This window comes from Salvelinus namaycush, chromosome 4, assembly GCF_016432855.1.
Source record: "Salvelinus namaycush isolate Seneca chromosome 4, SaNama_1.0, whole genome shotgun sequence".
In the NCBI taxonomy this organism is placed as follows: Eukaryota; Metazoa; Chordata; class Actinopteri; order Salmoniformes; family Salmonidae; genus Salvelinus; species Salvelinus namaycush.
In genome coordinates, this window is record NC_052310.1 from 45,838,277 (window position 1) to 45,982,455 (window position 144,179).

The 144,179-nt window shown below is 42.5% G+C and overlaps 1 protein-coding gene across 6 annotated transcripts; it reads left to right on the forward strand.

The window, feature by feature from the left end:
* Nucleotides 1-29,199: 29,199 nt before the first annotated feature.
* LOC120045636 (transcription factor COE3) lies at nucleotides 29,200-100,820 on the forward strand. 6 transcript variants are annotated; one of them, XM_038990546.1, is made up of 16 exons: nucleotides 29,200-29,330; nucleotides 29,595-29,751; nucleotides 30,138-30,201; nucleotides 30,622-30,677; nucleotides 32,460-32,533; nucleotides 34,285-34,353; nucleotides 69,375-69,456; nucleotides 72,948-73,089; nucleotides 77,478-77,611; nucleotides 77,840-77,966; nucleotides 93,763-93,851; nucleotides 98,489-98,554; nucleotides 98,677-98,848; nucleotides 98,959-99,148; nucleotides 99,325-99,470; nucleotides 100,789-100,820. In XM_038990546.1, exons 1-16 carry the CDS (start codon nucleotides 29,200-29,202, stop codon nucleotides 100,818-100,820), a joined length of 1,731 nt encoding a protein of 576 aa, XP_038846474.1. The 6 variants fall into 6 exon arrangements, with proteins under 6 accessions (XP_038846474.1, XP_038846475.1, XP_038846477.1 ...); XM_038990547.1 differs by having other exon boundaries at nucleotides 77,481-77,611; XM_038990549.1 differs by having other exon boundaries at nucleotides 77,481-77,611; nucleotides 98,959-99,144; nucleotides 99,381-99,470.
* The last annotated feature ends 43,359 nt before the right edge of the window (nucleotides 100,821-144,179 follow it).

Genomic DNA, 144,179 nt, shown 5'->3' on the forward strand with positions numbered 1-144,179 from the left:
ATCTACCATTCCAGTGTTTTAATTGCTATATTGTATTTACTTCGCCACATGGTCTATTTATTGCCTTTACCTCCCTTATCTCACCTCATTTGCTCACATTGTATAGACTTATTTTTGTACTGTATTATTGACTGTATGTTTGTTTTCTCCATGTGTAACTCTGTGTTGTTATATGTGTCGAACTGCTTTGCTTTATCTTGGCCAGGTCGCAGTCGTAAATGAGAACTTGTTCTCAACTTGCCTACCTGGTAAAATAAAGGTAAAATAAAAAAAATAAGTCTTCTTATGATAATACTGCACTTCTCTTGATATACATCTCGTTCTTGCCATCTCAAGGGACTCCATTTCCCACTCGCTCAGTTCCATCCTCCTATCCATCCATCCCTAACTGTAGACAGTTTTGTCTATGTTTGAGTCATTTAGGCTCGGCCCTACTCCTTGCAACTTCATTGAGACAACAGAAAAACTGGATTGATCCTCACACTTAATGTTGATGACTGAATTGAAGTGCAATGTAAGGTTGTACATTGAAATGTAACCTAGGCCTACCTTTAAAAGTGTTTGTAATGCAATTCAAGTAAAAAAGTGTCTGTAAAGGACATCACTGACAACCTGAAACGGTCCATCCGCACAGACAGTATGAAGAAGGCGCCCAGTACACTGCCCTGAACTTTCGTGTCACTGTTACTAGCCGGCTACCACCCTGTACTTAACCCTGCTTCTTAGAGAAAGCTGCCCTACAGTATGTACATAGTCATTGAACATAAGTCGGAAGTTTACATACACTTAGGTTGGAGTCATTAAAACTAGTTTTTCAACCACTCCAAAAAATGCTTGGAGTGGTTGATATAGTTATATATATAGGTTTGGCAAGTTGGTTAGGACATCTATTTTGTGCACGGCACAAGTAATTTTTCCAACAATTGTTTACAGACAGATTATTTCACAATTCCAGTGGGTCAGAAGTTTGCATACACTAAGTTGACTGTGCCTTTAAACAACTTGGAAAATTCCAGAAAATGATGTCATGGCTTTAGAATCTTCTGATAGGCTAAATGACATAATTTGAGTCAATTGGAGGTGTACCTGTGGATGTATTTCAAGGCCTACCTTCAAACTGAGCGCCTCTTTGCTTGACATCATGGGAAAATCAAAAGATCAAAAGAAATTGTAGACCTCCGCAAGTCTGGTTCATCCTTGGGAGCAATTTCCAAACACCTGAAGGTACCATGTTCATCTCTACAAACAAAAGTACGGAAGTATAAACACCATGGGACCATGCAGCGATCATACCGCTCAGGAAGGAGAAGCGTTCTGTCTCCTAGAGATGAACGTACTTTGGTGCGAAAAGTGCAAATCAATCCCAGAACAACAGCAAAGGACCATGTGAAGATGCTGGAGGAAACAGATGCAAAAGTATCTATAGCCACAGTAAAACAAGTCCTATATAGACATAACCTGAAAGGCCGCTCAGCAAGGATGAAACCACTGCTCCAAAACCGCCATAAAAAAAGCCAGACTATGGTTTGCAACTGCACATGGGGACAAAGATCGCACTTTTTGGAGAAATGTCCTCTGGTCTGAAGAAACAAAAATAGAACTGTTTGTCCATAATGACCATCGCTATGTTTGGAGGAAAAAGGGGGAGGCTTGCAAGCCGAAGAACACCATCCCAACCATGAAGCACGGGGGAGGCAGCATGATGTTGTGGGGGTGCTTTGCTGCAGGAGGGACTGGTGCACTTTACAAAATATATGGCATCATGAGGAGGTAAATTATGTGGATATATTGAAGCAACATCTCAAGACATCAGTCAGGAAGTTAAAGCTTGGTCGCAAATAGGTCTTCCAAATGGACAATGACCCCAAGCATACTTCCAAAGTTGTGGCAAAATGGCTTATGGACAACAAAGTCAAGGTATTGGAGTGGCCATCACAACGCCCTGACCTCAATCCTAGAGAAAATTTGTCGGCAGAACTGAAAATGCGTGTGCGAGCAAGGAGGCCTACAAACCTGACTCAGTTACACCAGCTCTGTCAGGAGGAATGGGCCAAAATTCACCCAACTCATTGTGGGAAGCTTGTGGAAGGCTACTCGAAACGTTTGACCCAAGTTAAACCTTATTTACCTTATTTGGCTAAGGTGTATGTAAACTTCCGACTTCAACTGTATGCTGAGCACTTGTTGGCTGCTTATCCTTCACTCTACGGTCCAACTCATCCCAAACCATCTCAATTAGGATGAGGTCGGGTGATTGTGGAGGACAGGTCATCTGATGCAGCACTCCATCACTCTCCTTCTTGGTCAATTAGTCCTTACACTGGCTGGAGGTGTGTTGGGTTATTGTCCTGTTGAAAAACGAATGATAGTCCCAGTAAGCACAGACCAGATGGGATAGTGTATCGCTGCAGAATGCTGTGGTAGCCATGCTGGTTAAATGTGCCTTGAATTCTAAATAAATCACTGACAGTGTCACCAGCAAAGCACCCGCACACCATTACACCTCCTCCTCCATGCTTCACGGTGGGAATCACATATGCGGAGATTATAAAAATGCACAAATAAAATGGTAAAATGTCTTTGTAAAGACACCAGTGATACCAGTATACCAGTGACTGAGCCTATGATTGACTGGAGAAGGCCAGCCAACCCTGGTGTCACGTTCCTGACCTGTTTTCTGTTGTTTTGTATGTGTTTAGTTGGTCAGGACGTGAGCTGGGTGGGAATTCTATGTTGTGTGTCTAGTTTGTCTGTTTCTATGTCCAGCCTAATATGGTTCTCAATCAGAGGCAGATGGTAATTGTTGTCCCTGATTGAGAATCATATATAGGAGGCTTGTTTTGTGTTGGGATTTTGTGGGTGTTTGTTTCCTGTCTCTGTGATTGTCAGCACCAGATAGGTCTGTGTCGGTTTTTGCACATTTGTTATTTTGTATTGTTGTTTGTAGTGTTTCACTTGTTCTTGATTAAACATGTTTAACACTAGCCGCGCTGCACTTTGGTCCTCTCCTTCACCCCTGGAAGAAAACCGTTACAGAAACACCCACCAAACCCGGACCAAGCAGCGTGGCAACGGGCAGCAGCAACAGCAGCAGCGGTACAAGGAGGAATGGACATGGGAGGAGATTCTGGACGGAGAAGGACCCTGGGCAGAGCCAGAGGAGTGTCGCCGTCCCAAAGCGGAGCTGGAGGCATCAAAAGCGGAGAGGCGGCATTATGAGGCGCTTGCAAGGCAGAGTGGCTGGAAACCCGAGAGGCTCACCCAAAAATTTCTTGGGGGGGGGGGGGGGGGGCTAAAGGGGAGTGTGGCGAAGCCGGGTTGGATACCTGAGCCAACTCCCCGGGCTTACCGTGGAGTGAGAGGGCGTCGTACTGGTCAGACACCGTGTTATGCGGTAAAGCGCACGGTGTCCCCAGTACGCGTGCTTAGCCCAGTGCGGGCTATTCCACCTTGCCGCACTGGGAGGGCTAGGTTGGGCATCGAGCCGGATGTCATGAAGCCGGCCCAACGTATCTGGCCTCCAGTACGTCTCCTCGGGCCGGCGTACATGGCACCAGCCTTACAGGTGGTGTCCCCGGTTCGCCTGCATAGCCCAGTGCAGGTTATTCCACCTCGCCGCACTGGCAGGGCTACGGGGACCATTCAACCTGGTAAGGTTGGAGAGGCTCGGTGCTCAAGAGCGCGTGTCCTCCTTCACGGTCCGGTATATCCGGCGCCACCTTCCCGCCCCAGACCAGTACCACCAGTGCCTACACCACGCACCAGGCTTCCAGTGCATCTCCAGAGCCCTGTTCCTCCTCCCCGCACTCGCCCTGAGGTGCGTGCCCTCAGCCCGGTACCTCCAGTTCCGGCACCACGCATCAGGCCTATTGTGCGTCTCAGCCGGCCAGAGTCATCCGTCTGCCCAGCGCCGTCTGAGCCATCCGTCTGCCCAGCGCCATCTGAGCCATCCGTCTGCCCAGCGCCGTCTGAGCCATCTGTCTGCCTAGCGCCATCTGAGCCATCTGTCTGCCCAGCGCCATCTGAGTCATCCGTCTGCCACGAGCCATTAGAGCCGCCCGTCTGTCCCGAGCCATTAGAGCCGTCCGTCAGTCAGGAGCCGCTAGAGCCGTCCGTCAGTCAGGAGCTGCCAGAGACGCCAGCCAGTCAGGAGCTGCCAGAGACGCCAGCCAGTCAGGAGCTGCCAGAGACGCCAGCCAGTCAGGAGCTGCCAGAGACGCCAGCCAGTCAGGAGCTGCCAGAGACGCCAGCCAGTCAGGAGCTGCCAGAGCTGCCCTACAGTCATGAGCTGCCCTACAGTCATGAGCTGCCCTACAGTCATGAGCTGCCCTACAGTCATGAGCTGCCCTCCAGTCATGAGCTGCCCTACAGTCATGAGCTGCCCTACAGTCATGAGCTGCCCTACAGTCCGGAGCTGCCATTCAGTCCGGAGCTGCCATTCAGTCCGGAGCTGCCACTCAGTCCGGAGCTGCCACTCAGTCCGGAGCTGCCACTCAGTCCGGAGCTGCCACTCAGTCCGGAGCTGCCATTAGTCCGGAGTTGCCCCTCTGTCCTGAGCTACCTCTCTGTCCTGAGCTACCTCTCTGTCCTGAGCTACCTCTCTGTCCTGAGCTACCTCTCTGTCCTGAGCTACCTCCTAAATCATGTGGGGGCCTTGGGGAGGATTCTTAGGCCAAGGTCGTGGGCGAGGGTCGCCACTCAAAGGACGCTAAGGAGGGGGACAAAGACAGTGGTGGAGTGGTGTCCTCGTCCTGCGCCGGAGCCGCCACCGCGGACAGATGCCCACCCAGACCCTCCCCTTGAGTTTTAGGGGTGCGCCCGGAGTTCGCACCTTGAGGGGGGGGTTCTGTCACGTTCCTGACCTGTTTTCTGTTGTTTTGTATGTGTTTAGTTGGTCAGGACGTGAGCTGGGTGGGAATTCTATGTTGTGTGTCTAGTTTGTCTGTTTCTATGTCCAGCCTAATATGGTTCTCAATCAGAGGCAGATGGTAATCGTTGTCCCTGATTGAGAATCATATATAGGAGGCTTGTTTTGTGTTGGGATTTTGTGGGTGTTTGTTTCCTGTCTCTGTGATTGTCAGCACCAGATAGGTCTGTGGCGGTTTTTGCACATTTGTTATTTTGTATTGTTGTTTGTAGTGTTTCACTTGTTCTTGATTAAACATGTTTAACACTAGCCGCGCTGCACTTTGGTCCTCTCCTTCACCCCTGGAAGAAAACCGTTACACCTGGTATATAAAGTGCAGTGGTTCATAAGGCTTTTGTAGTTTAAAATGAATCTCAATGCTCCATGGTAAACGGTGTCAATTGATCTCAAATGCTGAGCGGAAGCATTCATATATAAAATACCCCATAGTCTAGTATAGGCATAAATGTAGCTGATACTAGCCTCCTTCTGGCTTCAAAAGAAAAATAGGCCTTATTTCTAAAGTAAAATCCCAACTTCAGCTTAAATTTTTTGGTAAGTGTCACTCCTGCTCCCGCTCTCCCTCCCTGGCGCTGGAGGGTGCCAGGCTACCCGTCATCATACGCACCTGTTACCATCATTACGCTCAGCTGCGCTCATTGGACTCACCTGGACTCCCTCACTTTGTTGATTGCCCCTGCATATATGTCTGCTCCTCTGTGTTGTTCTCTGTAGTAGTATTGTTTGTCGTGTCGTGTTTATGTCCATACGCTGTCCCTGTTCCGTTGCATGTCCATCTGTATTAAATGGTTCACTCCCTGTACCTGCTTCTCATCTGCTGCGTTGGGCCTTACAGAAAGCTACTACCATTACAAGAAACATCAGGAAGTTTTTTAGGGTTTTGTTTTGTTGATGGTGACGTCAGACTTGGGGGCCGCCACCGATGGAACCAGGGGTGCCTAAGCTGGCTCGTCGGGCTGTCATGCCCTAGCTGGCTCGAGAGGTTTCCCTGCCCCGATTGGCTCGGCAAGTTCCCATCCCACGTCATGCTTCAGCCGGCTCGTCGGGCTCTTATGCCTCAGCCGGTCCATTTGTTTTGTTGGTGACATCATACCCGTGGCCCGCCATTGATGGAACCAGGGGTGCCTATGCTGGCTCGTCGGGCTGTCATGCCCTAGCTGGCTCGAGAGGTTTCCTTGTCCCGGTTGGCTCGGCAGGTTCCCATCCCACGTCATGTTTCACCCGGCCCATGGGACTTCTACTCTGCAGCGGGATTGTCAGGCTGTCACGCCTCAGCCGGCCAGTCCAGCTCGCCCAGGTGGGAAGCCGGGTGGCGCCCTTTATTTCAACTGTATATAAATAGTGAATAAAAGGGGACCAAGTACAGAGCCCTAGGGCACACCATTACAGACAATTTAACAGACTTGAGGCCAAATTGAGTGCACTATCATGCAAATAGTTAGCAAACCATGCAACTGCATGCTCTGAAAGAGCTACGCTCGACAATCTCTGACTCAGTATAGCATGATCATCTGTATCTAAAGCCTTAGAGATCAATAAAAAGTTGTTTGTTTTTTGTTAAGGGCTTAATTGATATCATGTAAAACCTTCATGGCTGTGGTAATTGAGATATGCTTCTTCCTGAAGCCTGATTGGTACATTGATAAAATAGAGTTAGTATATAAAAACTATTTTAGCTGTTCATTAACAAGGGTTTCAAGTATTTTTGCCAGGGTTGACAGCTTTGAGATCGGCCTATACTTATTTAAAATAGTTGGATCTCCCCCTTTTAAAAGCGGTATGACAAATGCTGATTTCCAGATCTTTGGAATTTCACTACATTCCAGGGTTAGATTGAACAGATATGTAAGTGGTTCAGCTATGAAATCAGCTGCCAGATTTAAAAAGCAGGGATCAAGAAGATCAGGACCTGCAGGCTTACTTTGATCTAAGGATTTCAAGGCTTTATGTACCTCCTGCACTGAGAATGGCAAAAAGCTAAAAGTTTGACCAGCTCTTGCTGGTTCATCCACACAGGGTTGTACAGAGACAGAGGACACTGAATCAAACAGCCTACAAGGTGATACAAAGTGCTCATTGAAACAATTCAGCATTTCAGTTTTGTCATATACAGCAACAAAGTCCTTCAATACACATGACGGTAATTCATAACATTACTGTTTCCAGACATAGACTTAATAGCCTTCCAAATCTTTAGGGTAATTCAGGTTATTAACAGACACAAAATATTCAGACTTGGCCTTCCTGAGAAGAAAATAACACTCGTTTCGTAATTTCCTAAAAAGAAGCCAATCAGCATCAGAACATGATTTCCTTGCTTTAGCCCAGGCTAGATTACCTTCGTGAATAATACAAGACAGCTCATAAGAAAACCATGGATTATCCCGCCCTTTGACCCTGAACCTGCGGAATGGGGCATGTTTGTTTACTATTTGGAAAAAAACATAATGAAAGAAATTCCAGGCAGTTTTCACATCAGGGATAAGCTCAATCTTGCTCCAGTCAAAACAAAACAAATCATGAAAGAAAGCCTGCTCATCAAAACTCTTATAATTTCTCTTACAAATAAAGTGTGGGTTTGTCTTAGGAACCTTAGTATTTCTAACAGCAGCAACAGCACAATGGTCACTTAAATCATTACAAAAAACACCAACCGCAGAATATTTATGTGGAACATTTGTCAATATCAAATCAATCAGGGTAGATTTCTCTGGACATTTGAGATTTGGGTGAGTTAATCAACTGGGTAAGATTCATAGAATTACAATACATTTTTAAATCATCAGACACCAGCTTTAACCAACACCAGTTGAGACCACCAATCAAGATCATTTCACTGTAAAGTTTAGTCATAAGTTGCATCAGAGAAGACAAATAGTTTCAGACTTTGCCACACGTACAAGAGATTTAGTCTTTACATATATAGCCACCCCCCCACCTTAACTCGATCAATGCGGAACACATTGTAACCATTTATTCAAATATCCTTATCAAGAACAGGCTTGCTGAGCCAGGTTTCAGAAAACACAATTACATCAGTATCAGTTGATTTAGCCCAAATCCTAACCCCATCAATTTTGGACAACAGGCTGCGTATATTTAAATGAGAAATACCAACACCAGAGCAAGATTTAAATTCAGAGTCGGTTTGGAGACATTGCATATCAGGGCCAGGGTTAGGTTGCACGTTACCTGATATCAACAACAGAAAAATAACTAGGCACCTCGGTTTAATAACCTTGCACGGCTTCTCTTTTTTAAGAGACCTACTGCAAGCAAATTCTACAAGTGAGTTTCCAGACAATACAAAACAGTCATTTAAAACCATTAGACTTTGGTAGTGACACAGGTTCGTACTGTTCACATCATGCCGCAACTGAGGACAGACGATTTTTGCACTCTACGCGCTTCAGCACTTGACGGTCCCATTCTGTAAGCTTGTGTGGCCTACCACTTCGTGGCTGAGCCGTTGTTGCTCCTAGACGTTTCCACTGCACAATAACAGTTGATCGTGGCAGCTCTAGCAGGGCAGAAATTTGATGAATTGATTTGTTGCAAAGGTGGCATCCTATGACCAACACAACTCAGGATAAGACCCAGATGCAGAGACAGGAGGCAGACAGTTCGATTCTCAGTTGTTTAGTTCGATTCTCAGTTGTTTATTACAAAACAGGAGGCAGGCAAATGGCGGGTCCAGGGCAGGCAGGGGTCGGTAATCCAAGACAGCGTCAATATGGGACAGTACGGCAGGCAGGCAGGCTCAGGGCAGGTAGAATGGTCAGAATCGGGAGGACTAGAAAACAGAACCTAGATATACTGGAAAACACGCTGGTAAGACTTGACAAGACAAACTGGGCACAGATCAACAGAAAACGCAGGTATAAGTACACAGGGGGAATGGGAGACACCTGGTGGGGGGTGGAGACAAGCACAAGACAGGTGAAACAGATCAGGATGTGACATGACCGTGCCATGTTGAAAGTCACTGAGGTCTTCAATAAGGCCATTCTACTGCCAATGTTTGTCTATGGAGATTGCATGGCTGTTTGCTCGATTTTATACACCTGTCAGCAACGGGTGTGGCTGAAATAGCCAAATCTACTAATTTGAAGGTGTGTCCACATACTTTTGTATGTATAGTATATACTTTTGTATATACTAAACACCATACTAGTGTATTCTACAGGAACCAATATCACTCCCTAAAACAACCCTATGGAACAATCCTTGGAAAACTAAAGGCATGGAAATCGTAAATGACTTAGTAACAGGAAATACTTTTATTTCCATGACAGAATTAGTAAGCAATTTTGGACTGACCAATGTAGATATTTTCAAATACATGCAACTTAAAAGTTAAATATCATAACATTTCAATATGAAATCTTATGGACATCAGAGCAAACTTTAGGGAATCTTATTTGAGCCACAGAAGGATGTTCATATAATAGGTAAGATATACAAATGCTTGCAGTGATCATATCCAACAATCTGTTAGAATATAAACTATTGGAACCAAGTCTTAAAAATAACTAATGTTGGTACAAGATGGAGGAAATGTTGGAGCTTAACTAACGAAAGTACAGTTAACGAAAATGTACGCTAAATCCAGTGTAAACTAATGTACAAAATGTATTACAGAAGACACAAAATTCACAAATTCTACAGCACAATGGCAGAGTAATGTTTTAAGTGTAAACTAACAATGACTCAATAATGTCCAATAGTTATGGGTGGAGCTAGAAAGTTGGCTGCCAGAAGTATTACAATGCAAACTTTTAATCTGTATGTCTGCATATTTCAAGACATGGCATATGGGGATGTAGTGAGATAAAAGTTAATTTGTAGAATGTATTTCCTTCTTATTAAGTTTGAGCCAATCAGTTGTGTTGTGACAAGGTAGGGTTGGTATACAGAAGATAGCCCTATTTGGTAAAAGACCAAGTCCATATTATGGCAAGAACAGCTCAAATAAGCAAAGAGAAATGACAGTCCATCATGACTTTAAGAAATGAAGGTCAGACAATGCGAAAAATTTCAAGAACTTTGAAAGTTTCTTCAAGTGCAGTCGCAAAAACCATCAAGCGCTATGATGAAACTGGTTCTCATGAGGAGCGCCACAGGAAATGAAGACCCAGAGTTACCGTTGCTGCAGAGGATAAGTTCATTAGCGTTAACTGCTCCTCAGATTACAGCGCAAATAAATGCTTCACAGAGTTCAAGTAACAGACACATCTCAAAATCAACTGTTCAGAGGAGACTGCGTAAATCAGGCCTCCATTGTCGAATTTCTGCAAAGAAACCACTACTAAAGGACACCAATAATAAGAAGAGACTTGCTTGGGCCAAGAAACACAAGCAATGGACATTAGACTGGTGGAAACCTGTCCTTTGGTCTGATGAGTCCATATTTGAGATTTTTGGTTCCAACCGCCGTGTCTTTGTGAGATGCAGAGTAGGTGAACAGATGCTCTCCGCATGTGTGGTTCCCACCGTGAAGCATGGAGGAGGAGGTGTGATTTTGTCGGGGTGGTTTGCTGGTGACACTGTTGGGGATATATTTAGAATTCAAGGCACACTTAACCAGCATGGCTACCACAGCATTCTGCAGCGATACGACATCCCATCTGGTTTGCGCTTAGTAGGACTATCATTTCGTTTCCAACAGGACAATGACCCAAAACACCTCCAGGCTGTGTAAGAGCTATTTTACCAAGAAGGAGAGCCATGGAGTGCTGCATCAGATGACCTGGCCTCCACAATCACCCCACCTCAACCCAATTGAGATGGTTTGGGATGAGTCAGACCGAGGGGGGAAGGATAAGCAGCCACGTGCACAGCATATGTGGGAACTCCTTCAAAACTGTTGGAAAAACATTCCTCATGAAGCTGGTTGAGAGAATGCCAAGATTGTGTATAGCTTATATCAAGGCAAAGGGTGGCTACTTTGAAGAATCTAAAATCTGAAATATATTTTGAATTGTTTAACACCTTTTTGATTACTACATGATTCCATATGTGTTATTTCATAGTTTTGATGTCTTCACTATTATTCTACAATGTAGAAAATAGTAAAAATAAAGAAAAATTGTTATTATATGGAAAATGTTATTTAAATACCAGATTTCCTATAATATCCTCCAATATTCTATATGTGCAAGTTGATATGGTATTTGGGTTGCTATAACATTTGCTTTGAAGTAACTTTGAAGATTTGCGCATGCATTTTGAAGCCTCTTGACATAGGCCCTACCACTCCCATTGTTTCACTAGCAGCAACGCTAATGTTGGTTTTAGGGTAACTAAATAAAGAAAACAAATCCATATTTTTGGTAATTCTCTTTCAGGATGAATGTCAATAAAATTAAGTATATTTCAAACTTTAGTGTACCGCCCCTTTAAATGACAGTGTTTGTACCACATAAATAAGGTAAAATTAATATTTACTTAAACATTCTAAAAACGAAATGATACTACAATCAAATGATGGTACATTTCACTGCATCTATCTGGTGTATGTGACAATAAAAATAAAACAATAATAATAATTTCCGCTCTTTAGTACTAGCGTGGATCCTTTTGGAAAAAAGCTACACATTATTTAAGGAAAACGTTTCTATTTTAATTTGACAGAATATGCAAGTTGACTGTATATTTGCTAAAACAACACTGTTTTTGTTATTTTTTTGATAACATTATTTACATGTCAAATGACGTTTTGAGAAGAATTAAGTTTAGATTTGTCTATAATTGTTGGTTTTCCCATAGTTTTTTCTTGGGGTCAAAATGACCCTAGTTGATAATATAAAATAAATTAGTAGAATGAGGGTTGACAGATTATGAGCTTTTAAACAAAATATTTTAACTGAACAGTTACTTTAAGCCTATCAAAACAAAACATTTTATTAATTTGAGTCCCACTTTGGAGAGATATAGCCCACTGTGTTACATGGTGCACAAGGGACATCTAGTGGACATTTGGATACATTATTCTAAGTCATTTTAATTGATTTCTTCACTCAAAAATCCCCACTCATTTGATGGGTCATAAATTAAAAACACCAATTTCACATCTTCATACAAGGCAGCAATAATGTTTTCTATAATAGTCCAGGATTTCATTTTTCCAAAGCCTATGTGTCCGTGTGTGTGCATGTGTGTGTGTGTGTGTGCATATGTGTGCGTGCATATGGGGTTCCTTCACCTCTGTAAGGTATAACGAGAGGTATTGACTTTTTTCCACGCCTCCATTAACTCTTTGATAGTTGACTTCGATAGTTCCCCATGCCTTTGGGAATTGATTATAGGAAAGCTGGAGGCTGCTTGAGGATGGTTACTCTGCTGTCTGTGTGTTAACTTGTTACTATGATGCAAGGCAAACATGTGGTGTCGTGGCATTCTCTGGCTGTGGGCAACCTAGAGAGATTGATTGGTGCGCCTTCTGTTTTATCAAGGATCAGGGCCACATTCAGTAGACATGGCGCCTCAGGAGAAGTTGCCATTTTCCCCAGAACAATATGCCTCATTACTGGCACACTCACAATAAAGGTAAGTGTACATTGTTTTTCTCTTAGAACACAGCTTACTGTGTGTTACTTAGGCCCCTCAGCAACAACCTTGTCTCACTCCATAGCCGTCAGTGGGTATCTTTTCATACTACATGACTGCATACACATACGATTCCCTTAGGTAGGTGTTTCTATTATCTATCAATGCAACCATGCCTCATACCATACTTTCCTTTTTTGACTAAACCATACAGTTGTGCAATTAGAAAAAAGCATGTGATCAGTATCAAGACAATTTTAACCATCATGTTAAACCACCTTGGTATGCTATTCTCATGAGCCATTAAAATCTCAAGCTAGATGTGTATGAATGTTTGTCGAGAGAGACGAACGGTATACTCGTGGAGGCTAATGTATACAATATTCAGTGTTTTGTGCCCCAGTGAAGAAGCCTCTGGTCACTTGAGCAGCTAAATGAAAACACACAATATAGTATCACAGTGATAAATTAAACCTTCTGGATTCACTGTTGCCCCAGTCCTCCATTCCACCAACCCCTCCCCCTTGCTCCTGGTCAGTCTCAGACGCAATCGACTGGACCTGTCTGGTCAGCTCATGGGCATGAGCTCTGTCCAACCCTCGGTCTTCACATACAACAGCAAAGACAAACACAATCTATTATTCAGTACTGACTCTTGTTTGGCTTCTGTGCTTTTCATATTATTTCTCTTTGTTGTTTTTTTTCTACTCTCCTCTTGCAAGCAGAGAGGAGAAACTGAGAGATATATGAGGCCTGAGGATTTGATATTGGCCTAGCTTGTTAAATTGGCCTTGACAGCAGAGTAAATATATGCATTGCCTTCATAACTGTCCTCACTGCAGACCTACTAAAGAGCCCTATGGGTTGCTATAACAACTTGTAAGATAATATTCTGTTTGTTTGTTTCTTTATTTCTTTTAATCAGTGGTCTTCTGTAGCTCAGTTGGTAGAGAATGGCACTTGCTACGTCAGGATCGTGTGTTCAATTCCCATGGACCACCCATACTTAAAATGTACACTACAATTAAAAAGTTTGGGGTCACTTAAAAATGTCCATGTTTTTGAAAGAAAAGCAATTTTTTTGTCCATTAAATAACATCAAATTGATCAGAAATACAGTGTAGACATTGTTAATGTTGTCAATGACTATTGCAGCTGGAAACGGTCGATTTTTAATGGAATATCTACATAGGTGTACAGAGGTCCATTATCAGCAACCATCGCTCCTGTGTTCCAATGGCACGTTGTGTTAGCTAATCCAAGTGTATTATTTTAAAAGGCTAATTGATCATTTCAAAACACTTTTGCAGTTATGTTAGCACAGCTGAAAACTGGTGTTCTGATTAAAGAAGCAATAAAACTTTAGACTAGTTGAGTATCTGGAGCATCAGTATTTGTGGGTTCGATTACAGGCTCAAAATGGATAGAAACAAAGACCTTTCTTCTGAAACTCGTCAGTCTATTGTTCTGAGAAATTAAGGCTATTCCATGCGAGAAATTGGCAAGAAGCTGAAGATCTCGTACAACGCTGTCTACTCCTCCCTTCACAGAACAGCGCAAACTGGCTATAACCAGACTAGGAAGAGGAATGGGAGGCCCTGGTGCACAACTGAGCAAGAGGACAAGTACATTAGAGTGTCTAGTTTGAGAAACAGATGCCTCACAAGTCCTCAACTGGCTGCTTCATTAAATAGTGTCCGCGAAACACCAGTCTCAATGTCAACAGTGAAGAGGTGACTCCGGGATGCTGGCCTACGAGGCAGAGTTTCTCTGTCCAGTGTCTGTGTTCTTTTGCTTAACTTAATCTTTTATTTTTATTGGCCAGTCTGAGATATGGCTTTTGCTTTGCAACTCTGCCTAGAAGGACAGCATCCCGGAGTTGCCTCTTCACTGTTGACGTTGAGACTGGTGTTTTTTATTCTTTTTTTGTTTTTATTATTATTATTTATATATATATATTTTACCCCTTTTATCCCCAATTTTGTGGTATCCAATTGGTAGTTACAGTCTTGTCTCATCGCTGCAGCTCCCGTACGGACTCAGAAGAGGCGAAGGTCGTGAGCCGTGCGTCCTCCAAAACACAACCCAACCAAGCCGCAATGCTTCTTGACACAATGCCCACTTAACCTGAAAGCTAGTCACACTAATGTGTCGGAGGAAACACCGTACATCTGGCGACCGTGTCAGCGTGCACTGCGCCCGGCCCACCAAAGGAGTCGCTAGTGCGCAATGGGACAAGGACATCCCTGCCGGCCAAACCCTCCCCTAACCCAGACGACGCTGGGCCAATTGCACGCCGCCCCATGGGTCTCCCAGTCGCGGCCGGCTGCAACAGAGCTTGGACTCTGAATCTCTAGTTGCACAGCTAGCACTGCGATGCAGTGCCTCAGACCACTGCGCCACTCGGGAGGCCCGAGACTGGTGTTTCGCGGGTCCTATTTAATGAAGCTGCCAGTTGAGGACTTGTGAGGCATCTGTTTCTCAAACTAGACACTCTAATGTACTTGTCCTCTTACTCAGTTGTGCACCGGGGCCTCCCACTCCTATTTCTTTTCTGGTTATAGCCAGTTTGCTTTGTTCTGTGAAGGGAGTAGTACACAGTGTTGTATGAGATCTTCAGTTTCTTGACAATTTCTCGCATGGAATAGCCTTCATTTCTCAGAACAAGAATAGACTGATGAGTTTCAGAAGAAAGGTCTTTGTTTCTGGCCATTTTGAGCCTGTAATCGAACCCACAAATGTTGATGCTCCAGATACTGAACTGGTCTAAAGAAGGACAGTTTTATTGCTTCTTTAATCAGGACAAGAGTTTTCAGCTGTGCTAACATAATTGCAAAAGTGTTTTCTAATGATCAATTAGCCTTTTAACATGATAAACTAGCTAACACAACGTGCCATTGGAACACAGGAGTGATGGTTGCTGATAATGGGTCTCTGTATGCCTATGTAGATACTCCATTAAAAATCTGCCGTTTCCAGCTATAATAGTCATTGACAACATTAACAATGTCATCACTGTATTTCTGATCAATTTGATGTTATTTTAATGGACAAAAATGAGCTTTTCTTTCAAAAACATGGACATTTCTAAGTAACCCCAAACTTTTGAATGGGAGTGTATGTACACATGACTTCACTTTGAATAAAAGCGTCTGCTAAATGGCATATATTAGAATTGTTGGAAAAGGACTCGTAAGTAAGCATTTCGCTGTTAGTCCATACCTGTTGCATGTGACAAATAACATTTGATTTCATATTACCTAACAAGATCAGTTGGTCACACAAGATGCGCAAGTACTACATAGACTATGTGTAGGGTATATAATTACCTGCACTTGTAGCTGCTGTATGTACTCTTCTTCTGCTTTATTAAATCACACACAAGACGTTGTGAAACTTGTAAAGCTCCATAATGGTACTGTATGTTCATGCGCTACTGTAGTTTCAACAAGATAGAAGAGACTAATTTCCTTTAGCATATTGTATTCCACTAGATGGCGTTATGTCACTGACTATTCACAGTCCTTACAGCCATAGCCCTCTTATAGCATACAGGCCATTTGAAATAACAGTCTAAAACAATGTCAACAACTTACTGCCTTACATTCATATGGGTCAGTATGTATGGTAAGAATCAACTGCTAGTGTACTTGACTCATTGAGAAACTTTGCAGAAACAGGGAGGAACAATCAAGACACTCTTTAAATAGCATTATGTATATGACATGTTCAGATGAACATATTCCACCCATGCAATTGAGCAACCAATACATTTGGTTTCATCTCACCTACTTTTAAGACAATTTCTTACAAGGAACATTTTAAGTTGTTTCTAGTGCTAACAATTAATCAATAGGACTGTGACCTCTTTTTTTTGTTTGACAATCAACATAAATGGTCATTATATCACGTGAAGATAAAGCAAATACTGAAGACCTCAAAATATCTTTATTTGAATTTTGAATTAACGGCACCCGTAAAAGGTCAATCCATCCCCTGGCCTATTGGAATCCTTCTGTTATAACAACAGATAAGAAAAAAGAGGGGTTAAATTGCACTTGGATCTTCTCTTCTTCCCGACCGCCATGACCTCACTCTGGGGAAATGGTGGAGATTGTGTGTACCCTGACTCTCAATAATGCTAGACAATGAAGTATTGGCTCGTAACATGCCACAATATAGGACAAGCATAAAGGGCTTAGTAGTTAATAAAGTAGCAAGTCTTTAAATCCATGTCAAAAGATCAGGGGGCCACAGGGACCTTTCATAACACTTGTATGTGCAGGTTCAATCGCAGTGAAAAGGTTACACTTCCACATTGAACTGGTCCACCCTGACGAGTTCATGTACACCACAGACTTCAAGACCACATTTCTGACAGGATTTCAGGGAACAAGCACTCATTTTGAATGGTTCTTTATTGAAGAAATGGAGCTTGATAAACCTGTGGCTTATCAGATGGTGTTTGTACTTAGTGTTGTACTCTGTCATTACTGGAATGTGTATGGCAGCATACTGTAGCTACATGCTTTTCTGATGCTAATATATTTAAAAATGTTGTATAAAGTACAATAAGTTGCACTGTTATTTTGTCACCAATTTACTTGAATAAATCATTTAAATAACACCAGTGTAAATGATGTCACAAATGTTATACAATGTTAATAATGTTGCTAATTGAGTTAAGTAGCTTAAGGAGCACAAACACAGTCTGTCTCGGTAATTAAGTACAGTTTCTCCATCTGCGTTTCACAAACGAAGTCTCTCTTTCTCTCTGGTGAACGTATCCTTTACTCGAACACAGACACTCCTCCAGCATTTCCACCCACTTTGTGAGTCTTTGATCCACATTATTCCAGTTGAAGTTCCACCCATGTGCTGCAAGTTGAAACTTTCATCATTGTTGCTCAGGGAAACCTTATACCCGTGGCGCCTTCTTGCTTTTGTCCTTCCCTTTAGTGACAGAACTCTCTTATGGTGCGGGACAAAAGACTACTCACGACACCATTTTATGATCTCTGTGATGAAACCGTTTCTTTCTTCTTTCATGTTACCTAAATATGTCCCTTTAATCCAAGATGTAATGTCACAGCAACAGCAACAGCATTCTTTGTATTGTGACATGAATTTTGAAAGCAGCATATGTTGAGCTGAAACAACTACAACTAACAGCCAGAGAAGTGCTTCATACAGTATGAATGTTATGATAGAAAAAGTCATCCAAGACAACCTGTCGGTATGTGTGTATGTGCGTGCGTGCGTGTGTACGCACGTGTGTACGTGGTTTGCGAAAGACAGACGCACAGATGATTATTATTATTTTTTTTTTACAAAGTTCACTGTTAATTAGTTTATTGGATTTTATGGGTCTATTGTGTCCTTGTGTAGCCTTGTACAGGCATTAATGCAGTCTCTGCACCTTCTTGTTAATCAATGTGGACTGTTGACAAAGCTTAACAGCACAAAGATTATCTCATGTCAAACTGTCTGACTCAAACCCCTCATTAGACACTTTGAATGTTTGCATCCAAAGTATCCGAAAACTATAGTTTAGTAAACATTCAACGTGTCTAATGAGTGGTTTAATGGACTCACGTAATTCACTGTTTCCCTCAATGTGGCAGTTCCACTGTAAAGTTAGCTTGGTATGTTTACACAGGATTTCTGCATCTGTCTTTCATAGCCCCGTGGGCCAACTAAAATCGAGGGGAACTAAGATTATCATCCCGTTTCTCAAAGGAGCTTTTCCTTATGCACACCCTCACAGATGTCAACATTTGGTTAGACAGTGTACTGGGGGACACAGATTAACAGAGTTTGGGCAAGTCTGTTTGTGAATTACAAGGATGGTTACTTTAGTGCAAATAGACCATAGAACGTGTAAGCCTATTTCTGTATTCTGTATCCCAGATTTTTTGCACTTTTTCAGAATTGACCGGCATGAACAAGATGCTTAAGATTGATCTCTATTATCAAATTGAAAGGACACTCTTAGTCAGATTGATAGGCTTTCATATGGAAGAACAGATGGTGAGAATATGTCATAATACTATAAAATCCAACAGGAATGAATCAATCCCACTGTTGGAGTTAGCTTGTTTTAGAATTGACATAATCTTTATGCAAATTCAAAGAAACAAACAAATAAGCTAGTGAGTACAGTATGTATCTGGGGCAAACATTGACCACCTATATATTTTGTTGATGTACACCACATTCAAATCAAATCAAAGTTTATTGATCACGTACACAGATTTGCAGGTGTCATAGCAGGTGCAGTGAAATGCTTATGTTACTAGCTCCAACAGTGCAATAGAATGTCTCCAAATACAATACAAATACACAAACAATCCAAAATCTAAACAAGAAATCAAGAAATGGCAGAATGAGTCCAATTAGCAATCCAGACTAGATAAATTAGTTAGCATCCAGAAATACAGTGGATATATATATATGTACAGTACGAGTCAAATGTTTCGACACACTTACTCATTCAAGGGTTTTTATTTATTTTTTATATTTTCTACATTGTCGAATAATAGTGAAGACATCAAAACTACGAAATAACACATATGGAATCATGTAGTAACCAAAAAAGTGTTAAACAAATAAAAATGTATTTCATATTTGAGATTCTTCAAAGTAGCCACTCTTTGCCTTGATGACAGCTTTGCATAATCTTGGCATTCTCTCAACCAGCTTCATGAGGTAGTCACCTGGAATGCATTTCAATTAACAGGTAATCTCCACCCGGCACAGCCAGGAGAGGACTGGCCACCCCTCAGAGCCTGGTTCCTCTCTAGGTTTCTTCCTAGGTTTGTGCCTTTCTAGGGAGTTTTTCCTAGCCACCGTGCTTCTACATCTGCATTACATGCTGTTTGGGGTTTTAGGCTGGGTTTCTGTATAGTGCTTTGTGACATTGGCTGATGTAAAAAGGGCTTGATAAATACATTTCATTGATTGATTGTTAAAAGTTAATTTGTGGAATTTCTTTCCTTCTTATTGCGTTTGAGACAATCAGTTGTGTTGTGACATGGTAGGGGTGGTATACAGAAGATAGCCCTATTTGGTAAAAGACCAAGTCCATATTATGGCAAGAACAGCTCAAATAAGCAAAGAGAAATGACAGTCCATCATGACTTTAAGACATGAAGGTCAGTCAATATGGAAGATTTCAAGAACTTTGAAAGTTTCTACAAGTGCAGTTGCAAAAACCATCAATCGCTATGATGAAACTGGTTCTCATGAGGACCGCCACAGGATAGGAAGACCCAGAGATACCTCTGCTGCAGAGGATAAATTCATTAGAGTTACCAGCCTCAGAAATTTCAGCCCAAATAAATGCTTCACAGAGTTCAAGTAACAGACACATCTCAACATTAACTGTTCAGAGGAGACTGCGTGAATCAGGCCTTCGTGGTCGAATTGCCGTAAAGAAACCACCACTAAAGAACACCAATAATAAGACGAGACTTGCTTGGGCCAAGAAACACGAGCAATAGACATTAGACTGGTGGAAATCTGTCCTTTGGTCTGATAAGTCCAAATTTGAGATTTTTGGTTCTAACTGCTGTGTCTTTGTGAGACGCAGAGTAGGTGAATGGATGATCTCCGCATGTATGGCTCCCAACGTGAAGCTTGGAGGAGGAGGTGTGATGGTGTTGGGGTGCTTTGCTAGTGACACTGTCTATGATTTATTTAGAATTCAAGGCACACTTAACCAGCATGGCTACCACAGCATTTTGCAGTAATAAGACATCCAATCTGGTTTGCGCTTCGTGGGACTATCATTAATTTTTCAACAGGACAATGACACAACACACCTCCAGGCTGTGTAAGGACTCCTGAATGGCGCAGCAGTCTAAGGCACTGCATCTCAGTGCAAAAGGCGTCACTACAGTCCCCTGTTCGAATACAGGCTCTATCACATCCAGACGTGATTGGGAGTCCCATAGGGCGGCGCACAATTGGTCCAGGGTAGGCCATCAGTGTAAATACGTTTTTTTCTTAACTGACTTGCCTAGTTAAATAACGGTTAAATAAAATAAAAAATACAAATTTAAAAAGGGCTTCTTGACCAAGAAGTAGAGTGATGGAATGCTGCATCATATGACCTCGACAATCACCCGACCTATTCCAAATTGTGATGGTTTGGGATGAGTTGTACCGCAGAGTGAAGGAAAAGCAACCAACAAGTTCTCAGCATGTATGGGAAATCCTTCAAGACTGTTTGAAAAGCATTCCAGGTGTAGCAGGTTGAGAGAATACCAAGAGTGTGCAGAGCTGTCATCAAGGCAAAGGGTGGCAACTTTGAATAATTATTTCATAGTTTTGATGTCTTCACTATTATTCTACAATATAGAAAATAGTAAAAAATAAATTAAAACCCTTGAATGAGTAGGTGTGTCCAAACTTTTGACTGGTGCTGTATATGTGATGTGTATAGACAGTATATACAGTGCCTTCAGAAAGTATTCACACCCCTAGACTTTTGTTGCATTACAGCCTGATATAAAAATGGATTACATTTAGATATTTTTGGGGTCACTGGCCTACACACAATACCTCATAATGTCAAATTGGAATGATGTTTTCACATTTTTTACAAATTAATAAAAAATGAAAAGCTGAAATGTCTTGTGTCAATAAGTATTCAACCCCTTTGTTATGGCAAGCCTAAATAAGGTAATAAGTAAAAATGTGCTTTACAAGTCACATAACTGTCACGTCCTGACCATAGAGAGCCTTTTATTCTCTATGTTGGTTGGGTCGGGGTGTGACTAGGGTGGGTCATCTAGGTGTTTGTGTGTCTATGTTGGCCTGTTATGGTTCCCAATCAGAGGCAGCTGTTTATCGTTGGCTCTGATTGGGGATCATATTTAGGCAGCCATTTCCCCTTTGTGCTTTGTGGGATCTTGTCTATGGATAGTTGCATGTCAGCACTATTATTAGCTTCACGTTTCGTTTGGTAGTTTGTTGTTTTTGTTCGGTGTTCATTTATTATAGGAAAATGTATGCCTACCACACTGCACCTTGGTCCATTCCTTATGACGAACGTAACAATAACAAGTTGCATGGACTGACTCTCTGTGCAATAATAGTGCTTAACATGATTTTGAATGACTACCTCATCTCTACACCACACATAAAAAATTATCTGTAAGATTCAACCACAAAGACCAGGTAGGTGTTCCAATTCCTCGCAAAGAAGGGCACCTATTGGTAGATACAAATAAAAAAAAGCTGCCATTGAATATCCCTTTGAGCATGGTGAAGTTAATAATTTCAGTTTGGATGGTGTATTTATACACTCATTACTACAAAGATACAGGCATCCTTCCTAACCCAGTTGCCAGAGAGGAAGTGAAACACTCAGGGATTTCACCATCAGGCCAATGGTGACTATAAAACAGTTACAAAGTTTAATGTCTGTGATAGGAGAAAACTGAGTATGGATCAATAACATTGTAGTTACTTCACAATACTAACCTAAATGACAGAGTGAAAATAAGGAAGCTTGTACAGAATAAAAATATTCCAAACATGCATTTTGTTTGCAACAAGGCACTAAAGTAATTCTTCAAAAAATGTGGCAAAGCAATAACTTTTTGTCCTGAATACAAAGTGTTTTTTGGGGGGCAAATACAATACAACACATTACTGAGTATCACTCTCAATATTTTCAAACATAGTGTTAGCTGCATCATGTTATGAGTATGCTTATAATTGTTAAGGGCTGGGAAGCTTTTCAGGATAAAAAAAGAAACGGAATGGAGCTAAGCACAGAAAAATCCTAGAGGAAAACCTGGTTCAGTCTGCTTTTCACCAGACACAGTGAGATGAATTCACGTTTTAGCAGGACAATAACTTAAAACACAAGGCCAAATCTACACTGGAGTTGCTTACCAAGAAGCCAGTGGTGTTCATGAGTGGCCGAGTTACATTTTTTACTTAAATCTACTTGAAAATATATGGCAAGACCTGAAAATGGATGTCTAGCCATGATGAACAACCAATTTGACAGCGCTTAAAGCATTTTGAAAACAATAATGGGGAAATGTTGCACAATCCAGGTGTTGAAAGCTCTTAGAGCAGTGGTTCTCAATCCTGGTCCTGGGGACCCAAGTGGTGCACATTTTTGTTTTTGCCCTAGCACTACACACCTGATTCAAATCATCAAAGCCTTTTGATGAGTTGATCATTTGAATCAGCTGTGTAGTGCTGGGTCAAAAACAAAAATGTGCACCACTTGTGTCCCCAGGACCAGGATTGAGAACCAGTATCTTAGAGATTTACACAGAAAGACTCTGCAAAGTATTGACTCATGGGTGTGAATGCTTATGTAAATGATATATCTCTGTATTTCATTTTCAATACATTTGCAACAATTTCTAAAAACATGTTTTCACTATGTCATTATGGGGTATTGTGTGTGATTTAAAAAAATGTAATCCATTTTTAATCCAGTCTGTAACACAACAAGATGGGGAATAAGTCGAGGGGTATGCATACTTTCTGAAGGTAATGTAATTTGGAGAAAAAAATTGTATGGACAGTAGTTGGCAAATTAGGATGAGCTATGTTGAGAATACAGTATATGCATACACAGTGAGTAAACAATAGTATATAAACAGAATGTGAGGTGGCCAGTGTTCAATGACTATATACATGGGGTATGAAGTATTCTTCCCAGAGAGCTCCTGAATGCTTTTCCTTCTCTTCCCACGTCCCTCTGCTGCTGCTGCTACTGCTGCTGCATGCCGTGGAAAGTAGGCCAAGTGAGCACCAGGGCGTTGCTTTTTTAAGATGATCAGTTTGTCAGTGTGTGTTTGTGTGTGTGCTCAGGACGGCTATTCATGTGGCTTGACTCTGTAGAACAAAGAGCAGCATTATACAATTTGCACCACATCCAATAGCAAGGGGAAAGGATAGTTTGGAAAATAGGGACTGAGCTCTTAAACATAGATTGAAAAACTGGCTTGTGTTGTAATTTCATTTACCTCCAACGTTTCACCCCTTTGTTGCAGCAAAAAGGTTCCTAGCCAGTAACACTCATCTGCACTCTGCAGGAGAATACTGAAGGTGGGATTATTTTTTACTTTTGCTGTGCTGCTTTCTCCTTGACCCCGTCTCTGTCTTCTGACATTATCATTATCATTCCTGGTCATAAAAACACTTCTATTTCAGCTTTCATTTCAGCTTTCTTGCACTGCAGGTGTTTATCATTTGAGCTGTTTTGAATTGTATTATGGCTCTGATAAGGGTGAGATCTTTCCATTGTGTGTCTTTGTGTTTTTCCTCGTAAAGCTTTGTCGAATTAAAGTTAATCTCACCATTTAACACAAAGGTACACTCACAGAATTGAGTATCATGTGCGAAACAAAGAGCTATCGATTAAATGGTGCAACCATGGTTGAGTATGAAAGACAACATGAATGCACCATTTGACAGAAGCTTCAATGTAGATTTAAGAAAATATCTAGGATTAATGGTTGAAGTTCTCATACGATTTTATTATTTCCCCAGATTGAATTAACCTAACAAGATGCCCATGACTATAAACTAACTGAAGAGCAACCTGTGGATATCAGCTGAAGAACATTTGACTTCTAGCGAGCCATACTGTCACATCCTCTGCACACCCAGTACATTTCAAGTATGGTTACTTCTTCCAAATTGAAATGACTGTAAATGTTGTTCGGTCTGTGTATATCTGTGGTGATAAGTGGTCTGGTGATACAGAGTACCCGAATAGCCTCCTATTATGAGCGTTCATAGAGTGCCTTGTGAATCTTCTCTGAAAACTGAACTCTAAATTCCTTCCTAAAATCTTTGAGAATTTTGCAGACTCCTGTAGGTGGGGCAATATCACCATAGAACAGCTTGTCAATCAAGTGGCTCAATGAGCAAAACAAGGATCTCTAGATTCTAAGAGGGAACCCTACCCAATACATAGCAGCATCTCTTTGGCAAAAGGACTGTAAATGCTTTGTTGGCATGTACTGTATGTCTAAGTTCTCGATTGGAAATGGAAGTTATTATTTGAGTATGAGTTTTTCATTGTTTATTGCAGATGAGTAAAAACAGGTTTGAAGTTGCCTAGAACCGATACCATCTACACTATTGTTCATAAAGAAATCGAACTGAAAGGACAACTTTGTTGTGTGACAATTTCAGATGTAGGGCCTACGCCTAATTCTATTGATGGGAATTTTTCAAAATGGGATTTTAGAGCGGTGTAAATAGGGAATGGTCATGATGTTTTTTGGGGCTCAATTTCCATGGGATATTTTAGATGTTAATAGCCCTGAAGTGGTCTCGGTTTCTTATTTAATTTCTCTCGCCTTTTTAAAATGTGAATCGCCCGCAGACTGCGCCGCGAGGCTCTAAACCGCACAGAAACTCTCTCATCATTTCCAGCAGAATGGAAATGCAAATTGTGCACGCGGCGAATGACAGAACTCACCATTGCACATAATTAACCAGACCACTCTCAACTAAAGTTGGTGAGGAAAATGTGACCTTGCTGTGTCAATGTAAAATGCTACATATAATAATAATAATAATAATAATAACAATAACAATCATAATACATTTTACACTCAAATAGTCTCAATACATTTCTCAGATTTGAGATTCAATCGAACTGGCAGTGCACATTTAACGAAGTTTTATAAAGCCCATATTTTCGCGTGACGAAATACAATTGTCATATGTTTTTGGGTGTTGTGTTGAAATAGACTCCTCTTATAGATGCCTCCATTTTCTGTACTAAACAGGTGTGTACGAACAATAATCTGTAGGCCTATTCAAGGAAAGACAAACTATTACAATGAATTTAATCGAATCCATTCTCCTTTGCATAAAATTGTCCGGGACGATTCAAACTCTGCTCATTCTGTTGGCGTGAAAAATGAATATTCGATTAATTGCATCACTGAGGAGAACAGCTGCCCCCAATCGACACATGATCTCCACTGTAACCAACGAGGGGCGCTGTCTATTAACTCTGTCCTATTTTGCATCTCCCAGTCTTCCGATATCTTCATCTAATTTCTCTCTAAAATGCTGAACATTTTGTTAGGTTAAACTAATAGAAAAATTTGGGGAACGAGCTCAGAATTTGGTTTCCAGATGTCTGAAATGTGGGCCCAAATGGAGGCCATATGCGTTTTCGTTATGCCCTTCAATGCATATTTTCTTATGAATTATTATTTAATTGTCTTTCATAATATAGTACTTATGCCCAATGTTTTTATTAGGTTATCTGCATATGTTAGGCCTACTCCTTTATGTCATATCATATTGACTTTTAAACAGATGGTCTTCATGAAGTCTACAATGTAAGGCAAATAATTATGCTACAAGTGACATGTCTATAAAGATTTCGTTTTTATATGTATTTAACCAATAAAGCAATGAAGGACAGGCCGATGTAAATGTGAACTCTTTGCCATTTTGAAACGAATTTTCTATTTCAACTTTATAAACATAAAATTATTCAGTAAAATAAATGAGCATATTATGCATAGATTTTATCGGTTAGTCTATATTTATATTTCTAAACTAATTCATAGGTGGGATGTTTATTGGGCCTATATTTGACACTTTAGGCTGTTTTATCACAAACTAATGCATGGATTTTGTAAATGTGTATTACACGCATTTGTTATAATAAAAATGCTGAAAGTTCACAAAGGTGGCTTATCCTTTAATCAATCAAGTTAAAACATGATGGCTAATCAATGCATGTGATTATAATAGTTGTCCTAAAGTCCATGCCGTTCAGGACAGCTGGGCAGTGGCCGTCTGACTTTGTCTTGACATCTGGGAAGCCCGCTGGCCTGTGGCACGTGCATCGGCTGATGTCGCCATTTACATGTAAATTTACTGAGATCATGAGGGCCTCGCCCCGTAAATTCGTACCAAAAAAGAAGACGTCACCCTTGACACGGTCTTGGAAGTCAATGGAACAAAAGAGCCACGCGCCAATGATCTGAAGAAATTCAGCTTCATCACCATGTTAGCTTTTGGGGATTCATATCTTGGTCATCACATTTTTATAATGTGATAATTTCAATATGATCAATAAAATAGGCCATATTCTCAATAATGTATGATGAAGATTTTTTGAGGAATCTTGTCTTCAAGAATCTTGTCTTCACTTACCTTCAATGTGGTAGGCCTATATGCCACAATAAATGTTGTTCGAATATGCAGGAAATGGTTGTAGACTATGTGACAAGTTGATTAAGACAAATTGATTGATAGAAATAATAGAGAAATAATAAATAACAGATTCTTCATCCATAAACTCTACACATTGTTATAAAATAGGAGATCAACAAAGAACATTATTTTATTTGGAACGTGTGATTGTAATATTTTCCTACTGATGGCGAGCGCATTTTTCACGAGTTAAGCCCACAGTGCAGATGATCCCGGAGAATGAGTCGAGACGGATTTAGGCTCCTCGCATGTGTGTGGAGCAGCTGACTGCCCCTCGCCACGTCCAGATGGCTTTTGAACACAGATTTGCATTCATTTTCCTTTAATGTCTTCTGAAATAGCGGGGCAGCTGCATTTGTTGTCAAATACGGTTTAAAGCCCCCTTTCAGGACATCATCGTTACCTACGTGACGGGTGTGGAGATCCATTTTCCCTCTCCAGTCAACAATATCAGATCTAAGAGGATTTGTCTCAAAGTCTCCTAATTTGATAATCTGATTTAAATCGCATTGGTGCGTGTAATTAGGGGTTAAGTTCTAATAAACGACTTGAAGCCATGTTAAAAAACACACAGTATGGCTAGGCCAAAGTTCTGCAAAGAAAGATAGGTTGACAATCTCAAATGAACAGACAAATTTGTCCCGTTCCGCTCCTCAGCCTGTTTTATATTTGTGTTGGAAGTGCCAAGAATTACAGCAAAAAAACGTGTTAATGGGGCATTTACCTTCATGCCTTCAAAAAATATGTGTTGTTCTGACGCACATATAAGGATATATCTTATTATACCGAGTGGCAATAAGGCAATAGATCTTGAAAAGAGGTGAAAGCAACAGATTATTATTCATTTATCTTTGGCAGCAGCTATTAACCCTCAGCACCAGATGGATAGATTGCTGAGGATATAGGCTACACCTCTTCCTCTCTCCTCCCCCCATTCCCCCCTTCACCTATTTGCCCTCAATAATGTGAAGGGTTTTCTGAATCCAAGGCTCGGACATTGTCTCTCCCCCAATCAATCAAGCCATTACACTACATATGACTTATACGTCATGAGATGAAAATAAAGATACCTTATGGTCCGAGTATGTTTTATACAAGGCAATCCGCATCTTCGTCACATTAGAGGTCAGGGAATATAAATTGAATGAAATTACACTCATTATACTTTCTTTACTAATATTTTTTGGAATACACGTAAATGACTGGTGGTCAATTTCCCCAAAAATCTAAAAACTTTTTCTCTGCATGGGAGTGAATGACATCCCGAGGCTTTGTTAATATTTTAATATCTGCATAGCAGTGAAGCACACTCAGTTTACGGACTAGACCTTATTCCTATCGAGATTCTTTGTTGGTTTCTCCTTTGATTAAACAATATAGGCTAAATGTGAGATTAAACAAAGATAAGACAATCATTTCAACATATTAATTTCTAAAACATGATTTATATAGGCATAACATATTCCTATTAAATGTTTTTGTTAGCATAGCCCACATTAGTGAATTCACTGCCGGCCATATCAATCTTATGTGTCATAATACTCCCAATTAAATAACCTAATAAAAATATGAAAATGTCTAATTACAAATCTTCTAAAAAATATAGTGTAGGCCTATCATAAGCACGCGTTCACAATAGACAAATGACCATAACAGGAATAGGTTTTTAATATAGTGAATGAATGTTGTGTGATGGTCACACCTCGTTGAATTCATATCATTGAAGAAAAAAAATCAACTCACCACATTGCAAGAGAAAAGTAGAGCGAGTGTTCTCAGGTTGCTTCTATAGGCTAATACTCGAACAGTCGAGCGCCACTGCTTGACAGGAATCGTCAGAGCTCCATATATGGTAAAAGCTACGCCCCATGAGCGTCATTTTCTGACTGAGCCTCTCCCGTGGGTTTAGAGTTTTGGCTCCCGGGAAAGATTTCAGTCCTCGGGGAAAGAGGGCTTAGTTTTGCATGTTCCCTTCCATCCTGCAACGACGCGAAAGGCCCCTTATCCACCTCTCCTGTGTACCGGGAACACCTCCACGGTGATCAGCTTCTGCGTGTGCTTGTCTTTTGGAGAAGCAGCACCTTTCAATTTCAGGAGTGGTTTATTCAAGTGTCCTGAAGGTTTTGGATGTGGTGCTTCAGGGATGTCGCAACTTTGAGAGCATCATCCATACACAAACAACAGCTATCGAATTTTTCTGTGAATAAGCACAACAAAAAGAAGGAACAATAGCCACAAAAAAAGCCTAGTCTGTTGAACAAGTCACTTTTCCAGTCTGTGGATTCCACACCGACTAAGTAGAGTACTTTGAGAATTGTTCACATCGCTGCAACCCAGGACGGATTGAAAAGGGAGGCGAGACCTGTGGACCTGGTTTTCCCCTTGCAAGGCTCAGACGGCATTTACGACTTATCCCGTAAACCCTCAAGGATAACACGTTTGGACGTTTATTTACCGAATTTCACAGGAGGCTCTTTGCACGTATATTGTTCTAAATGTTTGGGATTCAGGAAACTATATCGCGGGGTGGGACAACGATGAAGGAGGAACCGCTGGGTGGGCTGAATTCTGTCCGCTCATGGATGCACACAGCTGGGGTGGTGGATGCGAACACAGCCGCCCAAAGGTACGCATGCCAAATCATCTGATTTTCTCACGCATTTCTCATATCGACCCTCAATCCCCTCAATACTCTGTATCAATTACGGTCTCCCAATGTCCCCCTTCGGCTCTCCCCTCTTTCATTACATCAGATTACCCTTATTGTGACAAATCAAGAAATCTCTCGTACTCAAACGTGCTTCCACATCTCCACTGTTTTCATTAGCTCCATCATTTGTCTCCCGTGTCTGATACTTAACCGAGATGGTCTCTTGTTTTCTCCCTGCAGTGGTGTTGGCTTGGCACGGGCACATTATGAAAAGCAGCCACCTTCCAACCTCAGAAAATCCAATTTTTTCCATTTCGTCCTGGCACTGTATGACAGACAGGGTCAACCCGTGGAGATCGAAAGGACAGCTTATGTGGACTTTGTGGAGAAAGATAAAGTAAGCGCTTCATGAGAATATCGTTTATTGAATTTCATAATCTTTACTTTGAAATGAACTTGACGTACTTAGAGATGGCTGTGGGTCAATAAAGCAGGTCACGTGCAATATCGATTTTTAACCCCATTCGTCGATGACAGGAGCGTAAGTCTTATTTTTGACAAATTATAAATTTAAAATGATGAAATATCAGCTAGATAGATAGATAGATTGATAGATAGATAGATATAGATAGATAGATAGATAGATAGATAGATAGATAGATAGATAGATAGATAGATAGATAGATAGATAGATAGATAGATAGATAGATAGATAGATAGATAGATAGATAGATAGATGCTTTATTTTCAGCTGACCATCATCTCAATGTTGATTATTTTCAGGAACCAAACAGTGAAAAAACTAACAATGGGATACACTACAAACTACAATTGTTGTACAGCAATGGTGAGTGAAACAATTATTTAGAAAAATGCAATATTACCCAAAAGATAAAGCCTATAAATAATAGTAATAATAATAATAATGATGATGATGGTGATGATTATGATGATGATTATTATTATTGTCATCATCATCACCATCATCGTTATCATCATTATTATCATTTACAATTCATTTATTTTCTAAATCATTGTTTAAATGTCCAGGTAAAATTATTTATGATGCAGATTATAGATGTATAAATGTTCTGAGTAAAAAAAAAAAACCCATCTATATATATATATATATATATATATATATATATATATATATATATATATATATATACTTTATATTAATGATTTTTTTATTTTATCATCAGCATTCATGTACATCTCACACAGCCCTACATCTTTTCCTAAGCTTGTCATATTTCTTCCCCAGGCGTCAGAACAGAACAGGATCTTTTCATACGGTTAATCGATTCCATGACGAAGCAGGTAAACTACCTTTACTCTTATATTCATACAGCTTGCTTACACTAGAGACATTGCTTCTATACATCACCTGCATGGTGCAAATCTCCACAACCTGTGCAATTCATCACACATGCATAATATAACTTATGAGATGGGTTTTCTTTATGCAATCATGCATTGACTGAATTGGCTTTATATATAGATTGCGTGTTGGCCTATATCCTGTTTTTGCGCGACTCATAAGTAAAATTAATCCACCACCAAGTTACCATTAATTTAGCTTACAATTGTGTACCTATACAATATAAATTATGATTGTTGGTTTGTAATGTCGTTACTTTCTGCCGATAATGATATAATGCATTTTTTTGCCTATTTATTTTTACATATAAGATATGATAGGCTATTGTAAAATAAAGTGGGCCTGGGCTATTTTATTGATATGGAGTTACAAGTAGTCGTGTTGTCTTGTTGAGTCCCTTATTCTAATCTGTCATTTTTAGGCATGTTGCTAAACTTGACCCATGGCCCATATTAAACATATCTAATGTTTGGGAAGAGTTTTTGAAAAAGCTCACGTAGCTGAAACACTTTCACTCGTAGAACAATTCACGAAATTAAACCCAAAATCTCATCATATGATGTTAACTAGGGAAAAAATAAAAAGTTATTATTTTAGACTTTTCCACCATGGTGGTTGTTATTACTACTAATTTACCGAGGGTTACAGCAGATCCATTTAAATAGAGCCGTTAAAGCTTCCACCACTCCGAGGGAAAATTCCTCTGCGAATGATCCGAGTCAATGACGCAGAACAAGCAGTTTATGGATTTCTCTGTTTCTGCAGCTGCAAATATCGACATAAATCAAACCAGTATATATAATCGCCCGGTGCTCATCAAACAAAAACAAAGCCGTCAAAAAGTCAAGTGGCGTTCCATCCCAGAAAGAATAGGACGTCAACATTTCGGAGTGTAATTGTGTATTTTTTTACTCCTTATCATAGGCCACACATTCAAACTGTCTTCAATTGAATATAGAAGTGCTATAGGCCTACTGAAAACAAGGCAAGTTACAGTGCCGTATAACATGCGTCTTTGCGCTAGGTAGGCTAGTTCAATAAAGGGAAGCAAAGCGACTCGTCAGAATAGAGGGAGGGAGGAACCGAGGGAGGGAGAGCGGCACAACTGATAGCTGCACACCATCTGTTTCAGCCAATGCTCAAAAATTACTCAACCGCACCGCCAGACACCGCTTTTTATCCACAGAAAGATCATTGTTAGCAGCTCAAAAATAAACAACAGATTGCCCATTAACACTTTCCCCCAAATATCTGCAGATTATAACCATATTGATGACACGTCATTGGATCGTCCCTTATGAAAAACTCCCTCTAAAAAGTATTCTTAATATAATGTTATAACAAAAAAATATATACGTGGTTATATTATACATATTATACTTATACTTATTATTATTACCATCATCATCATTATCACCATCATCATCATCTGTTATTATCATTGGACCAACATTGTTACATGTTATTAATTTCGTAGGTTTAGGCCTACATCATGACACTTATTGAAAATGTATCACAGTGTTAGTTTTGCAGCAGTGACGACAATATTGATTTTTCACCAATAACAACAGTAGTTTCGCTGTTTTTTGGAGGCACTTGTTTTGGACTATTCGGTTTTAAATGCCGTTTATATTTAGGCTACTGTAAAGATGATTATATACAGTTGCTCATTATATGTATTTAATGTAGCCTACATATTTGTGTCTTTATTTTTTCCAAAGGCGATTATATATGAGGGTCAAGACAAAAACCCTGAAATGTGCAGAGTTCTTCTTACGCACGAAATTATGTGCAGGTAAGTTTATTTTCTCTCCACAAACTCATCGTTGTTAAAGAAGTATACAGTACATTTCTATATTTTCTCCCCACACTTGTTTATCATATTGGCATACACGGAGAAGGCCTACAAGTAGTGGAATACAAACAGACTGGTACCCATGATAGTTGTAGCCTACAGGGTCTCTTGTTGAATATATTAATATTAGTCTGATGCCAGTGAGTCTGCGCCTCAAAACATGGAGTCAGGCCTTGGTTGATCCCACCTGTCATTGGTGATCAGCGAACTTTTTTGCGTCATTTAACGAGGTAAATCTCAAGCTCTCATGTTTTGCTGCTATTCAGTGGTGTCGTTGATACTAAAAGGAACAACGTTTTATGTTGTTTATTGTTGCGCTCATTGTGAGAATTGAATTCGGATACTGTCGGTTAACCTTTCTTTTGTTGTACTGTCGCATTGTTCAAGTTGTTTGAGAGCAAGTGCATTAACCTAGAACTGAGCATGATTTGCCTTTTTAATAAGTCTACATAAACTCATAACTCATACAAAATTGTTTACATGCATCCATCACTTATTTGTGACACAGGGTTTGTCCATATATCATTAAATCGAATATGGTGATATTTGACATTGATTATATATCATGAAGAGAATGATGTGCAAGACTAGCATATACTCTATTTGAGTATAAACTGTGCAGTTTTATTAGTTAGGCTGTATCAATATGTTGAAAATTAAGTGTAAATGAATAAACAAAGCCTTATTTTTTGCCATACTAAGATTATTTATTGACATATCATAAATAAGCACCAAAATTGCACAGTCTTGAACGATCTAGTCATTAAAGGCACAACATGTAGAAGAGGTCTCCCTAAATATTGTCCAAATCTAACATGGAATATGGTGCTTTCTAGAGGTCATTTTTACTGTCAATGTCAAAGAGAAATTGCATTCTGTAGAGGCATAAGAAGACTAACCTACTCACTGAGTGAAAGCTATAATCATTCAAGAAGGCATGAGGTAATGAGTATCCTAAGCCTACTCCATGAGAGTATTCTTCTGTCCTCTTTTGCTCTGGTAAAGCATTAAGTATATTTTTGCACTTTTACGCAGTATTATTGTAAAATCCACTCAAACTATCTCTTGTCTGCATGTTGTGAAAAATGCTTTGTCTTTCTTTCCTTGCCATATGGCATCAAATATCATTTAGACCTGCAGCCATTATACAAATATACATTTTAATTTCAAATGGGAAGCAGCAGTATAGTTGTGTTTAATTTCAGTTTGAATTAAAGCTCCAATCAAAGAACTGGAGGTTTAGTGTAGGTTTAGAGAAAAGATGGTGGAAACGTGATGAAGGATAGATTAGTGCTTTTGAGGCCGTAATTGATAAATGCCCCGCAGAAATATTGGTTTGAGGGTGGCCTCTTGCATCTCCCCCAGAAATAGCAGCCTGGCAATTAGAGGTAAACAAAAGCTGAAGCTGTGAAAAGTGACTCCCCTGCCTCCTGGCCCAATCCCCCCTCCCCTCCCTTCTACTTCCCTCCTCTCAAGCACTAAGGCAAACACTTCACCACAACATGTTGTTATTCTATCAGCATCCATGAAAGGATAGATTTAGTGTATGTTATTTCTCTATTCATTTTTGTTTCCAAATTGAACACAATGACGTTTTGCCTTAGAAAGCAATATGCATTTTTAAGGGTCTAATGATCACTCTAACCAGTAACAGCCACTGTTGTGATCTCAAACGCTCTTTCTTCCCCTAGCCGGTGTTGTGACAAGAAGAGCTGCGGCAACAGGAACGAGACTCCGTCAGACCCTGTGATCATCGACAGGTAGGCTCTGCTCCATGTCTCCTCCATGCTGCTGTGATTGTGACCTGTGTTAGATTCAGCCTTATGCTCTGTTGGGAAGTGAGTGAGAACTCCGCAGTGTTGGGGTGCCCAGGTGGGTTGACTCCAACCTTCTGGTCCACTCTGTGGGAACTGTGGCTGATTGTCCTGTAAGCAGGTGAGGGGGGGGGGGGGGGTCTTTCCCAGGTACCTGTGCTCAGAGGGGCAGTCACCACCTGGAGAGGGGTGTTCAATCACAGGTGCATTGGGTGGGGTATTCATCTAATTATCTAAGGGGTTTATCATGATATTTGTCTCTCATTTTCTCTTTGTCTATCGAAGTGGTCGTTATCTAGTTTTTACTATTCTCTAAGGTTTGGCAATGCTAAGCTTGTGTGTAAAGGTGGTTAGGGCTCTGTTGTGATAAGAGTTTGTGCCAGGGATTTTGCTTTGAACCTTTAGGTTACGGTATGTCACATAGATTACAGGATTTGGATATTCAGAGAACATTAACTGCATATTGGCTATTACATTCCTTCCACACAGTATAACTGTTATTCAGACTCCTCTATCTCACGGCTGAAAAATGAATGTGGGTGCGTTTGTGCGTGCCCACGAGTGTGTAGGAGGGAATATCTTCACCATAGAGCCTAACTAACTCTCACAATGGCGTGGGGAGAGACAGCAATGCTAATGTTTGACTAGCCAGAATCACTGTTTACTTAGTGGAGAATGCCTGGTATCTGACAGAGGGGACAACTCTCTTATTAGTAATCAAATAGGGCTGAACAGTTGTTGCCGCCACTCCAGCAGCTTCTCATGCATCAGGAAGTAGGGGCTGCCATGGATGCCTGCCTGGCTGGATTACCACAGCTACTGCTTCTCTAGATGCCTCTCTCTCTCTCTCTGGTGAGCTGGTGTTCCTCTATTATGTAGGACTGGATGTAACATTATGTTATGGGTATTATGTATGTGATTTAAATTGAGCAGCCCAAGGAAACACTTTATAATTCAAATGTATATATAAAGGGCTCTCATTATGCCTTTCATGAAGTTGATTATCTCATTTATTAGACTAGTGTAGTTTTTGGATACAGTGTTCACACAGAAACAAAGTATGAGAGATAAACATCTCACTGATTTCTGCTGGTTAAGTTTGATTTGTATTGCCTCACCGCCTTCATTGAGTTAAGTTTCACACTCTATTGTTCCTCAATCTGTGGGACAAAACTGGGAACATAAGTACAATAGCCAAAATGAATGCAAGCAGAAAAAAAGAGAAGCGGATGGATATTGTAAGCTCAACCAGCTCTGAAAAAAGGCTCAGATTTTTATTGTGACGGGAGTGAATGGGAGTAGAGTATCGTTTTCCTCGCACAATGAGCAGGTCTGTTGAATCACAAAAGCATATGTTCCTCATTAGGCCCTCCCATTGTCTCCATGTCGTAACTATGAGCAGATCAGTTCACCCTCACAGTCCCACACTACTTCCCATTGACTTCCCACTGACTAGAGGGGGTTGCAGCAAGGCTAGTTGTGGAGTTTCGGGGTTAACACAAAATCACTGACGTTTACTGTACTGCATACACATGTCACCTAGTTTACCATCCTGATACAGTAATTTTCAGTGAACATATGGGTGAGATTTTGTGAAGCCTCAATATGTTACATACTCTTTTGTTACTTCTCTCTGTTTCTCATGCAAATTGTGAGTGGCACCTGTGCTGCAGTTGCTTCTGGCTAAAAGTGATTATTTTAAATTGAAGAGAGCTGAGAGTTGACTGTGTGAAAAAAAGACTGATTGTTGAATCAGTCATGTCTTAGATAGCTGCCTACATTACAGTATAAAACATCTTCAGCTCTGCCACATTTCCTAGAGAAAGAGTAGCATAGCCCAACCTTTAAGAAACAGATTTGGAGTGAATCATTGATGGCATTTCCTCGCTGTAACATTTTCCCAGATGGTACAAGAGGAAAGCATACACAGCTAGCTGGCATCTATCAAGACATTAACTGGCGTTCCCATGGATCTGGCATATCCGACTGAGTTTGGGAAACCTATCATTCCAAATGTGTCCAATTTTCCTGTAGTCAAGCCAGACATCTGTTTACCCTACTTTCTCTCTGAGTTTGATGCAGATTTTCAGGAATTTTTTGAAGGGAAAGAATTCTTTAAAAAAAAGTTTGTTAGATACAGTATAAGCCTAACAGCTGTCACAGAGTTTCAGGGCTGGAGGAGCTTTAAATATTTCACAAGTGACTTTTGATGTCATTACATTATTCATATTGTTTTCTGGTGATAGAAAGGGACTATTTTATGTGTGTTTGTGTGTGTTTGTGTGTGTCTGTCTGTCTGTGTGTGTGTGTGTGTGTGTGTGTGTGTGTGTGTGTGTGTGTGTGTGTGTGTGTGTGTGTGTGTGTGTGTGTGTGTGTGTGTGTGTGTGTGTGTGTGTGTGTGTGTGTGTGTGTGTGTGTCTGCATGTGTGTGAGCTTGTGTGTGTGAAGGGACATTCTGTACTGCTGGGGAAAGGCTGACCCTATCTTCTGTGGTGATTGTAAAATTAAAGTCTATTACAGATGTAGGATATTCATTTGAGAAAGTTTGCTACAGCAGGAAAATATTCATGCAGCAACAGGAAATTTGAATTATTATGTGGATTATAATTAATTTACATTTTTGTATAGATTGTCACATTTTTCCTAAGGGAAATCAAGTCTGAAACATCAGAAGCCTTTTTAAACCTAAAATACACTAAACCTTTTACATTTCCTGCATTGCAGGAAAGTTCTCCTGCATCAGGGTGATCAAGTTAAGATCCTACATCTGTATGTTCTGTCAGTCTTTGCATACATACACACATAACAATGAGGGTTCCTCAAGGATTTTTTGGGGAAGGTGAGGGTTCAACCATACCGACCCAAAGAACCCATTGAGCCCTTCAATTGTTCTTTGCCGTTCAAACAATTGTTATTTCTTCTTAAATGGTTCTTTCCTCTTGATAATTAAAATGTAGGGTTGGTGGCTCATTCAAATATTTTGGGGTGTGGTTTGTGCACAACTCTTTTTGTGTTGACTAAGTGGTTGACTAAGTCAGTAGTTCTCAGTTCTCACCCCCAGCCATTCCAGAGCTAGCACACCTGATTCAACTTGTTGAATGAACCAGAATAAAAAAACCTGTATGGATCTACAAAGAACCTTTGAGAAAGGTTCTTTATAGAACATATAAAGCTTCTTTATAGAACCATCCATAATGGTTCTATAAAGAATCATAAAAATAGATCTGTATAGATCCCAAAAGGGTTGCAACAATAACCAGGAAAGTTTTGTTAATGGTTCTTTATAGAACCTTAGGAAAAGGTTCCATATGGCACCAAAAAGGGTTCTGCTTTGGTTATAAGCCAAATAACCCTTATTTGGCACTATATAGATCTATTTGTTTTTAGTGTGTATTTTTTGCTCTTCTAATCAGGAATGTTGGAAACTATGTTGGCTCTTGCAGAAACAAAAAGACTGATTGAATTTGGTCGGTAATTGTATCACTATTGCTATGACTACAGTACTTCACAGTTGGTTTTAATCATATCTTCCCATTATGAAGTCATTGTTGAAAGGGATGTCACATCTGTAAGCTAGTGGTGCCTTAAAGTTAGTGGGGGCCTGGGTATATACAGGCAGTAATTTGAGTCTCTAGAGTTATAGTGATGAGGTGCCCAATATCTGATTAGGTGGTTTCCCCATTTACAGTATGTGTAGGGCAGTGTACGCCAAACATAATTCAATTTGTGATGACTCTTCCGCCCTGGTATCTATCTTCACTCTCCTGAATATTGATTTTTGTCTTCTCCTGTGTGAAAGATTAGATACATGGTCCAGGCTTACACATTCATTTTGTAATACAAAATAAGAACATCCTGTTGGAAAAAAAGAAAGAAAGCGACTCATTCTGGCTGCCAAAGTAAAAAGGTTGCTTGTATCACAGAGGAGATGCAGCAGATTAGGTGAGGATAGCACAGGAGGGAATGTGTTTTCAGAGCTCACGCTGCCCATACATGCATTTTGAATCTAATGTATGTTCACATGGCTTAACATCCATGTCAATGTACCCTCCCATTCAGAAAGGAGGACCGTGGACCAGACCAAAAGATGTCAGCTCCGCTTATTCCAGCTTTAACCGCGTTCCCTTTCACTTCCTGTCACAAAGGTCAAAGAGCTTTGACCTCTGGAGGCCGCCCAGCTACTGAATAATTCATAACATTGACTTGTTTTTTCCTTTAGATTTTTTTTTCAGTCATCAGCACACATGGCTGTGCTGTGGGAGGGTTTTTATTAATTTAGCTCATTTATAAAGGCCTCTCCGCACCTGTTCATGTGTTAATGCAATTCAGTTTTTGGCCTAATGCAAATTTTGCTTAGCTTTTCGTTATGTTGCTCATTAGTGTGCCGTATTTTCTAAATGACTGTGCGTTATCGTTCATTTGCGGAACATCTACTAGGTCATATCCCAGAGTGCACTGGCTTGTTGTCTGAGATGTTTGTCAGCAACAAAATAACTTTGCGTTGGACCACATATGGTTTCTCTTCCCTCTACGCAACAAATACATTGGTGTGGTGGTGTGTTCCCATCTGGTTTTTGAAAAAGTGTGATTAACTCCCAAGCTGAACAAATGCCAGTATTTATAAGGTCAGCTTTTTTGCGTTGGAAATGCTATGTAAATGAGAATCAGCGAAAAGGGGACATTAAGCAACATTTAATTAATTGTCTCCTTTAATGTCATTTAAAGCCCTGGATTGTCAAAAAGGATTTCAGAGACCATTTTAATTACACACAGAAAAAATAAGTGTGTTTTCATAGGCAGTGTTTTGATAACCTGTGAAGAGAGTTCTGGTTTATTAACTACCTACTGTAAATTACATGTTTTCACAAAGGTAATAAAATGGCACTGTATATGTCGTGTAATTCACCATCCACCCACACGTGAGAATGAAGCGATGCAGAGGTCAGAGCACTGCACAGGTTGTGCTGTTTGTATTTTTATTTGAACCTTTATTTAACTAGGCAAATCAGTTAAGAACAAATTCTTATTTACAATGACGGCCTACCCGGCAAAACCCGGTCGACGCTTGGACAATTGTGCCCTATGAGACTCCCAATCACGGCCGGATGTGATACAGCCTCGATTCAAACCAGGGACTGTAGTGCCGCCTCTGGCACTAAGATGCAATGCCTTAGACCACCGCACCACTCGGGAGCTCTAATCCTGGAGGTGTAGCTCATGGATTCTTGCATCATACAGTACAGAAATTGTATTTGGCTCATGGATGGTGAGCATACAGTTTTGAAGTACTATAGTGCAGTCGATTAAAGTTGCTGCCTTTAGGGAAAAACATGCACGCACACGCACACACACACACACACGCACGCAAGCACAAACGCACACATGCATGAACGCATGCAACCACCCATACATATACGCATGTACACACACATCCACATCCACAAACACTTTAACTTTTCATGTTCATGCCTCAATAATATTATTTCCTTCTTCGCGTTTTATTTACGGCTCTTTTCAATGTAATTCATATGACAGATGTGAGTTTTTGACACCCTGTGAGAAAGGAGAGAAGAAACTGGCCACCCCTGACTGGACTAGAGTGATGTTTGAGTGAAACCTGTCTCCTTTTGAGCCAGAGTAGGAAGAGCAGGAAGTGTTGAGAGCGAAAGCTGTACTTGGCAGCTCTCTGTTGGCTTGCACTTGGTGAAAAATGAAACCCAGACCCTCTCTGCAGCCTTGGAGCCAGAAACTCCTTCCCACTGTGGATTGGGTAATACTGTTCACTAAGCAAAACATTACCTCAAATTATTCTGCTCTGTTTCTTATTCCCTCCTCCCTCATGTTGGTTTTATCGCAGTTTGTAAATGTCAAGACACTTACAAAGACGCACAGTATAAATTATATTTTCCAAATTATGCTCTCATGTTTGGGTTCACATGAGTGGCGTCTGAAGGTAACGTGGTGCCTGGTGTTCCCGCGGGAGACCCACCTCACTGGGATAGGATTCCCCAGGGGCATCAGCTAATGGCAAGACTTGACAACAGCACAGAAGACGGGGGTGTTGTGTTTTACTAGTGCTGAGCAGGGGTGATGACTTTAACATGTGTGCAGAGAGAGAAGGAGGTGTGTATGTGTGTGTGTGTTAGAGAGAGAGAGAGCGAGAGAGAGAGAGAGAGAGAGAGAGAGAGAGAGAGGTGTGCTGTACAAGAAACTAGTCTGGACCAACAGAGCGACGGATTCGGCTCCAGCTTGACGGCAGTGAAAGACGAAACATGGTTCCACATGTGTTGAGAAAGAGCAGTCCATCTGTCCGCAGAGACAACCTCTCCCCCCTTTCCACCCCTACGTCTCTCTCCCTCTCCTCTCCCTTTCTCTTCCCTCATTCTACTCCCCTGGTTCGCTGTGCTGACAGAAACAAGGCCAGAGCTGGTGTGATGGAATGAAGGCTGGACAAAGCGCAACACTGGCCCTCATACACACACACACGCACGCACGCACACACACACACTCACACACACACACACATGCGCGCGCACACACACGCGCGCGCGCACACACTCACACACACATTTTAGTTGTAAAATTAGTGATCTTTTTATATAACAATTTTGATTGTTTGTGTTTCTCTGCTTCGATTAAGTTCCATTGTCTCCTATTACACCCAATAACTCTGTGGAATATCATGGTAATGCTCTACATTAAGCTGCCCTAAAATACCATTACAATCAAACATAATACCTGAAAAGTAATTATAGCGATGAATTCATTTGAAATGAATTTCCATGAAGCACAAGTGTAACACAGTACACAATGAAAATAGTACATTATTGAAAACTAAATCTAACCTAAATAAAACATGTCGCTCTATCTCAAATATTTAACAGCTCTCCTTCATAATTAAACTCTGTAGCTGTTTAGAAGTCTTTGTTTGGTTTCTTAAAGATTTAATGGTGAAAAAGTTTTTTCAAACATCCTCGCATCCTATGAATCGCATTTAGATCGGCCAGCACACTGTTTTTACGTGCTTTTCTTCCTTTTGAAAAAGGGTCTCCTTTCTTTCTTTCTTTCTTTCTTTCTTTCTTTCTTTCTTTCTTTCTTTCTTTCTTTCTTTCTTTCTTTCTTTCTTTCTTTCTTTCTTTCTTTCTTTCTTTCTTTCTTTCTTTCTTTTGGCATGTTCTCACTCCCATTCAATCCTTATTGGGTTCCCCCTAATTGTCAAACAAACTGTTGGGTCAACCTCAGTCGTATCTGGCCCTAAAACAGCACATTAGGCCCTGGTGAGGGATATACTTTATGTGGTATTTCATCGGAGACGGAGTAATGCTGGGGTTTTATGGTTAAGTACCAGTTCACGCCCATGCCATTTGTTCCGCATTAGGCTGGAGGTTTTGTAAATCCGATCAATATGTTCACCGTGATGTGATTCCTTGCCAGGATCTCCCGAGTCGTTCTTTCCTCCAGTACTTTTGTTATGGGATCGGTTGTCGATGCACACTCACGCCACTACCCCCCTCCCTTTCCTCCATCCATCCCTCCCTCCCTCCATCTCCACCTCAATCTATTTCCATTTTCTGAATGTAGCAATTTGTAGTGTGACATGGCTGAGATTAAGATGGGAAGCAGTCGGAGGAGGATTGCATCGGACATGGTCCTGCTCCCATGGCGTGGGGTCACAGGACAAAGATGGGGAATTGTGGGATGGGGTCATCAGTTACTTCAAGGAAACGAGCAGGTCTTCTGGCCGCTCCGATGGCCCCAAGGGTTGCCTGGGATGGATCTGAGGGAAAAGCCCCAGAGAAAGAGTCCTGAACCAGTGTCATTTATTAAAAGTGACAAGTTATTTCTAAGTATAGCTCCGTTTTTTGTTTCTTTAAGATGCTGTCATTTGGAACAGTGCCCCGCTGTCCACGAATCACATAGATATGATACATGTAGGGATGACCCCCTCTTTTTACATATCTTCGATTCAGTCTGGGAACATTTGTATTCTGTTTTATGGAGCTATTTTTTATTGTTTGAAATAAAACAATACAGGAATTATTTGACCATAACTATGAAAATATTTCAATATGCGTTCAACAGTTTGCTACAAAATATTTATATTTTAAAATGAAAACCACCTTATTGTATGTATCTGATGTTGTTCTCATCATATAATCGCTCCCAGAAGTCTTAGCAAACAGAACCATGTTGCATTTAAAACAAACGCCTCAACATCTATTTTGGTGGCATAGTCAGATTCTCATTATTTTAATATTTATGTAAACCGTAACATTAGATTGTTCTAACCAATACTATTGTATTCTAATATGAGCCCCCTTTCCATTGTGGATTGGTGGGGTCTTCTTGACCCCTCCGCCTTTATAACCTGCCCCAACTGTGTTAATGATATATGACAGAAATGTCCTTGTGCTGATTCAGTGGCAAGAAAGGTCCTGGCTAGTCTATATCAATTCATCTGACTTATGTTCCTATGTCTTAAATTACCACTTTATGGAAACCTGTTGCTCGCTCCTCTTGCCAAATGAAATCAGATCTCCTCTACGGCCCGGTGTGATATTGATCCATATTCAACACCCAGGCTGCCGATTGATCGCTATTGATTTACAATAAAAACACTCCTCTGCTTGTTCAGCACCACGTTCAATACGGTTGAAGAAAAAACAGATTTTGTCTTTACCATGCAGGGACCAGAGCCATATAAACATGTGAGGAGCTTTTTCGTTCCAAGAAAGGAAAAATTGTTCTTGGTCTGAAACCACGACAAAATGGTTAGTGTACACCATTGTGCTGCAATAGATTAATGATCTACTCAAGTCATGTGAAACAAACTAATAGAAATGGTTAAATGGGATGCCACTTCTATTAGGAGTCATTTATTGAGGAATGCCTGCCCTGTTTCTGAATTTCTACATTGCAGTGGGGAGGTATACCTGCCATGTACAGCTTGATTTCTGCACGTTAACACAATAAGACTTCCTGTGGCTTGATATGAATAGGCCTCTCTCTCGTTATCCCACCCTCACACACAGACATGCTCTCTCCCTCCCACACCCTCACTATTAGAGCCCAGAGTATAGAGCAGCCCTAGCAGCGCCAGATCCTGGTATTACCGCGTCATGTCTTAGTCCTAATCTTTCTGACTTCCTCTCCCCCAGACCCTCTGTAAAATAACTGTTCCCACCCAGCTATTTCGAGTCCTGTTGCCGGCCTACGGACATCTGAAAGAAATGATCCCCAATCTCGGACATCCAGGAGTTTACAGTTATATAATGATAGTGAAAACCACATGAGGGAGCGCACATTTTTGGGATGCCTCCCCATCTGTTCGGAGCTATACTGAGGCCAGACCAACAAGACAGCACGGCACCTTTTACCAGCCCTGGTCCAGCCAGTCTGGAACTCATTACATTGTGTTATAAAGCAAATCCAATAGAGCTCCGTCCTCAGTGATTGTGGCACCATCTCTACCCTGGTTGTCCCTGTGTAAGTGCTGGTTGTTTGTTTGTCCTGGAGAGGCTGACGTAGGGCTATGCAGGGACCGGGCCAGCCAGGTCGGAGGCGACGCTAAACCTGAGCTGCCTGGCATTGCTCTGCTCCTTCACCGCTGGCCTTGTTTGGACTGCAGCTCCAGTTTGCTTTCTTAGAGGGAAGCTGAGCCCTCATAATAACGGGCCCTTCCCTCGGGTGGGAAGCTTTGCATAGACAAGGGAGTGATGACATAGCCCGAGAGGCCTTGCCAGTACACCCTTGTGCTCTTAGCATATTTATTTTCTCTGCTCATTGTATGGTTTAAATCACATCGTATTATGTTCGGCCCCTATGCACCATCACGCTGATGTGCTGAGGTTTATGCTATAGACCTGTGGGCTTTGTTTTCACAAATTATTCTGGGGATTACTGACTGGCTGACCCGATTGTAATCTTTATTAGTCTGTTAACCGTATCCTCTGCTTTTGGGGCCTTCATAACTGACCTGATAAACCTTGACCATTTTCAGAGGATCCTTGCAAGATCTAAACCTATTCAATATAAGAACAAGTGTTAATTTGTATACATTCAGTGCTTCTCAAATCACTCCCACTCTCAAGAAAATATTTGGACAGTTTGAGAACTCCCTATTGTTTTCCCTATGGTTTCAGACTAACGAGAATGTTTTATTCAATGCCACTGTTGTGTTTTGTTATTGAAATGGCTTGTCGATTCGAATAGAGTCAACCTGGTCTGACAATACAATCTCATTGTATCCAGTGGAGAGTGAAAGCCATCTCAGCAGCGTAGCTTCACCAGAACACAGTGAGATTGGAGTAGGGGGGCAGAGTGAGTGGCTCCTCCAGATGGAGATCCAGGATAACAGAGAATGTCCGGGCCCTTTTCCAGAGATTCCATAATAGGAATCTACCATGGCTCATCTATTAAGTTGTGCACACCACGAGGAATGAGGAGAGAGAGAGAGATGGGGAAGAGGAGATTGTTTAGACTGAGATGGACAACACACATGGCTTCACCTTTCTTGTGCAACTGTCAAATCGAGACTATCCAGAAGTCTCAGGTTATGTGGTCTACGACAGTCAAAGAACTGCCTCGCTAGTGGGGAACTTTTATTCAGTCACAGAGGCGCATGACAAGATTTGTTTTTGTTTTCTGTTGGGAATGGGAAAGTACGACATGCAGGTCAGGAAGGTCAGCGTTGGGGTTAAGAGGTCGCAACCTTTTTGGTACCTGAGCAACCTCAAATGGCTAAGCCATTTCTCAGACTCCTCAAAAACGGGGTTGAAAGCAGTGTGTGTGTGTGTGTGTGTGTGTGTGTGTGTGTGTGTGTGTGTGTGTGTGTGTGTGTGTGTGTGTGTGTGTGTGTGTGTGTGTGTGTGTGTGTGTGTGTGTGTGTGTGTGTGTGTGTGTTTGAGGAGATTGAAGGGTAGGTTCTCCAGTGATCTATCAGCAACAGAAGCACATAGGATGGAAGCTACTGCAACTTAACAGCGTAAGACAGATTGGCAGGACTTTCTCAGTTAAGACACATAACGCTGGAGAAGGAGTCAGAAAGACTGAGTACAGTGGATGTTGAACTTTGACCTCTCATTCAAATTAAGAGTATGTAGAACAACTGTATACTCTACCAATTGAAATGATTTTTTATAACCAAAGTGTTCCTTCTTCTCATACTTAAAAATTGCCAATCATTTTCTACGGTGTCAGTTCTAACCGAGCACCACGTAGTCCCCTAATATCTCTGAAGCTGCGTTTTTCTCGAAGATAGTCTATTTGTGTACAGATTGGCCTGTCACTTTGTAAAATAACATTCATGATTTTTTATTGTTGCTCTGCCATCACCCTTTCCTCCTCTCTACAAAGTGGCTTTTGTCGTTTGAGGGAAGTAAACTTCATCAGGTCGACACCGAGGTGTGCTTCACATGTCACTCAGTGGAGCTCTCCCCTAATGAAATGCTGCATACAGATTTTTGCCTGCGGGCTCAAGGGGATAAGACTGTGGAAACAGAATGAAAAGAGCTCCTTTCTGCACACACATGCGCGCACGCACACACACACACTTGCTCGAGTGCATCCATGTGAAGAGATCCAAATCTGCAATTTATTCAAATATTGATATTTCTACTTGTCAGGAGAAAGGTGCCTTGAAATTTCCTCTGAGTACTCCTGTCAGAAAAATAGCGAGAAATATGTCAGATCATTCATAAATAGAGTTCAGCCCTGTGAAGTCAGTAGGGAACAGCAAAAATATATATGATTGTCAATGAAGAATAGAAGCAATATTACAGAGACTAGCGCTTAGTCTTCCATCATGTCAAGCAAGCAGCCCTTGCTGGCCCGTAGTGTAAACTTGTATATCAGTGTGTGTTTGTGTGTGTATGTGTATAATGTCTTTGTATGTGTACATGTGTATGTATATTTATCGAAATGTGAATGAGTGTGTGCAGGCCATGTTGTGACTCCTGCTTCTATCGGTTTGTTGACTTTTTCCACCGAGACGCACCATTTCCCATCCTACAGCAGCCAATGAGAGCGTGGCCCTTCTGGAGAGGTCCGTAACCGGACACTGCCCTCCATGTGGTTTGAATTAGGGCCCCTGAAGCTGTGAAGGACACCTCAAATGATGTGAGGCACTCACACACAAATTCCAATCTGCTGAACGGTGGAAGAAAAGTGCTCTCCGGGAATCCTCCGAGATATTTTGGCTCAGGCCGGAGCGATTAAAACAGGGCGGAAACCAATAACTCAAGGAATCATGACTAAATATCCCATGAAATCTGCCTCGCTCAGTCACACCCACATGCACGTCCAAATCAGCCCTCTCAGAATAGAGCTTTTCAAACTAAACCAGAGAAAAGTCTTGTTCTGTACTACCTTGGCTGAATGGAACTCTCAACACTTGGAGTAGATTAAACAGTCTTGTCTTTCGGCTAGCTACCTCAGACTTGACAGGCATAGGATTAAGATGATGCATAGGGCAGCGAGGCTCTATTGTGCCAAGGCGATACAGAAAAGGACCCAGTATCTCCGGTAGTCATGTGACGCTATAGTTCATAGCAGTTGACGAGGAGCGGTTTGGCACAGCTTGGGACCCATCTTGGTGGTGCAGATACCCATACTGAGGAGCCTATTTACAACTAGGCATCTGTGTGGCTGAAGAGCTATTTACCATATGCTGCTATATGGAACAATATGCTTCAACATTGCCAGCCATAGACTAGTGCTCATTTCCTAAAGCTCCATGCAGCATCAGATAGATGCAGTACAATCCAAAGTTTATAATAATGTTGGCATTTCTGTTGCTTAAGTAGAAAACACATCTTACTTTGTAATGACTCCACATAATGGCTGATGTTAAGGCTAGGACCATGGCAGCCAGTTGAGACATTGCCTGTCCATCTACCTGCATACCACATTTCATACAGTGTGTCCATAGTGGGGGCATGCTCAGACGTTTGGGCTGCAACACAGAACAGTGCTCTGCTGACAGGGTGAGGGTTAATGTTGTCACGGCCGTCAAAAGAAGTGGACCAAAGTGCAGCGTGGTGAGCGTACATTTTCCTTTTTATTTGAATAATTGTCACCAACAAAACAACAAACGAAAAAACAACCGTGAAGCTCACAGGGCTATAGTGCCACAAACAAAGTTAACTACCCACACTGAAAGGAGGGAAAAAGGGCTACCTAAGTATGATTCCCAATCAGAGACAACGATAGATAGCTGTCCCTGATTGAGAACCATACCCGGCCAAAACATAGAAATAAAGAAACATAGAAAACAAAACATAGAATGCCCACCCCAAATCACACCCTAACCAAACCAACTAGAGACATAAAAAGGCTCTCTAAGGTCAGGGCATGACAGTACCCCCCCCCCCCAAAGGTGCGGACTCCGGCCGCAAAACCTGAACCTATAGGGGAGGGTCTGGGTGGGCATCTATCCGCGGTGGCGGCTCAGGTGCGGGACGCAGAACCTCTGGCTCACCCCACTTTGGTGGCACCTCTGGTGCGGGGACCCTCGTCGCCGACCCCGGACTGGGCATCCTCGCTGCGGTCCTCGGACTGGGCACCCTCGTTGCGGGCCCCGGACTGGGCACCCTCGCTGCGGGCCCCAGACTGGGCACCCTCGTTGCGGGCCCCGGACTGGGCACCCTCGCTGCGGGCCCCGGACTGGGCACCCTCGTTGCGGGCTTCATGCCATGACTCCTCACTGGAGGCTTCGTGCCATGGATCATCACTGGAGGCTTCGTGCCATGGATCATCACTGGAGGCTTCTTGCCATGGATCATCACTGGAGGCTTTGTGCCATGGATCATCACTGGAGGCTTCGTGCCATGGATCATCACTGGAGGCTTCGTGCCATGGATCATCACTGGAGGCTTCGTGCCATGGATCATCACTGGAGGCTTCTTGCCATGGATCATCACTGGAGGCTTCGTGCCATGGATCATCACTGGAGGCTTCTTGCCATGGATCTTCACTGGAGTGAGGAGATGTATGGGCAGTCTGGTACGTGGCGCTGCCACAGGGCTCACCAGGCTGGGGAGACATACAGGAGGCCTGGTTCTGGCAGCAGGTACAGGACTTACCAGGCTGGGGAGACATACTGGAGGCTTGGTTCTTGGCGGAGGCACCGGATACACTGGGTCGTCGAGGCGCACTGGAGGTCTCGAGCGTAGAGCCTGCACAACCCGTCCTGGCTGGATGACAAGCAGAACTTGTGACTTCACTCTCCAGACCGGACACTGGGGCTGTCCATATGTGTATACAGTACAGGACATTTGTGTGTTTCATAAGATTAAACTCCTCTTCCCACTATCAAACAGCGACATTTCCCTCAAACTATTTAAATGACGATATACAAAACTGGTGGTAACAACACTGTCTGATAACAACCTTATATACCCTTTTGGCTTCCATATATCTTTCTCTTTCTTTCCTCTCTCCGCAAGGCTGTCACATATTCACCCCCCACATAGCGCTCTTCCGCCGAGATCAGGAGTTCTTTCCCTATCCGTTGCGCTTTGCACGTAGCAGAGTAGCGTTGAGCTCACCCAGAGCTGTTGAACAAACACGAGACCAGCCTGTCAATAGCACCTCCGCAAAATAATTGCCTGTCAAATGACCCATCCCCAAAGCTGCCCACGTATGCTTTGACTCAAAGTGCACCTTATTAGAAGGCAAGAGATACGAGTGGCACTCTTCTGTTTGACACCTTGTTTTTATTATTACAATTGTTGTAGCCGTGCAAAGTGCAGTGACCGTGAGATTGCTTTTTAGTCATTCATAAAGGAAATTAAGTGTACAATTAGGTTGGTGTAATTTTACTACACGGAGCAAAGGTTACGGTATGTACCAATTTATTTTAGTTTTTACACTCATTACATGGTCATAGACAGCACACTTTGCACCAACTGCTATTGTTGTGTTTTTTTCTGTAGTCAGTAGACTGTAGTAGTGTAGTAGCCCATTGGCTTGTCTGTTAGCCTGTAGTAACAGTACAGTGAGATTGACACAGCTGGGGAGAGCAGCTTGAGGCTGCACGCTCAGGAATACACAGGGGGTGTTCAAAGCCCCTCTCTGAATCCTGATCAGAGAGCTGCCCCGGCCAACTGATGGCCTATTAAATATACATGGGCAGGGGTCAGATCTGGAGGTCCCCGCTTCCTCCCAGCCATGTGCACTTAAGCGGAAAGGCTGGGCAACAATAAAAACCTCCTCTCGCTCCAGTGAGCTCTCCCCTGACACCTTCACCTCCAGTGTGTACGTCAAGTACAGCGCTCACCTAGCGCTACATTACAACCCTGCCTTTGTGAAAAGGACAAATTATGAATTTTTTACACTGGTAATTATATATTTATATTAAATAACACCCAAGACCTCACTGTCTCTCCTTCCTCTAGACGTGGACAGATAGCCTTAGTTGATACAAAGAGAAAGAGTTTTAACTGTAGTTTTACTGTGGTGTGATGGTTCGACATGTGATTAAGTAGGCTAGGAAGCAGAGACAGAGAGGAATGCTGCAGTGGTCCTTCATGCCCAGGCGTGATTAACATATTCAGAGTGACAGTCACTCTGTGTTTTTCTTTAAGCCTGCTCTGTCGGCCTAATGAAGTCGAACAGCAGTTGATCAATTAACCCAGTGGTGAGCCACTTGTCTCAGGGATAACCCATTTACCAGGTGTCACAGTAATCATGTCGGTGCCCTTTCACCTCTAGCGAGTGTCCAACGAGACAGCGACTGTGACAACGACAGCGGGACACACAAGCTTTCATTGGGCGATCCACTAAACAGGATTGGTGTGTGTTGTTGTAATCCAATGAAAAGGCAGATAGATAGAAGAGAAAGGACGTTGACTAACTTGGAAAGAGGATCATGAAAAGGGTATGGACAAACTGGCTATGTGGTTGTTCAACATCTATAGAGCCAGCACAGTACAGTGTACATCATAACATACAACTTAGTGGCGTCTCCATCAACAATTCCCCCCTGCAACTACGTCCTGTCCTCCCCCACTTCTTCCGTCCTCCATCCCACATTGCTTGCGTTCATTTAGACTGCGGTGACCTGGCTTACACACACATCAGCCCTTTCTCTCATGAGTAACTGCGATGGTCTCCTGGAGGATAATGTGGTTTAAACTCCACATTGCCTGTCTATTAGGAGAGACATGATGGCAACCACAAATAATAAAATACATGTATTCCTCTATATGTGACGCTAACTAGGCAACATATCAAGCGTGTGCTGCTGCTGCTGCTAATGGTCTCTCTGTGTCTGATATGGTACCCTCTATTCCATTCCCCAAGGGCCTCGCCTCCACATATCTTCTGCTTCATTTTCCATGGGAGCCCAGTCAGAAATGCACACACACCTCATATATATTTGATAGTTAATATTTATCCTCGCCAGGGAAGTGCACTTTACATGTGGTAACATACGATTACCTGCGATTCGTATGGCAAAGAAACAAAATCGATATGGATATATAATTCATGACAGAGGGGCTATCAGTTTTTATGGCTCTCTATCCAGGCTCATTAAAGTTTTATCGTAATTGACTGGAAGTAGGAGTTTTTTAAAGCATGTTTCGTTCCCTCACTTTCTACCTTTAATAATTAAGCCAAGTTTAATTGGCTGTATTTCGAAGCACCTAGATGATAGGACTCCTCAAATTCTGAACCATGAATTATAGACGACGATATGCTATGCATTAGTGTGTCAATTTATTTAGTCAGTAAGGCAGAGAAGGTATGCCATTGCCCATAAATCATAAGCCAAAAATCTATTCTCACCCCCTTAATACCCCTTTTGGCTGTTTTATGTTATGATATGGCACAGTCACTCAAAACTCCCTCACCAACCATGAACCCTGAATCCACTCCACTGATTGGTGGTCAAGTTGCTCTCTTGACGGCTGATTGACAGAAGGAAAATTGCTCTTTCAAATTTCACCCTTCATTCGCTGCAGTTGTTCTTCCACACATCAACCCTCACCTCCGTGTCTGAGACAGACAGAGGCTTTATCCATTAGGCGGTAGCAGCGCGGACGACTGGACAGATTGAGGCGGGATGGAGGAGGCAGGGCTGGAAGACAATCCTACATTTGAAAATCAATCATGTCATCATAAGTGAGAAGTATGGATGAATTTCATCAGCTGGCTCCTGTCCTGTTCATGCCACTGGCTCCCTGACTGGTCTGTCCTGCTGATTGGCTGCCTCAGTGAACCCTGGATTTGAGAAGGGGAGGATTCTGAGATCTGTTGTAATAAGAGAGATGGGTCGGTAGTCTCAGTGCAGTTCTCTAGTGTGCTCAGTGAAGTACAGCTGGAAAACTCTGGTGGTTTTCCCTGACAACGTGATAATGGCTTAACCATCAGATTTGGAAAAAAACTAAAATTGAATGATTTTGTAAGAGGATGTTTCGCAACAATCTCCAGATATGATGAGGTGTTTTAAAGGGCACCAGGACTTTGTCTCTTGACATCTTTACCCCATAATTTCACATATGAGCATTAAAAGCACTGTGAGTATAGGGTGTGGAACAATCAAACATTTATGAAAGTGATGACATGGAAAGCAGCGAGGAGAAATCGACAGCTAGTTTACAGCCTTGTTGTTGAATCGAGCGACAGAGAAAGAGAGTGAGAGAGAGAGAAAGCGAGAGAGAGAGAGAGAGAGAGAGAGAGAAGGAGAGAGAGGGAGAGAGAGTCAGAGAAATTGAGCGAGCGTGAGAGAAGGGGTGGGTTAGAGTGGTGATAAATTTAATGGAAAAATCAAATACAAAACAAATTCATTCCTCTCCACTTGATGCTTGAGTCGTTCCTTTCTTGGCCTGTGCTAAGCCTTTAAAATAAACTGTCACTCCTCATCGATTGCATCTGAATTGTTACCGAGATTTCTGAAAAGTAGTCTTGACACACACCATGCAAATGGTAATCTTGGGAGATGAGAACATGCAGACTGAACAGCAAACACTTCAGACTTCAAATAAAATGGCTTTTCTTCTCACCTTTCAAATATAACTTAATGCACTTTGTAGGATTGCACATTTCATTGATCAATGTGTTGTACATTGGTGTATATCAACGCCATCGCTAATAAGGTGTCAAGTTTAACCATTGCTTGCTGTTAGACGGAAGGAAGCCATGCTCTCTGTCATTGGAATTTGTACTCAACAAAAACCATTTAAAAAAGGATGTGCCGTAGTTTGTTTACCATTTGTGCCATATTTGTGATGGAGATGCCATGATGAAATTTAACTAATATGTTGTTTTAAGTGACTAGTTAAATGGACACTGTAAGTGACATATAGTGAAATCACTATGTCTTGGTATGGTTCATTATGTGTACAGTATGGTGTATAAATGATATATAGAGAGCTCTATATTCAGCCGTGTAGCTGTGTGTCAGTGGGAGCTGGGAGAGAGAGAGAGCTCTGGTTGTTCCCAAGCTGACAGACTTGCAGCAGGAGAAAAGGATTTCTCCGGATTGAGTGCCATTTTCTCTTCTTTAACAAGGAACTTAGTGTGTAAAGGAGATCTATCAGGATAAAGTGCAGCTTGACTGATGCCACCCTCCCTCTCTGTCTCTCTGGCACCCCTCCTCCACTCTCTCACTCACTCTCTCCTCCCACACCTCTCTCTCTCTCTCTCTCTCTCTCTCTCTCTCTCTCTCTCTCTCTCTCTCTCTCTCTCTCTCTCTCTCTCTCTCTCTCTCTCTCTCTCTCTCTCTCTCTCTCTCTCTCTCTCTCTCTCTCTCTCTCTCTCTCTCTCTCTCTCTCTCTCTCTCTCTCTCTCTCTCTCTCTCTCTCTCTCTCTCTCTCTCTCTCTCTCTCTCTCTCTCTCTCTCAACTCAATGGCTCTCTCAGGGGATCTTCCTTGAGCATTAGCAGAACACATCCAATGTCCCAGCTACCTGATTTCTTGATATGATTTGTACCGGGGATTTACAATAATCCCCAAATAAAGTTGAAAGTGAATGACTCTCAGTAAGACACACAGACAAGCAAAACCAAACGTTTTCTTTATCTTCAAGAGCATGGAAAATGAACTGGCTTTGCGTTAGATCACAGCATTTTAGCAACAGATCGGGCATGTTGTTTTGTGTTTTATTCTCATAATTAATTCCTACACAGGAACCTCACTGATATACATAATGCATCACACGCTCATTTAAATGTTCAGTACCTCTGTTTTTGTAGTAGCTTCTCATTACTCTTTACCTCTGTGTGTTTGGTAGAGTCTGAAACTCACTTGTAGTCAAAGATATCTGCTGGAGTTGCAGGATGTTATAAAATGACAATGCAATTATAGTTACTTCGCACCCCCCTCTCCACTTTCACCCTCCTTATGTTAATCCTTTACGCTCAGCATTAGAGAGAGCTTACTTTTTACCTCAAGTGGACAGGGATGAGATTCATCCGCATGTTTTAATCAGTCTGCCAACTTCAGAGGTATGGGATAAAGAAGAAAAACAAATCCCAGGCTAATTTGAAATGTACTCTGCATCCGTGATTGAAAACAGCCTCACAGGTAAGGAAGAGAGAGACATTTTGTGAATTTCCACCAGAGAATGAGCTGTATACTAAAAATCACTTGACACTATTTCACCATCTGGCCCCTAGTGTGCAGGGAGCACCAGCTGAGGTCCCGTTTCAGCCGTCAATCACCGCTATCTCACTGTGGGGTATGTATCCCAGTGAAAGGGTCTAGTGCCAGTCATTAGCCAGCCCTGCCAAACTGTACTGAGAACTGCCCTGCGCCGCTCTCACGGCAGTTTAAATATCCCCAGCACTGTGACAGGATCAGTTTAGCGATCTGTTGGATTGATCTCCTCTTTAAAGTTTGGCCTGAGGCGACTCTAATTGGGAACGAGGCTGACTCCCACTTCCCTCTCTCCCTCAACTGTCAGTCAGTGCTTTGTTTACTGAGGACATGCCCAAACCTATTTACTGAATAATGAGGAGACTTGGTGGGGATGCTGCTGATCATCCCATGGCCCACAGCAGGATCTCACCACTTTTTCAGCTACTGATAGTTAGCAGCTACAATAATCATTACACAGAGGAGTAGTTTGTATTTTTCTCCTCTCTTTATCCTGTGCACCCTTCATGGCATGGAGGGCAAACAAGGTGCTTGTATACTTCAGGGGAATTATTCTGACGCCTTCCAACAGTTTGCAACATATGAGAGGATGTTTTTAAGGCAACCTAGAGGAGAAAATGTGTCACTTCCACCATCTTACACACGCTGCTTGTGGAAAATGAAAAACCCATTTGACAATCCTCCTGAGATAACTGGAGATTTCATGATACACAGCAGATTATTGTATTTGTTCAGCTTGCTGTAGTCCAGAAACCCTGAAATATTTAAGACCCTAAAACCTTATAACCAAACCAAGTGCAGGTGTCTTGCTTAATGCCCTCCAGTGGACCATTCTGGAGGAGAGTGCTTTCGCCTGATAGCCCACTTCCTAGTCTCTTTGAATGAATGCTTCCTCAGATTAATATTCTCATTTACGAGGTTTTCAGTGGCGGTGAATGACAGAGCCTTTGGTTGGTCTGGAGAGGCAGGTCCATTGATGCCCATAGGGATTTATGAATGATGAAGTGCAGGGCCAGCCACTATCAGAGGTACACAACACTGCTCTTAATAGAAAAGCCTTTAACAGGGAGAGGGGAGGGGGGCCTGTGGGGGGCTTTCTGACACTCTACTGATAAGAGGCAGCTCTTCAGAGGTGATGGCGGTTACAATGAAAGACGCTGATGGGGATACAATGACACACATGTTGCGTCTGACAGCCGGTGATTTAGACGTGGGGGAATAGCTGGACCGGGAAAACAGTTTCTGTGTGAGCCACCATTTAGTTCAATAGCATAGCATAGCCATAGTATCACCTAAGCTATATGTAGATCCTACAGATATATTTGGGGGTATTATTAAACTCCGGGCACAAACCAAAATGTGTGTTGTACCTACTGTACATTGTAGCTTAAGCAAGCTGAGGAGGAGAAGAAGAGGGATAGAGAAGAGTGAGAGCAGAGATAGAGAAAAATAGATTTGTCAGTTTAAGGAATGAGCAGGATAAGAGGAAGGGAGCTACTTGGCAGATGGGCAGAAGAAACCATGAGCGTACTTCTTAATTAAACATGTGAACAGCGAATGCAGGCAGAGACAGAGACGAGGACAGTTAAATACACATTACACCACACTGAAATTACGGTACACTCTGAAAATGCCACAATTTTAGACTATATCTCCTCTCTCTATGCCTTCAAGATGAAGCCATTGGACTTGACCCGATGGCTTGTTTAGTTAACCCTGCCTTAGTTCCCCATCCTTATTTAGAAAGGTAATGAAACAGATTAGAAAGGTAATGAATCAGGGCAGAAATAACAGTCTCCTACTGTAACAGACTTCTCCCGATGAAAAACTTCAAATCATGAATGAGAATCTCTGTTGACGTTCTAACATCTTTGTTGTTGTTGTTGTTGTTAGGTCTCTGAAACATTATTGATTCATTATGGACTCTCTTTCTATGGCAGTTTTAATGCACCCAGAGTTGGAGCTCACCAGGTGATTTGAGATGTATTTGTAGGAGAGGGACATTTCATGAACATTCTGTCTGACTGTCCTTTTTTTTTTCTTTCTTTCTTTCTTTCTTTCTTTCTTTCTTTCTTTCTTTCTTTCTTTCTTTCTTTCTTTCTTTCTTTCTTTCTTTCTTTCTTTCTTTCTTTCTTTCTTTCTTTCTTTCTTTCTTTCTTTCTTTCTTTCTTTCTTTCTTTCTTTCTTTCTTTCTTATCTCTCTCTCTACGTTGAGTGCATTTGTGGTAAAATGAGGGCGAATATCCCCACTTTGACATTCAGCACAGATGCTATCGCATAGCCTTAGTATTTAGGAACACAGAGAAGACAGACATCTGTCAGTTGTTGTGTTTGAAGTGAATGTGAGTAGGCAGCTGAAAAACACACTGGACACCAGCCCATTCAGACCACAACGAAAAACACACTGGACACCAGCCCATTCAGACCACAACGTCTCAGGTGTTTACAAATGGAAGAGGGAGTGACAGCAGAAACCAGAGATGAATGGATGACTGGTGTTGATATCCGTCCTCATCCTGTGTGTTAAGTTATTCCTTAGCTGCTCCCCCAGCGGGGTGCAGGGGAACAGGAAGTTCTATCCAGGCAGCAGACAGGCAGGCACAGCCCCTGAAGGACTCCAAATGAACACTACAGTATGCATGGGAAATTTGGGCTTGTCACCCCCTATACATAACTTATGCCTCTCAATAGCAATATGAAGTAATAGGAAGTAAATGGGTGGCAATAATAACAGTAATTGCTAGTAATTGTTTTGCTAGTAATTGTTTTGTAGTATAGTAATGGTAGTAGGAGTGACACAGTAGCTATAAAGTAATGGTGGTTATATAACAGTGTATTTTGATATCATTGTTATAGGAGTGGCCATAGTCATTTATCTTCTGTCAGCTCTCCTCAGACCTGTATCTATTTCAGGTGTCGTGTCAAGTGAGAGCAGCTATATCTGTCTGGCAATTAAACTGGCTCTGCCTCCCCTTGATGCTTGATTAGACCGATTGATGGAGGAGGCCATATGTGGCAGTTTCAAAACTTGGCAGCCATGCTCCATCCTCTCAAATGAGATACTGGCTATAAAGAGGCAGGCTGCCCAGGGATGCTGCACATATGTGGGCCGCGATGTGGACCTCCTCTCTGGGGACTTTCTCTGGGAGTCTAATGGCCCCTGGACTCTCCGGCCAAGTTCCAATAGGGGCGAGAGGTGGCCACTGGCTGGGGGTGTCACTGTATGTCGCCTCTGGGTTGCGAGCTGAAGGCTAGAGGGGGGTAGCGGGTTTGGCGGTGGGTGTGTCGGTGGGTGTGTGGAGAGGCGGAGAAAGCCGAAAGCCATGGCCTCCTTCCCAGTCTTGCTCGGAGACAACAAAAAGGGAATGGTTGAGAAGGGGGAATCAGCGGGAGAAGAGCACAAAGACAAAGGCGCGGGCAAGGTCAGCCCAGCTAATGGGCCGGAGCTGTAGGCTGCCTGGGGCTAGGCACACTTCTGTTCTCTCTCCCACACCACATCAGGCCTTCAAACACCCCCAAGTCTACTCCTCTCCTCCTCTCCTTTCCTATCTCTCCACATCTTCAGGTGATGCAGTCCAGAGATCCCATGTTGGTTTCTGTTTCCAAAGACACACAAACATCTAAATGCTATTGCTACAAAGATGTGTGGGGGTGTTGACGATCACTACTCCCCTCTCCACAATCCCCAACCCATAGCATATCCTAGTCTCTTCCTTTTCCACCCTTATCATTCTGTCAATCACCAAGGAGCTGAACTCTTCAGCTTTGTCTGCTATCCCCTATAGGGCCTATACTCTCAGTGAGTGCAGGCAGGCAGAGAGGCAGGCAGCCTGGCAGTGGGTGGAGTTGTTCAAGGAGGCACAGTGTTTTCAGGTTGGCTGCTGTTGCTTGGCTCCACTCACAGGCTGCTTTAATGTGCAGCGGAGTAGAATAAGTGAGTGGTTGTGGGCACCAGCTGAGCTCAGCCTCGTCTCTGCCTGGTCGCAGTGGGGCGAGCTGCTGCCACCTGACACTGGGCACCCCGCTCAGGGCTCCTCTTGGCAACGTGGCACAGCACACATGTCCCCTCATTTGGATGGAGATTCAGACGCACAGCACACAAAAGCTTTGCTCCATCCTCCCCTTGCCCCCTCTACCCCTCACTCCCTTTCTCTCCGTTTTTTTCCCTTCTTTTGGCTTTGACGGCATCATAATAATCTGGGTATCTTCTTGATCTTGCCCCGTATTTTTTTTCTTCTTTTAACCCTCATCTTCTCGGAGACGAGTTTGAAATTGCCAGCGTCAGGACTTTGCTAATTAAAGTCATACTTTCAAAAATACCATAATAACTGTTAATTAGCTTGATGCTATTTTCAGCATAATTTGCTAATTAGCGGAAAACCTGTACAGCGTTTCTCTCTAATTACAGTATGGCTCCGCACGGCGCATCTGTGCCTTGACTCCAAATGATACCATTACAAAGTCCCATATTACGCAGTCTCTCAAAACAGATAATTGCCTCCACAGATATTGAGATACTTCAGTCAGCTGATTTGATGGTAATAAATGGACAGGCACAGACACAAGCCTCCCCTAGTTCATGTTTACTCAATAGGGAAAGGAAAACATCTTCTGGAAGAGGTGAGTTGGGAGTAGAATGTATGGAACTGGTAGAGTGATTTGGATTGGGTTGCTACAGCACATTTTACAGGAAACTACCAAAAGCAGGTAATAGTTTCAACATTAATACAATAGTGAAACATATTGCCTACCCGTAAACCATCGGCCTCGCGAAGGAGGTTCGCGAAGTGTGGGGAAGAGCATGATTGGCATGACCTGTGACCCCTCTTAGCTGTGCCCATCCTCCTCCATGCTCTGTGCCTGACAGCCACCAGCTACCTGACAGGGTAGCATCGGCGTTAGCTAATTAATGCACCACTTCAGAGCCCCTTTCATATATGGCTTCTGAAAGGCATTATTAAATTAATTAAAGCACCAAGAGTTAGTCATTATGAAATCAGGAGGTTTACATGGATGACAGCGTTTATGAATTAAACATCCCAAAGTTCCTCACAGGAGATACCCGGGGATAAGAGTGGGTACCTAACGCGACAGATGTTTGCCCCCCCCGTCCCTCCCTCGAGCTAACCTGTATCGCAGGCAATTTAGGACTCATTTGGGGGTTTCAAAACTGAGAAGGGGAGAGAGGAAGGTTCAGGGTAGCTAATGAGCAGAGAAAGAGAGGGGGAAATGAGGTCACAAGCTCGGTTCATCTGTAGATAGTACTTATGGTACTTTTTCATACAATGCAACAGAACCTCTCATACTATGCAACAATGATACACATTACTTTGTTGATCATGAAATAAATATATGTTCAACACTGACACAAACAACAGTTGTTTCAGCTAGATCCTTATTAGATCATTATGGTCATGTGAGCTTTGAGAAATGAGGTCCTTAAACTCTGGCTTAGCTGAAGTGCACAGAGCAGAGTTGAGTGTCTCATTCAAGAGCTTGGACGATACACTCCTTTTCATCTGTCGACTGGTATTCATAGAGAATCTCAAGGGTCTCTCTCTCTCTCTCTCTCTCTCTCTCTCTCTCTCTCTCTCTCTCTCTCTCTCTCTCTCTCTCTCTCTCTCTCTCTCTCTCTCTCTCCCCTCTATTCAGGAAGTTTGCCAGCAAGTGTCTTTGTTTACAGTGCCAAGGGAAAATGTCAGAGACGTTGAAAAAATATTCTTACAATCTTTTCTTTTTTCCTTTTTCATCTTTCTAATCTAACAGTTTACTGAACTTGATAAGTGTCCTATCAACATGCTAATCAAATGACTTCGGAACCAAAATTGACAGTTTTCATTAATTATACAAGATTATTCTAATTGCAATTCAAATTTATTCATTCTGAACAGAAGGTATCCAGTAATATTTTAGAAAATTTGCATATTAAATGGAGGGAGTAGTGCATTATGCATGGTAATGTATGCACAGTTTCTTATTTTTAACTTCACGGCCATATGTGGTGTCGTTGTAGAAGCAGGTGAAAAGTGTAAGTGTGTTTAATTTGCTTGACAAACATTGGGCTGGAGCTTGTCAAGGGGAGTATTGTGAATGCCAGTCTTTACTCCCCCTTTATTGATTACCCCAAACTCTAAACATCTGGATGTAAATGTCACTGAGAGAGATGAAGTGAATCTTGGGATTAGTCCCTTCATCGGCTCAATCACTATCAATTAATCTAATAGCATAATTCAAGTGTGCTGTATAAATAAATGCACCTGGTTTCCTCTGGGGTTATTGGCACATTTAAAATGGTTTGTAGAATTAAAGCAATATTTATTATAAGTAATGTAACATACCATGTAACCTTGATTTAATTAATATACTACTATCTCAAAGAAAATGTTTCCCTAATTTTTACATTATTAACAGCATTAGTTAAAATCCTCAAAGGGGGAGAAACATTATGTAAGAAAATAATAATGGGTTCCTTGTCAAAAACAGCCATATTTACTTGGGACGCAAAACCTCCCAATTTGCTCCTTGTTATTGTTTCCTAGAGCAGACACTAAACTGCAAACAGCTTACTGAGATGGCAATTTACTATATGAGGAGGGAGGTGTATATGTTAGCTCCACAGGCAGAGGCTTGTTCAGTAATGTAAGCGTAATAATTATCAAACAGCATTGGGGGCCATGGGTTTAACACTGGGAAAGCAAGTTTGATGTGTAGAGGCAGCCTATAGTGCATCCATACAGGGTGACTAAATCTCACGGTTCAGGGAGCACATTAGTATGGCACTACATCCACCCGCGTTCTAAAGGTGATTTCCATTTAGACACACATTTCCTCATGAAGATAAATATGACTTGAATCGTAATTTCCCTGAAGTAAATATAATACAAATACAACATAATACAGTGTCAGACCAAGCATCCTAATAGATTACTGTCATGTTTTCCATTTGTATGGTAAGTGGTGAACCTTGCGGTGGTCTAGCAAGTAACAAATTGAATGTTTAATCCATCTCAGGGCAGATTGAGAATATCAACAGACTGGTAGGTAGCTGGTGTGTGTTCTCCTGTGACTGCTGGTACATTTCAGGTCTTTAGGCGCTTCTGGAATGTATTGGTATAGCTAGAAGTGCAACGTGGCAGATAAGTGTCATTTTTGATATTTTCTAAAGGCGCCTGTTACTTCTCAAATCGGCATTTTGATTTGACGTAGTTTCTAGTCACGCATGATTCGCTGTCTAAATGTTACTTAACAGCTGTTGGATACATGTTTGGTTGTTTAGTAAACCTTTGCCTTGGCACTCAGTGTGACAAGATTAACTCCAACGCTCTCCACATCTCTAATAAAGTGTGACACATTTATATTTTTATATGGCTTAATCTGTTTACAATGATCTTTATATCACCAATTATTACAAACTAATGAAACGAATCACTCCGATGTAATTAGTCAGATAGGTTTCAGGAAGCTCATTAGTAGTAATTTGTGTGAAGAATAAGGCCTGTAGTGGTGCTTCTAGACGGAAGCACCAGATCTGTGTTTGAGTTCCACATCAACCCTCATTGTTTGTTGTCTAAGGATGTCTGAAGTGGCCTGAGATGTTTTTAGTCATTGCCCCTAGAAGCAGCAGGGTGTCTGTCAACAGATTCCTCCCCTCAAGCAAGTCAACCTGTATGTGCAAGCAGAATAGCAGACACATGCTCATGTGTACACAAGCCAGGAGAAGCGAGAGGCAAAACACTGTCTATTTATCTGTCAGTATTCCTGACAAAGAACTGAGCTGACAAGTCAGGGTTTCCCTCTTTGGAGTAGGTGGGAGGGGGGCTTCTGCACACTTACATGCCCACTCTATGCCCAGTTTCTTGTTATTTGCAAATCACACTCTTTGAAACTCACACAAACGGGTTAGACGTGGCACTCTAGGAGTTTGTCAGCTGCCTTCACAACAGCTAGCGATCAGTGACAGTGTGCGGTTCAGTAGGAGGCAGCTTTCTCTTAGCATTTGCTTCGCTGTCACTTTTTCAACACATACGATGTGTGTTTTCATGCTGGGCTCAGCTAGCCTCCTGCTCTGGAAGGTATTCTTCTTCCCTCAGAGACTTCTCATCCCCCCTTTGGACTGAAGGAATCAGCATCTTACAATGACATAAACTCCCCTAAGAAATCATACTCCAAATGAGAGCTAAATTAATAATGAAGAAACATTCATGAAGGGAATCCACATTTTATGATTAACCCTCTCACCATGCACTGAGGACAAATGGATGTAAAAAAGAAAATAACTGAATAAATGTCTGTTTATGCTCTATACCATTTTCCCACCATGGACAAAATCCTCTCCTAAACATCCTGACAGAGAAGCACTTGTGTGGCGCTGATGTCACAGAGCTAGCTGGCCTCTTTCTCACAAAGGCTAAGGTATCATTAGCTTGCGCCATACAATGGCCATTCAAGCAGCTCACTGCACTCCTCAGGACCCCTGAACAATGTTATTATTTGTCTCAGAATTATAAAGACAGAGTTTTGCAGGAAACCCGACAGGCAAACCCTTTAGAGGTAAATGCTTTTGGCGGCTTTTGGGGTTTAATCTTGTTCCATTAGCATTTAGCTTCTTTCTCTTGGACACAAAGACCACAATACAGATTTTGGGTCTCAGGAGCCAATGACTATGTGTATCAGTATAGTCACAAATTATTTTATTTATTATTCAAGAGTCAATATTGCCCATAGTTGACTCCTCAATATCATATTTTATTATCTGACATGTACACTAGGAGATGTGAAAGGAGGACTATAGAAAATGCCTACACTACTTTAATGTTGTACTAGGGAAGCTTATATTGTACCGAATGGTAAAAAACTAACATATTTCAAGCATGACCTGAACCACCCATAGCCAAAGAATATTATAAATCACACATGTAAGCAGGAGCAAACATTTCCCCTTTATTATTTTCTGGGTTTATACTCATATTGTCAACAGTATAACAGCTGTGTGAAGGGTTCTTATGTACTACCTTTGTGTGTGTGTGTGTGTGTGTGTGTGTGTGTGTGTGTGTGTGTGTGTGTGTGTGTGTGTGTGTGTGTGTGTGTGTGTGTGTGTGTGTGTGTGTGTGTGTGTGTGTGTGTGTGTGTGTGTGTGTGTGTGTCTGTGTGTGATTCATTCCAAGGCAGTTTTAGTCCTTATAAAATATTCATTTTGGTTGTGCAGGGCCCTGTAATTGCCATCTCTCACCCTGAATTATTTATACCTCGCACAGACTGACAAAGCTTTGCCATACGGCCCCAGATGAATCAGAAAGCAGCCATCTCTGCTGCCAACAGCACTGGGCTTTCACACAAATATGGCAGCCACGTCTCTCAGACTGGCCCCTGTTAATTTGACATTTTCTTTCCCCCCTGCCTTTGTCCTAGGAGCACATAAAGGTTACCTGTTAGCTTTAAGCACACCAACCTGCTCCTTCTCTCCCTCTCTTCCTCCATCTCTCTCTCTCTCTCTCTCTCTCTCTCTCTCTCTGTGCCTTGCCTAAATGACAGCCCACTGTGGCTGTGTTTTGAGACAGACTTAATGTGGCAGCAGTAGTAGAGTGGCTGCCTTTTGCTTTATGATGACTGACCAGTCCTGGCAGCCACTTTAGATACATGTATTATACATTAGTAATAAGAACATGTAGAAGTTTACACGCACGCACGCACGCACGCACGCACGCACGCACGCACGCACGCACGCACGCACACACACACACACACACACACACACACACACACACACACACACACACACACACACACACACACACACACACACACACACACACACACACACACACAACCCCCAACAACGACCACCACCACTAGCCTCCTGGAAGCGATGCAGCTCTGCTGTCAGTGAACGGTCAAAACCCCTACGCTGGGCGCACTGTACAGCTGCTGGGTTCAACTGCGTCTGTCTGCAGCCTGATCACTCCAAGGTGCCTGTGGAGGAGAGGGCATGGGGAGCCGGCTGTACATGGGTCTCATCGTAGGCCAGTTCTGGGGCCTTCCAGGCACCCTTACAGTACGTCCAACAACTTAAAGACTGCTATTCACTCCAGAATCTTCCATCTCACTAGTGCAGGGAGGTGCTGACTGATATTTCTTCAGGCCGCAAACACTGAATGCTAACCAGTAGTGCACCATATTCCCCCTTGCAGAAAGAACCTAGAAATACCCTTTTTCACGCTGCTAGACCAGCTGGCTAGCCGTTTACACTGAAATATGAACTGTACTGATGATGGATTGTTGTGCGGGATTATTTTAGAATGTCAGCACCATCATCACCTGTATTGTTGAGAAGGTGTGTAACAATAATGTATTCATAATATTTAAAGATTAGATCAATCAAACTGGAATATATCAACATTTCAGGAAGAGTAGAAATAGTATTGGTTATTTCACTAAAACTAGCTGTAGATTCATTTTCACGGTAAGGCCACACTAGACAAAAAGCAGCAGAATAATTTATGTTTTGTGCCTTATTTTCTTCAAAGCCATGGTACAGAGAACCCAGATTCACTGTAAAACAAAGAGCAGCAGGCCCACTATACAGCTTCAGTAGCTTGTAGTGTGGTAACGGTAGAGAGCTTGGGGCTAAACATGTAGTTTGTGCTGGGTTAGACCTCAAGCACAGCCCTAGTCCACTGTTGCCCAGTGATGGATAGTTAGCAGGGCCACTGAATCTATATCTAGCCTGCTACAGACCTGGACTGGAGACTAAAGTGAATCAGTTGAAGATGGGTAGGAGTGTGTTTGACGTGGGAGAGCGAGAGAGAGAGAGAGAATTCTCTGCTGTAATGAGTCCTGCAGCCATGAACTAAATTAAGAGGGATCCTCAAGTGAAATGTTGTCAATGCCACTCTGGCCATTAGAGAACAGTGGGATGGATGGTGGAGGAAAGGGTATAGACTATAGAGGGCTGAATGGGGAGGTTTTTATTGTTTGTATGTCTCAACAGCCCACCTCCCAAGTTACGGGGAATACTAGATGTTGAACACAAAAACAACGATAGTGAAATGTTTTAGCAATAGCATTCTCAGAGGAGGTCAACGGCCCTTAGAGTGGAAATGGTTCATTTCCCCCAACCCAATAACATTGGATAGTAAGGCACTTGTTCCCTGATAAAGAAGTGATAGGATCTGCGGGGCTGGTCCCTGGGCGCTTGTACAGGGCTAGAGCAAATATTGTTAATGCGCTGTGGTTACTACGAGGAAGGGGAAGAAAAACAGCTGTAGTTGATGAGAGAAGACAGCAAGCAACCAGAGTATGACAGCAATGACCCCCTTGCTAAAAATCCCTCGGGAACTTTAGAGGTTAATTTCTTTAATCAGCGGGTAAATGAAGATGTGTTAGTACAGAACAACCTACATAGACCAAAAAGCTTGCTCCTTGTTTATAATGGGATGTTAGAAGAACAAACCAGTGTAATGGAGCCTGGCCTGTCAGAACAGGGACCTGAGTGATGTACAGTAGATGAAGTACAGTAGAGTACCTTACGTACTGGAGCTGGTGGGGATGCAGAAGGTTTGACATTAAGACCCTGGCATTTTGGAAATCCATATGTTATTGACCTGTGTACTACTATCTCAGTGAGGAGATCTGCTGTCAGCAGATCGTAGTGGTGTGTTATGAGACGCTGGTTCCAGGTCTCCTCCAGCCTCACTGAGGCCCATGGTGAGGCCCATACTGGGGTCTGATGGGCTATGGCTGGGTGGTGGTCGATACTCACCGCCCTGCAATGATGACCTAGCCGCCGGCTATGGACTCTTCATGGCAGTCATTATTGCTTGGGCACCAATCAGGAGCTAAGGACTGTCAATACCTGACACTCATGGATGTTTCAGTCATGAACTTCTGAAATGGGTGGTGTACAAAACACAGTGAAATAAATGCAGTATGATACCCTGTTAGTATTGGTAGTACAGTAATAATACAATGGAGTCATTACTTCCCATTTTTCCCTGAATCAAAGGCAGAGATGTCAAGGAGTGGATGGCATCTCCCCCTCCCAATTAGCTTAGCTCCTAAAATCAGGAAGCGTCTCCTCGCTTCGTCTGTTTGTTTTCTCCGTTTCTCTTCTATTTGATGATGGGAGAGGGGCGAGCTAGAATTAGGCTGACGGGTCTCCCTTTGAGTGTCAGCCTAAAATGATCAGAGTAGAGATAAGAGGGTCTAGCAGCCCTCAAATCAGTCAAAGTGCCAAACGTCTGCCTTTTTCTCCTCAATTACCAGGCGTGTGAAGCACACGGAGTGGAAACCGCCGAGCCCGCAGCATTACTAAAGAGAGAATCTATTTCCCCTTTGACCAGAGGGAGAGAAATCATTATCGCATGATTAGTAGCTAGCCTCAGCAGTGTGGCGAGCATGGAGGTACAGGCTACAGGAGAATCCTATTAATTGCCCTAGTCTCCGTTAGAAAGGGATTGTTTTAGCGTTGATTTGTGGGCCTGTAACTCGGGCTGTTGGAAGATAAAAGCTGATGTCAGGTCGTAGTTATACTGGCAGACTTCAGACAGGTAGAGGGTTGTGTCAAAAGGAGCATAGCTCTCCAGTACTGTAAGTCTATCTCTTTAGGCTTTCGCCTGTCTCCCTCTCTCTCTTTAGGCTTTTGCCTGTCTCCCTCTCTTTTGTCTTTCTTCACACTCCATAGTTTCATCCTCCCCTCCCTCTCTCTCTTCTACTCTCACCCTTCTCTCTCTGCTACTCTCTCTCTACCACCCCCACTCTCTCTCCCTCTCTCTGGTGAATTGCAGCCCTGCTCCAACTGATAGCTGTCTGGGCCGATTATTTCCTCCACGGCGGTCCGCTGAGAGCCTCGCTCGTCTACTGGCTTTGGAGGAGTTGCATTAATTAGCTATGTTAATATCCCCTTCATTGGCCTTAATATCTCTCTACACCTTCCTCCATCTCCACGGCCACGAGGGTCCTCCTGTCCTGTCACTAGCGCTGATTATTGAGAAGGATAGCTTTAATCAAACCTAATTGCAGTTCATTCTTTCTCTCGATCCCCCCTTTGCCCTCCGTTGCCAACATCTAATGGCGTCGTCGCCTAGATATCCCATTAAAAAACTATCAAACAATCTCGTTTTTGTCTCTAAGCAAAACACCAGCACAAAGTTCTGTAGATATTTAAGAAGTAAAAGAGAGAGGCTGGTCTTAATTGCTTGCCTTTTCACCAAGGACCAATTTACAGTACGCTCATGTAGAATGTTAACCAACTCTAATGTAATGATGCTTTACTGTTGCCACTAACATGGACTAGTGTTGAAATGAAGCTTATCTGTTAGCTGGAAATGTGGTTAATCGTCTTCATAACAGTAAACATAAATGAGTTCACAATAGAATGGCTGCTTTCTATTCCCAAGTTGTCCTTTTCTGTTTATTGCTCACTTTTTGTTCTACTGCAGTTTTACACGTTGTAATCGTATTACAGCACAACAGAAAAAGGAACAGAAAAGCTCCATGTTAAAAACAACATGTCGCTTCAATAACATTTACGTTTCGGCAACAAAATGATTTTTTTTCTTTTTTCTTTTGCATATATTTATTTTGTTGCGCAGGGTGAAAACATACAGAGCACATCAATCTTGGACACACACACAGGCTCTTACCCACACACACACTAGTCTAATCCAATCTGTATGAGAGGCGACAGACAAATAAAAGTCGTATTTCAGGTCTGCTTTCCGCAGATGTCTACTGCTCTGCCTTACGACTCTTTGGGGAAATAAAAACAGGGTCAGGGAATTAGAGTACATAATGGACATTCTGATGATCGGCCAACAGCTGCAACCAAAAACACACTGAACACAATCAGGCGAAATGCACTAATGACAAGTCAGGTTTTTTATGGCCTTGCCGTACACCAACAGGCAATCAGCATTTTGGCGTGGCTTAAAACTTTTTATTGATTGCAGAGCCAAAGCCCCATGGATGAGGAGTGAAAATATTTTCTCACCTCTCATCCTCCTTTGGTCTGGCAATGGTGCTAACGGTATTGGAGTCTTATTGGAGAACACTTCTAAATGACCACTGCATGTGTTAATGTGGCCAGGATACGAGCGGTCATTTCAAGGCACAGATGTATTGCATTGGCCCAGATGTGGAGTAAGAAGTAGGAGGCTAGGTGTTGAGAAAGGGCCTTCTTAGGCAACAAGCTCTATGTTGAGCAAAGCAACATAAATTCAATCCATGGTAATGCAATAAGTTGTAACAGTGCCAATTTAGCTTTTCAATGGAAACCATGAAATTGTGCATTAAACCATTAAATTATGGTGAGTGTTTACATCAAACTTGAAGGGAACCAAAAAACATGAGTCCTAATGAGTCTGTAGCATGTTTTTACTGTAAATGACAAGAAAGTCAATTAAAGTGTGTTGCAGTATGTTCTGCTGATATAATCATTGATCCCACTGTCAGGTTTAGGACATATTGTTGTCATCACTTGTAGTGCTAATAGGGAAGACATTTGTGGTGGGAGACAGCAAGCCAAGACAGGGACAGTTAAGTCTCCTCCACCTGTCTCCTTTGTAATGTTATCTACTGGATCACGGAAAGGTTATATTTAAAAGGAGAGCTCACGATAGAAGGCATTTTCAATAAAATCACAGTGATCTGACGTTCATTTGACGCTCACAGGCAAACACTTGTCAGCTGAAGCGAAGTGCAGCAAGAGGGAGAGAGAGAGAGAGACAGAGCGAGAGAGAAGCTCACAGACTAACCAACCACAGATCTGTCTCTCACATGACATTTGTTTAGAGACGATTAGCCAGGTTGTAATTTGTGGCATAATTGCCTCACCCATCCACCAGTGTGTGTGTGCGTGCGTTTGTGCGTGTGTGTGTGGCGTGAAGCGAAGGTCCCAGGAGTGGCCGCCTAATTGTCTGACAGGACTATACGTTTTGTGGCGTGCTCTCACCTTGTTAGGTCCTTTATCCCTGATGCTCTTCAAACAAGACCTGGTCACAGGTGGGCCTCATTTGCCTTCCTATTGAACAGCACAACTTTAATTGCACAGGGGGTGTTCTGGGATTAAATAGATGGGTGGAATATCAAGTGACTTCCTGCATGCTAGTAGCAGATGGGTCTGGGAACAGGCTGTGAACTCAGGTGAGAGGATGATATGACAAAGGGTTGCTGCTAAGGGGTATTATAAAGCAACAGTAGATATCTGCATTATTTTAAACAGTTGAGTAGCATCTATCCTTTTGATGTTGGTGAAATAGATTTGTTGTTGACATGTTGAGTGGCATGGACCTGTTTTGATTTTATGGAATTCCATTCCATATGAATTCTTGAATGGCTCTATGCTTCAACTGGTGTTTTGTGCTCTCTTTCAGATTCTTCCTGAAGTTCTTCCTGAAGTGCAATCAGAACTGTCTGAAGAATGCAGGGAATCCCAGAGACATGCGCAGGTTCCAGGTAACTGAAAGTTACACAAAACCACACACACACACTGGTTTAAACTCACTCAGGTACACACACACACACACACACACACACACACACACACACACACACACACACACACACACACACACACACACACACACACACACACACACACACACACACACACACACACACACACACACACACATAGGGTGTCGGTGTGCTGCTGAACACATGTAGGAATATTTATTGGAGAACACCATCTTACACAAATAAGGATATGGGATTTAAGAGGTGATATCAATTGTGGTCCTGACAGCTTTCTGAACCACAGCACAGAAGGGAGGATGATCCCACCACATGTGTTAACTCAGGGTTTCCCGGTAGGACACACACACACACACACACACACACACACACACACACACACACACACACACACACACACACACACACACACACACACACACACACACACACACACACACACACACACACACACACACACACACACACACACACACACACACACACACACACACACTTCTTCACTGTGCAGCCATCTGAGAGGTGTTTTCCATAACACTGTAGCAATGACATTATAGTATTACCAAAGAGACATCTATCTGGAGGTCCGGAATTCTCCCATGTCTAAGAGGCTGCAGAAGCTAAAATACATGATCTATTAAATATGGAGGGGTGCCATTGATGTTAGTGATCTCCTTATCTGCCTACCCCAGACCCATATACCCCAAGTAGGAGGTCAGGCCTGAATAGAGTGGTGGTATCCTATCTGCTTTGCCACAAACTACGGGGGCCATCATTCACTGCCAGTCATGGGCTACGACAAACACACCAACCTAGCCTCACCCAGCAAACCCTCAGACATGAAACAGACAGACTCTTTCTGATGTCACCACTAGACCTGCCTCGTCTCCTTTTCCCTGAGGGGGTAACTGGACTTAACAGAGTCAATCCCTTCACAGACAGCTCAGGTGTTCACTCTACCATCACATTACTTCTACAGTAGATTCACAAGAGACTGGAACATACTGCCCCAGCCATGACAGCTACTGAGTTATTTAAAAACAAATATCTCCCTCAGGCATATGTAACAGGAGGTGTATGAGTTAGTGTTGCATAAAACTTCTACCCCATTTGTATCTGTTTATCTTTAATAAAATATAGATTTACCATATTTATAGGGAATCAACTGGCAGGACTTATATTCCATGAATATGATTTGACATTTTTGTTGGAGTATTTGAGGGTGGGAGGTATTGTACGCCAAGGCTTACAATATTGTTGGCTATCTTCTCCGGTCTCCATTCCAATGGCCAGAATTCCATTTTTCCCAGATAGTTTTACCAGATGCTTCACTGTAGGTGTTACTCCGGCCAATGTTGTATATTCTGCATGCCTTCCACTCCGCTTATTACCCCCCCAAACCAGCTGGAGGCCAGAGAGGACCACATCCATCATCCCCAGCTTGGCCCAGCTCTGAACCTGCAGGCAAGAATGGAGCTCTTTCACCTCCCCACTCAGCCCCCCTACCTCCATCCCAACCCCACACCCCCAACTAACCAAAAAAGCACCCCCCAAATTCCACGGCTACACCGAGGTCACTCACCGGCAAACAGAACCTGAGAGGGGCTCTCTCTTTCCGGCTCGGAAACACTTTCTCCATTCTTGGCCTAGTCCACTGTTTGGAGATGTGGTTGAGAGAAAAAACAACAATAAAAAGAAGCACTATGATATATTGAGGCCTGGATTCATTCCGATCGCGGGTTAAAGGCACTGCGGCTTTTAAAGGCAATTTTCGATTGAGACGACATACAGTATGTAGCATTTACCGTGAATGGGATCTCCACGAACATGGGAACATTGCCTGTAAGAGCTGCTTTGCCTATAAACTGCAATCAGATTGAATCTCAGCCTGAGTGTGACTTGGAATTTGATCCAGGTGAAATGTTTGTTGAACCAAGAAGAGGGTTGTTTTAGTTGTTGATGAGTTTATCCAGTTTGTCCACTGTACGGAACTACAGTGGCCTCAGAAAGTATTTACACCCCTTGACTTTTTTCACATTATGTTGTGTTACAGCCGGCGTTTGTGTCACTGGCCTACACACAATACCCCACAATGTCAAAGTGGAATGATGTTTTAAGAAATGTTTACAAATTAATTGAGCCAATAAGTATTCAACCCCTTTCTTATGGCAAGCCTAAATAAATTCAGGAGTAAGAATGTGCATAACAAGACACATAATAATGGACTCACGTGTGCAATAATAGTGTTTTTACATGATTTTTTAATGACTACCTCATCTTTGTACCCCACACATGCAATTAGCTGTAAGGTCCCTCGGTCGAGCGGTGAATTTCAAACACAGATTCAACCACAAAGACCAGGGAGGTTTTCCAATGCTTAGCAAAGAAGGGTAAAAAAAGCAGACACTGAATATCCCTTTGAGCGTTGTGAAGTTACTAAATACACTTCGGATGGTGTATCAATACGCCCAGTCATTACAATGATACAGGTGTCCTTCCTAACTCAGTTGCCAGAGAGGAAGGAAACTGGGGATTTCACCATGAGGCCAATGGTGACTTTAAAACAGATACAGAGTATAACGGCTGTGATAGGAGAAAACTGAGGATGGATCAACAACATTGTAGTTACTCCACAATACTAACCTAATTGACAGTGAAAATGCAGAAGCCTGTACAGAATAAAACTGTAAAACAATTGGCAAAGAAATTAACTTTATGTCCTGAATAAGAAGTGTTATGTTTAGGGCAAATCCAACACAATACTGAGTACCGCTCTTCATTTTTTCAAGCATGGTGGTGGCTGCATGTTTTGGCTATGCTTGTCATGGGCAAGGACTAAGGAGTTTAATTTATTTTTTTATTTTTTTAAATGTCAAGACTTGAAAATAGCTGTCTAGCAAAAACAACCTACTTGACAGAAATTGAATACTTTTTAACAGAAAAATGGCCAAATATTGTACAATCCAGGTGTGCAAAGCTCTTAGAGACTTACCCAGAAAGACTCACAGCTGTAATCACTACCAAAGGTGATTATATCATGTATTGACTCAGGGGTGTGAATACTTAAGTAAATTAGATATTTCTGTGTTTCATTTTCAATACATTTCATAATGTTTCTAAAAACCTGTTTTCACTTTGTCATAGAGGGGTTTTGTGTGTAGATGGGTGAGAAACCCCCCTCAATTTAATACATTTTGAATTCAGGCTGTAACACAATAAAATATGGAATAAGTCAAGGGGTATGAATACTTTCTGAAGGCACTGTAGATGAGTCGATCAATGTCTTTTGTGAATCAATTACATCAATACAACATTTGTCAGAGTGGGTCAAAACAAGTGATTATAGAGAGAGCTAAATGTTGCTCTTGAAATCTGAAAACAATAAAGCATGATTAAGCTGATGTTTTGTACGTGACTGTGTCCCCTTCCTACAGATTGCTAAATGACACGGTCTACCTTCACTCTTGTTGCAGGTTGTCGTCTCGACGACAGTCAACGTGGACGGCCACGTCTTGGCTGTCTCAGACAACATGTTTGTCCACAACAACTCCAAGCATGGGCGAAGGGCTCGCAGACTCGACCCTTCAGAAGGTACGCCTCCTTATCTGGAGAATGGTAGGCACCTTTTACATCATATTATTTGCTTTCCATCTTCCTTTCGTTCATACATTTTTTTTCTCATTCTGTGTTGTAAATCTAAATATTAATATATATATAATATATAATGTAAATATTTGTAGTGGATTGGAAATAGCATACAATATCATGCATAGCGCACTAAACATTTGAATAATGCTAGTAATTATGGACATTTTAATGATGATGAAATGATATACTATTTCCAATCTTGACCAATTGTTAACTGCACAAAAACGTTTTTTTACCTATTAGAAACATGATGAAATTGGCAAAGAATTCAGAGTTAGGTCAATTTCCTGTTGCTGGGTGCTGCAGTTTCAGTTGAGAGGAGAAATGAGGGGATGAAGGGTGGGAGGAGGGTCTAGGAGAAAAACAGAACTTACTGTTTTTCTTCCAACTGATTCCATATGATAGACTGATTGCCTGCATGGCCAACAGAGAGAGAAGCAGGACCCCCAAACCATGGGAAATCCAAAACGTAAACTGCACTAAACACAAACTTCTGACCCGTCCTAGCCTCCTCTCGCAGCTGGGAGCATAAACAGCTGAAAGATTATGGAAAAAACTGAGCAGGCCAATTGTGCAAATTGCTCATCTTCAGATTTCAAGGGGCAATTATGGCTAGGCAACCAGTTTATATACACACACACCACTGCCTGAAACGGCCTTCTCTCCAGTTTAATAACCATTAATGGTCATATCACCAAAAGCAAATGTAATGTTTAATACAACAAGGGTTAAAAAAAAATCCAGACAAGACAATTAATATATCTAGTGGGGGGAAAAGCTAATTTGTTTAAAAGCTATTTGTTTTTGTCTTTATTAATGACTCCACTACTGGAGAACAAAATCAAATAATTAAAGTCCTGCCCCGAGCATGGAAGTCATTATACTCAGTGACGTTCTGTTTGTGTCTGTGTCTCACGTTTATGACAGGGTAGGTGTGGATCGCCTAGCAACCTTAGTCTTAATGAGGAGAGCAATTAAAGAGGTTGAGCCCTCTCCTCCATGTTCCCCCCATCCCACAGGACAGTGTGTGTGTGTGTGTGTGTGTGTGTGTGTGTGTGTGTGTGTGTGTGTGTGTGTGTGTGTGTGTGTGTGTGTGTGTGTGTGTGTGTGTGTGTGTGTGTGTTCCAAGCAAATTTCCACTGCCCACCCCTTTCTTCCCCTCCTCATTCTTCTAAGCACAAGAGCAGTACGCTTGCCTTGTAAAACAAGCTCCCTTCAATAACACAATTTAGCGTGGTGTCTGTGTGAGCGTACACAGTTATTCATAAAGTGTACACAACGGTCCTTCTTTTGAGTGCCTAAATCACCTGACAATTTTCAATTATTGAGTTTGAGAACATTTCATTTAACTATAATATACAACATTTTTCTTTTCAGTATATCTCAATTTATTTTCCATCCCAACCCAATGTAGCCGAGTGTAGACAACTAACACTTTGTGTATATTACCAATGTACCATAGCTCTTTAGCCAAAACTTTGCTTGTTTGCATCTCCCACTCCAGACACTCATAGACATGACACCTGAGAACAGGATACTCGGTCATAAAATGTAATCCCATCCATGTCGTTCATAGAGATCTGACACCAGGCAGGCAGACAGAGTGTGCTTTAAATTAGCAACACATTCTTCACTGGGAGTTTGCTGGGTGAGAAGCCTCAGGTATGTGGCTGACTGACTGTCTGTCTGTGTGTCTGCGAAAGCAAGGCACACTCTCAGTTCATTGTCTCAGTGCTGGGGTTACAGTGTCAGGCTGCTCAAGAAGTGCTGCCCCCTATTGGTGAACAGGAATATATGTCAATGACACACAACTGAACCATGCAGGTTTGAGCTGTCACAAAAGCATTTAGACATGAATATACAGAAAATCCTTCACTAATACACACACACTTACACACTCGCGCCCTCATAAACACTCACGCCACGCATTCCTTAGCTCCGTTTGACCTCCACTGTAGAGACTTGGAGAGTATGGAAGACTCAGCAATGAGCCTGCAGCGCCCCAGTCATTTGCATGCCAAGTTGCTGTAATACCGTTAGTGTTTATGCAATAAAGAGAAGTGAATCCAATCTGTTCCATCTGAGAGACAGAGAGGGAGAGAAAGACAGAGATAGAGAGAGATAGAGATAGAGAGAGAGGGAGAGACAGACAGAGATAGAGAGAGAGAGAGAGAGAGCGAAAAGAGAGATAGAGAAAGAGAGAGGGAGAGAGACAGAGAGAGAGAAAGAGGGGGCGAGAGAGGGAGAGAGAGGGAAAGGGAGAGAGAAAGGGGTAACAGATGGCCCAGGGAGAGGTAAAAGGTATAATCCCATCAGCTGCACTATCAGCCGACCATCTGGACATCCCACAGCACAATTACAACACATTTCAGCAGGCAGAACAAAGGACGCCACAGCCACGGACACATCAGACCTGTTTGAGTGGCTCAGTAGGTCTACAAGCGCTTCAGACAGAAGTTGGCCCGAAGCTCAGATCTAGGATCAGTTTTCTCTACTCCAGTGCTAACCTGCCGCATTAGCAAGTAAAGGAACCAAAATTGATGTTGGATTTGCGCTTAGGGACGTTTAGAAATAAATGCTCACAAATAAACTAATATTGGTTTAAACAATTTAAAAGTATGAGTTTTGTGATGCACAGTCAGGCCCTGTTTCAGCCATCCTCATTCCCTCCCTGCAATGTTTATCATCTGCTGCGGGGCATTGTGCGTGTCTATCCTCAGATCGCCTGCGCTGCCTGTGTAATCCACTTGGCCACGGTTCCCATTCAGCACATGCTCCCCTCTCTGTCTGTGCATTGAGACATATGCAAATTTTCAGGCAGAAGGGTGGACGGCTTAGGGCCCCGGTCGCTCCCTCTCTATGGGTCCTTTCTGTGTACCGGAGGGGGACGTTGGGATTTCCGAGGCGATGTGTGTATGTGTGTAGGTTTCTGGCTGCAGCTGCCCCCCAATAACCACCATCACCCCTTCTCTCTCTCTCTCTCTCTCTCTCTCTCTCTCTCTCTCTCTCTCTCTCTCTCTCTCGCTCTCTCTCTCTCTCTCTCTCGCTCTCTCTCTCTCTCTCCTGGCCCCAAAGTCAATTTGTTTACAGTAATTTTGAAGGGGGACTTATTTGCCGTAATCGGCAGCACTGATGAAGGTCAGCTCCTTTGAGGGGACGCAGCGATCCCACAGAGAGATGGTCTTCTTTCAGATGCTCTGCTTAGCAATTAAGGAAAGCAAATGTCACTCGTCCAGACCTCAGAGACGAAATTCTGTAAGGACGATTAGCATGAAGTCAACAGCGGCTGTTAAAGTCAGATTTCCCATAGTGTGTGCGTGCGTGTGATTTCCCGTAGTGTGGTGTGTGTGCACATGTGCGTGCATGTGCGCTTTATGGGAAGAAAGCAAACACAACGTGAACAGCCCCAAAAGCAAAGCAAACAAAGGGAGATGTCTTGTATGTAATGTTCATTAGAATATACTGATATGGTGCTTTATTGTATATACTGAACTGGAGTGATAATAGTAGCACAGCAATGTGCTCATATGAAATACCTACAACTGAAATAGTACAACATGTTAAAAGAACAAGTGTGCGCAGTTCGCATTGTATTCACAAAATATTGATGTAAAAAGGCTACATTTAATATTGCTGTTTTATGGTTAGCTGTCATGCTATGCCTGTTGTAAACGTGGTGTCAGGGTGAACATCATATTAAGGCAATGTATCAAATGACAGAGAGAGTTTGGCATGAGCTCGCTCAAATGAGATTAGAATAACACCCAGCATTCTAATGAACGGCACAGCTATGGAGCAAAAGTCATAGCTGATGAAAAGCATTGTAAGAAACAATGTGAAATGGATTGAATCGATCACAAAAAGCAAAAATTGAGCCTGAATAATTCATGAATTTATTAATGTTGTAAAACGTGAAGCTGCAGTCTCAACAACATGCCAGAACACAGGGAACAAAGACAACGGAATGACATGAAACCAACAACACAGCTTTAGCTTGTCATTTTCATTCAACAGCCTTATTCTTGACTCAAGTGAGATGTGTTCAACTTTGAAATTCTACTGTACATGCAGGGCTACACCTAATCCATTTTGATAGTTACATTTGCCCTGACACATAATGTGCTACATCAAATCATTTCCACTCACAAGTCCAGCGCTTAGCCATTTGAAGGTTCTGCTTAACTACATCACTCCAAGCTGCTGAGGAATGATTTTATTCTCGTGCCTAAAAGGACAAATCCATCATTTTTTCTCTCTCCAGGCTTATTTCCATGATATGTCTTTCTATTGGGTTAAAGACATCAGGCTATATAGAAGTGTAGGTACTGAATAGGCTCTTTTCTCTGTGTGTTAAGCAGCCACCCCGTGCATCAAGGCCATCAGCCCCAGTGAGGGATGGACTACAGGAGGGGCCACTGTCATCATTATTGGGGACAACTTCTTTGATGGCCTGCAGGTCGTGTTCGGGACCATGCTTGTCTGGAGTGAGGTACAATATGTTGTCTGACGACGATGCAAAAATGTTTTGTCATGCCATTGATTTGATTGAATTTCAGCCTAGGTTTGAAGTGTTTTACTGTTTTTACAAAACATATCATTTTTTAAAACTGTTTCAAGCCTGTACCATAACAACTATATAGTAATGATGTCCATTAGGTTGCTATGAGACCTTAGTAGCCATGGTCCGACTCAATGGTTCCTGTGCCCTGTCTTCCAGCTCATTACCCCCCACGCCATCCGTGTCCAGACCCCTCCCAGGCACATCCCTGGTGTGGTGGAGGTCACGCTGTCCTATAAGTCCAAGCAGTTCTGCAAAGGGGCTCCTGGGAGATTTGTCTACACCGGTGAGTCAGGCTTAATGCCCGTTTTAGTCTCTCCTCCCTGGGTTTAGTGCCCTGACTAGCCATCCTCTTTGGATGGAACTCAAAGTCTGTTCAAATACTTTGAAAATGTATACTTACTTCCTTGCTTCTTTGAAGTATTCGCTGATCTAATACATTTGGATGAAAAACAAGGTTTCCCTGACATACATAGCTTTTACCTATTCAGTCATTTTAATCTGTGGCTAGGTTGGAAAGAATTTTCTCAGTACTGGAACAGGGCCCCAGTGTCAAGGTAGTAATGATGGATTAACCAGGGCCCTGCTCTCTGGGTCTGGAATCTTCAATGTGTGAGAAGTGAGAACTGCATAATTTAAGGTGGTTGGTGGAAGGATTTGTGATATCCAATTGGTAGTTACAGTCTTGTCCCATCGCTGCAACTTCCGTGCTGACTCGGGAGAGGCGAAGGTCAAGAGCCATGCGTCCTCCAAAAACGCGACCCCGCCAAGCCGCACTGCTTCTTGACACACTGCTCGCTTAACGCGGAAGCCAGCCTCACCAATGTGTCGGAGGAAACACTGTACAGCTGGCGACTGAAGTCAGTCAGCGTGCATGCGCCCGGCCGCCACAAGGAGTCGCTAGAGCGCAACGGGACAAGGACATCCCAGCCGACCAAACCCTCTCCTAACTCGGACGACGCTGCGCCAATTGTGCACTGCCTCATAGGTCTCCCCGGTTGCGGCCGGCTGCCGGGATCGAACCCAGATCTGTAGTGACGCCTCTTGCACTGCAATGCAATGCCTTAAACCGCTGCGCCACTCTGGAGGGCCCTGGTGGAAGGATTTCTAGAAGTGCAACTTGATCTCACCCTGAACTGCAATTAGAAAGTTATGCTGCCTAGCTTTGTTAAATTCAATTTGTCAGGATAATTCACTCTGACAATTGTATTTTTTACTCACTTGTCAGATATGCATCTGCTAATTTGCAGATTTCTTATATACAGTACATGACAAAAAGTATGTGGACACCTGCTTGTCGAACATCTCATTCCAAAATCATGGGCATCAATATGGAGTTGGTCCCCCCCTTTGCTGCTATAACAGCCTCCACTCTTTTGGGAAGGCTTTCCACATTGCTGCAGGCATTACTTCTATTCAGACACAAGAGCATTAGTCGGAGAATTAGGTTGGGCACTGATATTGTGCGATTAGGCCTGGCTCGCAGTCGACATTCCAATTCATCCCAAAGGTGTTTGATGGGGTTGAGATCAGGGCTCTGTGCCGGCCAGTCAAGTTCTTCCACAACGATCTCGACAAATCATGTATGTATGGGCCTCGCTTTGTGCACGGTGGCGTTGTCATGCTGGAACAGGAAAGGGCCTTCCCAAACTGTTGCCACAAAGTTGGAAGCACAGAATTGTTTAGCATGTCATGCTGTAGCATTAAGATTTCCCTTCACTGGAACTAAGGGGCCTAGCCCGAACCATGAAAAACAGCCCCAGACCATTATTCCTCCTCCACCAAACTTTACAGTTGGCACTATGCATTTGGGCAGGTAGCGTTCTCCTGGCATCTGCCAAACCCAGATTTGACCGTTGGACTGCCAGATGGTGAAGCGTGATTCCTCACTCTAGAGAACGCGTTTCCACTACTCCGGAGTCCAATGCCGGCGAGCTTTACAACACTCCAGCCAACGATTGGCATTGTGCATGGTGATGTCAGTTGGTCAAATTTCTGCCCTACTAGAGCTGCCCCGGTCAACTGTAAGTGCTGTTATTGTGAAGTGGAAACATTCCAGTGTGCGGCTGGAAATGTCTTTCTTCCATGAAGCTCCTGACGAACAGTTCTGCTTCCAGAAGCAGTTTGGAACTCGGTAGTGAATGCTGCAACCGAGGACAGACAATTTTTTATGCGCTACGTGTTTCAGCACTCGCGGTCCAGTTCTGTGAGCTTGTGTGGCCTACCACTTCACGGCTGAGCAGTTGTTGCTCCTAGATGTTTCCACTTCACAATAACAGCACTTACAGTTGACCGGGGCAGCTCTAGTAGGGCAGAAATTTGACCAACTGACTTGTTGTAAAGGTGGCATCCTATGACGGTATGACGGTGCCACGTTGAAAGTGACTGAGCTCTTCAGTAAGGCCATTCTACTGCCATTGTTTGTCTATGGAGATTGCATGGATGTGTACTCAATGTTATATACCTGTCAGCAGTGGGTGTGGCTGAAATAGCCAGATCCACTAATTTGAAGGGGTGTCCACATACTTTTGTATATATCGTTTATATTGTCATTTGAATGAAAGCTGAACTAGACTGAACTTGACTGAACTAGAGAGAAATTTAAGCATGCAGAGTTCAGGGTATTTGGGAGTGTGTGTAAGTGTCTTGTGTGAGAGTGTCACACCATAAGTAAAGGTGGATTATCTTGGCTAACAGAGGGAAGTGGTGGTATTATCTGTCATCATTGGTGAGAAGGCGGAGGTCATGGGGGTCAAGGCCTGTCTGACCTGGAAGCCTCATTCAGTTCTAAATCTGATGGTTAGAATGAGAAGGACGCGTCAAACCACTCTCACTCCCCTCTTGCCCTACCTCAGCCCCCCAACACAGACCTGGCCTTGGGCACACAGCGGAACCACAAAAAAAGTTGAGGGGTGGGGGTGAAGGGGGGTTGGACCCCTTAAGCCCCCCTAGACCCCTTCCATTCCGGGGCAGCTGTTTCTCATCAACCCCCCCCCTCCCCCCTCCCCCTGGCAGCCATCCGTTCCCTTCCACTCCAACCATGTAGTCTGGCACTCCTGTGTTTAACCTCCCTACCAGCAGAGCAGAGGCCAACAAGGCACCGGGATAATGAAACAAGAGTGCAGTGTGCTGAGTGTGTGAGTGTATGTGTGCACATGTGTGTGTTTGTGTGTGTGAAGCCTGGGAAGGTGTATAAGTTAAGACTTTAATGGCTTCTATAGCACCCTGGTGAAAGTGCCAGGTCCCTTAAGAACAGACCCCATTAGTCACACGGGCTAAGCGGATTGGGATGATTACCATCAGGTTTTACTGGGGGAACATGTCCCCTTCTAGATCTATGCTGATTTTCTTCCTTCTTCCTTCCCTGGTTCCTGCTCTGTTCCAGTTAGTAGAAAGATACAATTACCCTGGGAGGCAATGGCAGTACAATTGATTAGTTTGGTGAATTAAAAGAGAGAGCCACCAATAAGACAAGTCTAGCTCCTCAGACTACTGCTATTCCCAGAGTGGATCACCCTGATGGTACCAGGGTTGACATGTGAGGGAATGAAACTGTTAGCGAGCTCCGGGCACTTAACAGCAGAAGTAACAGGGACTCCATATGTACAGTAATTGCTAGTTGATAGAAGAACATTACCTTTCGGACAGTTAAGTACAACATGGACGGGCAACAAAAAGAGGACATGTAGTAACATAATTGCTTCATCTAAAGGGTGCAGAATGTGCTCGTGTCATTTCGGTGGTCGAGCAACATGTGCATATCAAAGGTTCATTTATCAAAGCTGCGATTCAAGAGTGACTTTGCGGCGTGCCGTTGAGAGAAGAGCTTTTAGACCTTTCCATGTACTCTTCTCGCCCGACCGGCCCTAATTATGAAGATTTAACTCGCTCAATTTAAGAAATTATCACAAATTACCTAGAGTCAACATAGAGTAGACTGCAGTCAATTCTAATGGCAGAGGGTGGGGCTTGTTGGGTTAGTATTCTGGACCACCTCCAAAACTAATAATTCACTCAGAGGATGTGAGTACCACGTAGTGTACGTCAATAATCCTGCATGCATCGAGTATGTTCAATCATGGAAACACCAGCTACGGAGACACATAATGCTACACAACTTCAGAGGATGCTTTATTAAGCTATGTAGCTAGCAATGTATTTATCACGGTGGCCATCATTTTATTATCAGTAACACAACAATTTCTTCATAATCCACAAGCAGCCGTTTTTATCTCAATATCGTATATTTCTGGATAACAATGAAGTACCTTACTGTGATTGTTTTAAATTAAAATGGTCAAAAAGAAACAACAATAGCTTCTTAGCGAAGAGTAATTTCTCAAGCAAGATTTTTGCTTGGACTGTCTGGGAGTGGTCTGAGTGGGGAGGGGAAAACTGAAAATGTGCTTTTATTGGCAGAGAGGTTTGGAACTCTCTTTCTTATTGGTCTATTAACTAATCACCTCACCAGGCAGGCCAAAACTCCATCCCACCAAAACAGGCTGAAATGTCAGGTGGTCTTTTCAAACTGCTCTTACACTAAAAGGGCATTATCATAATTTTCACAATTTCACAGTATTATTCCAACCTCATAGTGTGGGAATACATATAAAACACAGAGAAATCAAATGTTTGATTGCAATGGACCTTTAATGTATCAAAGTTTACAGCATTGCTCTACTTTAGGGTAAGGACATGGTGTATTATTGTCTCATGGATGTGGTTTGTGCTGTAACTGATCCATGTATTGGTTATCCATTGGTCAGGGTGGCCAGAGGATCAAACTGTCAGCAAGGTTGTAGAAAATCAAAGGGAGACAGGTCCAGCTGTCCTTAGGTCAATACTTCACACTTTATTAAGCACTGCATAAAGGATCTGTGTGTTTTCTTAAAGGGCTTTTATAAAGGGTCCTCTTGGTGACTTCAATTTAGTAAATCTATGTGATTGCTTTTTTACTTTAACGTTACATTAGATGACACCCGTGCAAAAGAGTAAACTATCAGTAAAAAGTATCAGTAACTTTGAAACTCTAATTGCATCAGTTTCTATCTTGACTTGATTTCTATGACAGCTACCCTCCTAGGACCCATATGGAGACCCTTAGTGATATGAAGTGCTACCACTGCTGCTAACACACTCAGCTACTATTTATCCTAATCAGTGACATCCCTATACCCGGGATTGTGTTCAAATGAACCCCTACCTCGCCCCAGAAATCACACATTTACTGGGACCCCATTTGTCATGAGTAAATTGAGGGTCACTACACTTCGCCTGTATCCTCTAGTGGGGATCCGGGACATGCATCATAATGTTAGGAGAGAATGACTGGCAAAGAGTAGCTGTCATACATTTGTCAGTGGGAATGGAACATTATTTGCTAATTTCCCAAGCTGGGAAGTGACAGGGTGCTTCATCTTCAGACCTTTGGTGACCAGCTTGGTTTCTGGGCTATTAGTACAAGTCAAGTGTTTTATTTTTTTCCTCCCTATAAGGCTGACTGTAACGAGAACCATTTTTCCGACCTCACAGAGGGCTGCTATTTAACACACTGGGTCTGGGTGAAGGATTTTGGATGATGCTGCTGCTGATGCCCCATACAGTGAGCGTCTCTTGCCAGATTTGGGTTGAGGCTAGACATCCTTGGAGGCTGATGAATCACAAAGTTTTCTTGTCAAGGTGACAGTATTGACTCCACTGCACCAGAATCGGACAACATGGGTATAAGGTAGTCATTCATCAACATAAGGACAAAGGGGTCATGGGGGATTCACTCAATACTGTTAGAGACCAAGAAATGTCAGTCTGGTAGGGGATGGAACCGGAAGGTGTTAATACTGTATATATTCTGCAAGTAGTAATGCTATCCTATACCACTTGCAAAACTCACGATTATGAACATTTATTTTGAGGGTTAATATTTACTGTGATGATCATCAAGATCCTATGCATTGTAAATGTACTGCTGTGCATATTGATGTGTACCTTGACTGACCACTTTATCCTCACTCAGCTGGGCAGAGATACAAAGAGATCTTCAAATCTCAAATGAAACCCTTTGCCCCACTGCAAGCAGAAATAGTTGGCTCTTGACAAAAAAAAAATGCAGTTCAGTACAAATGGACTCCTTTATCAAAGCACATCAGTCCAGGCCTTGTGCTGTTCAGTCTGTGTATCGGGCCTAACCCTACAGCTCCCCTCCGCCCTTCAGCCGAGACGCTCTTTGAAGTTCCGGATTTGGCGCAGATCAGATACAGAGCTTCCTCACGATTTCCTTCCCTGCAGGGCAGGGTTTGGTAGCAGCTAGTCAGGGATGGGGTGTGGCCTAGACACACTATAAGATACGCTGTAATCAAGACATTCACAGAGGTATGTAAACAGATCTGTTTAAGAGGGTCTTTCAATGGGATCTCTTTTAGTGTAAGGGCGTAGTGCACCGTAATATAAATGTTGTATGAATAGCGACCTATAGCTCATGTCCCAGTACCTGTCTCCCAGTCTGTCTTTCTCATTACATGCCTGGTATTCAGCTCTAGCTCCTCCGGAGTGACTGAGACACTTGTCACCTACTTAGACAGGCTCAGGCAGAAAGCCTTTGTGAGCGTGTGCAGATAGCGTCAAGGCTTGAGGAGGAAGGTCCTTTCGTCCAATTAGAGGGTTGACGTGACACACACTCTACCACTCCCCACTGTCAAGCAGTTTGTCAGGTAGACTTTGAGGAGTGCACAATGACATTATATATTTCACATAGTGGAATAATTAAGAGACCTGGGAAATCCAGCTATGGAAAATTGATTGAAATAAGTGACAGCTTTTAAGCCATTGCATAGCATCAGTACAGGGGTGTTTCTCTATAAGAATGAAAGGACTATACATTTATTTGGGTTTAATTGTATTTAATTGGCACCACTTGATGTTCAACTGTATTATTGCGTGTGTTTGGTAATGGTACGCCATATGGGTAGTCCCCACTAAGGCACAGTATTAGTCTGTGCAGCAAAAAAGATAGATGGGAAGGAAGGAGGCTCTTGATAGACGAGGATCTCTCCTCCCTCCCCTCCGTGCCCCATTTCCACTATGTTCCACACCCAACGGCCTTTAAAAGAACTCCCATCCCCCTATTCCCCATCCCCTTTCTCCCCCCAGCCCTACCTCCACCGCCTGTGATTGAAATTCATCGGCAAGTTTATTGAGAAATGAATGAGAGAGGCTGCATGGTATTGACTTTGAGAGGAAAACACAACTCATCTTGAATGAGGGGGAAAATGCGGCCGTAATTTAGCTGTCATCGATTGGGCCCCGTCCATGTATTGATCTTCATTTTACAATATGAATTTGCGCCTGCAATCAGCTGTGAGGTGAGGCCATTTGATTTCAGTTGGACGGTAATGTGTGGAAGTCCCCCTCTACGTCCTTAGAGGAGTGGGACACTCACTTTAGATGTCATTGAAGGGAAGAGAAGAGGTGTTCTCACCCATTTCCAATACAGAGATAAAGGGAATTTCGAAAGTATGATAATTGTGAACTGATACAGTACATCACTCCCATTTAACCTGTGTTAATTACATTTGATCTGTTGCAGAAGCAATATCTGGTGGAATTGTAACTTGTTTTTTTCCCGTTGTCTGTATCGGATCAAAGTTCATGAAATTTCACTGAACATTGATTTCTCTCTATTGATTAATCTTAACTACAGATCTTTTGAAGTGTGAATTTTCTGATCAACCTGAGACTGGAGATGGAATCACTCAGCGATAGCTTGGATTGGATGGAGAGAACATGGTCAGTGGTAAATGCACTGCTTTGGTTTGCGTGGGTTTGCCGTGAGTTACGATTGGTTGGTTTGGTCTGAAGGTGGGTTCTGCCTGCATGCTTCTTTTAGATCTGTCTCCACAGCGGACATCGATATTGCTGAACATCATGACCTCTATATGTCTCCCAGAGTGCGCTCATGTTGTCCCTGCAGCTTTCATCACCTGTTTCCATTCATCCATTTACTTTCAATAACCCCTGAGTGACACTGGCTTTTTTCCCTCCCTGTTTGACGCTATTGACGTCAGTGAGAGGATGTCATTTCCTGTGGTGATAACGATACTATGTGTGACCCATATCGGTGCTGCATTTTTTAAGATGATCTCAGGTGCCCATGAGGCTTGAGTTGGACACTCTCACAAGTTCAAAATCACTGACACTTGAATGAACTTCACCCCGTTCTGTTTATCTGCTCCCCTTCCAACTCCCTCTCCACCTCAGTATAATTTGTGTTAGGGGAAAGAAAAAATGCTCAGTGGTGTAGGAGGAGTGGAGATAAGCTCCAAGCAGTTAAGTATAATTAGCGAAAGTAATAGCTGGCAAATGGCAACAAGGCTAGTTTTTATCTCCTGCTAGTTTTTATCTCCTGGAAAGATAGATTTATCATAATAACCAATAATGGCTGGCAGGAATGTTAGCACTCTGTGCACGCTTCCATTCAAGCCTTCAGACTTAAGAAGGAACCATTTCCCTTCACTTTACTGCTTTGCTCAAGCATTTCCCCCTGCTACTGCCTGTTACTGCAGGCAAATACAGTACATGACTTCAGTACACTGCCACATACTGAGAGCATGCAGGCGTATTGTCATGTAAGCGTTTTCATCTGCCAACGACGGCCATGTTACATTGTTCCTTTAGAGCGGTTACTCATGTCCTATTTCTAGAGGACACGGAGAAGGAGTAGTAGACCGTGCTCTGACGCCTGTTCGGCTGTCCACTCTGCATTTTAAGCAAAGACACTGGGCTTGGAGCCTTCTGGAGTGAATGTGTTAGGAGCATGAACGGATGTGCACATCCCAGGGAGAGGAATTCCATTGAAATCCTGCCGTACATTGTGTGTGTGTGTGTGGTGCTTGAAATGAGAATTGATATGGCCACAGCTGCACACCAAGTCTAGGCATTCCATTTTTTTGTTGTTCTGAAATATGACCGTTCACTCAATAGAGTGAGGAAATTACTGAGATACACATAAAGTTTCCACTCAGCTTGCATTCAAAGAATTAACTCAGCTGGTATTTTTTTTTTTTTTAATCATGTGCATCCTATTCAAAAAGTGATGGTAATTTTGCTCCTTCAGCTGTCAGCTATACATCAAATAAAATGATGAAATGATTGACACTATTTTATTTGATTTATGTTGTTAAATTCGAAACGTTTTATTATAAATTCAAAACAATTATAGCGTCTCATAAGTGATGAGGAAAATATTAAGTTGGAGTATTTGAACTAAACAAGTCAAGTGATTCAAACTTGTTCAGAAGAAGAGAGGAGAAAATGTTATTAGTCTATATCATTCACTCCTTTTTTTCTCACTCTTTATTCCTGGTGAAGTATACAAATTCAATCATATTAAATTACTGAAAGAAAGTTTCCAAACAGAAGGATTCCAAAGAATGAACTCTGCTGCGCATCTATTTTTTAATCATGTTCAAAGCTAAAGTGACCGTAATTTTGCTCCTTCAGCTGTCAAATTAAAAATGATTAGCATTACTTTGTTTCATTATGTGGATTACATGATACACATTTTGTTATAAACAATTTACAAAACAATTATAGCTTCTCATAAGTGAGGAGAAAAATGTTATGTTTAAGTAATTGAGCTGAGCAAGTGAAGTGTTTCAAGCTGAACTTCAACTAGTTTAGAAGAGAAAATGCTATTAGTCTATCATTCAGTCTTTCTCCTCTCTCTTTCTTTATTCTCTCTTTTTATTCCTGGCGAAATATTCAAATGCAGCCCCTGCCTTACCTCGCTGTGTCTCTTTCTCTCTAATTATCAATGAGGTCAGTAAGCAAAATGGGTAAGAAGCCAGAAGATCAATACAAATTATCCCTGAGCAAACCAGTGCTGACAGTTTGAATTGCAGCATATGTTTACCCAAAATCAGGCAATTTATCTTCATATCAGCCGAGTAATGCAGCAGGGGTGAGAGGTCAGACAATCTCTCCACCTCATAATTACCCGCCTCTAAAACAGGAAAGTGGTATTGATTGGCCGCGGGCCGGGAAGCGGGCGTGACTGGAACGTGCCAGTGCCTTCCCCCTCCCCAGCCAGACTCCCCACCCAGAACAGGATTTATGGGATGTGTGTGGAGGGTTTCATGTTTCCTCACTGTGGCTGAGAATCTTCACGGGGGGCCAGCTCCCCTTCCTACACTCCTCCCGCCCTTCTCTCCTCCTTAGCTACCTCTCACAACAGTGCACTGCGCTGGTAAAATATGGAGATGAAGCTCATGTTGGCATTTATGGTGACAGTCCAAGGGCATCGTAGAGTTCAGAGCTACAATATTAAAGGGTTAGAACACGGTGGTGGGAAGAGATGAGTAAGTGAAGGTAGGATATAAAGTTTGGAGGTGTTTGAGGGAGTATAGTGGCAAGTGTATGAGTGGTGTATAATAACACTGTCCTCAAGTTTGATTGTTAAGCAAGGAGTGAGAGGTCAGACAATCTCTCCACCTCATAATTACCCGCATCTACAGTTGTGTCAAGTTGTCCTTTGGGTGGTGGATTTTCTTTTATACACACAGGTTAACTGTTGAGTGTTAAAACCCCAGCAGCGTTGCAGTTCTTGACACAAACCGATGCGCCTGGCACCTACAACCATACCCCGTTCAAAGGCACTTAAATATTTTGTCTTGCCCATTCACCCTCTCAATGGCACACGTACACGATCCATGTCTCAATTGTCTCAAGGCTTAAGAATCCTTCTTTCACCGGTCTCCTTCATCTCCACTGATTGAAGTGGATTTAACAGGTGACAGCTATGATCCCTTATTGATTTCACCTGGATTCCCCTGGTCAGTCTATGTTATAGAAAGAGCAGGCTTCATAATGTTTTGTACACTCAGTGTGCGTCGTCATCAGCCCTTATAGGATTATTGACAGTGTCTGTGTCCGTCTCTGTGTATACACGGTCCAACTACAGAACTGTCAACTCATCAACTGACAGCACCGTTTAGCACTAACGCAAGTCTCCATCAGCTGTCAACGTCATTTGCATGAAATCGATAGCAGATGGGGGTCTGTGCCACCAATTTCATTATGCAGGGTTGTTGCAAAGATCATCTCCATGATAGATGAGATGGTGACACGTCGACATGCACTTCTCATGGCCCAGAGTTGCACCCCAATCACAGTACCATGAGACATGCTTTAATCCTCTTCTTAAAGAGCAAGAGAGAAAGAGACATCTTGTTTACTATCTTTGGTATTTGATGCTCACTTTCTAGGTCCCCTTTCCCCCTTACAAAGTCATTTAGTGTTTTCAAACAGAAATGATAGAGAATTCAAAATCAATTACGTTTAAGGTGTATGCCATATCCAAATGTTAAAAACCGTGTGCAGTGCATTCTGTTTTTCAAACTATTTCAGGCTGCATTACTTCAGGATAATTGTAAATGTAAATACTTCCAAAATACACATCACATACTGCTGCTTTATTACCTGGGTCTTGTGGTGTAGCTACTGTATCTATACCCAGCATGCCCGGCAGCGGTGTTGTGTGTAGTGTGTTGTGTATTGTGTGTGTTTGTGTAGTGTGTAGTTTGTGGTGTAGGACAGGAGAGCGTGATGTATCACCCTGCGAGAGCCTACTGACAGCCTGTGATGATGGATGGCCTGATTATGGAGTGCTTTTTACACATACACAATTTACATCACACTGAGCAGCGGGGTCTGGCAGGGCTACAACACACACACCTGAACGCGTCTTGCTGTTTGTAGTGTGTTGTGTATTGTGTGTGTGTTTGTGTAGTGTGTAGTTTGTAGTGTCTTGCGGTGTGCACATATAGATGGGGGAAGGAAATAACAAAAGAAATATGGCAAAATCATGACGTTCCCTCACAAAGAAAATGGCGTTCCCTCATGTTCTGAAGCCGACCTTTGGTGTTCCGGGATGCATGATAAGATGTCAAATCAGATTTCCAGGATGTATGTTGAGTGTCATGTGGTGCGTTTGATTGTTGGGAGTTCACTTTATGTGGATCAGCCTGAAAACGTCATCCAGGCATGTTTTTGCAAAAAAGTTAAATGTCACAGTAGCTGACGTTTTTCTCAATACATTGCAGTCAAAGGGAAAATATGAGTGTCACAGTAGTTGACGTTTTTCTTAATACATTACAGTCAATGGGAAAAGATGAGAGTCACAGTGTTGACATTTTTCTCAGTACATTGCAGTCAATGTGAAATGATGAGTGTCACAGGGCTGACATTTTTCTCAATACATTGCAGTCAATGGGAAAAGCTGAGTGTCACATGGTTGACATATTTCTCTGTACATTGCAGTCAATGGGAAAATATGAGTGTCACAGGGGTGATGTTTATGTCAATACATAGCAACCAATGAGAAAAATTAAGCATCAACCAATTGAATCTTATGCCAATAAATTGTAGTCAATGCGAAAGGATGAGTATCACAGGGTTGACGTTTATATCGATACAGTGCAGTCAATGGGAAAAGATGAGTGTCACAGGGGTGATGCCCAAGTGAATAAATTGAATTCAATGGGGGAAGATTAACATCACAATATGGATGCATAGAGAAAGGCATCATAGATACTCCCTCCCTCCCTCCTTCTGTATCTTCTATCTCTTTCTCTGTACTCTACATATTGTCTTTCTCTCGTTCCCCCTCCCTCCATTCTATCTCATTCCTTCTTTCCCTCCTCCCTCTAATCTATTTCTCTCCCTCTACCTTCTGTATCTCCCTCCTGTCTCTCCCACCTCCACTTCTCTCTCCACTTTCCCAATTCCACAGACAGGATATTGATGTATAGATATGTATTGGGGCATAACTCAGTACATCGCATTCAAAACAAAAAAGTTTGTGAAAGAGCTGCAATGGGTAAATTGGTGAAAGACAGACAGACAGACAGACAGACAGACAGACAGACAGACAGACAGACAGACAGACAGACAGACAGACAGACAGGCAGGCAGGCAGGCAGGCAGGCAGGCAGGCAGGCAGGCAGGCAGGCAGGCACACATAAACTCACAGACAGACAGACAGAGATATCCACTCACAGACAGACAGACACAAACAGAGAGATATTTAAACTCACAGACAGGCAGAGAGGGAGGCAGGCAGGCAAGCAGGCAGACAAACTCTAAACTCAACCCTAAACTTAACCCTAACCATAGCTTCACGTCCACATCCCAGCTCAACCCTAACCATAGCCATAACTCTAACCCTAGACATCTTGGCTCAGCTCTTGGAGTTAGGGTTGATTGACTTCGACAGAAGGGTTGAGCCAAGATATGGAGATGAAGTGAGGGTTAAGGTTAGGGTTATGGTTAGGGTCAGGGTTAGAGTTAAGGTTGAGCCGGCAGTTCATATTAAGCTAAGGTAAGGATTAGGGTTAGGGTTGAGGCTAGGTTTCGGGTTGAGCCAGGATATGGACCTGAAGCTAGAGTTAGGGTTACGGTTAGGGTTGAGCTGGGAGTGAACATGAAGCTAGGGGTTCAGGTTAGGGCCTAGACATAACCCTAACGTTAACCGGTAAGGGGGGGGGGGGGTAACAGAGACTTTTGCTCTAGGACGCCCACAGGCCTCACAAGACTCATCTGAAGGTATATATGGAGACTGTTTAGTGCCAAAAATAAGGGGTAAAAAAATAAATTACTCCTGATCTTATATCTCGCAGATATAGGACAGAAACTTCCGAAGAAAAGTTCCTTTCAATTTTCTGGGGGGAAATATCTGTTGTTCAATTGAATGAATCTGTTATTCAATGCCTTTGTATGGGCTAAAAGCAGTAAAGCCTTTTCTTTTAATATATTTTTGGGGGGATACTTCAAGGTGTCTTAAAATTCTAAATCAAATAGCTAAATGATCCTTGGTATGTCCTTCTTAAAACAATTCCATATATCTTAGGTCAATCCATCCTAACACATGTTTTGATTGACTTGAAACTTGAAACTGTCTGTCTGTCTGTCTGTCTGTCTGTCTGTCTGTCTGTCTGTCTGTCTGTCTGTCTGTCTGTCTGTCTGTCTGTCTGTCTGTCTGTCTGTCTGTCTGTCTGTCTGTGTCTGCCTGTCTGTCTGTGTCTGCCTGTCTGTCTGTGGGAGAAAAGAGGGAGAGAGGAGGAAGAGGCAGAGAGAGAGCGACGAGAGGAGGGGCATGTAGGGAAAGAAGGACAGAGAGAATGGAAGGGGGAGGAGAGAGAGTGAAGGGAGAGATTGAGGGAGGGGGGAGAGGGGGCGAGAGAGAGGGAAATGGTGAAGGAGGGAGGGGGAGAACAAGGAAGGAGGGGAGAGAGAGTCAACAGACTGACAGAGGTGGGAGAGAGAGGTGGAGAAAGTGTGGAGAGGAGGGAGAGGCAGGGAAAGAGGAGGGAGATAGAATGGAGGGGGGAGGGAAAGAGAGAAGGGGAGAGTGAGGGAATGGGAGAGAGAGAGAGAAAGAGAAGGTGAAGGAAGGATAGGGAGAAAGATTTGAGAGAGAGATAAGGGAAAGAAGGAGGCAGAGGTAATGGAAGGGGGAGGGGGAGAGGGAGGTGGGGGTGAAAGAAGGGGGAGAGAGAGAGAGAAGAGAATGGGGGTAAATAGGAGGTAGAGAGTGAGAGAGAGACAAACATTAGATAAACAAGAAAAATGTAAATCCTGTGACACTCATCTTTTCCCATTGACAGCAATGTATTGAGAACAATTACTGCAATGTATTACTAAAACGTCAACCATGTGACTCATCTTTTCCCATTGACTGCAATGTACTGAGAAAAACATCAACCCTGTGACACTCATCTTTTCCCATTGACTGCAATGTAATGAGAAAAACATCAACCCTGTGACACTCATCTTTTCCCATTGACTGCAATGTACTGAGAAAAACATCAACCCTGTGACACTCATCTTTTCCCATTGACTGCAATGTAATGAGAAAAACATCAACCCTGTGACACTCATCTTTTCCCTTTGACTGCAATCTACTGAGAAAAACATCAACCCTGTGACACTCATCTTTTCCCATTGACTGCAATGTATTGAGAAAAACATCAGTTATTGTGACCTTTTTGCAAAAACGTGCCAGAATGACATTTTCCTATGATATCATGTTGGTAGTGCACACTGCACAGCCCTGTACCATTGATCAGTAGCCTGTACTAGTGTGTGTGTGTGTGTGTCTGCCGGCGCCAGTGCCTTCCTGGTCTGTGTGTCAGTGGCGCTGGCTGTACGTGTGGCGTTAGCCTTCATGTTCTCTCGTGTTCAGCAGGTTGAGCAAGCCTTGCTGCGTTAATGCCAAAATTACATGCTGAGTAATGAGTGATGGGCCAAATTACAGGCTGAACAATGAATAGAGGTAGGCAGCTCTTATTAGTCTCCACAGAAAGCCATTGATTTATGAGGCACTGCCACGCTCGTCTGAGTTACTCTCCTGAAAATGATATCTACATTGAGAAGTGATGTTCTCTATTAAGTCGTTCCTTCTCCTCCCCTCCCTCCTACCTTCCCCTTGGCCTACGGGTGTACATGATTGTTTAGAATCAGCGAGAGTTGTAAGGAAGCCTTAAATTACCCATTATGACTGTCAGACATCAACCGCCTTAGTCTTACCAAAGTCTGACTTATGATTCATTTACTTTGTGCCTCTGATTCATAGCCCAATACGGCTCGCTGCTCCAGATTACTATTTGAGGGGTGGGTGAGATTGATCGCTCTGTGTGATCTGCTGCAGTATTTCAGCAGAGCAGCGGGGTGGTACAGTAGGTGCAGCGCTGGAGTGACAGCAACTCACGCTAGATCAATTTCTGGACTTTCACAGATTATTAAAGCTCGGTTAGATTAACACACCCCACTATGTCATTTGCTCTCAATATTTCCGTGAAGATAAAAAGAGTTGGGCCCTGTAAGAGATATGAGACCTGCTCTAGACTGATGTACTGCATCATGTCATCATGGCTATTTTGCTAAATGAGAATTTAACTGGATGCAGGGGGTTTGTGACACTTGTGATAGAGTTTTCATGCTAGCTGTTGTGCATTGCAGACATTGGTTGACAGAGCTGTTATTTCACTTCACTTCACATTGTCTAACAATTGGGATTTTTTTTTGGTCAGCCCTCAATGAGCCAACCATCGACTATGGGTTCCAGAGGCTGCAGAAGGTCATCCCCAGGCACCCGGGTGACCCTGAGAGGTTACCAAAGGTCAGTGTTATGTCTCATCTTCACAGAATTTAACATTACAACACCATATAGACACAACACACGACACCATACACACACCACAGCTGCTAACCCAACAGCATCATCAAAGACCAAGAAACAAAACAACATCAAAAGAAGATCAAACTTTTGAACCAAACAGAAATACAGTACACACACACACACTGGTGCGTCCATGTAGCATTGATTTGGGAATGTATTTGTTTAGTAAGAGGAGAGAGAGGGAGGCAGGCGGGTGGTAAACTTTCTGTGTGGCAAAATAGCTCAATCAGACGTCTTTCCTCTCCAGTAGTCTGTGGAGATGATAATCTCCTGGTCGTCTGGGCCGTCATTACCCCGCTCATGTTTTCCCTTCGTTCTCCACAGCTCCATTTGGTTTAATCTGTTGTTTACATGACTCTACGCTCGTAAACCCCCCCAGTCTTAGTGTGGCTAATAAGGCCAGAGCGACACGTTATTATGCGTTAGGTCTCACTGTTTTCTTTAGAACTCAGTAAAGGAGTTGAAAGGCTCTTGATTCCCACATGCTTGTGACACATATCCGGTAGCCTGCCATTTTGGCATTTTTCAACATGAAAACAAAGCCACATATTTCAGCCATTCTTTGATTCTCTAGTATTTCTATTTCCTCTGATAAAATCTATTACTGGGCTCGTCTGATTGCGACCCTGCTAGTTCCCATTTGGTATAAGTGGCATTCCATATGCGTCAAATGTAATATTATGACTGATTAGTTTGCACAGACTCCCTTGGCACGCAGTAAATTGGTGACCACCTCAGAGTTTTAATAATACCATAAAGCCTTTTAAGACCTTATCTATTAAAGCCCAGCATGCAACACTGCAATATCATTAACGTCCAACGGACAATTTAATAAAGACCAGGCTGTGTGGTGTAGTATGGACGACTGGGCAAAGTCAATAGGAAGATATACGACATCGCAGCCAGCAGTCTCTGGTGCACTATATGAAGTGTTTCAATTAGAGTTTGGTCCCCGTAGAGACTCAAAACAACACCTGGACATGAAATGTAACTCTAATTTCAACAGTACATTTGTAAGACCAAAGGAAAGGTTCACTTAGCTTTTATGGCTGCAAGTCTCCCTGCCCTGGGTCTCTCTGTCTTCACACACTCAATTTAGTCAGTACATCTCCGTAAAATTTGCAATTTGAACATAACAAGGAATATTGTGATGCATACTTTTATTACAGCATACATTTTTTCTTCTTGGAGAACAAAATACGTTTTGGCGATAAAACACATTTTGACTCAATCTGAGATGAGTTTCCTCAGTGTGCTTACTTAATATAGCAGGGTCTCCCCCCAGCCCTCACATGGCCCAATCTCAGAGTGAGATGAAACCCTGCACTTCCAATAAATAATATAAATATTTGATTTGCTCTCTAATGGACCCAAATATGGGGTTCAGGGGGCCATGTAAATGATTCTACAGAGTGATTCATCATTGTTAAGCTTGCCATCTGAGGGTCGCCTCGAGGGGTCAACAGCACACTCCCAATATACAAGCCTCAGGGTGGATGGCATGTACATTTGGAACAAGAAGGGAGACGGCGTGAAGAGAACAGCCATTACGGGCTGCAGGTGAGGCGGAAAGACTCTATAAAAAGGAGATAAAGCTGGAGGAGGCGAAGTATGCATTAGCAGAAAGGCAAATCGACACCGGGCCCCCCTCCCTCAATGACTTCAACCTCCAGTTGATAATATTACGGCGCTATTGATTTCCACCATCCTTTTCCCCAGGACCAGTAAGACACGTGGTAATTGTGAGGAGACAGAAAGCCAATATGGGCGTCCTCATGGATTGCAAGGGATGCACGCTAATATTGTTGCTACACTGAGAAAAAAGGGGGGAAGCGTGCTCTGATTGAAGTTTACCTCGTAATTTTAAGACAACATTGCAGATGACAAACTGACCCTATGGGAGAAGCAGCGATAAAAAAAATCCAATGCAGAGTCCAGAGTGAATATGAAAGTAATAAGTGTGAGCAGTCAAGTGATGCGAAAGGAGATTGCTTTGCGGGCATGGCGTTAAGTGAACAGAGACTTCGGAATTCACCCTCCTTTTTAAGATCTTGTTATAAAACAATTTTCGATTCATCATATGAAGAAGACAATTTATAATACCATTTTGTGCCCTGTGGCAGTAATGGACAAATAGACTGGATGTCACACTGTACCACACTCAATTTCTCCTTTCTTCTGTAACAAATTAGATTAATTACTCAATTAAAAGCAGAAAAGCAATATTGTTTTATTATTAAGTTGATTGCATTCCTTCTCTCTTTGTTTTCCAAAATAAACACAAACCTATTCTTTTCCAATTCTTTGTGTAATCCACAAGCAGAAAACAAATATTACAAATATGTTCATGTCAAGCAATTACCAACGTTTTTAAATGAATGTCTATTCTACATCTAATGGCCCTATCCTTCTGAATGTATTCAGGCTAGAGCTAGCACGCTAATTGCCTTACATTTTTATAATGATATTAACACTCAAAGCTACATAACCTGGGCCCCATTTTATTAACTGTGATAACATCAATAGAAATACGAAGATCATCTATGGGCAAAACAACGAAGATCATCTATGGGCTTTAATTGTTTTCAATTTAACATGGTGCTCTGATATGTCTGTCTCCATGACAAGAATGGCAATTACATTATATATCCAGATTTACATGGAAATGCCCCAGAACACCATTCGATGCTAATCGTATTCACAGCGTGAGCCGATATGCGTGAAAGTGTCTCGTCGGAAACAAAACAAACTCTGTGGTTGATTGGGTACCACACTTCCCATCATCCTGGGATGTGACTAGGCCACCACTTAAGCATAGCCCTGCGAGTGAGCTTGGTTAGTTAAGACGCCACGCGGTAAACGACAGATTAAGGATGAGAGGCAATATCGTTTTCTCTCTCTTTTTTCCAAGCTGTCCTTATGTCGCTGCTGCAAAGTACCATATGGACAAGGATGGAGAGGAGGTTTTCAGAGAATGAAACATGGCGCTTGCGAACATGACAGTCTTAATTGCTTGAATTGTTGTTTGAAATTGAGAGGCATGTAGAAGATCTTGAAATATGATAGAATAGATTATTGGTAATTATTAACTGAAGGAAGAAGAAAAGAAAATACACTTTGTCTCACTCAGTGAGCGAGAGAGGAATCTGTTCTGCCTGATGAGAACACATAAAGACAGCTGGTCCTCTCATTTAGTGTACCTGCCTCACGACAACCATAATTCTTTATTTCTATGCAAACTAGATGCATGCACCGTTGAGCATACACACCAATTTCAGAGGTAAATGCCCATTTTAAAGAGAGCTACCCATGCGGTAACTTGGTGGATTATGCTATATGTTTCTATAAGAGCATGGCACATGCTAGAAGTGGCTTCTACAGCGATTCATCTTGATAAATCAAGGACTTCAGGAAGATATGGCTCTTCAGGATGAAAGGAGGCCCACACACACTCCATACACGCTCCATACACGCTCCATACACGCTGCCTTGGAAACACAGGCCAAGTCTTGGAGGCCGCTGTTTGAAGGCGCGATGGCTGTGTTTACATTCATTTACGGCAGCTGCCGTCTTAATCCCGGATTGCTATTGCCAAGTGATGGAACACTTCACACAAATTACTGAGGCCCGCGAAGGAAAACACGCAATGTGGGAAGAAAACAAGGGCAATCTGAGATGTTTCCAGTGACAGATTTCCATCACTTTTAACCTGGGTTCTGACGGAAAGTCAACAAATTGCTGCAATACAGCAGGTGCCAGTAAACACATATTTAAATAAAATCCCACATCAATATCTCAAGCTTTTTTCTCGTGAGAATAAAGGCTTCTAAATGGAGTAGGTGGTTTTCCAAACATATTGCTTGGAGCATCACACTAAACAGAGCACTGTGGTGCTCCATGAAGGATTTCATGAAGTGCTCAATTCAAAGAGCAGATAAAAGCACACTAACACGCCAACCTATTCTGAAGTAGAGCAGGGAACAGGATCCAAGGCCAACTCATTCTCAGTGTTAAGAGCCAAAGCAACAAGGCTAATCCTTACTGTGAAGCAGGGGCGAGCATGCAAACATGGATAAGACTACATCCCATGCATCCATGTCCCAGAGGCACAAGCACCCAGCTCTCGCTGAATGGGAAGTCATTTGTGAAGTCCTTTACAACAGCCAGTCAAAGAGGTTAATTGAAAAATTCCTTAATGTCATTACGGCAGAACTAGATTAACCCAAGCTAATTCACTTAATTGTTCTGAAGAAAGGAGACTCCAGTGCTGAACTCTTGTGCAAACGCGAGCCCAGAATTAGAGGGTGAGGTGTTGTTTTTAAGGCCTAGGGTGGTTTAATTAAGAGATGGGACATTATTCTTGTTCCCAGTGGTTCCGAGGAGAGAAGAATTGGTGGCCTAATGCAATGTTGGTGCCTCTCAATACAGGGCCACGTTTACTCACCCACCTAATATAGACCTCTTGTTGTTACATTACATGTCATGGTGCTCGTTGAACCGTGTCATGAAGTGTCATATTAACCTTTGACCTGTCATCAGCATTTCAATAATGTATGTCTTTCCTCTTTTTTTATCAGGAGGTATTGCTGAAAAGAGCAGCTGACCTTGTTGAAGCACTGTATGGAATGCCCCACAATAACCAGGTATGCAGACCGACACACACACACACACATCTTACAGAACATATCAAACGAAGCCATCATAATGGATGACTGAGGACAAAAGAGCAGCTCAATAACTCGAACTTCTACCTCCGTGTTCACAGGAGATCATTCTGAAGAGGGCAGCGGACATAGCTGAGGCCCTGTACAGCGTTCCCCGTAACCACAACCAGATCCCTTCCCTCGCCAACACAGCCTCCCACGGCATGATGGGAGTCAACTCCTTCAGCAGCCAACTAGCCGTCAACGTGTCCGAGTCACAGGGAAACGACCAGGGTAGGTGGAAATAATGCTTAGTGGTCAAGAGTCATTCACCGTCAATGAAAGAATTAATGAATCCTATAGACCTCTAATCACCCTGTCCTCCTCTTATTCCTATTCGGTAGGCTACAGCCGGAACACCAGCAGTGCGTCTCCACGAGGGTACATCACCAGCAGCACCCCACAGCAGTCCAGCTACAACACCGTCAGTAACAGTATGAATGGCTACGGTAACTCTGGCATGTCCAACCTGGGAGTGCCCAGCTCCCCTGGGTTCCTCAATGGATCCTCTGCCAACTCTCCATATGGAAGTGAGTAGAGCTGCCATTCAGGAGGGAGCAAAGTTGCACAAGGTTCAGATAGAAATGTATTATGTAGTGCAGATATACTTGTCTGTCAGGTAGAGAATCGAAATCATGTTAGCTCTATTCTTTACATTTCTATCGGCAATGTTCTGAGCGTTTCACCTCACTGAATACAGCCCAGTTTAGTCCGATAGCATGTTCTTACCCCCCACCCCCCAACCCCTCCCATATCTTGTCTGCAGTTAAACAAAAGAGCGCCTTCGCCCCTGTGGTCCGACCCCAGGCCTCCCCACCCCCTTCCTGCACCAGCGCAAATGGCAACGGACTGCAAGGTGAGCCCCCCTCACCCCCTCATCCCTTCCCTTCGGACTACTGGGCAGATACCGCGGCTCATGCCTCTGTCCGGTTTGGTGAGGGACTAATCATTACAAATATGCATTTTAACAGGCTACAATTTATTATTTACACCTTTGAGTTTACATTCAAATACACAAGCAAGCATGAGGGCACACACATGTACTGTACACACACACACTCACACAAGCAAACACTCACACGCACATGAACAAATGCATCCACGTAAGCAGGCATGCAAACACACCACACACAACCCATCCAGTATAGCAAATTATATAGTCCGAGGCCTAAGAAAACCGCCTTCCCAGAATTGTTTTAGTAATTATGTTTATTAGGTTTTGTGCGTGTGTCATGACCAACATGATTGCTTTGAAAACAAGCTTAGCTGTAGCCTGTGCCCCAAGATTAATAACATTGAGCTTAATGAAGTGGGAAATTAAAGTTCATCTTGCTACACGATCATACTTATTAATACATGTTGTGCAGAAATTAATGAGCAATGCCTTGCCATCATCTGTGCTGGCAAACTTAAAAGCATTCCAACCATGACACTACAAATACACTGAGAGCAGTGCAATGATTTTTCATCCTGGCACTTCACTGGCCACATAATTGTTCAGAATGTGTGAAATGCCGAGTATATCAAGTCTCTGTATAAGGTAGAGTTGCTAATGATATCCTAGCAGATTGTCTGGGTAAAATAATCGAAACTACCTTTGATCTCTGTCTAATCTCATGGATAATGATTTTGAAATGGGACTAGTGTAGTGCATGTGGAAATAGAAGTGTAATGTAGTAGCTGCATCCTCAGTATGGAGGATAGTTTGAGTGTGAGGGGAGTCAGTCTGAGGAGAGTCTTTGAGTGACGAGGGAGGGGGGGGTTGTAGCACAGCATTCTGGGTAGTGGCCATGTTGTTGTTCCTCGGTCGGCAGGGCCGTCTCTCCTGGGAGTCTGGTTCACTGTTTGCCATTACCTCAACACCAGGAGGAATATCACACGTAGCCCCGCTGGCCTGCTGGGGCCTGAAATGTCAGAGCAAGAGGGAGGCTTTTGAAACTGTCCTGTTAGAGATGTGTGCACTCACACATGCACAGACACACCACACATACACACAAACGCATCACACAGGCACACATGCACACACTCATACACACAGTCTCACAATATCGTAACATCACATCTTTTTAAAGTTCTTTGATGTAAATAGCTGAATGTTTTGCTTATCCAATTGAATACGTTGGGTAAGATGAACGTGCTTAATGCAATTTCTCCTTCGCTATTTTTTCCCCCAGCTATGTCCGGTCTGGTCGTACCTCCAATGTAAATGCACTTTCATCGTCTCAAGCACCAGTCTACTCACAACTCTACAGGACACCCCTTTATCACACAGCAAAGACACTGGTGTAGTCTATAATACTGAGGATATAGTCAACAGCTTATTCTGTTTTTAATGAAGATATAAACATGATTTTCTTTGAAAAGACTATTTCAAGAATTAAGATTTGGACATGTGGACAAAGCATTTCATTAAGAACTGAATGATTTTAGCTTTTTTTGCTTATATTTTTCCATTTGATCAACCTCGAAGAAGACAAAGGACGACGGGGTGTTTATTTTGTATGCCTATCTGGTGGAACTTTGGCTATGTCCAGTGAACCATATGGGAAGGATCTCTGTGGACTCACCATTTGGTTTTAATGTAAACACTGATGTACATTTACCTATGAACTTGTTTGCCTCAGAAATTGTTTTTTGTTTTAACTCTCTTTCAATAGATTCACATTTGTGTGTCTTTATAATGTGTCCTTTTGTATTTTTATGTGTGAGAAAATACAGTGGGGCCAAGAAGGTTTAAGATTTTCAACTGGAAAATATATGAGATATATAATGTAGAAATCAATCATAAAATACATCAAATGCAAGTAAATGGGTGGGGCTGGGTAAGATTGTATCATGTTTCAATCATACATCTTAAATTAAATTTGTAATTTATTGTAGCTAGAAGTTTATCTTCGAAAGTGAAAATGATCTTGGATTCTACAAGTACTCTGGCGTACGTAGAACACCTGGCTCTGTTCCATGTTTAGAGCTTCCTTTTAAGCAAGTGTGTTTTGCCATGTTTTTTAAAAACTTTTTTGCTAGCACTGTATATTAATGCATTCTTAGGCTACTGTGAAGTCTGTTTCTTGTTGACGAGCGCCATCCTCTTCCTTCTAGCTCCAAATCCCCTTATGTGTTTTATATGTGGTTCTAAACTTGTAGACTATTGTGATATTGCCAAAATTGTGCTAAATATTTATACATCTGTCTTTTTTCCATGTTCTTTTAGATCAACAACAACATTTAAAGCAAAATTTAACTCCATCTAAAGTCAAAAGTAGTTCATTGTCATATTTCCATTCCAACACACACTTGCGCTCACTTGAGGGAAATTTTGTAACATATCAACTATAAATATTGTATTTATCTCTGAAATTTTGTATATTGCTTTTCATTATGTATGTATTAATCGTCATGCCCTTAATAGTGATGCAGCACAGAGAATTTCAGCCAAGAACTGTTGCATTCATGTTTTTTTTGTATTTGATAAAATGCGATGTCCATATATTTCACATATCTTCAAAGTTTTGTTACTCTGTCAAGACTCTCTGTCCATTTTTTTTAAAGGGAAGTCAAACTTCATTGTTTATTTTTATATTGATTTTAAATTATCTATACAGAGAAAACTTTGTTGGTTGTATTGTCAAATAAATAGTTTGTGACCCGTATGATAGTTGTTAAGATACAATAGAAACAATGTGCATGAGGGACAACCTTGGAGGAAGGAACTCCATTTGTGGTTGTATTTTCTTTCTGTTTTGTAGAATGTATACAAGTCATTTTTACTCAGAACTTATGACTCTGCCACATAGCTTAAATGTGTTTACAGGGAACAAAAATTCAAAATGTAAAAATTTGGAATGAAAACAGAAATTAATAAGTGATGTTTTATAAAAAATTTGGAGTAAAAAACTACAAAAACTTGCTGATGCCTGTGGATTTCTTCAATTGTTATTGATAAATTACACAGAACACTTTTGTTCATGATTGCCCCTGTAAGAGCCAGGGCTGCCACACTCTCCATGGGGGTTGCTAGCCTTTTAGATTCAGAAACAGGTTGCAACATTTAAAAAAGTATTTAATTTTAAATGTAATTCTATGCTCTCATAAATAGTCAAAACAAATCTCTGTGCAGTTCTGTGATTTTGGCCCAGCAATCTGACTTTGAGGCACATTCATATTGATCTTTATATCTGCATCTCTCACTACAGCCGTGCTTTAAAATGGCCTGTTAAATGTATTGTAGCCTTTCATGTGTGAGCTTTTTATTCAAAGCAACCTAAAGAGGCCCCATTCAAATACCTCATTTCATTGCATTAGGCCGCCTAGTTAATAAAGAATCAATGCATTGAAAGAGCAAGGTTATCCGCTGTCTATAAGGGGTTGGTATTGTTTTGAAACTCATAGTTTGAGCACTGAAAGGGGGCCCTGTGAAATCTATACTCATCAAGTGGGTCAAACGGAGAGATAGAGAAGCGACGGGTAAGAATACCACCTCTCCTTTAAAACAACTAAACATCTTATCTTGCTTTCTGAGTGGTCCTGGAGACCAGGTCACAAAATGTCAATTTCTCATCAAGGCACCAGTGCCCATGGCTATCCCTCCCTATAATGCACAATTAAGTGAATGCAAGATGAGCAGGAATCAGCAAATCACAGCTTATTATGCCAGCGGCGTGCATAGATCTCATGGCACATAAGATAATGCAGGTGATGCTGATAGTGTGAGGTCAGATACACCAGAGAACGATTACATTTTCAACTACGATCGCTGTGTGCGTCAAAACATTCCCTCGATAATATGTAGTGTCTGATAACAATAGTCACATGCCTGCTTGCTTTAGATCAACACAGTTTTAGATCTATTTTCTTGCTCAGTGTTTTTTTCCCCCCAAATTCAAAACCTTGTGAAAGGAAAACCTGAATCCATGTACTCTGTATAAACACTTCTAATAATTTATAGTCTGAGCATAAATCAAGTGTTATGCATTGTCTATCAATGAACAATGATTTAATGTGCGTCTGAGACCTTTAATAGCAGGATAACAAACATAGTAGGCAAGTATTTTGGATCATGCCAAGTAATGCCAGGCAGGAAAATATGAGTGCTAGGAAATCACACCATGCTCTCCCTTTACCAAAAGCCACCCTATAGATAAAGCACTCAATCGTGGTTAGAGCTTGTTTATTGCAGAACTCTAATGGCTGCCCTCCACCATGATCTTAATGTGTGCATTAAATATTTATAAATCCTGAGTCAATAACGCCCCATAACCAGAGCCTGATAGACACCTGGACCATGTGGCCGCCACGCTCTCCAACACAGGCTGGGGTCAAGAGGTCATGCAATCAAAGGAGGCCAAGGCTCAACACATCCATATGTTGCTACTCGTATCAAGACTTTCCTCAGTAGTGGTCATCTGTCAAAGGAGAGAAATATTGAAAGCAATATTGATCTTAACTAGCCTTCTCTTGCCGAGGGGCCCAAGCCTCAAACATCTGCTTGCATATTGTTATATTTTATAAATACTGCCACTTCATCACACGCATAAGAAGGTAATGTTGAATATCTCTAATCAATGTTTACAGACTGACTATTTTATTTGCTCTTACTGAAATAGCTCCTGTTCTTTGAGATATTTTCTCTCTACCATTGCTTTATTCTTCTTGGACGTGGGTGCCTCAGATGCTATACCTGGCCATATGACTGTGATGTTCCTACGGTGTTCAGGTGAAAGATGGTGCTCTGGTGATAGCGTCACACAAAAGCCTGGCTGCACAATGAGCCAGTCAATGGAGAGCTCCAGTTGAAAGAGTCACAATGGCTGTGCATGCTGGGAATTGGGCTGGATGACATAAAGGAATGAAACCCTCATTGAGGCCATGGAGGACAAGCATTCAGAAAAGGGGTTTTGTTTGGTCTTTATCAATACAAAGTTTCCCATGAGGAAAAACAATTCAAATTGACCTTAAAAGATAATATTACCTTACGAATCCACTCCCTATGTAAGACTTATTCAGGTGCTTATGTGTTCATTTTCAGGGGTGCTGATGTAATGACTTTGTTGCCTTGTGTACAATATCAAGATAGTGCAGACCATGAATTTAAAAGGTGGACAATTGTTTCTTCTGCTTCTCTCTGGTTAGACTGACCATTAGTCCATCTATCTGCAATCCAGTCTGCTAGGAAATATATACTGAACAAAAATATAAATGCAACATGCAACAATTTCAAAGATTTTACTGAGTTACAGTTCATATAAAGAAATCAGTCAATTGAAATAAATTAGGCCCTAATCTATGGATTTTACTCGACTGGGCAGGGGTGCAGTCATGGGTGGGCCTGGGAGGGCATAGGCCCACCGGCTTGGCAACTGAGGAGCCAGGCCCAGCCAATCAGACTGAGTTTTTCCCCACAAAAGGGCTTTATTAAAGACTGAAATACTCCTCAGCACCCCCCTTCCCCCTCAGAAGATCCCACAGGTGAAGAAGCCAGATGTGGAGGTCCTGGGCTGGTGTGTTTACACGTGGTCTGCGGTTGTGAGGCCGGTTGGACATACTGCCAAATTCTCAAAAACTACTTTGGAGGTGGCTTATGGTAGAGAAATTAACATTCAATTCTCTGGCAAAAGCTCTGGTGAAAATTCCTGCAGTCAGTGTGCCAATTGTACGCTCCCTCAAAACTTGAGACATCTGTGGCATTGTTGTTTGACAAAACTGCACATTTTAAAGTGGCCTTTTATTGTCCCCAGCACAAGGTGCACTTGTGAAATGATCATGCTGTTCAATCAGCTTCTTGATATACCATGCCTGTCAGTTAGATGGATTATTTTTGCAAAGGAGAAATGCTCACTAACAAGGACACAAAAAATGTATGCTCAACATTTTTGTACGTATAGAACAATTCTGTGATTTTTTTTATTGCAGCTCATGAAGCATGGGGCCAACACTTTACATGTTGCATTTATATTTTAGTTCAGTGTAGATAAAGTCAGGTCTGTGTTAAGAGCTCTACTTATTTTACTGTAGAATAGAAGGATGAGAAAAGTTTTTTGTTTCTGTACATTTTGAGCCTGTAATCGAACCCACAAATACTGATGCTCCAGATACTCAACTAGTCTGAAGAAGGCCAGTGTTATTGATTCTTCAATCAGGACAACAGTTTTCAGCTGTGCTAACATAATTGCAAAAGGGTTTTCTAATGATCAATTAGCCTTTTAAAATTATCAACTTGGATTAGCTAACACAATGTGCCATTGGAACACAGGAGTGATGGTTTCTGATAATGGGCCTCTGTACGCCTATGTAGATATTCCATAAAAAATCTGTCGTTTCCAGCTACAATATTCATTTACAACATTAACAATGTCTACACTGTATTTTTGATCAATTTTATGTTACTTTAATGGACAAAAATGGGCTTTTCCTTCAAAAACAAGGACATTTCTAAGTGACCCCAAACTTTTGAACGGCAGTGTGTATATATATATATATAAATATATATATAAAAAAACATATATATATTGACACATATTTAAGCCCCTGCGGAAAACCTGGTACTGTATTTCTCCCTTTAATTGTGCCACTTGACATGCCTGTGAAACATGGCATGAATCTCACAGTTATTGCAGTCCCCTTGGCGGGGAATGTTGATAGAACATCTGCATGCTATAGAAAGTAATGGAAGTAGCAGAGGTGGCAGCTGCAAAGCAACAGGAAGCATGCCATTTGAGTCAGCACCGCTGTGCAAACCACTAACTGTCTGCCAGCCATGGTCTTACAGTCGACACTGAGTGGGGGACACTGTGACAAACAGGCATGGTCTGAGAGCTTTGCATCCTCGGGGGGTGACAGCGCCAGTTTGATTGTCAATGAGGTTCATTAACAATGTGTTTTAAAGAAACCTGAAGAGAGAGCTAGCAGCTTGAGACAGGGTCCTCTGTCAAACAACATGAAGTTTCACAAACGTTAAGCTACTCTCACCCCATATCCCTGAACTCCCCAAAGAAGATGTGCCTTGGCCCTTACCTCGTCTTGTACCCTACAGAAATGTATTAATCTTTTCAGCCTGAAAACGTTTCTCAGCACTCAGCACGTAATTTTCCCCCAATACCAAAGAAAAGAGCACTATGTCTTTTTTTAAAATTTACGTCCTCTAAAGAACATGTGCCATAAATTGTCTACATTCTATATAAAATACTATAATCTATAACCTCCCTGAGAAATGACCTAAGGAAGACGTCTCCCTCTAGCCTCTACCTAATGGAGCGATGGCCAACCAAAGCCAGCTTGTAAGGGCTTTTCCCTGAAGAGTCCTTGTCACACCGCACCAAACCTCTGTGATTATCGTTGCTTTTGCAGTGTCCACGCCTGCCAATACCACTGTTCCATAAATGAATTTGGCCCCTCGTCAACGAATTACCTAACACGCAGAACTGTGTATGTGTCACATCCAATTGCAACACACAGGCTTTTGTAGTGCGATGGCAAGTGGACTTAATTATAAATCATCAATCATAGTAAATGAATCACATTGATACTATTTTACATACAATATCTCAAACATTTTAAATATAGTGAGTTGTTACATTTTGTCATGTTTGATTGGGGCTAGGTGTATTTGGAATCAATTAATATTAATTCATCATGGCAAGTCAATGAAAGCTTTCCTGTAAGATGATGCTCCAGCTCCACCAGTCGAACACATATAACTAACTAAGGATGAGTCCATATCGGTTTGACACATATATGATTATTTGTATGAACATTGAATCCTATCTGTAACACACATGCAGTATAAATAAATACTATACGTTATACTAATGCTATTGACTACTACTGGGCCATTGAGACAGACGTTTTACAGGTCCCCACTTCAATGTAGAATAGAATTAAACGAATATAATTACTAACAAACACGATACTAGACATTGGCCAATATCTACAGTACGTCTTCTGTAGTCATACAGAACTGCTAATAGGTAAAGAGTATTTTGCACAAGGCTGCAGACAGTACTTGGCACCAAGGCTCTTATTTTCCCTCTCCCTGATCCAGTCCACTCCTCTTTCCTGGACTCGTCATATAGATCATAGTCTGCGGGGGCCAGAGGTGCTGACGGAGCCCAGATGCTCCCAGTCTGTCTGGAGGACTGGGGAGACTGGTGCCAGGGGGTCCTGGAGCCTCTGAAGTGCCGCCCCTTCATCAACAGAACAAGGCTAGACCTGCACTTTCTCCAGCCTGAGACACTCTGGTTCCCGCTCTCTGACAACTAAGCTGTAGTCATAGGTTAATACGTGAAGGAATACATACACTCAGTCTCAGAACATCACTCACCGCGGTGCATGCAGCATCACATACGTTCACAAATTCACATGGACACACACACACACACACAAGGCTGAGTGTTCTGGACTATATGTTACCTATTGGAGAATAACATTAAACCTGTGAGATTGCAGATGATACACTGTATCCACTGCCAAACTCCACATCTGCATGGCCTTGCCCCTGCCTAGCTGCGTCCAGTTATGCCCCCACAGCATGGCATAACTACATCGGTCATAAAATCTAAACTTTTGGCCAACAGGGCAGAGAAGATACAGGCTTCCCTCTAGAGGTCTGGTTCCTCTCAAGGTTTCTTCCTTGCTCTCATTTAAAGCAGAGTTTTCCCTTGCCGTTGTCTTCCTCAGCCGGCTCTTTTTTGGGGAGTTTATTTTCTCAAACTAGACAAAAGCAAAATCCGAACCCCCCCATCTCTCTCAAGATCCAAAAGATCATTACAATAGCATCAAAGCATGCCATGTTGGAAATTATGTTAGTTTTTATAGTGCTGGGCTGTGGCGGTGTGTGTTGGTATTAGAATGCTGCAGCTACTGTAGCAGCTGTGGAGGCTGGTCTGGCTGCATGGTGCCTAGGTGTCAGGGCCTCAGAGTGCCGTCCAGACAGAGAGGGAGGGAACCTGATAGGGTAGCGCAGTCTCAGCCCAGTCTAATATCTGTCTGTTTGACAATGCTTATCTGCATGTGCAATACTCTGGAATCGCAAAGGCGTTACCGTCTCTTGCTGGGTGCTGTTTTGTTTAAAGTTGTACTAACATTTTGGGGCACTCCAAGGCAGGGCTCTTCAACTGGCGGCCCATTTATTTGTATAAACTGGCCCTTTGATCAATTCTGAACATGAATAAAAGGTTTGCAAAAAAATCCCTGCCAAAATCCGATGCTCACTTCCAAAATGACAAGTAGTGTGGTTTCTTCTTTATCGGCTATTATTTTTTCTTCATATGAATTTGGCTCTAGTGTTTTAACAGTTTAAGCTACAAAATATGATTAACCTATTCCTGAAAGCTACGACTCTCTGATGCTCACAAGGACTCGTTAGAAGGGAGTGTGACAAAAAAACGCACCTAATGACTGAGGGAAATTAATTCAAAGCATAATTCCTTCAGAGTAGAATTTGTCATTACCTGATTTGACATATCTTTGTTTTATTTATTGAGATGCTTAGTTTTTAGATGATTTTAAAATGACATAATTACTTTTAAGAAGCTTTTAATAGTTGAATATCCCTGCTCTAAGGCACAGAATTTACATCCAAACCGTATGTGTAAGCTTACAGTACAGTGTAAAATGAGGCTGCTGGACTAATGTACATATTGTATGATAGGTACTCTAAGCAGAGAATTGTATAAAAATTGCCAATGTGAGTTGTGACTACACTGGTACGTGATGAAGTGCAATAGGGAGTAACTATGTTTAAGTGGGGGGACCAACTTGACTGTGTGAGGTGGGAGCACAGAATGTCTATATTTGATGTGGAGGCAGACAATTACTATTTTTATGAGGAGGGATGGCAGGATATTAGATGGGAAATAGGGAGTTACATTAGAGACAGGATATAACTTATGAGATGGAAATGGTGGGAAATAGTTATAGAAGCCAAAATACATTTTAACACTATCAGCAATGATTAATTCAGCATGACTTGGTCACAGCCTTGTAATAATGATGTGAATGCCACCGACCCTTTCCTCGGTCCTTCAGAAGCTAACTTGAGTGTATTTGTGTGTGTGTGAGGGGGTTAATAAATGTTGAATCAAACACAGCACGAGACACTCACACTCCTTAAGGGTTGCCCATTAGCGGTGTGTGGGTGTGTGGGGAGTTTATCAGTGTCTGGGTGATTTATGAAGTCAGACTCAATATCACCCACTTTACCCCACCCCCCCACCCCCACACACACACACACACACACACACAGAAGCAAATATTACGGCAAAATGTGAGGTTTCACAGAGATTAACAGAGCGGATGATAACATAGTAGTAATTTAATGGTGTCCATAATTCCATTGAATCACATGGTCCGGGTGATACTGATACAGGGTACTAGTGTATGCATTACACTAATATAAGTTATCAAAGTGCATACTCTATTTCTCTCTGATCCCTGAACCGCAATGGACAAACTGCTCACACATGCTGTATGCTACTCCAAGGCTACTCTTTTGGCCTGTATCATTGACTAAACACCTAGAGCATGCAACTTTAACCTTCTACGCCTCTCTTGCGTGGTATAGCATATTACATAGACTTGACTTAGCCACAATCAAAGAGGGTGCTTACAGTGCACTTCAGAGTGTGCTCCTTTTAAATAGGACCCCTTGTTGCTCTGTCACAGCAGCCTTGGTTATGGGTCAACTGTAGCCTGTAGTCGCCACAGGCATCATTAGCCCTGTGTGAAACCACACACTGAAACTCATTCTTCATCTGCCGGTCGACAGCCTGCTGCCTGCCTGCTTCAACATCGAGGCTGGAATTGTGCTCTGATGATGGCAGAGTGCTGTAAGTGAGTCCAACAGTATTCAAATATGCTTCAAAATGTACTACAGTTCAGTAGAAATGTATTAATCAGTGTGAGTCAGTGTAATACTGGTTTGCAAAAATAGAACAGCAGAAATCATATAATATTGCCTGGATTAAATGACGGTCAATCTAATCATCACAGTAATCCATGCAATCTTTACCTGGCTGCCTTCATAGCCATTGCGCTCAGAAAATTATTATTATTATTTATCTCAATGGGATCAAATTGGATATTGATAAAAAATAATGAAATACATGATTGCTTAAATGACAGATGAAATGTCCCATGAAGAATTGAAGCTGAATGTTAATGCTTGCTTCCCATTCTGCACTGCCCTCTATTGGAAAGCATCGTTTTCAATTAGAAAGAAGCACTAATATTATTCTTTGAATGGCACTTCAAATTTCAGCCATACTTGAGATGGGTAACTGAACACAATAACACATCTATTACAAACTAGTTCTACAGTATGTGCATGCCTAACTACAACATTTAAAATAATGAAGTGACTGGTTAGGTAAGATGAGGCTTTTGAAACTTCTTGAAATGTATTTACAAAAAAAATTAATTAAAGATAGTGTTGAAAATTGACATTGCAGGTAAATCTTAATGAAGAAAAACAAATTACTCACAAACAAAATTCTGAGCCTTTTTCCTGGATGTTGAACAAAGCATTAACTTGGCAGGAAATAAAACAACCAATGAAAGGTACAAAGAGTGATTTAACATGGGAAGGAAAACAATTCAAGAGACATATTTTGGGGAAATAATTATTTAGAAATACCATTCCAACAATAACTGGCAACCCAAACGGGCACCCATGGGAACATATATTTGTAATTCCTACTGTTCGCTGGAAAAGTTATTTTAGTGCCTTCTAATTTCGGACCAATTCACATTAACTATACAGTATGATTAGTAAAACAACAGAAGATCAGTAGTATTAGCGTTGACATAGTTGTTTTTATGGGTGTGTCTACTGGTGTTTCATTGTCTTGTCTTGTGCCGCTGCAGTATAGTTAGTATTTCACCATACCCCCGGAATGTAGAGAGAGTTGTTACCCCCATTCTAAAACGGAGGGTCCACTAGGGGGGTAGAAGGAGCCCTTTACAGTTACCATCCCAACACCCCCACCCCTTTATCCTACACTCTCTATTCCTTTACAGGAATTAAATTAGAACACAGACTGGACAGTAGGACAAAGCAGAACAGAAGCAAATAGAAAAACAAAAACATGAAAGCTCCCCCTTGGGTTATAGACAGCATTTTTTAAATAAGGCACAGCTGACACACATTTCACTTGTGAAGCCGTCCCATGTGCACATCTCACAACTATGTACAGGTTTCCTCAGCTGTGGTTCATTGTTGACATCGCATCTTGCTTACTGCTGTATTTCACAAAGCAGGATAGAGGAGTTAGCTAGCTTACTGTCATAAACAGTCAGAAATAATAGTTTGTGTTCAATCACATAGCACACAGAACACAATTTATTTATTTAACTAGGCAAGTCAGTTAAGAACAAATTCTTATTTACAATGACAGCCTATCTCGGCCAAACCGCCCTGTGGGACTCCCAATCACGGCCAGTTGTGCTACAGCTGGGAATCAAACCAGGGTCTGTAGTGATGCCCCTAACACTGAGATGTAGTGCCTTAGACCGCTGCACCACTCAGGATCTCCAGTTAAGATTATTTAGTAAAAGTCCCTTTCAAGTTTAACTGAACTGTTTCAGGAAGTACAGTGGTTTCAGAATGGTTAAAAACGTTGTCTGGATAACACTTCAGCCGTGCTTTGTTAAATATAATACCAACCTGGTCTTACTATACCACTCCATTGTGCCTCTTTGACCATCTCGTGGGTGAGCAGCCATTGTTTCAGAAGGTTACCTTTGCCGCCCAATGTACATCCCACTCTGACCACTGCTGCTAAATAAAATAATATCTTTTGGCAATATTGGGGACAGCACAATTCGTTAACCAACCTCTCCTTGTGTTTCACACCACTAGTTATGAAGAGAATACACCTGCATTGCTTGCTGTTTGGGGTTTTAGGCTGGGTTTCTGTACAGCACTTTGAGATATCAGCTGATGTAAGAAAGGCTTTATAAATAAATTTGATTGACTGATTGACGTCCCATGTCATAACAATGTTTAGTCAAGTGAGATGACTATTCAGAGACTGCATTCTCATGTTGACATGGACAGACACTGTGAATGCAGCATAATGATTGATGCTTTGATGACATAGAACCACTGAGGCATCACTGATTTGCCACATATGAAAACATGAATCTACAAAATTGTCCCTTCGTTTAACATGTAAAAAAAGCCACATCAAAGTGTCTGGTTTGATCCTGAATGGATCCACATTGAACGTGAACGCTCAGTCTTTGGTTATAAATTATATTTGGCTCTTTAATAGTATAAAGCAAAGCAGCAATCAGAAATTAATGGGCAAAAACACCAGCAGGAGGAATATTCAATGGAGAAGTTGTCAACATTAAGATCTGATAACCCTGTGATCATTAAAAAGAGGAAGTCGATGGTGCGTTTATTCTGTTGCAGACGACAGCCAGGGGGTCTGGAGTTCTTTGTAAACTAAATGACTGGAGAAAGATTAAACAAACAAGCTTACATAAATTCATTCAAAGTAGATTCACAACAAGAATAGTGGCAATTGGGCTGGCACTTTATAACAGTTGTTGTATTTTCAAACATAAGCCTAGCTTACATGAATTTGCTCTTACTCGGCTTGTATATTGCCTGCATATTGCTGTCATGATCAAATATTAAAAGTATGTTATTAGTAATTACCTATTAGCTGTCATAGCCCTGTAATTGAACTAGTTCACTAGTTCAAGGTTGGTTGTCACGGCTTCATGGTTGTACCTTTAGCGCTTCTGTAACTGTACAACAGCAGGAAATCCTATGTGGTTTGAATTCATCATTAAAACCACTCCCATGTCAACAGCAATAAAACTTTCAGACCCCAGATTAACCTTACTGTCAGAGGGATGCTGCAACACTGTGTGGATCGATACTGGTTTCCCCAGGTTTGGAGAGCAGTCAGGGTAGGGTACTCTCAAGGCCTTTAGATCAGCCTCTTCACTTGGGGAAAGAACACTAAAGCTTATCAATACTCAAATCCTGGTAAAGAAGTGCCACAGAAAGTCAAAAATCAATACTTTGCAGAGATTTTCACAGCTGATGCCCAAGTGCATCAGCAGTACTGACAAGTAATTGACATTGAGAGGATCTGGATCTAGATCTGTATTATGACCCAAAAGGCCAGACTCATCATTGTTAAACTTCAACTGGAAGGTATTACTTTAGAATTTAAACGTGAGTAAAGATATGTTTTGTGCATATTACAGAGCAACAGCGTAACATAATACATAATAATGTATTTACAGTATATTTCCATACATTTAGACTTGAAAACACTCAACAAACCTTCTTACTTTCCGACATACAGTTGAAGTCGGAAGTTTACCTACACTTAGGTTGGATTAATTAAAATTCATTTTTCAACCACTCCACAAATTTCTTGTAAACAAACTATAGTTTTGGCAAGTCAGTTAGGACATCTACTTTGTGCATGACACAAGTCATTTTTCCAGACAGATTATTTCATTTATAACTCACTGTATCACAAGTCCAGTCGGTCAGAAGATTACATACACTAAGTTGACTGTGCCTTTAAACAGCTTGGGAAATTCCAGAAAATTATGTCATGGCTTTAGAAGCTTCTGATAGGCTAATTGACATTATTTGAGTCAAATGGAAGTGTACCTGTGGATGTATTTCAAGGCCTACCTTCAAACTCAGTGCCTCTTTGCTTGACATCATGGGAAAATCAAAAGAAATCAGCCAAGACCTCAGTAACAAATTGTAGACCACCACAAGTCTGTTTCGTCCTTGGGAGCAATTTCCAAACGCCTGAAGATACCACGTTCATCTGTACAAACAGTAGTACGCAAGTATAAACACCATGGGACCACGCAGCCGTCATACCGCTCAGGAAGGAGACGCATTCTGTCTCCTAGAGATGAACGTACTTTGATGCGAAAAGTGTAAATCAATCCCAGAACAACAGCAAAGGACCTTGTGAAGATGCTGGAGGAAACAGGTACAAACGTATCTATATCCACAGTAAAACGAGTCCTATATCGACATAACCTGAAAGGCCGCTCAGCAAGGAAGAAGCCACAGCACCAAAACCGCCATAAAAAAGCCAGACGACAGTTTGCAACTGCACATGGGGACAAAGATCGTACTTTTTGGAGAAATGTCCTCTGGTCTGATGAAACAAAAGTAGAACTGTTTGGCCATAATGACCATCGTTATGTTTGGAGGAAAAAGGGGGATGCTTGCAAGCCGAAGAACACCATCCCAACCGTGAAGCACTGGGGTGGCAGCATCATGTTGTGGGGGTGATTTGCTGCAGGAGGGACTGGTGCACTTCCCAAAATAGATGGCATCATGAGGTAGGTAAATTATGTGGATATTTTGAAGTAACATCTCAAGACATCAGTCAGGAAGTTAATGCTTTGTCGCAAATGGTCTTCCAAATGGACATTGACCCAAAGCAAACTTCCAAAGTGGTGTCAAAATGGCTTAAGGACAACAAAGTCAAGCTATTGGAGTGTCCATCACAAAGCCCTGTCCTCAATCCTATAGAAAATTTGTGGGCAGAACTAAAAAAGCACGTGCGAGCAAGGAGGCCTACAAACCTGACTCAGTTACATCAGCTCTGTCAGGAGGAATGGGCCAAAATTCACCCAACTTATTTTGGGAAGCTTGTGGAAGGCTACCCGAAACGTTTGACCCAAGTTAAACAATTTAAAGGCAATGCTACCAAATACTAATTGAGTGTATGTAAACTTCTGACCCACTGGGAATGTGATGAAAGAAATAAAAGCTGAAATAAATCATTCTCTCTACTATTATTCTGACATTTCACAAAGTGGTGATCCTAACTGACCTAAGACAGGGACTTTTTACGAGGATTAAATGTCAAGAATTGTGAAAAACTGAGTTTAAATGTATTTGGCTAAGGTATATGTAAACTTCCAACTTCAACTGTACCTTTCAGTGACTCTGACCTACACTGGGTTTGTTGTTTTTATGGAAAGCATTTATATGAAATAGTTTATTTTTTAAAGTTAAAGTTCTTATAGCTAAGGATTTCAAAATGTGGTTAGTTTTTTCATCTGGGACTGCAAATTTGTGTTCTGGATTTCTGCTAAAAAAGCGCAATAGTTAGCAGTTAGCTATCATGCTAACAGAGCAAGATAACACTAGCAGTGCTAGAGCCAAAACACCAGTGGTATGTGTGTCTACGTCTGGGTTCAAATGTGCTTGGTGTGAGATGATGTCTACGCAAGAGGAGGAAAATAAGGTGGAACTGATAAATGAACATACATTTTTTGTCTATTCCAAATGTATCATCTTCAAGCAGCTTAGGGAAGAGATTCTCAGACTGTTAGCTCAGCTGCAGAAAAAACAAGATTTGCTTTCTAAGTACATTGATGCAGCTCAGGCACACATAATTTCAGTTCTGAATGCCTACTACAGCCAAGAGGTTGATGAGTCGGGCTATACTGACCTGCTCCAATCCCCTGGACTGTCACGCCCTGACCTTAGAGAGCCGTTTTAATTCTCTATTTGGTTAGGTCAGGGTGTGACTTGGGTGGGCAAATCTATGTTTCTATTTCTTTGTTGGCCTAGTATGGTTCCCAATCAGAGGCAGCTGTTTATCATTGTCTCTGATTGGGGATCATACTTAGGCAGCCCTTTTCCCACCTTAGATTGTGGGATCTTGTCTATGTCTAGTTGCCTGCGAGCACTACATAGCTTCACGTTTCGTTGCGCTTTGTTATTTTTGTTTGTGAGTTTCATTGGAATAAAACATGTGGAACTCTATGCACGATGCGCCTTGGTGTACTCATTTTGACGAGCGTGACAGAAGATCCCACCACCAAGTGACCAAGCAGCGTGCCCAGGAGTGGAGGACATCCTGGACCTGGGAGGAGGTAATGGCAGGGGACAAGACCCTGCCATGGAAGCAGGCGGAGGCGGCGAGAGAGGAACGGCGACGAGACCAGGAATCAAGGAAACGACGGAAGCCCGAGAGGCAGCCTAAACATTTTTTTTGGGGGGGGGGGGGGGGGGGGAACACAGGGTGGCACACAGGGTGGCGAGCGGAGCAGAGGTGGGAACAAGAACCAACTCCCTGTAATTACGATAAGGAGTTGGTCACGGTTCAGATACCATGTTTTCCGGTTCTGCGCACCGTGCCTCCAGTGCGCACCCTTAGCCCGGTGCATTCTGTGCCTGCTTTATGTACTTGCCGTGCTAAGGTGAGCATCTGTCCTGGATGGATTGTGCCGGCTCAGCGGTCCTGGTCTCCAGTGCGTCTCCTCTGCCCAGGATATCCTGCGCCAGCTCTACGCACGGTATCCCCAGTTTGCAAGCACAACCCAGTGCGGTCTGTGCCAGCTCCCCGCACTTGCCGTGCTACAGGGGGTATTCAGCCAGGACGCGTTGTGCCAGCTCTACGCTCCAGACCTCCAGTCCGCCTCCACGGCCCAGTATATCCTGCGCCGGCTCTACGCACTATGACTCCAGTGCGCCTTCACAGCCCAGTGCGTCCTGTGCCAGCTCTCCACACTTACTGAGCTAAAGTGGGTATCCAGCCAGGACGCGTTGTGCCAGCTCTACGCTCCAGACCTCCAGTGCGCCTCCACGGTCCAGTATATCCCGTGCGTCTCCCCAGCCTAGTACGTCCTGTGCCAACTCCACGCTCCAGGCCTCCTGTGCGTCTCCCCAGCCCGGTACGTCCTGTGCCCACTCTACGCTCCAAGCCTCTCGTGATGTTCCATGACCCGAAGCCTCCAGTGATGATCCATGGCCCGAAGCCTCCAGTGATGATCCATGGCATGAAGCCTCCAGTGATGATCCATGGCCCGAAGCCTCCAGTGATGATCCATGGCCCGGAGCATCCAGTGATGATCCATGGCCCGGAGCCTCCAGTGATGATCCATGGCCCGGAGCCTCCAGTGATGATCCATGGCCCGGAGCCTCCAGTGATGATCCATGGCCCGGAGCCTGCAGTGATGATCCATGGCCCGGAGCCTCCAGTGAAGTTCCATGGCCCGGAGCCTCCAGCGACGATCCAAAGCCCGGAGCCTCCAGTGAAGTTCCATGGCCCGGAACCTCCAGTGACGATCCAAAGTCCGGAGCCTTCACCGACGGTCCCCAGTCCGGAGCCTGCAGCAACTGTCCCCAGTCCGGAGCCTCCAGCGACGGTCCCCAGTCCGGAGCCTCCAGCGACAGTCCCCAGTCCGGAGCCTCCAGCGGTGGTTCCCAGGCCGGAGCTTCCAGAGACGGTTCCCAGTCCGGAGTCCGCGACGACGATCTATGGTCCGGAGTCCGCCACGACGATCTACTGTCACGCCCTGACCTTAGAGAGCCTTTTTATTCTCTATTTGGTTAGGTCAGGGTGTGACTTGGTTGGGCAAATCTATGTTTTTATTTCTTTGTTGGCCTAGTATGGTTCCCAATCAGAGGCAGCTGTTTATCGTTGTCTCTGATTGGGGATCATACTTAGGCAGACCTTTATCCCACCTTAGATTGTGGGATCTTGTCTATGTCTAGTTGCCTGTGAGCACTACATAGCTTCACTTTCGTTGCGCTTTGTTATTTTTGTTTGTGAGTTTCATTGGAATAAAACATGTGGAACTCTATGCACGCTGAGCCTTGGTCTACTCAATTCGACGAGTGTGACATGGACAGATGGTGAACTCAATTCCACCAGTGGGAGACTGGACACTGGTAAGGCGTAGGAGGTTGGGTGGGAGGCAGTCTGCTCAGCCTCCATATCTCTTAGAACATCAGATCCAGCTATTAACCCCATAGAGTCGATTGACAAACTGGCATATCAATCTAAGTAACATAATAAAAAATTCTTAATCAAAATTTGTCAGTTTAAGCTGGAGATCCACCACATCGGCCTATGTCGCACTTCCACATCTGAATTGGAAGTGGCAGAGCTAGAGCAATGTTTGCTAGACCATAAGACATCCCAAAAATCAGTCTTCTCACAAAAACGTCTGTAGCATCCAAACTATAATGTCAACTCCATGGAAAGTGGAGACTCTCACAAACGTGATGGTGTTCTCATGTTTTGTCTCATCATGTCTTGTCCCTGTGCTTCCCTCTGCTGGTCTTATTAGGTTCTTTCCCTCTTTCTCTCTCTCTATCGTTCCGTTCCTGCTCCCAGCTGTTTCTCATTCTCCTAACGACCTCATTTACTCTTTCACACCTGTCCCCTATTTTGCCCTCTGATTAGAGTCCCTATTTCTCCCTCTGTTTTCCGCTTCTGTCCTTGTCGGATTCTTGTTTGATGTTTGCTGTTCCTGTGTCCTTGTTCCGCCCTGTCGTGTTCTTTGCCTTCTTCAGATGCTGCGTGTGAGCAGGTGTCTATGTCAGCTACGGCCAGTGCCTTCCTGAAGCGACCTGCAGTCTGTGGTCGCGTCTCCAGTCGTTCCTCTCTATTGACGAGAGGATTTCAGTTCCTGTTTTGGATTTACCATTGATAATATCCAGGAGAATCATTATTTGTTTATTACTGGAATAAAGACTCTGTTACTATTACGTCGCTTTTGGGTCCTCATTCACCAGCATAACAGAAGAATCCGACCAAGATGGACCCAGCGACTATGGATTCTCTCAACACTGCCGTCGAGTTCCAGGGAGCAATGCTCGGCAGACACGAGCAGGAATTGTTTGCTGCTCGTCATGCCGTTGAGACCCTGGCCGCTCAGGTTTCCGATCTCTCTGGACAGTTTCAGAGTCTTCATCTCGTGCCACCAGCTACTTCCTGGTCTTCAGAGTCTCCGGAACCTAGGGTTAATAACCCACCATGTTACTCTGGGCAGCCCACTGAGTGTCGCTCCTTTCTCACCCAGTGTGATATTGTGTTCTCTCTCCAGCCCAACACGTACTCAAGAGAGAGAGCTCGGATCGCTTACGTCATATCACTCCTTACTGGTCGGGCTCGGGAGTGGGGCACAGCTATCTGGGAGGCAAGGGCTGAGTGTTCTAACGATTATCAGAACTTTAAAGAGGAGATGATACGGGTTTTTGATCGTTCAGTTTTTGGGAAGGAGGCTTCCAGGGCCCTGGCTTCCCTATGTCAAGGTGATCGATCCATAACGGATTACTCTATAGAGTTTCGCACTCTTGCTGCCTCCAGTGACTGGAACGAGCCGGCGTTGCTCGCTCGTTTTCTGGAGGGACTTCACGCTGAGGTTAAGGATGAGATTCTCTCCCGGGAGGTTCCTTCCAGCGTGGACTCTTTGATTGCACTCGCCATCCGCATAGAACGACGGGTAGATCTTCGTCACCGAGCTCGTGGAAGAGAGCTCGCGTTAACGGTGTTTCCCCTCTCCGCATCTCAACCATCTCCTCCCACCGGCTCAGAGACTGAGCCCATGCAGCTGGGAGGTATTCGCATCTCGACTAAGGAGAGGGAACGGAGAATCACCAACCGCCTTTGCCTCTATTGCGGTTCTGCGGGACATTTTGTCATGTCATGTCCAGTAAAAGCCAGAGCTCATCAGTAAGCGGAGGGCTACTGGTGAGCGCTACTACTCCTGTCTCTCCATCAAGATCCTGTACTACCTTGTCGGTCCATCTACGCTGGACCGGTTCAGCTGCTTCCTGCAGTGCCTTGATAGACTCTGGGGCTGAGGGTTGTTTTATGGACGAAGCATGGGCTCGGAAACATGACATTCCTCTCAGACAGTTAGGGAAGCCCACGCCCATGTTCGCCTTAGATGGTAGTCTTCTCCCCAGTATCAGATGTGAGACACTACCTTTAACCCTCACAGTATCTGGTAACCACAGTGAGACCATTTCCTTTTTGATTTTTCGTTCACCTTTTACACCTGTTGTTTTGGGTCATCCCTGGCTAGTATGTCATAATCCTTCTATTGATTGGTCTAGTAATTCTATCCTATCCTGGAACGTTTCTTGTCATGTGAAGTGTTTAATGTCTGCTATCCCTCCTGTGTCTTCTGTCCCCTCTACTCAGGAGGAACCTGGTGATTTGACAGGAGTGCCGGAGGAATATCATGATCTGCGCACGGTCTTCAGTCGGTCCAGAGCCAGCTCCCTTCCTCCTCACCGGTCGTATGATTGTTGTATTGATCTCCTTCCGGGGACCACTCCCCCTCGGGGTAGACTATACTCTCTGTCGGCTCCCGAACGTAAGGCTCTCGAGGATTATCTGTCTGTTTCTCTCAACGCCGGTACCGTGGTGCCTTCTTCCTCTCCCGCCGGAGCGGGATTTTTCTTTGTTAAGAAGAAGGACGGTACTCTGCGCCCCTGCGTGGATTATCGAGGGCTGAATGACATAACGGTTAAGAATCGTTATCCGCTTCCCCTTATGTCGTCGGCCTTCGAGATTTTGCAGGGAGCCAGGTTCTTTACTAAGTTGGACCTTCGTAACGCTTACCATCTCGTACGCATCAGAGAGGGGGACGAGTGGAAAACGGCGTTTAATACTCCGTTAGGGCATTTTGAATACCGGGTTCTGCCGTTCGGTCTCGCTAATGCTCCAGCTGTCTTTCAGGCATTAGTTAATGATGTACTGAGAGACATGCTGAACATTTTTGTTTTCGTTTACCTTGACGATATCCTGATTTTTTCACCGTCACTCGAGATTCATGTTCAGCACGTTCGACGTGTACTCCAGCGCCTTTTAGAGAATTGTCTCTACGTGAAGGCTGAGAAGTGCGCCTTTCATGTCTCCTCTGTCACATTTCTCGGTTCTGTTATTTCCGCTGAAGGCATTCAGATGGATCCCGCTAAGGTCCAGGCTGTCAGCGATTGGCCCGTTCCTAAGTCACGTGTCGAGTTGCAGCGCTTTCTCGGTTTCGCTAATTTCTATCGGCGTTTCATTCGTAATTTCGGTCAAGTGGCTGCCCCTCTCACAGCTCTGACTTCTGTCAAGACTTGCTTTAAGTGGTCCGGTTCCGCCCAGGGAGCTTTTGATCTCCTCAAGAAGCGTTTTACATCCGCCCCTATCCTTGTTACTCCTGACGTCACTAAACAATTCATTGTCGAGGTTGACGCTTCAGAGGTGGGCGTGGGAGCCATTCTGTCTCAGCGCTTCCAGTCTGACGATAAGGTCCATCCTTGCGCTTACTTTTCTCATCGCCTGTCGCCATCGGAACGCAACTATGATGTGGGTAACCGCGAACTGCTCGCCATCCGCTTAGCCATAGGCGAATGGCGACAGTGGTTGGAGGGGGCGACCGTTCCTTTTGTCGTTTGGACTGACCATAAGAACCTTGAGTACATCCGTTCTGCCAAACGACTTAATGCACGTCAGGCTCGTTGGGCGTTGTTTTTCGCTCGTTTCGAGTTCGTGATTTCCTATCGTCCGGGAAATAAGAACACCAAGCCTGATGCCTTATCCCGTCTCTTTAGTTCTTCTGTGGCTTCTACCGACCCCGAGGGGATTCTCCCTGAAGGGCGTGTTGTCGGGTTGACTGTCTGGGGAATTGAGAGACAGGTAAAGCAAGCACTCACTCACACTGCGTCGCCGCGCGCTTGTCCTAGTAACCTTCTGTTCGTTCCTGTCTCTACTCGTCTGGCTGTTCTTCAGTGGGCTCACTCTGCCAAGTTAGCTGGCCATCCCGGCGTTCGGGGTACGCTTGCTTCTATTCGCCAGCGGTTTTGGTGGCCTACTCAGGAGCGGGACACGCGCCGTTTCGTGGCTGCTTGTTCGGACTGCGCGCAGACTAAGTCAGGTAACTCTCCTCCTGCCGGTCGTCTCAGACCGCTTCCCATTCCTTCTCGACCATGGTCTCACATCGCCTTAGACTTTATTACCGGTCTGCCTTCGTCTGCGGGGAAGACTGTGATTCTTACGGTTATCGATAGGTTCTCTAAGGCGGCACATTTCATTCCCCTCGCTAAGCTTCCTTCCGCTAAGGAGACGGCACAAATCATCATTGAGAATGTGTTCAGAATTCATGGCCTCCCGTTAGACGCCGTTTCAGACAGAGGTCCGCAATTCACGTCACAGTTTTGGAGGGAGTTCTGTCGTTTGATTGGTGCTTCTGTCAGTCTCTCTTCCGGGTTTCATCCCCAGTCTAACGGTCAAGCAGAAAGGGCCAATCAGTCGATTGGTCGCATATTACGCAGCCTTTCGTTTCGAAACCCTGCGTCTTGGGCAGAACAGCTCCCCTGGGCTGAGTACGCTCACAACTCGCTTCCTTCGTCTGCTACCGGGCTATCTCCGTTTCAGAGTAGTCTTGGGTACCAGCCTCCTCTGTTCTCGTCCCAGCTCGCCGAGTCCAGCGTTCCCTCCGCTCAGGCTTTTGTCCAACGTTGTGAGCGCACCTGGAGGAGGGTCAGGTCTGCACTTTGCCGTTACAGGGCGCAGACTGTGAGAGCCGCCAATAGACGTAGGATTAGGAGTCCTAGGTATTGTCGCGGTCAGAGAGTGTGGCTTTCCACTCGTAACCTTCCCCTTACGACAGCTTCTCGCAAGTTGACTCCGCGGTTCATTGGTCCGTTCCGTGTCTCTCAGGTCGTCAATCCTGTCGCTGTGCGACTGCTTCTTCCGCGACATCTTCGTCGCGTCCACCCTGTCTTCCATGTCTCTTGTGTCAAGCCTTTTCTTCGCGCCCCCGTTCGTCTTCCCCCCCCCCCCCCCCGTCCTTGTCGAGGGCGCTCCTATTTACAAGGTACGAAAGATCATGGACATGCGTTCTCGGGGACGTGGTCACCAGTACTTAGTGGATTGGGAGGGTTACGGTCCTGAGGAGAGGAGTTGGGTTCCATCTCGGGACGTGCTGGACCGTTCGTTGATTGATGATTTCCTTCGTTGCCGCCAGGGTTCCTCCTCGAGTGCGCCAGGAGGCGCTCGGTGAGTGGGGGGGTACTGTCATGTTTTGTCTCATCATGTCTTGTCCCTGTGCTTCCCTCTGCTGGTCTTATTAGGTTCTTTCCCTCTTTCTCTCTCTCTATCGTTCCGTTCCTGCTCCCAGCTGTTTCTCATTCTCCTAACGACCTCATTTACTCTTTCACACCTGTCCCCTATTTTGCCCTCTGATTAGAGTCCCTATTTCTCCCTCTGTTTTCCGCTTCTGTCCTTGTCGGATTCTTGTTTGATGTTTGCTGTTCCTGTGTCCTTGTTCCGCCCTGTCGTGTTCTTTGCCTTCTTCAGATGCTGCGTGTGAGCAGGTGTCTATGTCAGCTACGGCCAGTGCCTTCCTGAAGCGACCTGCAGTCTGTGGTCGCGTCTCCAGTCGTTCCTCTCTATTGACGAGAGGATTTCAGTTCCTGTTTTGGATTTACCATTGATAATATCCAGGAGAATCATTATTTGTTTATTACTGGAATAAAGACTCTGTTACTATTACGTCGCTTTTGGGTCCTCATTCACCAGCATAACAGGTGTTCTCTGTTTTGCTCTATGACCCCCACAAGTGTCACAGGACTTGTCTGAAGGTAACCGGTAAGGCTTTAAAAAAAGGAATGGAAGTATGAAGGTAGTTTTGAGCCTACCCAAAAATGGGTGAAATATGTGTGGGAAAAAATATATACAGTACCAGTCAAAAGTTTGAACAAACCTACTCATTCAAGGGTTTTTCTTTATTTGTACTATTTTCTACATATTTGAATAATAGTGAAGACATCAAAACTATGAAATAACACATACGGAATCATTAAGTAACCAAAAAAGTGTTAAATAAATCCAATTATATTTTATATTTGAGATACTTCAAAGTAGCCACCCTTTGGCTTGATGACAGCTTTGCTATATACAGTGCAGTCGGAAAGTATTTAGAACCCTTCCCTTTTTCCACATTTTGTTAACTTGCATCCTTATTCAAAAATGGATGAAATTGAATAAAGTCCTCATCAATCTACACACAATACCCCCAAAAATATAAATACCTTATATACTTAAGTATTTAGACCATTTGCTATGAGACTCGAAATTGAGTTTAGGTGCATCCTGGAAAGGCACACACATGTCTATATAAGGACCCACAGTTGACAGTGCATGTGAGAGCAAAAACCAAGCCATGAGGTCGAAGGAATTGTCCGTAGAGCTCCAAAACAGAATTGTGTCGAGGCACAGATCTGGGGAAGGGCACTCAACTGACACAAATGCCTGATGCTTTGCTGAAAGAAATTGATAGTAAAAAGATTGTGGGAGATGTTTTGTTAGACTTCAATGCAGCTTTTGATGTAATTGATAACAACCTATTGCTGAAATGTTTAGAGATTTGTTATGGATTTGCAACCTCTGCCTAATTATGGATTGAGAGTTACCTTTCTAATAGAACACAGAGGGTTTATGAAAAGCCTCTCTCATGCAAATTCAGTTGAGTGTGGTGTACTGCAGGACAGCCGGCTAAGGCCATTACTGTTTTATGTTTTGACTAATGACCTTCCACTGACATTGAAAAAAGCCTGTGTATGTGACAACTCAACAGTTTACACGTCAGCTGCAACAGTAAAATAAATAACTGACACCCTTAACATAGAGCTCCAGTCAGTTCTAGAATGGGTAACTAGCAATAGGCTGGTGCTAAATATCTCAAAAATGAAAAGCCACATTTTTGGGAAAAATCACTCGCTCAATGTGAAACCTCATTTACATCTATTATTGAATGATGTGGCAATTGAGCAAGTTGAGGAGACTAAACTGCTGGGTGTAACCCTAGATAGCAAGCTGTCATGGTCAAAACATAGAGAGTCAATGGTTGCTAAATTATTTTGTGGAATTGCTTTCCTTCTTAATGTGTTTGAGCCAATCAGTTGTGTTGTGACAAGGTAGGGGTGGTATACAGAAGATAGCCCTATTTGGTAAAAGACCAAGTCCATATCATGGCAAGAACAGCTGAAATAAGCAAAGAGAAACGACAGTCCATCGTTACTTTAAAGGAAAAAAAAGCTTCTGTCAATTTGTTGTGAGTAATCGCTGCTCTGATGTCCAGAAGTTATTTTTGGTCATAAGAGACGAAAAAACTAACAAAAAAACACAGTTGGTTAGGAGCATGTAAAACATCAGCCATCTTCTCCGGCATCATGATACTATAGCCGTTCGGCTGGAGACAGCCTAGCTCTGCCTAGTTGCATTGGCTCGGCAAGAGGTGAAATGGCAGACTTTGGAGACTCTCGGTGGAACTCGGGTACTCTCCACAACGGAGCCATTGGGGACTTCCGGGATGGCGAGGTGGAATCCTTAGCGGGTGAGTGAAATCGAATCTTCTTCCTTCGTTCCTGTAGTCGCCCATCGATCCAAATGGTCAAGGCGATGAGCGAGTCGAGATCTGTCAGTAGTTCCCGGGCTGCAAGCTCGTCCTTTACTTCCTCCGATACGTGCAGGAACATGTTGAACAGCGCTTCTGAGTTCCAGGCACTCTCAGCTGCCAACGTGTGGATATCCACTGCATAGTCTGCCTCACTGCGGGAGTCTTGCCGAAACTGGTGTAACTTCCGGGCAGCCTCTCTCCCGGACAATGGAACATCAAAAACTTTCTTTACCTCCGCCACGAACTCCTCCAGACTTTTAGCCGACAGTTGTTCCCATACTGCCAGGCGAGAGCCTTCCCGGAAACAACATGATGAAGAGCACTATCTTAGAGCGGTCCTAAGGGAAGGAGGATGGCTGCATCTCGATCATGAGGGAACACTGAGCAAGAAACGCCCGACAGGTGCCCGATTCTCCATCGAAGCGTTCCGGGGAAGGTAAGCAGGGTTCCCGGGAAACCGGGGTGGCCGGGGAGATGGAGCTGCTAACAGCCGGGTTACTGAGGGGCTGAGAGGTTACCATTGTAGTAGGCTGCCTAACAGACAACCCGCGGAATTGCTCCAGCATTGTGTTCAACGCTCGGTCATGGTGTTCGGCCAAAGTCTGGAAGCCTTCCATAAGACCATGAAGCAACTCCTTGTGCCTTCCAATGGTGGCTCCTTGGGAGGAGATGGTGTTGTGGAGCTGGTCTGAGTCTGCTGGATCAGTCATGGCCAGTTCCTACTATCACGTTTTAGGGAAGTACCACATGCAGACAGCATCGAAGTAACAAAAGTTAATTACTAGAACAGGGGGCAGGCAAAATGACAGGTTAAAGGCAGGCATAGGTCAGTAATCCAGATCAGAACAGAACAGCAGGCAGTCTCAGGGTCAGGGCAGGCAGAATGGTCAAAACCGTGAAAACTGGAAAACAGGAACTGCTGTAGAAACAAACAGGAGCGAGAGGAAAAGAGCTGGTAGGCTTGACGAACAAAAGAAGCTGCCAACAGACAAACAGAGAACACTGGTATAAATACACTGGGGATAATGGGAAAGATGGGCAACACCTGGAGGAGGGTGGAGACAAGCACAATGACAGGTGAAACAGATCAGGGTGTGACACCAATCTGGTTTGCGCTTAGTGGGACTGTCATTTGTTTGTCAACAGGACAATGACCCAACACACCTCCAGGCTGTGTAAGGGCTATTTGACCAAGAAGGAGAGTGATGTAGTGTTGCATCAGATGACCTGGCCTCCACAATCACCCCTCAATCCAATTGAGATGGTTTGGGATCAGTTGGACCGCAGAGTGAATGAAAAGCAGCCAACAAGTGCTCAGCATATGTGGGAACTCCTTCAAGACTGTTGTAAAAGCGTTCCAGGTGAAGCGGGTTGAGAGAATGCCGAGAGTGTGCAAAGCCGTCATCAAGGCAAACGGTGGCTACTTTGAAAAATATTTTGATTTGTTTAACACTTTTTTGGTTACTACATGATTCCATATGAGTTATTTAATAGATTTTATGTTTTCACTACTATTCTACAATGTAGAAAATAGTACAAATAAAGGAAAACCCTTGAATGAGTACGTTTGTCTAAACTTTTGACTGATACTGTAGGTAAATTGCAGTTGGTCCAGAAGAAAGCAGCACGTATCGCACTTAGATGTACAGAGAGGGCAAGTGTCAGTAACATGCATGTCAGTCTCTCCTGGCTCAACGTTGAGGAGAGATTGATTGCGTCACTATTGGTCTTTTTACAAGGTGTTGAAGTACCGAACTGTCTGTTCAAGCAGTTGGCACACAGTTTGGACACTTACCGTTTAACACAAGACATCAACCAGAGGTCTCGTCACAGTCCCCTGGTCCAGAACAGAGGCTGGGAAATGCATAGTATTAAATAGATCCATGACTACATGGAACTCTCTGCCTCCCCAGGTAACTCAAGCTAGCAATAAAACCGGATTAAAACCAGATGAAAGAGCACCTTACTGCACGAAGGGGACTGTGAAGAGACACAGCAGTTTTATATATCTTGTGTTGTAATTTGCACTGTATTATGTATTATACCTAAATATTGTGTGTATGTACTGATATGTAGGCTATGTGTGACATTTTAAATTGATGTAGTTCAGTTCTTGACCAATAATGTTCTGTGATATGTATTATGTCATGTTTTATGTAGACCCCAGAAAGAGTAGCGTCTGCTTTTGCAGTGGCTAATGGGGATCCTAATAGATACCAAATACCAAAACAAACATTGGTTACCTTGAAAAAGCACATTGTGTTTATTTTCACAGAACTACTACTACTACTACTACTACTACTACTACTACTACTACTACTACTACTACTACTACTACTACTACTACTACTGCTACTACTGTGCAGTGCCTCTAACACAGGCCTACAGCACTACATGGGGAGAGCTAAACAGGCTTTGATCAAAGGTTCTGATAAAAAGGAGACACACCATTTTTCCTGTAGCTTTCATTTTCTACAGACTGAATAACATCACCAGCAAAAAAGATAGCGGGTAAGGCTGGTTTCCTACAAGAGCCATACAACTGAACATAGACTTTACAATAATGCAGAAACTGGAGCCCACATTTGTATTGTTTATGGTTAGTATAACATAACAAATAATTTAGTAACATTTTACAGAGCAAATTAAAGGAGCAATTAGGGTTAGGTGCCTTGCTAAAGAGCTCATCGACAGATTTTTCACCTAGACTGCTCGGGGACTCGAACCAGTGACCTTTCGGTTACTGGCCCCAACGCACTTAACTGCTACAGTAGGTTAACTGCTAGGCTACCTGATGCCTACCTTAAGCTGTCTGTGCCTTACTGAAGCTTTTACAAGTTCATACAGTGGCTTGCGAAAGTATTCACCCCCTTGGCATTTTTCCTATTTTGTTGCCTTACAACCTGGAATTAAAATGGATTTTGTGGGGTTTGTTTAATAACTTCTTATGGCTTGGGGGCAGTATTTCGACATCTGGATGAGAAGCGTGCCCAAAGTAAACTGCCTGTTACTCCAGAAGATAGGATATGCATATAATTGGTAGATTTGGATAGAAATAACAGAACTGATATCTGTGATTATAACAGAACTGATATCCATCCAGGAAGTGGGATTTTTTTGATGTGGATATTTTCCATTGAATGCCTATAGAGCATCTAATGGGTTAGGACCCAGATTGCAGTTCCTATGGCTTCCACTAGATGTCAACAGTCTTTAGACATTGTTTCAGGCTTGTTTTCTGAAAAATGAAGAAGAATGAGACCTTTCTGTCAGTGGACTGAGGAATCATGCAGCGCTGATTTGCACGCGTGACCGCGTGCGCGCCCTTTGTTGTTTTTCCTTTCTATTGAATATGCTATTGTCCAGTTGAAATATGATCGATTATTTAGACAATTGACAACCTGAGGATTAATTAAAAACATAGAACTTTACCGGTACTATTAGGATGTATTTGTCTTCATGTTTTGACTGCCTTTGAGCCAGTGGATTACTGAACAAAACGCGCCAACAAAATTGAGTTTTGGGATATAAAGAGGGACTTTATCGAACAAAACAAAAATGTATTGTGTAGCTGGGACTCTCGTGACTGCAACCATATGAAGATCTTCAAATGTAAGTGATTAATTTTATCGCTATTTCTGACTTTTGTAATTCCTTTACTTGGTTGTAAAATGTTTGTATGCTTTTGTAAGCGGGGCGCTGTCCTCAGATAATTGCATGGTATGCTTTCGCCGTAAAGCCTTTTTGAAATCTGACAAAGCGGCTGAATTAACAATAAGTTAATCTTTAAGCCAATGTATAGCACTTGTATTTTTTATGAATGTTTGTTATGACGATTTCTGTATTTTGAATCTGGCGCTCTGCAATTTCACCGGATGTTGTCGAGGTGGGTCGCTAGCGGAACGCCTGCACCAGAAAGGATCATTTGATTTACACATGTCTACCACTTTGTACATGCAAAATATTTTTTATTGTGAAACAAATAAGAAATAAGACAAAAAAACTTAACTTGAGCGTGCATAACTATTCACCCCCCTAAAGTCAATACTTTGTAGAGCTACATTTTGCAGCAATTACAGCCGCAATTCTCTTGGGGTATGTCTCTATAAGTTTGGCACATCTAGCCACTGGGATTTTTGCCCATTATTCAAGGCAAAACTGCTCCAGCTCCTTCAAGTTGGATGGGTTTCGCTGGTGTACAGCAATCTTTAAGTCATACCACAGATTCTCAATTGGATTGAGGTCTGGGCTTTGACTAGGCCATTCCAAGACATTTGAATGTTTCCACTTAAACCACTCGAGTGTTGCTTTAGCAGTATGCTTGGGGTCATTGTCCTGCTCGATGGTGAACATCCATCCCAGTCTCAAATCTCTGGAAGACTGAAACAGGTTTCCCTCAAGAATTTTCCTGTATTTAGCGCCATCCATCATTCCTTCAATTCTGACCAGTTTCCCAGTCCCTGCCGATGAAAAACATCCCCACAGCATGATGCTGCCACCACCATGCTTCACTGTGGCGATGGTATTCTCGGGGTGATGAGAGGTGTTGGGTTTGCGCCAGACATAGCATTTTCCTTGATAGCCAAAAAGCTACATTTTAGTCTCATCTGACCAGAGTACCTTCTTCCATATGTTTGGGGAGTCCCCCACATGCCTTTTGGCGAACACCAAACGTGTATGCTTATTTTTTTCTTTAAGCAATGGCTTTTATTTTGGCCACTCTTCTGTAAAACCCAGCTCTGTGGAGTGTACAGCTTAAAGTGGTCCTATGGACAGATACTCCAATCTCCGCAGTGGAGCTTTGCAGCTCCTTCAGGGTTATCTTTGGTCTCTTTGTTGCCTCTCTAAGTAATGCCTTCCTTGCCTGGTCTGTGAGTTTTGATGGGTGGCCCTCTCTTGGCAGGTTTGTTGTGGTGCCATATTCTTTCCATTTTTTAATAATGGATTTAATGGTGCTGCGTGGGATGTTCAAAGTTTCGGATATTATTTTTTAACCCAGCCCTGATCTGTACTTCTCCGCAACTTTGTCCCTGACCTGTTTAGAGAGCTCCTTGGTCTTCATGGTGCCGCTTGCTTGGTGGTGCCCCTTGCTTAGTGGTGTTGCAGGCTCTGGGGCCTTTCAGAACAGGTGAATATATACTGAGATCATGTGATAGATCATGTGACACTTTGATTGCACACAGGTGGACTTTATTTAACTAATTATTTAACTTCTGAAGGTAATTGGTTGCAGTTTATCATATTTAAGGGCTTCAACAAGTCATTTTTTAAATTTCACTTCACCAATTTGGACTATTTTATATATGTCCATTACATGAAATACAAATTACAATCCATTTAAATTACAGGTTATAAAGCAACAAAATAGGAAAAATGCCAAGGGGGATGAATACTTTTGCAAGGCACTGTATGTCGGCTCTTCATTTGATCCCCTTGGTGCAGGAGAACTTTCCTGCAATGCAGGACATTTTAACTTGTAGTGTATTTGAGCGCGTAGATGCGAGAAGGACTTATACAATGAGCAAAGGGATAATACTGTGTGTGGCTGCTATGAAAGTGAACTGTATGTCACCTTGATGACTCCAATTTGTCTCTCGACCGGTGCAGCTACATCATACACTTTCATTTGTAGGGTAGGTTAGCAACCTAATCTTAAATGGTACCAACTGCCACTGTTGTACGTGCCAATCAAAGAGAACCCTACTGACCGGATTCCTCCTCATGGCCCCTCCCACAGCTCTCACGTTTGTTTTCTTTTATTCAGCAAACAACAATAGACAAAGAGATACAGATACCTAACTTTTAACTTAAAAACATCAGTTTAACATGTATTTTACATTAAGGAAATTATTTCCGAAGAAGGACAATCTAGGTTATATTAGATAAGGTCACAGCTAAAATTAAACGTTTGCTCTTTCATTTAAAAGGATTAAGAGAGGCCAAATAGACACCAAATCTGCTCCAATTTTTTGAATAAAAATAATTTGAATGTTGCACACCATTTGTGTCAGTAGGATGACTTTGAGGTTAATAAGACCAATTTGTCCTTTTAATTGCTTTCTATTCAGAGTAGATTCATTATACCATGTTCTCTTAAATGGTGGAATTCACAAATCATTCACAGCTTAAGAGGCCACATTAACAGCTTTGATTTCATTAGTGCTTTAGCGGTAGCATTATCTTTGACTGTACTACCAGACTGGCTGAGAGACGTCCTCTCCACAAGCATGTTTGGATTACTCTGATTACTTACAGTAGAAATGTAAGATATTGAAATCGGACTTATATTGGTACTCTGAACATTAACTCTAGCTGCGTACAAGTGAACTGTACTTTTGTAAAGTGAGCTTGTTAGTCCCTTACTTCATGCATCCTACAGAAAATTCAATTAGCCATCTAGCATTCCCTCTCATTCTGGTCTAAGAGAGCACATGACAAGGGATCTATGTGAAATCACTCTAAATTGGCATTGTGTGAAAACATGTCACCCCCCTGTCTCTCTTCTACATAGCGAACATCCTTTACTCCCCAGGCTTCCACCTTATTGTCACTCTCTGCTACACAAAGCCACACGAACAAGGCAATTTGCCTAAACTGGGGGGAATAAGTGTAAAACCTAAAGGGGATATATATGATTGATGCCTACCCATGTGAGTTCTTTGTCTTCAGCAAGGCCCGTAGGTACTGTTTAATAATTTTTCAGGTAATAATCACGCTGTCAACGAGCTGATGGGTTCTTACGAAGGCAGACTTAATGTTAAGAGGAGAGAAGAAGCTTTATCCTCAATTTTTAAATACGTTATTCTTGCTTGTGAATTATGGATTTACATGGGTGGTTTGTGTGTTACATATTGATACCTCTGTAACTCTGGTGGCTAAACGGCACCGTTTCCTGACTACAGATATAAATAACTGTTTAGGTACTTATTATTGACAAACAACTATAGTCAATGTCAAATTGACAGACTCTGTACATCATGACCAAGGCTATGTTAATTTGCACTATATGCCTTATGTAAGTCTACACTTGTAGTTTCCTTGTTCAACAAGAAAGAGGTTACACTGGATCCACAGACATAAACCTACAAGTCTAGAGGTAAAACAACTCTGGCCTCAACAGTGTTGGAGAGAGAGTTTCATGAGGGTCATTTCAGGTGACCAGCAATGATTTAAGAGCGGTCCCCTAGCCCCATACTTCATAAAGGGCTTAATATGGTGTGTCTGGGGTCAAGGCCCTGTTTAGATAGGGGCACACTGATGTCAATTGTTTAAATAAAAGTTGAGGGGCACCACTTACAGCTTTACAGACTTCCCATAATGATGTCACAGGTCATTACCTACCTACCACAAGGGCAGGTGACAGGGACATTGGAGAGGCCAGATTAGCTGGGACTAAAATCGATGGGGATGAATGGATTAGATGATTTTATGTCTATTGACGTTTTTGTTCTTTTTAAATATAATACTGTACATTAAAAAAATAACTCCAGTAGTTTATTAGCGGTTCATCATTTTGTGTAGGTGACTGTATGGAACAAACACATTCACAAGGAGTCACATTTGCAGACACCACATAAGCCAAGCTAACTAACATAATGAGATTTGGGGAGATCATTTTCCAGTTGCTACCCACCCCTCTGTAGTTGTGAGCATAAAGTACAATAGTGGAAATGCAGCCCCCTCATTATCCTTTGTGTCTAATGGCAGGGAGGAGAGACTTTGGCTCACATTCAAAGTGTCTCCTGAGTCTTGGGGGATCCATACTTTTGAAGGCTGACGGGGTGTTGATGATTCTCTGATTATTCGATATTCTGAAAACGTTCATTTCCCTAATTCCTCTCCACATCACAGGGGCTAGTCTTGGTGAGTCTCATCTCACCCTGCACTGTGCACAGAGGGAGGTTCAGACTCCTGCAGGAACCCAGTCATTTGGGCTTTGAAGAGCCCCTCCTCCCCACACGTTCCCCGTGCCGCTTACCCAGACTAAGATCCTCTCGTCTGTTACATATGGATGTATAATTAATGAGAGAATAATATGCATCATTCTGAGAACCCATGGTGTCTGTGTTTTCAAGGAGACACACTCACTCTCTCCCTCTCTTCCCACCTCTACCAACCAAGATGTGTGTGATGTGGTGCATGATGACAGTCAGTGTAGGAAAACAAGTTTCACATCATGTTTCATGTCACCTCAACCGAGTTCTAGAGAAACTTTATATTAAACAGGGTTCCATTTTCTTATGAACAACAGAGCAAATAAACATGACAATATTTAAAGGTAGACGCATGATTCCTACAGTTGCTAGTGAAAGTCTACACACCCCTTGCACAGTCTTCACATTTTGCAGCCTTAAAGGGATACTTTGGGATTTTGTCAATGAGGCCCTTTGTCTACTTCTCCAGAGTCAGATGAACTCGTGGATACCATTCTTATGTCTCTGTGTCCAGTATGAAGGAAGTTAGAGGTCGTTTGTGAGCCAAAATACACTACAAATCAACTATTCTCTTTGCAGGCCGTGAAGTAATACTGCAAGACAACACCGCAAAGAAATTACCTTTTTGGCCTGAGTTAAATATTACAGGTTTGGGTAAATCCAATACAACAAGTATTGTCAAGTGGTGGAAGCATCATGTTATGGGTATGCTTGTCACCGGCAAGGACTGGGGAGTTTGTCAGGATCAAAAGAAATATGAATGGAGAAAAGCCAAGGTAAAACATTAGAGGTAAACCCGCCTGAAGGGGAGAAGACAGGTTAAAGAAGGATTTTTAAGCCTTGAGACAATTGAGACATGGATTGCGTATGCGTCCCATTCAGAGGGTGAATGGGCAAGACAAAATATTTAAGTGCCTTTGATTGGAATATGATAGTAGGTGCCAGGCGCACCGGTTTGTGTCAAGAACTGCAATGCTGCTGGGTTTTTCACGCTCAACAGTTTCCCGTATATATCACGAATGGTCCACCACCCAAAGGACATCCAGCCAATTTGACACATCTGTGGAAAGCATTGGAGTCATCATGGGCCAGCATCCCTGTGGAATGCTTTCGACACCTTGTAGAGTCCATGCCCGAATGAATTAAGGCTGTTCTGAGGGCAAAAATGGGGGGTGCAACTTAATATAAGGAAGGTGTTCCTAATGTTTAGTATACTCAGAGCATGCTGCCCTAAGAGTTGTGCACAGTTGATAGAATCTTATTCAAAATGATTCACAGCTGTAATGGCGGCCAAAGGTGCTTTCACCAAGTATTAACTCAGAGGTGTGAAGACATACTCAATCTTTTGTGGACACCATTTTATAATGTTCTTTCTTTTTGTAGATCTGCAGGGGGGAAAATCCAGTTTAATCCCTTTTAAATGTAATTGAAATGTAATCTCCTGAGGGCACTTAACGTTAGTATGACCAGCAATTCATGGAAACTGTAAACACATCCTTATCCTGGTCATAACCGGAGGACAATTTACAATTTCTCAAAAACATACAAATTCTATTGTCTTCCCTCAATAGACAAATACTCAAGCTGCCTACATATAACTTGTCTTCACTGACAACCCTTACGGTTAGGACCACTGAGAGCAATTCACTACTAGCCTACCATCTATTTACCCAACATCACAACAACAGGAGAGGTGTGTGTGATGGGGGTGGGGGGTAACAGGGCACAATCACCTATTCAGATCAGATACTAATGAAGAATTCCATCTATTCTGAAATTTAATTAAAACCCCAAAGACTTCAGATGAGATGCGATTTGAAAGAGCCCGGGGCGGGTCCACAAGCACTTGGTGGCGGAGGGAATCACGCTGAAAGTTGATATCGTAATTGCTCCTGATGTATTTCTGCATTGCCTTTGCGGGAGCGTGGGACTCGTTGCAGTATACTGATTCTCAATGGAGTACCTGCTCATTGAAAATGCCATCACTCAAGCACTGTGTGGATCTGCATGAAATTAGAGTGCAACTAAAACTTGATTGCAGGGGAAGAATAGCATGGTTGTTGAGTACATGCAATGGACTGCATTTGAGTGCTGTCATATTTTTCGGTGTAGGTGCACTTTATTTCCTACGAAATTAAACCTAATTGGAGAATGATCTGTTTCAATATGATAAGTATCCGACTTCATGAAATCTAATTGAGTTATATTGACATTTTCTTGGAAATTATTTTGAATCCTCAAAGTGTATAATTTCAACAATGTGTTATGGCCTTATGGTGTTTGTTTATTCTGACAGAAAATGCTCTGATAATTGACTACCTAGCTTTGGTCAAATGTACTGCTGTGTGCTCTATCAATCCATATCCCTGGAATGCTTTTAGGGTGTTACTGAAGTGCTGTGGTTGCAGGTTCACCTGTCTCATCTAAAGCCTATTCTTGTAGGGGATTGTTATAGGCCACCAAGTGCTACGCAGTCAGTATCTAGATAATGTGTGTGGAATGCTTGATAGTGTATGTGTTGTAAATAGAGAGGTCTACATTCTTGGACCCCTGAATATTGACTGGTTTTCATCAAGCTGTCTTCTCGAAAGGAAGCTTCTCACTGTAACCAGTGACTGATATCTGGTTCAGGTCATTGATCAACCTGCAAGGGTGTTAACTTCTCTAGGGTAGGGGGCAGCATTTTCACGTTTGGATGAAAAACATACCCAAATTCAACTGCCAGTTACTCATCGCCAGGAGATAAGATATGCATATTATTAGATTTGGATAGAAAACACTCTGAAGTTTCTAAAACTGTTTGAATCATGTCTGTGAGTATAACATAACTTATTTAGCAGGCGAAACCCCGAGGACAAACCATTCAGAATCTTTTTTTTTGAGGTCACTGTCTTTTCAATGAGTTTTCATTGGGAAACCAGATTTCTAAGCAACTTGCTTGCAGTTCCTACGGCTTCCACTGGATGTCAACAGTCGTGAGAAATAGGTTGAGGTTATTCCTTTGTGTAATGAAGAAATACGGCCATCTTGAAGTTGAGGCACTCCTGGTGTCCTAGACATGCGTTTCAATCAAACAGAAGGCATGCTACATATCGTTTTAATCCTGTATTGAACACATATCACCCCGTCTTCAATTTTATCAATTATTAACGTTAAAAAATACCTAAAGTTGTATTACATAAGTAGTTTGAAATTTTTGGGCAAAGTTTACAGGTAACCTTTGATATATTTTGTCGTCATGTTTGAGCAAGTTGGAACCGGTGTTTTTCTGGATCAAACGCGCCAAATAAATGGACATTTTGGACATATATCGACGGAATTTCGAACAAAAGGACCATTTGTGATGTTTATGGGACATATTGGAGTGCCAACAACAGAAGCTCGTCAAAGGTAAGGCATGAATTATATTTTTATTCTGCGTTTTGTGTCGCTCCTGCAGGGTTGAAATGTTTTCTCTCTTTTGTTTACAATGGTGCTATGCTCAGATAATAGCATCGTATGCTTTCGCTGAAAAGCCTATTTGAATTCTGACATGTTGGCTGGATTCACAACCAGTGTAGCTTTAATTTGATATCTTTCATGTGTGATTTAATGAAAGTTTGATTTTATAGTAATTTTCATAGTCATTCATTTTAATGTGGCGCTATGCATTTTCTCAGGCTTTTTGCCAAGTGATACAGTAGCGTCTTGCCTAAACTCAGATTTTTGGATATAAATATTAACTTTACCGAACATAAAATACATGTATTGTGTAACTTAAAGTCCTATGAGTGTCATCTGATGAAGATTATCAAAGGTTAGTAATGAATTTTATCTCTATTTCTGCTTTTTGTTAATGCTGTCTTTAGCTGGAAAAATGGCTGTCTTTTTCTGTGACTTGGCTCATACCTTACATAATCGTTTGGTGTGCTTTCGTCGTAAAACCTTTTTGAAATCGGACACTTTGGCTGGATTCACAACAAGTGTAGCTTTAAAATGGTGTAAAATACTTGTATGTTTGAGGAATTTAAATTATGGGATTTCTGTTGTTTTGAATTTGGCGCCCTGCAGTATCACTGGCTGTTGATGAGGTGGGACGCTAACGTCCCACATACCCTAGAGAGGTTAACAAACACTATATCATCCAAATGTTTTGATCACATTTTTACTAATTCTGTAGAACTTTGTACTAAAGCTGTATCTGAACCTATTGAATGCAGTGATCACAGGATCCCAGCCATATTCATGAAAGAATGAAAGACAAGGTTCCAAAAGCTTGGCCTAAAATAGTATATACACAATATTTTGCTGTGACTCTTATGTGGATGATGTTAAAAATATTTATTGGTCTGATGTGATTAATAAGGAGTATCCAGATGCTGCAGTTTTTTAAAATTGTTTTCTTCCAATTATTGATTAACATGCACCTGTTAAATAAAGGACTGTTAGAACTGTTAAGGCTCAATGGATTGATGAGGAATTAAAAAACTGTATGGTTGAAAGAGATGAGGCAAAAGGAGTGGCTAATAAGTCTGGCTGCACATCTGACTGACTGACTTACTGCAACTTGAGAATTATGTGACTAAACTCAACAAAAAGAAGAAGAAACTGTATTATGAAGCCAAGATCAATTATATAAAGAATTATGGAGAAAAACTTTAAATTAAAGTACTTTAAATGAAAGTAATGGGCAGAAAGACAAATTCAACTCCATCTTTCATCAAGTCAGATGGCTTATTCCTCACAAAACCATTTCCTGTTGCCAATTATGTTAATGATTAAAAAAAACTAATAATGAAAGAAAATCATTGTAAGTTTGAATTTTGTAAAGTTAGTGTAGGAGAGGTGGACAAATTACTGTTGTCAATCAATAATGACAAACCTGGCATTGACAACTTAGATGGAAACCTACTGAGGATGGTAGCTGACTCTATAGCCACTCATATCTGTCATATCTTTAATCTGAGCCTAGAGGAAAGTGTTTGTCCTCAGGCCTGGAGGGAAGCCAAAGTCATTCTGCTACCCAAGAATGGTAAAGCAGCCTTTACTGGTTCTAACAGCCAACCTATCAGCTTGCTGCCAGCTCTTAGCAAACTGCTGGAAAAAAAGATGTTTGACCAAATACAATGCTATTTCTCCGTAAACAAATTAACAACAGACTTTTAGCATGCTTATAGAGAAGGGCACTCAACATGTACTGCATTGACACAAATTACTGATGATTGGTTGAAAAAAAAATTGAATAAAAAGATTGTGGGAGCTGTAATGTTAGATTTCAGTGCAGCCTTTGATTTTATTGACCATTACCTGTTGTTGAAAAATGGTATGTGTTATGGTCTTTCAATCTCTGCCTTATTGTGGATGAAGATCTATATATCTAATAGAACAAAGAGGGGTTTCTTTAATGGAAGCTTCTCTAATGTTAAAAATGTAAAGTGTGGTGTACCGCAGGGCAGCTCTCTTGGCCTTCTACTATTTTATATTTTTACCAATGACCTGCCACTGGCATTAAAAAAAGCCTGTGTATCCATGTATGCTAATGATTCAAGCCTATACGCCTCAGCAACCACAGCCAGTGAAATCACTTCAACCCTTAAACAAAGAGATCCCGTCCATTTTAGAATTGGTGGCCAGTAATAAACTGGTCATGAACTCTAAAACTAAGAGCATTGTATTTGGTACAAATCATTCCCTAAGTTCTAGACCTCAGCTGAATCTGGGAATGAATTGTGTGGCTGTTGAGCAAGTTGAGGAGACTAAATTACTTGGTGTTACTTTGAATTGTAAACTGTCATCGTCAAAACATATTGATTCAATGGCTGTAAAGATGGGGAGAGGTCTGTCTGTGATAAAGAGATGATCTGCTTTTCTGACACCACACTCCACACAGCAAGTCCTGTAGGCTCTAATTTGATCTTATCTTGATTATTTTCCATTCATATGGTCAAGTGCTGCAAAGAAGGATGTAGTTAAGCTGCAGCTGGCCCAGGACAGAATGGCACATTTTGCTCTTGATTGTAATCAGAGGGATAGTATCAATATGCATGCCAGTCTCTCTTGGCTAAGAGTTGAGGAAAGACTGACTGCATCGCTTCTTGTTTTTATTATTAACATTCATGTAATGGAAATTCCAAATTGTTTGCATAGTCAACTTACACACAGTGCTGACACACACATTTACCCCCACCAGACATGCCACCAGGGGTCTTTTCACAGTCCCCAGGTCCAGAACAATTTCAAGGAAACGTACAGTATTATACAGAGCCATGGTTGCATGGAACTCCCTTCCATCTCATATAGCACAAGTGAACAGCAAACATTGTTTCAATAAATGAATTATGCAACACGTCACAGCACAATGCCTCTCCCTTATGTGACCTACTTTTGTGTGTATGTACTGATAGACACACACACGCACACGCACACGCACACGCACACGCACACGCACACGCACACACACACACACACACACACACCACACACTACATGTTAATGTGTTTAAATGTATGTAAATTGTAAAGTATTTTCTGTAATGTATTTTTGTTATGTGTCGGACCCCAGTAAGACTAGCTGTCGCCATTGGCATCAACTAATGGGTTTTATAAAATAAAACAATAAAAAATGATCTATCAAACTATGAAATCACAGCTATTACTTGAAAGCACACTAACTGTCTATTGTGAAGGCTCTCTTGTCCCCTGCTGTAGGTGACTGGTCAAGCCAACAATGCCCTCATTGAAACTTTACTACCGTTCACATGTTCTCATTTAAAAAAGCTTCCTGTCTGAAAATGTCAAGAGTGGAATTCGATCAGTTTCAAAGAATGTGCCAAGAATCATGGGAACAGCAGCCAAGACTAACATGCGCGGTAAGGGCTGCCACAGATTACTCAACCAAGTTACAGCTCCGGGTTCTGTTCTCTCTCTCTGCCTCTTCTGTTCGCTCTCTGCCATAAAATACTTTATTATAACACAGTGAGCCAGAGAGTGTAAGTGATGTAACTGACAATTAAGAGTGAAAGCCTGATCCCAGTCATGGCTTTGCAAATATTTATCCATGGCGACAGACAGACCTCCATGCAGGGTGGGGTGGTGAAAGAACGGGAGCGGGAGCGGGAGCGGGAGCGGGAGCCTCCCCACAGTCCACAGCTCGCTGAAGTAGGCCCAACGCCATTCCACGCAGCACTGCAACTCTGGGCTCATTTCCTCTTGGCCATTGCTAACAGTGACCGCACAGTTTAGGGAGGCATCATCACTCCTGTGAGAGATATTAGAAGCACAAAGTTTCAATAAAAAATGATTAATATCGGATCATTCTTGGTTAGACAGTATCATACATGTCATATGTGTGTAATAAAAGTCAAGAATGAAAGTTCATGAATGACAGAGTATTGACAAAAGTATTACATTTTATGCAACCTGAAAAACATTGTTGATGTGAACGAAACAGATGAATAGCTTGTCATCACATCAAAAGCTGAGTATATCATGCGTCATGCAGCAGTGTTATTGTATATCAGTTGTTCAAAAGAACAGGATTTACAATTAGGATTTACAATTGTTCTTATGGCAGTAATGGTCTTCTCTCCCTAAAACTAGTTTAGTCCCAGACTAAAAAAGGCAGCACATCAATATAAAGGGGTGCCTGCAAGCAACAGACAAAACTTGGACTTGCATCTGGGAAAGCACTTTGCTTATGGTTGAGTTGGCATCACTTAATACAGATGAGGTTGCTCTCTGATGCTAACCAACCTCTGTAGGTCCGTGGAAGTGACCCATATCTGACATGTAAAGACCCTACTGGGATAGCCATCTCTTAACATGAGCATTTCTGTAAAGTAGACCTCAAGCTGTGTTGCAGCTCGACGACACCAATTCCAATAATTAACTGGTGTACAGTCGTGTAAATAAATAATGACCCCATTTAAGTGCCTTTTGGATGATTGGTTTATCCTGTATAGTATCAGTAATACACATTTAGTTTGTTAATCAAAAAGAGCATACTTTTTCTAACCCGCTTAATATGGAAGTGAACAGAGTGTACTTTTTAACACTCCTGCAGAAAACAATTTGTGCATAAAAAAAATCAACATCCTTGGTTGAGGTTTACTAGTGTGTTCTGGTGCAGTTCAGTTTTCAGCGAGCAACATAACCTAGGTGTTTGTGGCTGTAATGAAACTCTCAGCGGTGCTATTTTACAGTATGTGTAAACACTGTAAAAAGTGTAAATACTCTCATATCAAAGTACACCAAACCACAGTTGAGTTTATAGTCAAGTGCTGACAACTCAGAGAGACCTACTGTAGCTCAGCTCCATGCTGAGGCCGAGTCAAACAATGGCTCTGGCTCATGGCAATCTCTTTCGGCATGGGTGAGTGCCCAGTCAGCCCCTACTTGTCATTGTCTCTCTCCCTCACTCCCTTCTCCCCCTCCCCAATCTCTGCTCCACCGTTCTCTCCTCATTTCTCCCTTCTCTGAATTTCTCTATTCCCTCTCCAGATCCAAACCCCCCACATCCCCCCTCCCCCCACCCCCTCTTTCTCTCAGTGAGGATGTTCCAGCCACTGCACACTGACAGCTCGGGGATATTGTGTGTGGAAATGTCCTGTTGGAATCACAGGCCCTTACAATCTACTGGACAGAGGCTAGAGCACCTTTGCTTAAGGCAGGGGACCTTTGCCCTCCACTCACACTTCAGACCTGTCACTATGACTGTTATCCCACAGCCCTCTGCTACACACCCTCACCATGAGGGTGTCTGAGTGATCCTACATTGACATTTAGTCAATATAATACAGTCAACAAACGTAAATGTTATTTGGTAAATTTCACAAAGTTAGTTTAGTTGAAGCCCCTCATACACACTTTGAGAGAGGCTGGGTGCTTGTCTTCTTTATCATCATATGCAAGTTGTAAACTCAAATTAAGCTTCAGAGTTATTTAACACCACATCTATCTTTCACGAGAATATACAAATTGAAAAAACAAACTTTATGGAAGGAAGATTAGAAACCATGACCTTGAAATGAGAGACCAGAGATATCTAATCAATGTCTTCAATGTTCTTCCAATTACAATAACACTCTCCCAGGAGAAATACTTGTGTCTTGAGATACACAAAAGAAAGCCAAATTGCATACAGTTTTGTAAACCAAACAACCTACAAATAAAGTGTTAAATTCCTGTTGGCCCTTTCAAATTGCACAATATTAATGTTACTTGTCCATTGTTTAGACTGGAACATTTGTAACATCATGTTACCTGTGCTTTTCATTGGTTGAATCAGTTTCCACATAGGCGTGGGTTTGTGTCAGAGGACAGAATATTTCCCTTTATGGTTGATCGTGATTTGAAAGAATTCCTAATATTGTCCGTCTATCACAATCGAATTCCAATTTACCATAAATCATTGCTGTGCAGTGTAAGAGTAGTTTACCACTCTATTTTATTTGAATTATAATACAAATAATGAATTGAGCATTTCAATTTACTGAACCAAAATATAAACGCAACATTTAAAGTGTTGGTTACATCCCTGTTAGTGAGCATTTCTTCTTTTCCAAGATAATCCATCCACCTGACAGGTGTGGCATGTTAAGAAGCTGATTAAACAGCATGATAATTACACAGGTGCACCTTGTGCTGGGAACAATTAAAGGCCACTCTAAAATGTGCAGTTTTGTCACACCACACAATGCCACAGATGTGTCATGTTTTGAGGGAGCGTGCAATTGGCATGCTGACTGCAGGAATGTCCTCCAGAGCTGTTGCCAAATAATTGAATGTTAATTTCTCTACCATAATCCCGCTCCAATGTTGTTTTGGAGAATTTGGCATAACGTCCAACCGGCCTCAAAACTGCATGCCATGTGTGACCATGCCAGCCCAGCATCTCCACATCTGGACAGCTGATGAAACTGATGAGTATTTCTGTCTGTAATAAAGACCTTTTGTGGGGAAAATCTTATTCTGATTGGCTGGGCCTGGCTCACCCATGGCTGCGCCCCTGCTCAGTCATGCGAAATCCATAGATTAGGTACTAAAAAATGTATTTCAATTGACTGATTTCCTTATATGAACTGTAACACAGTAAAATTGTTGACATTTTTGCATGTTGCGTTTATATTTTTGTTCACTATAGTTATTAGGATGGCCATAGCTATTAGGATTACCTTTTAATTTACACTAGTATGAACATTCAAAAATAATTAGGGAGCTATACTGCATTTCCAAAAATATTGTTTCCATATTTTGTCAAAACATGTTATAGCTCTTCTACAGTAGTACTTACACTACTGTAAAGTGTGTATCAGGAACATACATTGGTGACAGTATCTACCGTCATTGAAAGGAATTACTTTAATGTAATTTTCAGAGTATTTTATAAGGAGGAAAAAACTTCAGCTTTCATGCCTCCATCCTGTGAAGTGTGATCTTGCTCATCCTGTCTCGATTGGCAGC

Bases quoted from the DNA above. Each gene is read 5' to 3' on its own strand.
- LOC120045636 (XM_038990546.1), top strand. From the start codon at position 29,200: ATGTTTGGGATTCAGGAAACTATATCGCGGGGTGGGACAACGATGAAG. The intron at 29,752-30,137 runs GTAAGCGCTTCA...GATTATTTTCAG, and splicing joins ACTTTGTGGAGAAAGATAAA to GAACCAAACAGTGAAAAAAC. The intron at 73,090-77,477 runs GTAGGCACCTTT...CTGTGTGTTAAG, and splicing joins GCCTCCTTATCTGGAGAATG to CAGCCACCCCGTGCATCAAG.